Below are 138,813 nucleotides of genomic sequence, written 5' to 3' on the forward strand. Positions count from 1 at the left end.
TCAACCCACTTATATTTATAGTGGTCCTTTTCCTGTCCTATCCCAGCTGAGAAGTGTGATGCAGCCCTTCATTAGAAACTGAATGGCAAAGAATGCACTGCAGAATGAACACAGTTCATTTGCTCTTCTACATGCCAAAACATAAAGCAAATATTTTAAAAATACTTTTATTCATCTACTGAAAGATACAACCCCTGTTTATCACACAAGCCAGCTTTGCTCCCTATTATTGCTGCTGAATTTTAAAAGAGAAGCAACACACTGAAAGAGTTTACCTCCACTAAAAGTATCTTATCTTTAAAGCACACATAATTTTATTATGATCATTGAAGTGGTGCATTACCTGCAGCATTTGCTACCCAGAACTCACTGCTTCCCACAAACGAACAGTAAACATCAAGAACATGGGCGCGTACATTTTGCACTAGATTTGAGCAAATGAACGGAGCTAATCAAGTCGCCTATCTCGATTGTTTTTACAGTTCACATCCAGCTGAGTTTACAGCATGGCAGCAAGCAAGGGGTAGAGCAAAAGCATTTTGCAAAGGCAATTTGAAAACGTAATTGGCTTAAGTCATTGTCAAAGCCAACAGGGACACAAGTTTATAGGACAACTGTTAACAGGGCACAAATACTTCTTGTATGAAAGCTACTGTGCATTTAACTGCTTGGAAATTAGTGTGTAATACCAGGCTAAGAACACAGTGAGTACCATATCATTACAAGATTATAGCCTGCTGAACCACAAGGCAAGAATACAGGTTATATGCTAATTAGGTTTGGATCTACTGAAGGTAATTACATGGTAATCTCCATGTAGTTACATGGTGTTTAATAGGAAACCCTATTAACTAATCATATAATTAAAGAGCAGTTGCATGATACTCCTGCTCTGTGACATCCATGGTGGCCAGAGAAATTAAAGCTCATGGAATTTCATGGCACAACCTGTTCCTGTTATCAGACTTTAGGGCAGAAGCATGCCTCTCAAGTGGGCAGGAAAATGTAGCAGAAGTCAGGGTACTTATCGTTCTCTCAATACACAGAAAATAGCTCCCCATACCCAGAACCACTGTTTGTTTCCACAAAATTACTAGGAAAGGAATCTCACCGTGTTCTTTGGGTTTGTCTTCACTTGATTTTCCACTTCCCATTTTTTCCCCCACCTTCTCTAGAATTTCATTTTCTGTAGTCTCTCAGTCACAGCCATCCTGTCTTTTCTATCAGCATGTTTAAGGCAGCACTGAGTCACCCTGTGCACCTTCACTTGATCAGAATCGTTCTCTTCTTTTCTTCCTCTTAGAAAGTTTTCCACAATATTGCTGTTTTTCTTTTGTCGAAAACTTGATCAACACTTTTCCTTCTTTATATTTCCTTCCCCCTCTTCTGCTTTCTTTTCCTAGGGACTCTCTTTGTCTCCTTTCTGCAGAGGACACTGCCGTGTATACATAATAAAGTTACTGAAGCTCTCCCCTCAGACTTTCCAAACCCAGGACTGCAGTCAGCAAGCTCCTCCGCTTTCCTTCCACATACTTCCTGCCTGTCCACAGCAGAAGTTGCTTGCTGCTGCCACACTCTTCTCCAGACCGATACTTAGACAACCTTCTGAATGGTTCCCAACAGGTCACACCACTGACCACAGCTCAAGTTGCGCAGCACTGCCAGGTGGGAAGAGGAGGATGAGCAACGCAGATCAGGTCACAGCACTGGTAGAATTTCAAAATGCTTCTCTCATGAACGGATGATGTTGCAAAAACAGTTTAATTCCAGAGTGGACTGAAAAAGCTGGAATGTCCCACAAACCAGCATTAAAAATTCCACAGCAAAACATCTCATTCTTGTTTTCATGGTTTTCTTTTTATTCTGCATTTCATTTCGTACCAACTGAAATCAGGGTTATACACTAGTATAATCTACACCAAAAAGCAAGTGAAAAAAAAAATCCAAATCAATGTATGACACAAGTCAGTTTCAATGAATAAGCATTTTTCAAGAGCAAAAGGTCTGTCCAGAAGTTTCCAACTAAGCCTGTTTCTGGGGCTTCCCTAGCCGGATGGGGATGCAGAAATCTCCTTTCAAAACTGAAAGCAAGTGAAATGTCAGACTAATGAACTGCTAAGAGAACAATGTGCAATCGGCCGTGGACTGTGAGAGGACTATGCACTCTGCTTAGTTTTAAAATACCAAGTCCAATTCTGAAGCCCAAGCCTCAATATGCTGCTGAACCCCCCAGAAAGGAAAGGAATGTACCCCCTTTTTGGTTTTGACAGACCTCCTTCTGCCTGACCAGAGCACAGCACCAACAGTGGGTGCTGCTCCATCCTCAGCAAGTGAGGAACAAAATAAAGATGAGTACAAATACTGGAAAGAAGAGAAGCTCCTGCGTTAGAGTCCCATAAAAAGGTAAGCAAAGCTTGGCAATGTTATAGCAACATATAGACAGGGAGAGAGAGCTAACAATATTGTCCTTAGAATAGACAAAAGAAAGCAGAAATTATGATCGATCGCATGATTCAATACAATGCCCTGTTCTCACCTTTCACTTTATTATTTCATATTTGTTTGCTCTATGCTTTTTATAAAGATCTAGAGCTGGATTTACCCAACAATAACCAAGGACCCTGGGGAGCCTGCTGTTATCCTTGAACCCACTGCAGCCTGAAAAGCAGTGGGTTCTCAGTGAAGAGAGCCCAGATAAGTGCCTATAAAATACATTAGTTTTGTCTTTCTAGTATGCTGAACAACTCTGACTCCTTGGTGGGTGATATTTCTGCTTTTGTCCTCCCACATGAGGGGCCTCAAAGTAACGTGACAGACTCGATACAGTCCATTGTGCCAGTAGATCGGTGATGCTAGGAAGTACCATTCCTTTCAGTAAAGTTATCCCACAACTTTTAATTGTGGAGCTCCTAGAAGGCATAATGCAATGCCTGTACAGTTTAAAGGCAGAGGTAATAACCTTTATTAGACTACCTGGTAGAGTTGGAAAGGCTGGGTTAGTTTTTGAGTTTCTTCAGTTCTACAGAAGTATTGCAGTACTAGTACATTGAGTTTATACTGAAGCTTCTGTTTCCAACCCAAAGGCCAAAGTTGGGGTTGAGGGCCTGACGGGCTCCCTGAGCTGATATCCCAAAAGATATTCTCTCCACCTGCAAATGTCACATTGCTTATATTGTTGATCTATCACAGCTGCAACAAGGTAACACCTCAAACAGAGGAAGCCTCTCACGGTGCACTGCATTTACTTACAGCTTGACATATCTGTATGTGCAGGTTGATACCTGGTCAGGATGACAGAAACCCCTTGGTTACTCCCTGTAAAGTATAGGTAGGGTGCTGTATTTTGTGTTGGGTATCACACTCATGGCACCACACTGTTAGCATGCCAAATCATACCATTTGCCCTAACTAAAGAATTAGGAGTTTTCTTCATTTCATCTTACTTTACCTGTATTTCAGTCCTACAGCTCCTAGTAGAAACCTCTGAAATACAATTTCAGAGGCCATTGTGAAACTAACTGGAAGGGGGAGAAAGGGGACAACTACATGCTTTCATGGCTATTTCTACCTCAGCAGTGGAAGGGATGGGAGGTGGTGTGCAAGCAATGTAAAGCACTCCCAAGTCTCAGCGCAGATTTTACTTCCAGGACCTCTGAGCACCTAATGGTGTTTCAGAGAGAAGAAAACAAAGGCCTGTATGTGTCAAGAAGGTCCCCTGAAAAGGAATGTGACACTGAAAAATTATGTCCCATTGTGAAGCACTCTGGCACTGGAACAAGTCTGCTGGGCCAGAATATTAACACCACACAGCAGTTCCCACGTGTTCCGCATTCAGTGGCAGCTTGCTAACTAATAGTCCCCCAAGAGCAGGGGAATGTATTGGCATATGGACTTGGCATCTAGGTTAGTCAGTGCCGAATCAAATGTCTGGACAATTAAGTAAAGCTCAGCAACAACAGCGAGCACCTCCCAGTATTAATTCAATTTAGAGATAACAAAGACTTATTAATTAAGAGCAGTGATGACTAGAGTAGAAGAGACTATGAACTTCCCTCTTTCTTTTCCACTATAAAATTCTGTACAAAAATCTGCATACAGTGCTGATATTGACACATTTCAGAAATGCAATTCCATTTTATTAGCATACAGAAATCGGCTTCCAAAGTGGATTATGGTTTAGTAAAGGACACTGGAGTGAAGAGATCATAGAATCACAGAATGAACTAGGTTGGAAAAGACCTTTAAGATCATCAAGTCCAACCATTACCCCAGGACTGCCAAGACCACCACTAAACCGTGTCTGAGGGCCTCATCTACATGGTTTTTGAACATTTCTAGGGATGGTGATTCCACCACTGCCCTGGGCAGCCTGTTCCAATGCCTGAGCACCACCTTGGTGAAGAAATCTTTCCTAATATCCAACCTAAACCTTCCCTGGTGCAACCTGAGGCCATTACCTCATGTCCTATCACTTGTTACTTGGGAGAAAAGACCGACGCCCACCTCTCTCTATCCTTCTTTCAGGTAGCTGTAGAGAGAATGATTCCCTACATCACTGTTTCCACCACCACTGGGAGCATCATGACTCAGTCTCTCAACACCCACTTCAGCCCCAAAGTCGTTACAGCAGTGCCTGCTTTCTCCTTGCTCTGTGCAGCTCTGGGTCTCTGTTCTTACAGCTGTGGAGCTGTTTAAAAACACCATGGAGCTATTATCCCAGATGCAACCTGTGAGGGAGTTGAGGATGGAAGCAGTCACAGGCACGGGGCAAGTGGTTTCCTGAGCTCCCAAAGCAATTTTTAGTCACTGATTGTTCAGTATTTTAAATATCCATTATCTCACAATTCATTAAATAGTTACAAACACTCCAGGAACCCTGGGGACACCATGACTGAGCAGTACCCAGGGGCTGGTTTTGACAAGTACAGTCCAAACTAGGTGCACCAAAGCCTAATGGAATTGGAAACCAGCCGTAGTCTGTGAGAACAGTCAGTCACCCTAGGCCCTCAGGGTGGAAAGGACATCTGTCATACGTGTGAGCAGTACAGGAACTTGATGGTGAGCTTTAAGAACTGCAACTTGCTATAAACAATGATTTTGGGCCATACCTCTAAATTTATATAGAAAACACACTGACTCACTTGGCAACCATGATCAAGACGTTTTACTTGGCCTGAATCACTAACCTTTTATGTGTTTAGTAGACACCAGTTATTAATGCTCATGCTGTGAGTATGTTTCCTTGTGTATCCTTCTTTTCATCTCTCCCTCTACCCAGGATGGGAATATCTCACCTCTTTGACCTTCACCACACGCAAAGGCTGTTGCTACTGAGGAGCTCTTTGTGCTAGCACTCCTTCATCAGACGAAGGAAGAAAGAGAGAGGAAGTACAGATAGGACAGCATTAGGTATGAAGAAAAACCCTGAACAAAAAGTCCCAAAAGTAAATTCATATGGATCAGTCACCCCTTCACCTCACAGGTTGCTTATGCACATTTGAGACAATACCTGAATCTGAGGGCATTGGGAGCACTGTCAACATTACGGATTCTAAGAGAAAATAAAAAGCTCATCATAATTGAATATATAATAAAATCTAATTTTTGTAAGTTTAAATTACTTACAAGCCCAGCAGAAGCAGGGGCTGGGACTGGAGAAACAAAAGGCAGAGAACACAGCCTGTCTGCAGAAAGTTTCAATTAAAAAGTATATATATGGACCAAAAAAAAAAGGAAAAAAGGTAGACACAGAAGCTATGTGTAAGCCATGTAAAGTAACTCCTTGGTGTGAGCACAGGTTTTACTTCCTGGATCTCTAAATACCTAATACCAGTCTAGCAAGAAGCAGTACTGCAACTAAGAGATGATATAGGCACAGGATTGCAGCACTGGTAAGGGGAGGAACAAAAGGGATAAGAAGGTAGGAAGGAGGGGAAGATGGGAGCTAGAGAGAGGGAAGGAAGAGAAATGGAAATGTGGAGACTTGGTTTTATTCAGTCACCACTTACTGATGCAGCACTATTTTTCCAGAAGATTCCCAATCAACTGACCTGATGTCTTCTGCATCAGGGATACAGCTTACTAGTCTCAGTGTTATCTATAGGGAACCTCTTGGTTCAAAAGAGCAGAAATCAGAGCAGTTAGGTTATTGAATAAAGTCCTCACCAGCCCTTTCATTCAAGTGTCAGTAGGAATTTGCTGTGTTTGTCTGATGTCAGAGGGAATGAGGATGTTTGCATCCAGCGAAGTCCCTCATTTTTTCACTCTGGTCCATCTAATTCAGGAGATAGGTGAGCTCCTGCATGGAGTCATCTGTCCAAGACCTTCATTCACTAAGTATTTATAGTTTGCCACACTGCAGCCCCTGTCTGTTTCCTGCCACAGAATTTCCTTCACTGATAAGACCTATCTACAACCTTGTTCATCTAATACCACAGCAGCTGCATTAAAATAGGGCCATGGAAAGCTAATCCTTTGTCAGTGCCTAAGCAATAATTTAACAACAGTAGGGTTTTGCCCTGTATCTCCACAACCTGCAATGATACCAACTTTCATGATTTCACTGAAATAGTCCTAATTTTTTCCCTCATATTGCAGCTCTGTGAGTTTATGTTGACTTCCATTAATACAAAATAATGTCCTAGTCTCCACAGTTGCAGAAACATGAATATAGTCTCAAGTACAGTCTCAAAAACTGCAGGCAAATAAAAAGAGGTTTTTCATTAGATGATTGGTTGGTTGGTTGGCTGGCTGGTTTTTTTACTTCTCCATAAGCACATCATGAGTTTTACGCAGCCTGATGGCTTTTAAATTCAGTTTTGGCAGTACTGAACTTGGGATTACTCTGAGTCAATATTAGCTCTTGATTTTCTGTTCTCACCTTCACTTTCATTTGCCTATAACTGGAGGTCACATCAAGAAATACAAAACACGTGTTTTAGAATATTAACTTTTCTAAGACCTTACAGTGACTGTATTTGAGCCACTCTGACCTCTTTCTCTCCTGGAAATAAAGCCAGAAAAGGTCAGCATTGACTGAATTCTCCCTTTTTAGCATCAGCTGGTGCCAGCTGAAGTCTGTGAGAGGTGTCTGAAAGCTTTCTGGTGTCTGAAACATCTGGTTCCAAGTTGGCTAAAACTGTTTTGCACTTCCCCGTAATTTCTCATTTCTTGCTCAGCTTTAGTTGACCCATTCTGTGAAAATACACCGAGTACTCACATTTCAGCTCCATCACCCACTCAGATCCCTAGTTTAATAATGCTTCCTTTGCAATGCTGTTTAAAGCCGTAGGTCAGAGAAGAGACCAGGATTTGAAATGTTCCGTTAATTCACATTATGCAGAAAAACCAGTACTCAGCAAACATCCAGATGCCCTGAGAGGCCATGGACAGACTGTGCCAGCTTGACAATTATCATTTCTTTAGTAGGTATGCCATGCATGTAAGGAGATACGCATAAAAGCATATGGGAAACAGAGAGGTTATAACTAGCTCATCAAAGCTCCAAGCCACAAGGAAGTAACCTTGACATACAAATCCAAGTGGTAAAAACCTAAACTCTAACTAAGCACATCTCAGTACGGAAAAGGAAATAAAAGGAAGAATGTGGATGACTGCCCTGTTGCAGGCTAAGGCCATCATTCTAATGCAAAATCAAAAAGCAAAACTGGGTACTGGTTTTGCTTCCTTAAATTATTCACAGTCAGTGGTGACCTTCCAGGGCTGGGCTCCCTGTTCAGCATTTCACTGTCTCATTGTATTGAAAAGATGTTTTCCTTGACCTTTGCAAAGTTTTCCCTTTTGTGCATCATCACCTGGTATCTTGATAGAAAATGTAGATATCTACAACAGACAGAAAGAGAAAAAATCAAACTCCAAACTATTTTCTCACTTCTCTAAAATGAAAAATGAAAAATATCTCTCAAACATAAATTTTTAATGTTTTTTACAAAAAAAAATCATTTATTAAACAGCATGAGGTTATTAATAAATTACAAGGTAACCAGACGTAGAAGTCACTTTCAATGTGCTGTTGAAGGTGTTTATGCTAATGAGCATAAGCAGAAGCTTTTTTAGATGTTTGTTTGCACGGGAAAAATACTAGAATATGGCTGTGCCAAGAGCTAAAATAGAAGTGATAGATAGTTACATAGTGTTCTTAAAGAATATCTGGCAACATTTGCTCATACATGCTCAAGATGACCTCTCCTCTGCAGAAGTGATTTCCACTCACCATTTTCCAAACTAATTTCCTGGCAGCCCCTTATTCCATGAAATGCATTTTCATCCTCACATGAGTCATATCTAGACAACTGAATCAATATAAGTAGTAACATTTATAACAAGTATTTTAATTGTTCTGTGAAAGCAATATTAAATCACAAACTTTTTCTATCTCTGGCATATAAGAAAGCACATTCAACCCAACAGGAGGATACCACCATAATGATGGCGGAGAGAAAAGAACATTGATTCTACCTAAAGGAAAAGGAGACTGGCATTTGCTTGGTTATTTTAGCATAACAGTCGAAGAAGATATTTCTTATCTCTTACAGCTCTTTCAGAAGTACTTTTTTCCCCAAAACCTAACTCACGGTTACCAAAGAGGAGCACGAGGGATATCAGGGCCTTCCGCCACACATGGGTGCAGGCAGCGACAGCAGCACGTACCAGACATAGGCTGGCATTTAGCATGGATGTTTACAGTCAGGTCTATATGCAACGGATTATGAAAGCATACAGGTTTTAGAGCATTACTAGGCACAATATATAAATAAACATACCAAATATTGTACTCTCATACAGTAGCTACACAAATGCCTTGTTGTTGTACATATGCTGAAATTACAGGCATAGAGGAATCTGGACTGAAAAAGCTTCCAAATAGTTCTGGTAGTGTGGTTTTCATCCTTTCATAGAGACAGGTTTACACCTCTTTACAGGTATTCAGTTAGTTCAGACCTGTTTGGTCCCTGGAGCAGGGATTCTTTTGTATGCCAGATTTGAGTATGTGGGTATTTTCTGTAGAAATAGTACACCTTCTACCTATGCAGGTATTGATAAAAAGCTGTACAAACTGTATTTAAGGTGGCTGTATCAGAGACTGAGATGATTCCATTGTGTATTTTTTTAACATTACAAAATAGGGCTAAAGCCCAATTTTCCTCCTCCTGGAGACAGCCACCTAACCTAAGCTATGATCTGGGCCATCTCCTTGTGTTTTATTGCAGCAACACAACAGGGTGGATTTCTCAGATGACACATCTACCAAGGCAGAAGTTTCCTTGCCTCTGCTGTTCACATCTGTGACGAATACACATATTGTGCAGATCTTGGGGGAAGACTCCAGGGGCATCTGATCGAGTCATCTCAAAACTGGACAAGAAGAACGGAGGCTGCAAGGCAGATCTCTAATTCAGTATATGCTGTGGTACTTTACCAAGCTGCACCAACTGTGCTTTAAAAAGAGGGAGGAGGCTGGCTCCCTTTTCTTTTTTGAAATCTCAATATTAGCATAAGCTGGGTCAAAATAATGTTATAAATGTAAATTACAGCATATCCTGAAACATAAATGGTAAGCTTTTAGAAGAGAACATTACAAAAACATAGTCACAATCAAGTAGTTGAATTTAGAAGCAATTACATGTGGTAGATATCCTGTCATTATATACTTAGAAAAAGATCTGAAGCAATTGCACACCTATTTATTTTTGTCATAGCATTTCAAATTCATGCACATAATAGGAACTGCAGAAATAATTTTAACAATGGGCTGGTATAAAATGTACTAAAATTTGGAATAAAAATTCTCATTAAATAAGTTGCAATTCATTCCAGTTTGAAAACCAAAACTTTAATATTACCAATTCTGTTTTGAAAATGTAAAAATATATTTGACAAGAATAAATAAATGTCCTGAAAAAAGCTTCTTATAATGTATTGCATGGGTAGGCATTAAATATGAAATTATCAGAGAATGTAAGTTTCTTGGTATCTGTCATGAAGATAAAGCCAAGAAAAAAGGGTATTTTATGGGAAAGACCTAAATTAACAGAATCTACCTCAAATGACTACACTGCTTGGGCTGCTGCTTTCTGAAAGTCTTCACTCAAATACTGCTGCTGGCTCCAAAGCTTCCTGCTATTTAGAACGCGTACCTAAGACCTAGCTGAATGCTCTCTGTTCAATAACTGAGTCATTTAAAGGAAGCAGAAAAAGGTGAGAACCAGGGAGGTTTGGGGTTGGTTGGTCAGGGCTTTTTTAAATAATGAAAGGCAAAAGGAAAGTCAATGAAATGAAAGCCAGTGCCTTTCCTAAGGGAAATAATTTATGCAAAAAGTGTTTATTTTGCTTGTCTCTGCCTCTCTGCAAATGCAGTTTTGTGTGGTTAGTTGCAAAGAAACAGTTGATCAAGTTTCTAACAAATATAATCCGATTTTTTTATCCTATTCCTATCAATGATTAGATACTCACAAGATAAACAGCCATGTGTTGTTTCAGTCTTTTAAGCCACTGAAACAACCTTGTTGATGGCGCACAAGGACTAGGCAATAGTACTCATTCTACCGCAAAATTGTCTGTGCAGAGCTGATGAAGAGTTTAGCACCATGACTTTACTCTGACATTAAAAAAGTGACTCTATATGCTGCAACAGCTCAACATATCTGTGATTTGCAAGCTGCCCGGAATGCAGAATGAACCTAGAGGGTAAAAAACCTACCCCAAGCCACTTACTTTCTTTTAGATTAGTAAAGGCTGTTATTTCACCCCTGAATGAAGCAGCAAGATTAAACTTATGAAAGGAAACATCCCCTTGTTTTGGGAAGTTACAGCAGGAAGGGTGACTGTCAGAGTAATTGTGAGAAAAAAATGTGATGTTTCTCTTTGGAAAAGAGCAGCCAGGTCAAACTTCAAAATTGAAGAATTACTGCATTAGTTACACATGTGAGAGCTTCCTTATAAGACCATAACTCTGCACTTCTGCTCCCCTCTTCTTTGCCTCCTAGTGAAAACCACACTTCTGCAGGACATTTTTCTTCAAATAAAACCTGCAGCTAGTTTGCAAACACACACAGACTTGTGGCTATCTCTGTATTTCCATGTAGTCTCAGTACTCACCTTTGCATGCAGAGCTTCATGCCTTCTTAAAAACTGTGTCCAACTTCCCCTTCCACCAGTGTGGCATCCGAGCAGATCTCACCTGACACACACTCCCCTCACCAATCCCAAATGAACAGGCAGGCAGTGCTGGGCAGGTGGTAAAGGAGGTAAAAGTAAAGGGAGTAACAGGGATCTGTAATGCCTGCATTTGATTTACAGCCTACAGAGATCTAAAGGGTGAAATCCATTAGGAAGCATTAGGGGGGACGGGCTGTGCCCTCATCATGGGTTCTAGTAGATGGACCTTGCTCAGCCTGTCACTGAGCCCCAGGGCTGGCAGCCCATTCCCACAGCCTAGCTGTCTCCCAGGGGGTCACTTGGTTGGGAAAATTTCCCACACCAGAAAATGTTAAGGAAAGCACCTCTGTTTTATAGCCCTCATAGTGAATTAAGTGGACTGATATTCACCTTTCCAGAGAAGTTAGTGCTCTGAGCCCCTCTAACACAAAGGAGGTTGGTCCAGGGTGTACATTACAGATGCCAACATTTATGTACACAATGTCCTGCAGTCCATGTGAGCGCTGACTGTCAGAATCACTGCACCACACTGCGATGAGCCAGCGTGTCGCCGAGGGCCCAGCGCAGAGCAGCGCTACGCCATGCTTGCTTTGCATGAAGCTGGCAAGCCAACAGTACCAGCACTGTAACACAGCAGACAGCACCGTTAGGCTGAAATCAGGATTGGTTTGCAGAATGGGTGTCCCCCCAAAAAGACACTAGTCTGTAGGTGATTGCTTACTGCTAGAAACACACTCAAACTGGATCCAGCCTCTGAGAGCAGTGTGATTTTCTGCTGTTGTCAGATCACTTGACATTGCTTACACCAAAACAACAGCTGAAGAAAACATAATGACAAACACTGATAATGAGCAGTTAATACAAGCTCCAGGACGAAGTAGCTTTGACAGTATTTCTGCTCTTGTGGAATTGCTGCTTCATAAGAATATCTTCCAATGTAGCTCACTAAAAGAGAATGAATGCTCAGAACTCCCTGAGGGGAAGCACGGCTTGAAATGAGCCAGGCAGAGGTTTCCTGGGACAGACTATGCATTGGTGCAGCTTCCACAATGCATGCCCGCCCCATGCATAAGCAGAGCTGTGCACTTCACATCGGAGGTCAATCAATGATTTTTGGACTACCTGCCAAATTAAAGTCTCAGGCGTCTCATGGCACAATACCCCTGGAGGCCAACATTCAGCAATTTTAACAGCTGCATCAAATAGTTTGTGTACAGTAATGCCAATAACTTGTTCTTAATCAAAGTGCAATAATCCTTTTGAAGAGCAAGGCTTTCATTGCTAGGAAACTTCACTGCTGCCAGTCTTGTCAAGCTGTTAACTGGCCTCCTACAGAGAGAGAGTGATCTGGTTCTCCACAACACATCACAGGAATGAAATTAATTGTTTTTTACAATGAGGGATTAGTCTCTATTTCTAATTTGCAGAGAGATCTCTACCCTTAGAGCTTGGCTTTGGGACGCAGGCAAACTTCTTAACCTTTGAGATGCTACAATGCGAACAACAAATGATACCCTTTGCATTTTAGGTTGACCACTTCTGCGCAGATATTTTATATCTTAGTAGCACTAAGCTAGAGAGCAGGAGTTATAAGAAATACACATTTCTTATGTCCCATAAGAAATTATGACCATAAACAGCTTCCCTCCAAGTCTCCTTCCTTACCAGTCTCATATGTAACGTGGAAAGCTATTTCCTCATACCATTTTACTGACCCTCAGTTATCTCTGTGTCCCAGCAGGCCCAAATATGTCCTTTGTGGCAAAGAGGAAAGTGGCCCGCTCTGCCACACTCTCCTATTGCCCATGCAAAGCTCTTCCCAGAGTGAAGTTACAAGGGTAGGGTGTCACTGTTACAGTCATTCTCAGTGCAGGATTTCATCTTGTATCACAGTATCACAGTATGCTAGAGATTGGAAGGGACCTCAAAAGACCATCTAGTCCAATCCCCCTGCAGGAGCAGGAACACCTAGATAATGTTACACAGGAATGTGTCCAGGCGGGTTTTGAATGTCTCCAGGGAAGGAGACTCCACAACCTCCCTGGGCAGCCTGTTCCAGTGTTCCGTCACCCTCACTGAGAAGAAGTTTCTTCTCAAGTTTAAGTGGAACCTCTTGGGTTCCAGTTTGTACCCATTACCCCTTGTCCTATCATTGTTTGCCACTGAGTAGAGCCTGGCTCCATCCTCGTGACACTCCCCCTTTATATATTTATAGACACTTATAAGGTCACCCCTCAGTCTCCTCTTCTCTAAAGACCCAGCTCCCTCAGTCTTTCCTCATAAGGGAGATGCTCCACTCCCTTAATCATCTTCGTTGCCCTGTGCTGGACTCTCTCCATCAGGTCCCTGTCCTTCTTGAACTGAGGGGCCCAGAACTGGACACAATATTCCAGATGCGGTCTCACCAGGGCAGAGTAGAGGGGAAGGAGGACCTCTCTCGACCTACTAACCACCCTCCTTCTAATACACCCCAGGATGCCATTGGCCTTCTTAGCCACAAGGGCACAGTGTTGGCTCATGGTCATCCTGTCGTCCACTAGGACCCCCAGGTCCCTCTCCCCTACACTGCTCTCTAACAGGTCATTCCCCAACCTATACTGGAACCTGGGGTTGTTCCTGCCCAGATGCAGAACTCTACACTTTCCCTTGTTATATTTCATCAAGTCATTCCCTGCCCAACTCTCCAGCCTGTCCAGGTCTCGCTGGATGGCAGCACTGCCTTCTGGCGTGTCAGCCACTCCTCCCAGCTTAGTGTCATCAGCAAACTTGCTGATAGTACACTCAATTCCCTCATCTAAATCGTTGATGAATTTATTAAATAATACTGGTCCCAGCACTGACCCTTGAGGCACTCCACTAGATACAGGCCTCCAACTAGACACCGCCCCACAGACTACAACTCTCCGGCTTCTCTCCTTCAGCCAGTTCGCAGTCCACCTCACTGCCTGATCATCCACACCACACTTCCTCAATTTAGCTGTGAGGATGCTGTGGGAGACTGTGTCAAATGCTTTGTTGAAGTCAAGGTAGACCACATCCACCGCTCTGCCATCACCCATCCACCGTGTTATTTCCTCATAAAAGGCTAAGAGATTAGTCAAACATGATTTCCCCTTGGTGAAGCCATGTTGACTGCCCCTCATAACCCTCTTATCCTTGATATGCCTTAAGATGGCACCGAGGATAAGGTGTTCCATCACTTTCCCAGGGATGGAGGTGAGGCTGACCGGTCTATAGTTACCCGGGTCCTCCTTCTTGCCCTTTTTGAAGACCGGAGTGACATTTGCTTTCCTCCAGTCCTCAGGCACCTCTCCCGTTTCCCAAGACTTGGTAAAGATGATGGAGAGTGGTCTAGCAATGACTTCCGCCAGTTCCCTCAGCACCCGCGGGTGCACCCCATCTGGACCCATGGATTTATGGATGTCCAGATTGCTCAACTGGTCTCTAACCCATTCCTCATCGACTAAGGCAAATCGCTCCGTTGACCTGACTTCCTCTAAGGTCTCAGGGGTACAGGGCTCTTCAGGACTGCCTGCAGCAGAGTAGACAGAGACAAAGAAAGCATGTGAATGGTAACACTTCAGAATTACAGGGCCACACATTGCCTACAAATAACACACCATTACTCAAATGGAATGTAAATCAAAGCAACAATCACAGCCCTTAACAACTGCCAGGTGCATTCAGGTGCAATTCAAGAACATGGTTTCCAAGCATTGCACACAGCAACTGTCCTTCTACAGACAGTACCAGCTACTAACAAATATTGACGAGTGCCAGCCCCAGCAGGGATATTGTACAGTCTGATAAGGAACACTGGTACAATATGGAGTAAACAGATTCCTGTTTTCCTGGGGAGAATATGTCGCAATGTGAAGAATAAACCAGTGAGTCACTTCCTGTGCTGGGGACATTCGAACCTACAGTCTAAAGGTTCAACGGTGACATAGTTTAGGGTGTGACTTTTCTCAATAGCAAATCACAGAATGAGTTTGGAGTTCACCCAGGAGGCAAAAATTTCTGTGGCATGGTTTGAAAGCTGCTGGGTCCTCCAGTATCCGTACACGCACATGCCAGAATCCTGGGTTGCACAGGTACGTTATTGTGGTTCTTAACCATGACAATTAACTCATGTGCTTCTCAAATGTCCTTTGCATTTCATCTGCCATAGTGCATTACTGTTCCCCTGCCAATGAGACAAGATTAAAGAAAGACATTCATATACAAAAACCCCCAGAGCTTCAGGTTGCTTGTGTATGCATTCTCAAGCTACGATTAGTGCCTGGTTAGAATAGCTCCACTCTGACTATCCAAAATGACGTCCAATTGGTATTTTACCTCATGATGACTGTAGTTCCTCAAAACTAAACAGAAAATAAAGAGCAACCCCACAGTTCACCATTTTGCTTTGAAGAAAATTACATAACCTTATCTCAAAGCATGAAATTCCTTCTAGGAGCCCCTAGATATAAATATTTATCTGACCAACCAACAGTAGTGAAGTGCTGGAAAAAGAAACACCAAAAACTTTGTATAGAAAAAAAATTACTGGAATAGGATGAAACTTCAGGATACTGTACGCTAAGCTCCAGTACAGCAATTCAGTAAGGTATTCAAAATGACTCCTTGGTTGTTGGTACCACCCAAGTGTCAGGAAAATTACTTTGAAGTGATCAGATATCTTGCGATTGTATTGAACTTCAGCTGCTGTGGTAAAGACAGCTAAAATACTAACTTTAATAAATCACCACCATGGGATGGCATGTCATCTGATGCCTGACCAATTTGTCAAGTAACATTCCATGGCAACTGTTTTCAACTAATCACTTGTAAGTACATTTTTCAGTAGCTTCCCTAACATGCAGAAACTGTGTCCTAAGGAGGATTCCTCACGGTTTGCAGAGATCTGATGATTCTGCTCTCCCACGTCTCTGAAGCACCGGGATCCCTGGGGTGGCAGGCACCCCAGGTCACACATTCCCTTTACAGTACAGTTCTGACAGATACGTTCCCAATTTTATTTCTGACAGTATATTTTATCTCCTTTCATATGGCAGTTGCATTTACAAACTAGTAAGACATCCCCTGCTTTGCCCTGACCCATCTGCCTTCACTGAAAATGTAACTGTATTTGTATTTTTGCTGTGCCAAACAAACTCCTGTTGCTTCCTGGCATGAGGTCATTCCAGGCAAGCACCAGCACATCATCTCCCCTCCCGTCATCTGCTACTGCAGATAGGATCATAGAATCAACTAGGTTGGAAAAGACTTTTAAGATCATCAAGTTCAACCTCTGCCCCAGGACAGCCAAGACCACCACTAAACCATATTGCTGGGGGATTAACATATAGGATTCTGTACACAGGCACTGATGGTGAATAACACTTGTCATATCCTTGTGAAAATGGCAGACCTTTTTCAGCCAGTGGAAAGCAATCAATTTCAATCACAATGAGCCCATGGCACGGGGGGTGGAACTAGACGATCTTAAGGACCTTTCCAACCCTAACTATTCTATGATTCTAAGTCTTCACCACTACTACTTTCTTAAAAACTGTACTTAAGAAGTATATATATGGGACTTGTTTAAATAAATTACTCTAGTGTGTACTGTTTTCAATGTTCATGACCTACAGGCACTTAATAACTAAAAGGCATTTTATCAGCAGGTTCATTTTGTATTAGTAAAGATATATTTCCCATCGGAGTAACAAAATCAACAACATTCACCAAGACAGTGACTACAATTTCCTTTATCAACCCAACAGGGAAGAAGGCATTCAGCATCAAACAGCCCTGCCATTTCTTCTTCTAGAGAAGTAACTTTCTAGAAGCATTACCAACAGTCAAGGAAAACTGCTTTACAAAAAAGGGGTTTATTTATACTGCAGAGAAATTAAATCCAAAGTGAAGCAGCAGTGTCTGTGTTAGTAAGAAATGCATTTGTAAAACATGCATATGTAAAAAGGTGCAAACAAGCAACAATTTCACAGGCTTTCTAAAAGCTTAGGATATTAAGGCATTACGAAAGAGATGCCAGTAGTGCTGGCACTCACGAATAAACGTGGGTTTATTAGACTAACTTTTCAAAGCCTAGATGCTTACGAGGCACATTTTCCCAGCCTTTTAACACTTGTTTCAAAAAGTAACTCTCCAAAATAGCTGCTGGGTCTTATTATCCTGCTGGAGGAAGTGGGGAGTGTGAACCCAATCCCTCCCGACTCCATGCGCAATGTAATTAATTAGAGGCCTCAAGGTATCACAGACAAAAGCCTGTTTATATGGAAATTCTTCTGAAAAGAGGCATGTAGAAACTTCCTGATTCAGCAGATAAAACAACATGTAAACTCATCCTGGCCTGCCTGACCAGCCTACAGGCAGATCTCACACCACCCTCAAAACGCTACTGGGGAGCAGGAAAATGTTCAGTCTCCTGAACTTTTGTTCGTTTTAACAGTTTCCCTCAATGAGATGTGAAAATATCTGCAACATGTACACACTGGATGAATGAACATGCCAACATTAAATCTACAGAACATGGGCGTGGCATAATAAGTGTTTCTCACCCTGTTTCTCCCAAACGTGCAGCCAAACTGGGCTTTAAAAATACATCATAGTATTTCTTCAATACGCGTTTGGGAAAAAAAATATCTCTCAAAGTAAAAAAGGAAAAGGTCCTCATGAGCAGCATTAGAAAATCATTATGAATAAGCTAACACTTTCCAGAAAAAGTAACCAGAAGTCTGTATTTTTCAAACAGGCCTTCTTTAGTAACAGGAAGCATATATGGGGGAGGTGAGTGTGGGGAGTCTCCTGCCTTTCTCTCATAGAAAAGAGAAAAACCTCTGGACCACAGGAAATAACAGAAGTTTCAGACAATCCCAGTGGTATGAGTGAAAAGACTTCAAATAAATCGTTAAGCCCTCGAAACAATGTTAAAAGACAACAGATGTTCTTCCCCCCACTAGCTTGTTCGAAGACTCACGTACTCCTGAGAAGCCGTTTATTTTCCCTGATTACAGTGGGTGTTCAGATTCAGACCCATACAAATGGACAAACTGACAGAAATAGGTGCATAAGGAATGAAAAGCTGTGCCTGTACTCTTCCTGCCAGGGATAAAAAAACAAAACCCTCCTAGAATATGTGAAGATAATGGAAAAATACAGACCTTTAAATATACCTTTTCTGCAGACTTAATATCTTTATAATGTAAAACAGAGCCCACAGAAAAATGGTAAGACTTCTATTTAGGCTGAAAACAACTTTTGGAATGAATTTTTTCTTTTGCTGTGTTTTTGTGATATGCGGCTGACATACCAGTGCTTTGGCTGCTATGCTGCCAAAACAAAACATAATCACCATTGTAACTCCTGCCATTATAAGTCAATTCTGAAATTAAATCAGCAATTCAGATTCATCTTATTGTCAAGCATTCTTAAGCAGGATCCTTTCCCCCTAACCATCTCTGCCAAGAAGCATGCCTATTAAATAAAAATGACAACAACAATACAGGCCTAGATATGGCTGTGAGAAACTAAAATGACATCCATGTAACAATGCAAAAGCAGAACCCCAGAATCTCTTCTCAAAAGTCTGTAAGCAGCTAAAATGCCAGACATTGTCCTAAGAACTGATCATTTTATTCTCAGACTTCTTAGATAAAAGTCATCAATACAGCTGGGAGCAAGGATCAAAGTCCAGATAAAGTCATTAGGCTAACAGTAATTAGCTGCGATTAGGACTATGTTCGTTATTTTTTCCAAAAATGATACAGCTTTATCAGAAGAACTGATGAATGCTCCTCAATGGAAAGACTAAGCCAGGTGGCAGACGACTTCTTCTAAGTTTAGGGGCTATCGACTTGAATCTTCTCAGCCAAAGCTGGAAGTAAAACAAGTTTCTCACACCTTGGGTAAGTACTACCAACTCTGTGGAAAAGTAAGCATGGAGATCTATCCCCAACAGTGGTATCTGGCAGGACAGGAGCAGTGCCTGCCACTTGGGTGCCTGGGTACAGAGCTCACATGCCAGCCTTGAGGTTGGGGATACTCTGACAGAAGCTTTGCATAGACAAACGCCAAAATCCCCTTCATATTGTCCCACAGCATCTTCGGTGCCTTCACCTTTGCAAATCAATTCTGTAATCGGCAGAGTCTCTCACAGCTCTTTAATCTTTCACCTAAGCGACAGAAGGGTTTTCCTTTCTTGTTGCTCTCCTGCTGTTATTCTCCCACAGATATTCTTGCACCTGCAAACCCAATATTATTACAGCAGGGTCTCTGGGAATCTGGTGATATTCCCACTGGCATAAGATTCGCCCCTTCTTTACTCCCTGTTTTCCCCGTTGCTTGCAGCATTTGGTTCACATTAGGAGGCCAAATAATAGCCTAAACGAAGTTCACCAACAAACCAGTAAGCAGCACCTGCCTTGGACCAAAGCCTGCTCTAATCAGCACTAACTGCATCAGAAGCAGCAAAGACCCAACAGGGAGTTTGAGTAGGTCTAGATGAAAAACATATAGTTACTAAGGGAAAAATAGGTCTCTCATATCTTCACCTGCTGCACTGGATCCAAGTGAGTCCAACTAATTTGAAGGAAGTTCAGGATTACAGCCGTTTGTTAATATATTGAAGATAACCTGCTTCTGGAGTTTTTTCTCTACATTGTTATTTCATCACCATGACCACCAGCTCAACTAAAACCAGTTGTAGTTTAAACTCGAACTAGTAGAGCAAAACTATTTGCAAACTATTTTCTTCTCTTACCTTCAAATAACAATTAAAAATTTTGTTGTTGTGCGGAATGTAACATCTGAAAGATTGCATAAACCGCTGTCTTGAAGGCTAAACAGTTCACAATGATGTGAACACAGCAGTAAAGATTTTATCACAAAACACTTCACTGATGCAAACAATTCTATACCCTCCTTCAGTTTCATTTTCATCAAAACCAATACTTCTGAAAGCCAGGAAATCCACTGTGTTAAGACCCAGCCCATATGCTCCTCATCCAAGCAACAACAGGAATTGTCTGCAAGCACAAGAACTGGATTCACTAGACAAAGGGCTATGTCATGAAAGTGAAAATAACTGACAGTGACGTGAGGTGATCCTGGGAATCTTGCTCTTAACCTACAGAGGAGGCAAGCTGGGACTGATGCTGGCCTCTGTCCCCACTCCTGCCTGCTTGGCCCCATGCCTCACAAGCCTTCCTCATTCTTTCTCTTCCTCTGTGGGATTTTGCAGTGCGTTATCTGCAGCTTACAGTGCTACAGGCTTTAATAAATCTGTGCTGGTAACCCATGATCACAGTAATTTTGCAGTAAGTCTCCGCTGCTCCCAAGCAAAGAGCATCTACCCCTAGAGCTCAGGAAAGCCAGGTCCTACTGTTAGGATTAGCATTTTTAGAAAAAATGTACTAGTACACGAGGAAATATCACAGAGATGAAAGTAAAATACTGGAGCTGACAAAAGCAAACAACACTGTGTGTCAAGTCTATAATCTATATTTATAAACTATGGTTAAATGCCACTGTCTCCTGCTCAACCTCCCACTGATCCAACCACCACCACCCCAATCCACTAACTTGTACCAGTGATTTTATGAACTGTGATTTGATTTCAAACCTAGTATGTTGGCTAGAATTCATTAATATGTATTTAGCAGTGTACTGTATAATAATAATAAAAAAAGAATGTATTTCTATAACATTAAGTAGCAATAACACTGTGTCGATGCCCTTCATTTCCTTTGCGGGGGACGGGCTGGGAAACATACTTTTTCACCCCTGAGAATAAGGAAAGTAAAGCAAATGTGTTCTCATTTTAAATTGCGTTGACCATTGCTATCCTTGAATGCTGAAGTGTCCTATCTATTCTGTGCAATTATGTGGGTTTTTTTACTTACTGACAATTTTTAATCAATAAATCAGGATTCACCAACAACACTGCAATCCTTCCACAACAATGTTAATTACATATGAATTCTCAGATTGGCTTAGAAAAAAATATTTAATCATTATAACCACTTCCTGACAAAGGCATTCAAAACAGTTCTGCAGCTGAAAGATTCAGCAGAGCAAAACTGCAGTACTTAATTAAAAGGAAAAAAATGTTAAAAGGAGTAAAAATAAAAGGACATTTGAAAGCAAATTTCATCCCTCAACTAACCCAAGAAATAATGAGAAAAAAAAGAAAGGGAAAACAACCAACCATGTATCTGTATACTGATTGTTCACCCAGCCTGAACATGACCTAGGTGTCAGAGAATGATTCAGAAACTTAAGAGAACAAAAATAATAAATACCAATGCTCAAAAGGTATCACAGCCTTTTAATAAAACAGACAGGTATCCCGTTTTTTCCACTGAAATTTGTCATTATACTATGCCAAAACCACCACTTAGATTTACTTAGATACACATATAAGCAATTACAGTATATAAAACAGAAGTGAATAAATAATATGTGTAGATATAAAACAATTAAAAACCCAGGTAAGTTATCAATAAAATATGAAAGCACAGAATACTAAACCAGCTTTAATTTTTGTAAAATATATCAGAAAACTGAAAGGAAGTGAATATCCACGTCAATTCTACAGGCATGGGATAACATGCTACTGAAAAAGCCAAACATTGATATGAGATCTCATGGGAAGGGTGCAGGGAGAAGGTTCACAGATTGACTTGACGCAAAAAATCAACAGGTTTGGACTGTATAATTTACCTGCTTACAAAATCACCTAAGCTTGAAATTCAATCCATAATTTATATCCATCTTTCCCGTGTAAATTTTGGGTAAATATTACTTAAATATTTTTAATGTAAAGGTATATCACCTTTTTATGTTGTATCACTTCAATAAGAAAAAGCAACTATATCCAAAATTATGAACAAATAATTGAACTACAGGGAAAATCTTGATCCCACAGAGGTCAACAGCAGAACTCCCTAGTACAGTTAAATTCCCAGTGTGGTACGGTTAAGCTGTGTGCTTAAGATACCCATTCTTGATTATGTAAATCAAAAAGCCTAAATGTCAACTCAAACACTTAATTGTAAATGGAAACTCATTCCCTGAAGGCATGTTCTTCCACTTCCACACACTAACACAAAAATAAAGATTGAAGAAATATAAGGCAATGAAAAAAAAAAAAAAAAACAAACCAGGAGGCCACGCAGTTTGAAGACCACATTTTTCTTTACTTCAAAAATATCTTTACATTCACATTCCAAGTTGCTGCACTATGACAGGAATATGCAATCATAAATTTAATTCATCTTGATCATTTGCATCCCCTAGCAAACTGAGCTCAGGCACAACATACGGCTTTCAGTGAAGACCTTGGTTACCAGTCTTCTGGCTGGGTCCATTATAATGCAAAGCAGTCAAGAAATAAGCCTCAGGGTCATGAAATCCGTTCTCCACTAAACTTGAATTGACTCATGATCAAGCATTATTGGATAATGGATGAATTTGCTTAAGATCCACAACAAGAACTCTTCAGAGTATACATGGATTTTTTTTTTTAATTCTCTTTAAAGATGAACACACAGAAATATTGCAGTTATGTAACTGCATTTGCTTCTTCAAATTTTGCAGAGCTTAAGGTCAGCTTGGTAGTTAACCCAGTAAAAAGCTGAACCCAACTTGACAAAAATTGAAGTATTACAAATGCCATTTTTTAAGCAGGAATTATGCCTTCGCATTCCTCTTATCATTCTGGTTGGCTGGAGTAGCTGTTTTTCATTCTTGACCTTAAAACAGGACACGTGAAAAATGTACTTCATCTCGTCTTGCTTGATGATGTTACAATCCAGCAGTTGAATACTGTCTATCATATTTTGCACATTTTAATCCTTTTGGACATGCCCAAACAATGATTTGAAAAACAGTAAATATCACCATAGCAACTTAACCTCTGGTAAATTAATTCCCAAAAAAGTTCTTAGAACTAAAATATGGCATCCACATTATTAGGTAGCAGGACTCTTCTAGACTGGTCACACCAAAAGATATGCTTTTTTGCTAAGTTTCAGTGATAAACACTTCAAGCAGGAGGTACTGGTAGTCGTCTTACTATTTCCATAGCTATCTTTAGATAGGCTTTAGCCTGTAAAAACAGAAACATATGTTTAGCACCTTTCATTTTCTATAAAAAGGAGTATTTTACATCCTGTTAGATATCTGTTCTTTTACACACTTTCAAAGAAGCAACAAAAATGTTACAATAAATGGGTTCAATTTAGCCAGTTACGTGTTCAGGAAAAATGACGCATTAATATATAAAAGAAGTACAAACATTATTTAAAACACTGGCAGGGGCTGTAAAACTTAACTTTGGTACTACTCTGAGAACAGAACTTGACTAATAATCTGTCTGAAACAGCAAGCAGAATCAGTAGCCTTCTAGAGAGGAAGTGTTGAGAAGGAAGAAGGCTCTTTAGTCCCATGGGTACTATTAATTATAAACTTCCCTCATCCTGAAGACTGAGATGCACTTGCGCACAGAACTGAGACAGAAAATGAGAGAAAACAATGATTTTGTTTTGAAAAGAGATACAATTAACTTATTACAGCCTAGACCACGGGACATCATTTCCTATACAGACATTAAAAGTTACTTTCAAAAAAAGACATCTTTGCAAAAGACTGAAGTGGTTACTGGAAAGAACTAATTCCTCAACAGTATAGCAGATCCTCCCTTTCACACCAATCTGTAACATCTGGAGGGCAGAAAAGCACATAGCTGCAAGACTGTCAGGGGCAACCCTAATACACATACTTCTTTTAACATCTCTAAAAACATGACACAGATAGGACCCTGTTCAGCCTAACATCAAGCATTCACATTTTTAATGTCAAAAGACATGTATAAAAACACTGCCTAAAGTTCAACACAAAACAAACCACAAAAGGGAAAAAATCCTGTACCAAGCTTTAACAACTTGTAGTCAAAATGGAACATGCTTTTTAGAAAGGTCTCCAATCTTGATAGACAGACTTTCAACCAAAATACTATCTTCTTGCATATTTGTGTGTGTGCATACATACATATCTTGTACATTGCTTCCAAGGTTGATTACTTCCATTGTTAAAAATGTAGACCTTATCTAAATTTGAACTTGTCATGTTTCAATTTCCAGCTGGTGCATCACGTTCCATGCGTGCCTAGTACAAGAGAAAACTCCCCCATTACTCAGCTTGCTTCTACTTTGTTAAACTGTAACCAAGCTACTTCATCTTACCAAGTAACTCTGCATATGAAGCCCACATGGACAACTTCCAATTTTATTAGAAGAAATCACCAGAATATTCCCTGCCATGCTGATGTGTCCTGTCCCCTGAGGCACTCTTAGATGGCGCTGACCTAGAGTTGGAACTTGTATCCTTAATGAGCCTTTAAACAACAAGCAGTCTGACAAATGCCCATGACCAGAGCTTGAGGGGCAGGAAGAGAAGGTCTCTCTCTCACTTGGAACACCGGCACCCACTGCCACTGCACTGGAGCAGGTGGCAGCCTTTTGCAGGGCCAGGCACCCCTATAACATGCCTCCTCTCTTCTAAGGTATACTCCTGGCTTGTAAGGTTTTCTTTTCTGGCACCCCCAGCCTCAGTGCCTCACAGTCTCAGCGCTTACATCACCTTAAAAACGAAGTCAAGTAATTTTCTGAGTTGGTAAGGCATGCAGACTCCAAGCTAAGATTGTTTTCTCTCATATGTTAGACTTCATGGCAAGAGCTACAGAACTTAAATCACAAGCATGAAATTCAAACTATTCCTATGGGTATAATTGCAGTGCAGTTGGGTAGCACAGCTGCGCCTGTGTGCAGCACCCACCACGCTTAGCTATTAATTCCCTGGGTGATCTAGCTACTCCCCAGCTAGCCACCTGCCTAGATGAGATAACGGACCAATATGAAATAAGGTGATTGACTGAAAACAAGCTGCCTATGCAGTTAAGTATTTGACTAATTGGTGTAGGAGTGCTCCAGCTGGGAATTTTGGACTATCTTGAAGAGTCCTGCAGACAGCTCCCACTTTGCACAGATCAATTTTTGTGTTTTAATAAGTCAATTAACAACTTGCATGGAAAATCTGGCCCCTTCTAGCAATGGGCTGGGCTGTTCCTGCTCCAGAGCTCACCAGATAGTACAAAGAATTAAAAATACACTGTATAAATTGTTCCTGTAGATGCAGAAATAGTAATATAGGAGAGTGGTTTTGTACACAGTTAAGATAGGAGCTATTTTGCACATAAATCAAGATAATCAGCAGCAATGGATCATTCATACTCTCTGGCAGTCATACAGGACCATGAACTAGCTGTATTGCTAAAACTGAGCTAAACAGCAGTTCAGGGAGTCTCATTCGATCCAGCCAAAGACAGCACTTGCACATAGACTTCCATAACCAGCCAGACAGCAACCAGTCATCCTGCTTGGGAAACTTGATGGCTTGTGTGTTACCCTGTGTCAAGATCCCAATAAACTATATTTTTTCCCCCAAAACCGGGCACTGTTAATGACTGCCTGGGCAATGACTGCACAGTGTACACTAACTCTCATTTGCCAAGTGGCTGATCTGTCACTCCAGAACAGGAGGTTCCTGGTACAACTCTTTGTAGCCAGCATGCTAGCATTACTTAGCCCTGCTGTTAGTGGCAATCCATCTTACCTGCTAAGCATCCTTTTTTTGTTTTCCTAGATCACCACTGTATAAAGTTGAACAGACCTGTATCCCATAAATGTCCTTACAGAACATTATCTGTCTAATAAAATCAACTGTTTCAAGCCTCAGTTTCTTATAGTTGAACAAATCATTCAGCTACGAGTGAGAACCCATCAACATATATGAAAGGTCTAAATGGAATCTCAGTGACTCAATACACCTTTTACTAAATACAACTGTACTAAATAGTTTCTCATACTCATGATCTTTTCAGTGTGGCATCTGGAGACAGAGCACAGCTCAGGTCAGCTGTTTACTATTACTAAGCAAATGAAGATGGATTGCAACTTAAAATGGAAAGGGGTTTTATTTTCTTTTTGGGTGGAAAGCCACAGGATAAAAAATAAAGGATGAGTTCTTATCACTCACAGCCATAGGATAAAAGTGAACTTTACAGATCAGCTTTTCTTTTTGTGGTTTGGAAGCTCTAAATGAATGGTTTATACACTGTCTTTCTGAAAACAGTTTTTTGCAGATAACTTTATATTTAACAGTAACATACCAGTTAGCTGGAAGCCAAGCATTCTCCCTGCTTCAAGAGGATGAAGGAGAAGGGCACAGGAGGTCAGAATGCCCAAAAAACAGACTTGCTCATTACAGGTGCTGCCTAGATAGCGTCTGAGAGCAGCACTGCAGAGGGCAGAGGCAGAGGTGGAAGCTGATGTTCAGAGAGTTGAAAGAGCTGGATAATGGCCATGTGAGTGACTGTTCACCTCTTAGACACTGGTACAAACACTGCCAGAAGAATGCGGCATTCTTTAAATCTCAGGACTGAGAGAACATGGTAGATGATCAAGTGACTAATGACAGCACAGATCATGGAGAAGGAAATGAAGAACTTGTAATGAAGTTCATCAGGAAAAGGACTGAAAAGTCCTACTTAACTTAAATAATCAGAACATCCTCATTCATTACTGTCATGGAATAATAGACATGGGATAGATTTAAACTGCAAGTCTTTTTATTAGCTCAACTAATTAAGCACTACGGTAATACTAGAGAAATGTGAGCCTTTCAGTTATGGCATTTCATTCTCCCTAAAAATCTTACCCATGAGGGAATTATGCATCACTGCTAAGACTACTACAAACTGATCATAGCTGACTGCCCTCTTCTTATGGATTGGCCTGGCTTGACCTGCTAGTCTGCCTTTCACTGAAGTGCATCTTAGCTTGCAAACAGCTTGCTATAGTGGCTTTCAGTGTCTAGTGCAATGGCCATGCAAATACAGAATAAAATTTACCCATCATCAATGTCAAAACAAGTAGATGATACCACATTTGCCTTCACCCAAATCACTGCACACAAAGAACTTCAGACCAGCAACTTTGAAAACGCATACTGATCACATCACTTGGTTGTGAGTCAAGTACATTACAGAGTGTAAACCCCAGTGCTGACATGGTTTCTAACTTCTGTTTGTGACTAAGACTCCAAGACTATTAAGATGCTTTATCCAGACCAAGGGAGAATCTATGCAAGTCCCAACTATCTGGAATATCAAATGCTGTGGATGTTAATATACCTGTAAAGAAGGATAAGGTATTTAGGTCTGCTGAAATGAGCTGTTAAGGGCTTATAGTTTATTCATTGCTAAAGGAAATTAGCAACCATAAGCAACTAATCTAACAGTAACTATCACAAGGACATCTGCATGAGAATAATGATAGGTGATAGCTTCTGTTCTTATTAGCACTCTCTTTGCTCTACCACAGGTCATTTTCCAGCTCAATCAGATTTTTAAATAGCTTTAATTTCCATAGAAATTGCTTGTTACTTTGACATAACTCCCACTTTCAGTGCACAACCGCAGCTGCCCTCAGAAGAATGCATTTTGCTATGGTAAACTCAGAAGGCACTAAAAGCATGAAGATAAATACAGCTTTAAGCGAGCTTCCACTTCAGATGAAAGCTTCATGTCACCTACAGAAATTCTTGTTTACTGCAAGACTCCCCAAGTCCTTCCCACTTTGTCCTCCTCAGGGCAGTTCTGTAAGATTCTTCTTTGCATGTATTGGCAACTCCTGCCAAGCTTCAATGAAGTCTCAGCCCAGACAGGCGACTTAACAAGACAATAAAAGTCAATCTATAAATTTCAACATGAAATGAAGAGATGAGCAAGTAAACTGGATACTTCCTGAATCTAATACCTAAAGAAAAAAAAAACAAAACCAATCCAAAACAATCCTTAGTGTTCATGGGAAATTTCCTACTAATCCTGTATGTCAGCAGTTGCAACAGCCATGCCATCATCTGGGGGAGCCTTAGCTCAGAAACACTGCTAGCCTGAGGTGCCATTATACATGTATATCATTCAGGCGCTATTACATACATCAAAAAAGACATCCTGCCCAGAGAACATGCTTAAGTAGAAGAGTGCAATTCAAATGCAATATAGTAACATCCTTCAAACAGACTATCCTACCACTCAGCGCTTTCTTCAGCAGAAGCAGCATAAATGAGGGTCTGATGATTCATTGTACTATCTACAACTTGAATGGAGGATTTGAACCTACAAATACCAAATGTTACTGTAATCATTCAAAGGAAGCTTTGACAATAAAGCATACTATAAATCACCTATCATGCAGCCTTCTTCAGGGTTTGCTTTCCTTTTAAAGATATCACACTCTGGAGAAACCACTCTCTAAATGGAATTATTGATGATAGCTAAAAAACAGAACACATTATTTGCTACCATTACTCCAATTTTTCTCCCACTTGATTTTTACTGAACAAGAGGGTGAACTCAAAATGTTTTTCCTTAATACATTCCAAATGCTTTCCACAACAATATTTGGCAAGAAAACACTAAGGAATTGACTATTTCGTATTTCATGGAATTTCGTTTTGGTTTGTTTCCTTTCTCTTTATACTTTCTGCCATGAGGGCTATCTCTTTAATAATGGGGAAGAAGGTGAAATCTAAACTTCATTCTTTCATGACCTCTCTGCTGTCTTGGATACATTATCCCTGCTGAACCTCACAGGTGTATCATCTTTTTTTTTTTTTTTTTTAAATCTCATTCCAAAGTCAAGAAGATGACAGACAACATCTACTGCCTGCCTCAGCCTCCAGCGTATCTCCTACCTGAAACGTGTATCCCAACAAAATTCCCTAGGTTTTAGAAGGTGAATGGATGTGCTGGCACAGCAAAAGTATTTTATACTTGCTTGAGCTGCTTCTTTATCTAGAGACAGATGGAAGTTTGGTGCTGAATGGTCACAAATAACCTATTTGTTCTAGCAAGGCATTAACAAATCCACTGTGCCATCAAGACTGTGATATACTCAGAAGTTTATAGCAGCAAGTCCTCACAAGATAACCACCAACTGTCCCACACCTCTCTGGGTTTTATGCTCACAGACGGAAGAGTCCTTCGGAACCTCTGCTTACCTTTTCCCCAGTATTAATGGAGAGGTCACTGGGCATTTAAATTCATTTGGTGGAAGAATGACTCCACTGCAATTAATCATGTTCTACATCTCTTGCTGTGTTTCTAGCCCTCTTATCCACAAGTTTCATGATGCCTCTTTCTAACATCTATTTTCCTGCTGCTTCCTTATCATGATCCCTAAGAGATTCCCCTACATCTGATCATGATGAATTCTACCTAGTTTCAGCAACTCATTTGCTTTTCCTATTCTGCCTTTTTCTCTACTGTTTTCCCTATTCTATGATTTTCGCAGTATTCCTGATTTCACTTTACTAGCTTTTGCTCCTAGAGATCCTCTTGTATGTTTGGGTGAGCAAAAAAATGAAGCCCTAGTCAGCCAATCCACCTCCACAGCTTGATGAAGGAGAAGAATGCTCTCAAGACTCCCAATTGTCTCCAGAAGGGTCTGGTAAGTCCTCACTGTTGATTAAACAAAGAAATTATTAGCTTCTTGTAAAGGATCTTAGATCACTCCCACTTGCTGCGGTGTGTTTGCTCTCTGGCTGTTAGTCAAGTCCCTGCCATTTAGGCTAATATGTGACTACAGAAATACCCTGTTTCTATAGCACATAACAGTTTTGTCAATGAAGAGAGTTAAGAAAAAGCCACAACTTAAAAAACTGACAGAAACACTAATGTAGACAATGTTATACCAAGAGCAAAACCATTTTACTAGCAATGTTTATTTCTCCATGGGGACTGTCTCAAGCTTCACCAGAAGAGAACTCTAGCCATTAAGCTTCACAACCTTTAGCTATATAGTCAGACTCAGTAGATGAGTCTTATTTATTCTGAGCATCCCTGAGGAAGAACTTTCTAAGTGTCACACATGCACAATTTTACAAGTAATTTTCTTTTTGGAAAGGTTTAGTTGCTTACAATTTCCTTGCCAGTCGTGAAAAAGAAACTTCCTTTTGCAACCAACTATATTTCAGCTTTAAAATAACGAATTTAGACAAGTTTGTTTACCCATTTTAAAATTCCAATATAGAGTGAGAGGTTTACTTTTATATATCAGCAAGGCAAGTTGAACACCATGGCAGGTGTATAAGCAAAAAAAAAGTATTAGCTAACATTTTAGAAACACCCTTTATTCTAGTCATGACAGAGCTGAGAAGGTGTGACAGCATGCTGGGTTTCTCAGAAGTCAGTCAGTATCCTTATTCCCCAGTGTTTGAATCTGCTAGGTATTATTTCAGTTCTACGATTCTGTATTTGATTTGTAGCTGTGTTCCAACAAAAACAGCACAGAATTTTCTATAAAAAAAACCTCTGTAAATTTCAGGGACAAGAGCAGAGATAATTTCAGCAGCTCTGAGCGTATTGTTCTCTACCTGAAAAATTGTGATTGTTCATGAATGAGTAGCCAGGATTTTAATTGATTTGAGAAACATGGCAATGGGTGTCATGTATTAGCAACATGTGTCATGTACTAACGATTAGAATCTGACCTTATATGACCTCTCCCATCATCACTTATGTGCTAAGAAAGTATTTTTTCTTTTAAGTTATAAGAGACCAACAATAATTTTCTCGGTCTTTAAAATGAGAAGCAAACAGTGGAAAGGAAAAGAATATTTCAATACTTACCTAGCAATCACGATGTTAGAAAGGTTATCAATGCTAAAATGTACCTACAGTATATTCTACCTATATATATATAATTGATTCCATTACCTATTATCAGCATTAACCACTTTTTTTTAAATGATAACATCTAAGCAGCAGTCAAGAGTGAGGCTGCATCATACCACATACTGTGCAAACACAATGGGGCAGACAACACCCTGCCCTACAGAACCCAGAAGACAAACTCCAGCAGAGGACAAAGAAAATACTAGCCAGGAAAATCTTACTCTGTCAATGTTAATGAAGTTTTCTATGAGCAACTGTTTTTCTTTACAGACATGCATATTTTACGTGCACTGCCTCGACAGCTCGTATTTTCCTTTGGCAATAAAATGCTAAGATAAATGCACCTAAAAATCCATTTCCTCTTGCGTATAAATTGCCCCACTTCCTGCTGAAAACAACCCAGGTTCTGACAATACGCAGATTTTGTTCCAAATATCTCTGGAGGACCCTTTGACAGTTTCCAGGCTCAACTACCAAAGGCCCAACTGACAGTTTTAGAGGACCTACACTAGCTGCAAGGTCTCCTGAGATTTGACACTGACCTTCCTCTTCTTGGCATGCCAGAACCTGGATCAAACCTTCACTATTGTGAATGATTCAGACTAATTAAACAAAACCAAACCCAAAGAAGCAGAACGGATGACCAGCATTCCAAAGTGAAGGGCCCGAGTTACCTGCTGATACTACCGCTCTTTCACTTTATTTCCCTAAGTTACATTCCGATACATGTTTCTTTTCAAATAGCAATCAGAAGAAGCATTCTCAATTCACTTTTGCAGGAAGGCTTTTTGCTGTTTTAAGTGCAGTGCACCAAACTTACAGCATCACTTTGGGGCTGCGAGATCACCACAGGCTGTCCTGAATCACACGTCTCCCGTATATTAACATGCAGTGGAATGTCTCCTGTATCAAAAATACCAAGATACACATATGTGGATACCTAATATTTCTTAAATGTTTCATTAAAATATACCTTGAAGCAACATGAAATCAAATTCCAGTTTGGTATATTCTTTGAATTACTTAATCTCAAAAAATTAGCATTTAAAATGAAAATAGGCTGCAGTACAATTTCTGTACATCCATAATGATTAATGCCAAACATATTCTGTATTTTTTATTCTCTGAATAGGATGGACCATACTTTGTAGTCATTTATTAGAGAAGACAGTTTGCTTTTTTGATGTAATAAATAGAAAAGCACAGGCTGAGATTTAAATTATTTTGCATATATAAAAATACTGCTTGAGTGTCAGGTAAATGCTTAGCATGCATCTCACTGTTCAGCCAATCTTCTCCACTGTATCTTTTTTTTCCAGGGCTGTTTTAAGATTCTAATCACTGTTCAAATACTTTTTTGAATACTTAATTTTGAAATAATAGCATTTGTTATTGTCCTTATTAGGCTCTGGATCCAATTAAAAGGTAGACAACTATTCACTTCATTCTTCTTTCCAATAAGAATCTTCTTTATATTGTTTTCATAACAAGCAGGGAACTGTCAGAGAGGAAAGGAACACTCTAATGGAGAATCAATTAGCAGCCCTATTCCACTCTGAAGCATGCTTTCTGAAATAGTTTTTCAGCACTACAGAAAACTTGGAATTCCCACGTTTAGTTCATCACTACATAGGTAGTTATGAAATGACCTGAAAACCAACTTTTCTTTTAATGGAAGATAGAGCTACATTTTAGATACAGAGAGAACAACCTACCTTAGTTCAGTCTTGACTGGTCTCAGAAACTGTATGTGTCTAATCATACACTTAGCAACATTTATTTAACCCAAACCAAAGACGGTGTAAATCACTGAAGTTCAAATTGGTCAGAAAAAGAAACGTTAAAAAAAAAAAAAAGAAAGAAAGAAGACTGAAACAGCTTCAGAGATAAAAAAAAAAAAAAAAAAACCCACACACACCCCCCCCGAAAGCAAGCAGCAATACAAACAAAAGCCCAAACAAATAACAAACACAAAAGCTGTAGCTCCATTAGTGAGCTGAATCTTTGAAAAACTTCTCTTGACTTGTAATATGATGAGTACAGTCCATTTCCCTCAAATTTGTTTCTTACTTCAGTCATGAATAAACTTCTTCAGGCATAAAGTATAAAAGTCCATTTATTTATTCATTACAAAATATATTTAGGGGGGCCTTTAAAAATTGTTGGGAAGTTTTGTGTGGTTTGGTTTGTTTCTTTTTTTAACCTTAGACATTCTTAATAGAATAACAGAAACTTTGAAAATCTCCCAGGAGTTAGTTCCTACCATTATTTCATGCAGCAACTAATTTTGACTTCTTCCCTGAAGGATGTTTTGTTAATGAAAAAACACTTCTTCACTGTCAGCTTAATAACAATCTCAGAGAATTACAAGAACTTACAAAGATGCGCTGGCACTACAGGAACATAACAGAACTTGTATGAGCAAAAGTGCAAGTCAGAAGTTTTTGCATTATTCACTACAGAATATGATGGTAACTTGACACTGTACTTTTTTCTGATACTAACAATTATTGCTGACTGCAATAAAAGGGTAAGTGCTGAGAATAATTTGAATTCATTGTAGGAAGTAAAAACTAAAAGAATATTAGAAATCTGGGAGTCATTGTTGCTGGTTCTCTTAGCAGATGCAGTTTAAACTGTTATGAAGTGCCAAGGTCAGGATGGAGTAAGTACACAGAAATTATCTTAGTATTATGTACATTAATGGTATAGCTTTACGGTGACAGTTACTGTCACCAAACTAAAAAGAAAGCCGAACAGGGGTATTTCAGAGACAGGGAAACAAACAGCAGCACAAAGTCTTTCTCACAAACTTTGGCACACTTTCTTTTATGTAACAATAAAAAGATGAGACAACCAAAAGTACGTGAAACAATGAGCTATGTAAAAAGGTTCACTGGCAACTGGTAATTGTCTTCTACCATAAACAAAAAACAAAGGAGGTATTCAGCAACATTAAAGGCAGCCAATTCTGAGCAAATAAAAGGAAAATACTTTTCTATCCTGCACATTGTTAGCTTGCAGAATTTGTCAGATGTTACCACGTGAAGTAAAACCTTGTCTGTTCTCTCTAGAGGACTAGGTGCTTAGTTGAACAAACAGAACAGGCACAGGTGCTGCACAATATAAGCAAAATAAACTTAGAGAATTAAAGATATAGAAGTAATAATTTAAGTATGATGCTGGCTTGACTTCATGAATGAAGATTTGGAAAGGGCTTTACCCACTCTTACTACAAGCACTCTGATGACTAAAAAGGCCAATGAGGGATAGGCAAATCCAGTTACAAAAAGCACAGCGAAAGGTCTCCTTGGGTGGTATAGGCGAGGCACAGTTCTTCCTACGTTGTCTTTTCTCCTCAAGACTAATTCTGCGTGTGTTCTCAAAGGAGACAACGGCGTTACGTATGGTGTGTCTCCAAGCCTCTCGATTGGAGGCCAAGGTGGGCCACTGATGGTAGTCAATATGGCCAAGGCTGAGGTATTGTTTCAGGGAGTCCTTATATCTCTTCTCTGGGGCAACTCTCTTGCGGCAACTGGTGGTAAGTTCACCGTAAAACACAATCTTAGGGAGATGGTGATCCTTCATCCTAGAGACGTGCCCTGCCCAGCACAGATGCAATTTCAGCAATATGGGCTCGATACTGGTGACCCCTGCCTGTTTGAGGACAGTAACATTTGACACAGCCAGTCCAATGGATGTTTAGAACTGTACGGAGGCAGCGCTGATGAAAGCATTCGAGGAGTTGCAGGTGATGGTGGTAGATAACCCATGATTCAGACCCATAAAAAAGAGTAGACAGTACAATGGCTCTATAGACACTAATCTTTGTACTTTTCTTCAGGTGTTCATTGCACCAGACTCGTTTATGGAGCTTTCCGAAGGCTCTATGTGCCTTTGCTATTCTGTTATCTATCTCTTTGTCGATCATAGCGTCTGAGGAAATAATGCTTCCCACATAGCTGAACTGCTGAACTGACTTAAGCTCTGACTCACCAATGGTAATGTGGGGATGATGATAATCTTCTTGTGGTGCAGGTTGGTAGAGAACTACTGTCTTCTTCAAGTTGACTTCCAGCCCAAAAATCTCAGCCGCCTCCGCAAAGCAAGACGTTAAGTGCTGCAGAGCTGCTTCTGTGTGGGCAACAAGGGCAGCATCGTCAGCAAAAAGCAGTTCATGGACAACGTGATTTAGGGCCTTAGTTTGAGCCTTCAGTTGCCTTAGATTGAATAGGCTACCATCAGTACGATATTGAATATAAATGCCATTTTGTCCGTCGAGGTCTACCGTAGCCCTCTGGAGCATCATGCTGAAGAAGATTGTAAATTAAGTTGGTGTGAGAACGCAACCTTGTTTCACACCACTGGTAACTGAGAAGGGTTCAGAGAGTGCAACACCGCATCTGACTTGGCCTTGCTGATCCTCATGTAACAGAATAATCATTTTGAGGAACCTGGCGGGACAACCTCATCCTTCCAGGATCGGTCACAGGCCTTTTCTGCTCACAGTGTCAAAAGCTTTGGTGAGGTCAATGAAAGTTACATAGAGCTCCTTATTCTGTTCTCTACACTTATCTTGCAGTTGTCTGAGAACAAATACTTCTACTAGCTCTGAAACCACGCTGACTTTCAGGTAGAAGTTCTTCCACAATAGCAGGTACTAATCTGTTCAATAGTATTCTTGCAAGGATTTTCCCAGCAATGGAAAGCAGAGTTATACCTCGGTAGCTTGAGCAGTCTAACTTTACACCTGATTGCATCATGAAAATCTGATGGTAGTTTACCTTGTTCCCAACAGCACACACTTAGCTTGTGAAATTTTGCATGAAGTTCTTGGCCTCCATGATTCCACATTTTGGGTGGGATTCCATCGACCCCATCTGCCTTGCCAGTTTTCAAGTGCTGTATAGCCTTAAGAGTCTCTCCCATGGTAGGGCCTATACCCAATTCGTTTTTCACTGTACGCTGTAAAATGTGCTGGATTCCTATGCCTTGGACTACGTGGTTAGCACTAAAGAGTGTTTGAGAATGTTCAGACCAACGATTCAGGATTTTATTATATACATACTGTTAGTAAGTTCTTTAGTGTTTTGGGCAGAATTCATATAACATTGAGAAAAAACTTCCACTTGGGATAGATTAATGTAAAATCTGTACGCAGCAATTCTTATAATACCATACTATGTAATGGTACTATCCCTGGAAGGAGGAGTATACTAATCAGATCAAGTACCACAATTCTAAATTTAACCCTTGTGGCATTATTCTTAATCTTAATCCAGTCTTTCACCAGCAGTCTGAAAGTAAACTTCACTCTATTTTTCTTCATACATCTCATCCATCCCCTGCTAAACCTGTAAATCTCTCACATCACTCCTAATTAAATGCAATCACGATCAGTTCTGGCCTCTTAGGGAATAACAAAAACCATCTATGGACCAATAGCACGGCACATCATTTGTGCTTGTATACCTAAATGCATGTTTGATTCAACGGCTTGAAGAGGATTTGCATCCATCCACATAACCCAGGGCTGCAGAAGTCCCCCTGGGCTCTGATCACAACTCATTATATACTCAGAAAACTAAAAGATAGCCCAAAAGCATGTCTTTAATTATGTGTTGCCTTGCTATCTTAACTTTATGTCAGACCTTGATGTTTCTGTGTTGATCTTCCTAAATGAGCTTCCTGGTTCTTTTTAATGAATTAGCTATGGAAAATCATTGAGATAATTATAGTAATACATGGAAACGCATCATTAGCACATGCAATTATCCCATTTACCAACTTAATTACGCTATGTTACATTATGTGATTTTTTTACTGTCAGCACAGGTTGAAATATGCCTTTTTAAAATAGCAATGTTTATTTTAAAGATCAATGTGTATTTAAGCTTATAGGCATGCCAGATTGTTTAATCATGGCTAATTTTTGTTTTCAATAAAGATAAATATTCTTTTGAAACAACATTTTGCAATTCAGCATATTCTTTTAATCTCAACACTTAAATAAAATCCTTACAGTCTGCTTGCTTCCATACAAGAGTCAAGATTTCTTCATATGGGCATAAACCCCACTGTTTTAAAGGGACTGTGTTTCAAATTACCATGTTTATTTCGATATGTAACGACTCATTTCATTTCAATGAAATACATGAAAAAGCTTCTATTGACATTAACAGAGTTTAGGTCTGTTTTACAAGACCAAATAGAATTCTTCATTATTGGTAAAAATTTTTGTATGATCAATAACATAATGAACTTCAGACAAACTAGGATTACACAGTTACATACTTCAGTTAATGCTTCCCTCATGCACACAAGTACTTTTTTCTTCAAAAATAAAACTGCTTTTATATTCTTACCTAAAATATCCAATCCAAGGGTTTTTGCTAGATCTCTTACACCATCAGCTCCAAAAATGTGTGTCTCATGCTTACACTTGGGACACTGGAAAACACTCATATTTTGAATCAGTCCTAAAACCTGTTAAGGAAAGGAATGTTCAAACTTGGGATTCAAGCATCGGCATTTCCATTACTCATGTCTGACAATAAAGAAGAGGTTATCAGCAACAAACTGACAAAGACTACTCATTTAAAATGATAACTAGTATATATATGCTCAATATATATAATTAGATGCATTAGCATCATTATCAACTATTCTTAGGCATCTCAGTTGCGCTATCATTTTCACACTTATACCTCTCAAAGATGAACAAACTTATTTCTAACAAAAAGTACCTCTTGTACAGACCTATCTTTCCAAGAACTCTCCCTATCAATATTTCATTTTTGAACTATTTCATTTTTGAACTATGAATACTGAAAGAATTTTCAAGTTATAATTTATAGCTTTGTAATTTGCAGTTTCAGGAAACACAAAACAAAAACATACCATTACAAGAAACTACACAATCAGACATGCTTTTAAGATATTTTTGCAAGTTATCCTGTAGGGAAATGTTTTCAAAAAGGCCAGATTTGTTTTTGTTCTGAAGAGCAGAAACACATTTTAAAGATCAAACAAAAGAAATAATTATGTGAAACTAAGTGGCAAAAACCACAGCATAAATATCTAATACACATGTATTAGGTACCTTTCTGCTGATGTCAAGTGGTCAATCAACATCATCCTTGCAAAATATGTCCAAAGAAAATTTGCCCAATCATGCACACAAAAATCTTCTTTCACAATGTACAATAATGCTAATGATAGCATTGATCTCATTTTATTCACCTAGTAAACAAAACTGTTCATTGAGGCAGGGCAGGATTTCTCAAAGTGATGAAAATGGCATTCATGCACTACAGAGTAAAAGCTTCTACCCATCTGCTAGTCAACAGAAGACCTGCTTTACAAAACTCCATGTACAATATTACACTTGAAGATCCATGTTATCTAGATATATCACACTATAGCCAAGTTTTAAAAATACGAATATACATTTCCAAGCACAAAAAGCTGATATTTACTTTGTAACTTTCAAATTTCCCTGAGCATTACAGTTTTGTGCTTGAACAAGCTGGCCTGTTTATTAGAAGCGTAACATATCCACTATGCTAAAAAAGCATATCTAAAACGATATACCAGTGTCCAATGCAAACAACATATATTGTTATTTAATTGTGAATGTGCAACTTTTAGCAGCAAACCCAAAAATAAAAAAGTATGTTATTTTTAATATCTTAATAAAGATTTCCTTAGATATAAGCTAAAAATGATCAAAATATGATCATGTGGGTTTTTTTTGTATACCACCATAATGTGCACTTCTAAGAGGTCCTTATGTAAAACTTTTAGAGGGTTTAAAGCAAGGAACATTTTAAGAAACAGTAACAATAATAAAGATTACCTACTTTCAATTTAACACCACAACTTTCTCCATTTTCTACTCTCTGGGACTACCAGAGGAGCAAGAGGAACATATTTCTGTTCACTAGGATGTTAGTACGAGTAATTTTCTCATGCAGTTCTTAAACTAAGAGACATGAAATACTACACAGACAAGGGCACAAGGTGCAGGGCAGGTAAAAAGAGCTCTCTACCCAACTTTAGTGCTGAAGTGTATTTTTAACACACATTTCTGCAGATATATTCACGGGAGGAAGAGAGTTCACTAGGATCTCTGGAGCTTTTAAGTCTACAGACAAAGTAATAGGTCTTGCTAATAAAGTCAGTAATAACTCTCATTTCCCTGCTCAAATAACCGATCTGGAATATCTTCAAAGCAGCTGTTCATGTCTACATAAACTATCCCACAAGAACGTGTGAATCCTATTCTAGTCCATGGTGAGTTCCTTTCCCTGTACGTCTCTCAGCAAACTTGGCTCAGTAATGACATGAAAACTAGTATGATGAGATGCACCCCAAACAGGAGCTAAACTATGGAAGCAGAGGAGAGGATAGTTATAATCCATGGAACTGAATTTCATTTAGTCAAATTGTTATTTTAAATGGTGAAGAGACATCTATCAAGAAACTACAGGAGAAGAAGAAACCTATCATAATGAATAATCTACATGGACAGTTTATGAATGTTTACCTGTTCCTTATGCTCAACTAAACTTCTGGTTACAACAAATCATGCCAAGATCCAAAGAGACTACCTTTTAAGTTACAGAACATACAGTGAGAAAATCAATGCCCTCTGTCTTTACTCAAGAAGACAATTCCTGAGAAACCCACAAAAGTCATTCACTGTACTTGAGGATGGATGGCACTGAGGTTGGACTCCAACTTGACACGGGCTGAAGTGATGTTACAGTTCCGCATCAACTTCCTATGTAATCATCAGTCAGACACTTGATATTTTAGTACTTCAAGTAAAGATGCACAGCAGTATTTATGTCTTCCTGCCTTTCATCTTATAACGAGCAACTTTTGGCTCTAACATCCGCTCACAGTATGAAGCCATAATCTTGTCTGGGTACTCTGGATGCTACAGAAATACCCAAAAGTACACAGACAAATAACCAATTTTAGTACATCTGAGAAGGAAATACATAGCTTAGTTTACGTAAGTAGTTTTTCTGAAACCTGTGAAATCCACAACATAGCCTTCCAGTTCCAGGAAACTACCAGAAAAGTTACAGATTTAACTATACTCCCATCTTTTTCCTTCCGGAATATGACTGACAAGATAAATCATACTGAGCTGGACTCAGTTTCAGTAGGTGAAAATAGGCAACTTTTTCCTAGATATTCAAAGTTATTAACTTTTTTGGTCACCTGCCTAGAGCAAGCATCTGGGATTCATAAAAACGACAGGCAAAATCACATAACGGGAAAGAATCCTGAAACTTGTTTCGACAGAAGTCAGTATTACTTTGTGAACTCCTTCCTTACCAGGTGTGCTCCACTGCACAAGAAATGGCACTCCTCTTTTAATGACTATATCCTAAGACTGAAAATAAGACTTTTACATTGTACTCCTGGTTCTAACACTGACCCTCATTGCCAGCTTTTCATTGGATCCTTCAGTCATTCTACTCTAATTCCAGTGCAGTAAAGGACAAGTTAACAATTGTGACTTTACTGTGATAATACTACACGTCATTTGAGACTCAAGGGTGAGAGGAAGATGGTGTATGTATACCTGTATGTACAAGGGAGAGACTCCGGTTCATTAAATATAAGCAAGCATATTCAAACACTCAAAACTCAGCAACCTATAGACTTCCTGGTTCTTTGAAAAGTAGACTCTTTGCAAGCACTTTTTAAAGATTGAAGATTTTAAAGATCAGTCAATTATATAATCAGAATATGCACTTCTAGCACTGTCCCACAGATTCTACCTCTTTGATGTAAACCTCAGGTTTGAAGTTGTCCATCAAAAATGACTTAACTGAATTTTTTTTGGATCCTCAGATTTTGTTGACACTTAGAAATGTAATATGTAGGCAGGAGCTGCTTTATACTGGAGTAAATGATACATCTGTACTGACGTACATATAAGCTTAAAATAAAACAAAGCAGCATCATGGAAAAGGTAAGACCTGATGACTGGCTGAAGTGCACTCAGCATCTGTCACAACAGCTTTGCTATGGCTTTCATTTCATTTAGAAAGATCTGAAAATTCCAGCAAATCAACATATATCATATTTAATTTCTTAGCCACCATTAGTCATTAATAACAACCAAGCCTATCCTAGAATGCATAATATTCAGAGAGGCCATTCCCTTCTAAGAACACTGAACAAAATAGACTTAGAAAGAAATCTTGGTCATGTCTCATTAAATAAAAAGGAAAATCCAGCAAAATACAAACCTGAAGACAGTTTTATCTCTGTTCAGGTTAGTGTGCTAAAATTTTTGCATGATTTTAGCAAACCCAAACATAAAATCTAATAAAATTCTAGTAGCAAATGGTAAGTGCTACTGTAGTTTCATTTTGGTGCAAATATGCTTAAAGAATAGCTAACAATAAGGAATTTATCAATGCACTTCTTTTGTTAAGCTATTCTGTAAACTAAAAAAGGAAAAAAAAATACAACAACAAAAAAACAAAGCAAAACAACCCCAAAACCAATGCAAAACAACAACAACAAAAACAACATCCCAACTAGAAGGAAGTGCAGCAGGAGGGCCAGGAGACCTCCTTGGATGGATAAGGAGCTCCTGAGGAAAATTCAAATGAAAAAAGAGGCTTATAATAGGTGGAAGCAAGGACAGGTGGCATGGGAAGAGTACAGGGATGTTGTCCGGGAAGCTAGGGACCAGGTTAGGAAAGCTAAGGCTCAGTTAGAATTAAACTTGGCTAGGGATATTAAGGATAACAGGAAGGGATTCTACAGGTACATAGCAAATAAAAAACAGACTAGGCAGAAAGTAGGTCCCCTCAGGAAGCTCTCAGGAGAACTGGCTACACAGGATTTGGAGAAGGCTGGGGTTCTGAATGACTTCTTTGCCTCGGTCTTCACTGGCAATGGCTCTGACCAAACCACCCAAGTCTTGGAAGGCAGACACAGGGACTGTCAGAATGAAGACCTTGGGCCCACTGTAGGAGAGGAACTGGTTCGAGACCATCTTCAAAATCTGAACATGCACAAGTCCATGGGTCCTGATGAGATCCATCCGCGGGTCCTGAAGGAGCTGGCAGAGGAAGTTGCGAAGCCGCTGGCCATCATATTTGAGAAATCATGGCAGTCAGGTGAAGTTCCCGATGACTGGAAAAAGGGAAATATAACCCCCATTTTCAAGAAGGGGAAAATGGATGACCAGGGGAATTACAGACCAGTCAGTCTCACCTCTGTGCCTGGCAAAATCTTGGAGCAGATTCTCCTGGATGGCATGCTAAGGCACATGAAAATCAACAAGGTGCTTGGTGACAGCCAGCATGGCTTCACTAAGGGGAATTCCTGTCTGACCAATTTGGTGGCCTTCTATGATGGGGCTACAGAACTGATGGACAGGGGCAGAGCAGTTGATGTCATCTACCTGGACTTGTGCAAAGCGTTCGACACTGTCCCACATGACATCCTTGTCTCTAAATTGGAGAGACATCAATTTGATGGATGGACCACTCAGTGGATAAAGAACTGGCTGGGTGGCCGCATGCAAAGAGTTGTGGTCAATGGCTCAATGTCCAGGTGGAGACCAGTAACGAGTGGTGTCCCTCAGGGGTCAGTGTTGGGACCGGTCTTGTTTAACATCTTTGTTGCTGACATGGACAGTGGGATTGAGTGCGCCCTCAGCAAGTTTGCCAATGACACCAAGCTGTGTGGTTCTGTTGATACCCTAAAGGGAAGGAATGCCATCCAGAGGGACACTGACATGCTTGTGAGGTGGGCTGATGCCAGCCTCATGAAGTTTAACCATGCCAAGTGCAAGGTCCTACACCTGGGTAGGAGAAATCCCAGGCACAGCTACAGGTTGGGCAGAGAAGAGATTCAGAGCAGCCCTGCAGAGAAGAACTTGGGGGTGTTGGTTGATGAGAAAATGAACATGAGCTGGCAGTGTGCGCTTGCAGCCCAGAAAGCCAACTGTATCCTGGGCTGCATCAAAAGGAGCGTGACCAGCAGGTCGAAGGAGGTGATCCTGCCCTTTTACTCTGCTCTCGTGAGACCTCACCTGGAGTATTGTGTGCAGTTCTGGTGTCCTCAACATAAAAAAGACATGGAAATGTTGGAACAAGTCCAGAGGAGGGCCACAGGGATGATCAGGGGACTGGAGCACCTCCCGTATGAAGACGGGCTGAGAAAGTTGGGGCTGTTCAGCCTGGAGAAGGCTGCGTGGAGACCTCATAGCAGCCTTCCAGTATCTGAAGGGGGCCTATAGGGATGCTGGGAAGGGACTCTTCATTAGGGACTGTAGTGACAGGACAAGGGGTAACGGGTTAAAACTTAAACAGGGGAAGTTTAGATTGGATATAAGAAGGAAATTTTTTCCTGTTGGGGTGGTGAGGCACTAGAATAGGTTGCCCAGGGAGGCTGTGAACGCTCCATCCCTGGTGGTGTTCAAGGCCAGGTTGGACGAAGCCTTGGGTGATATGGTTTAGGGTGAGGTGTCCCTGCCCATGGCAGGGGGGATGGAACTAGTTGTTCTTAAGCTCCTTTCCAATCCTAACTATTCTATGATTCTATGATAGTCACAGAGCCCTTCAAATGGCAAAGTAACAATTAGGTATATGCGTATCTTCCAAAAACTTAAATTTCTTTCCTAAAATATACTAATGTAAGATTTTTTCCACATTTCAAGAAATTTTAGATTTTAACCTCCAACACATACACTGCTGAAGAGAACACATAATGAGGATATAGTAAGACAGTATAATTGGAAAACACATAGTGTTTGATAAGATACTCTGTTTAGCAGCCTGATCCATTCCATGAAAGAAACTGACTTAAAAGAAATTAAGTACTACTACGACCTTGACCTGAGGACGTTCTTTCCTTTCTGTTAAAACAAGTTCCTGATACAGATGTAACATGTATTGTAATCCCTATTTTTCAAACAAGAATTTATGAAATTCATCTGATTCTTGAATGGCTTGTTGACCTAATGCGGTATATGGATTAATTTTATTATTACCTTTTTTTTACATTTTTGGGGATACAATCTACTAATATATTTAATATAGGGACTTACAGGCACATGAACTTTTCTAAACATTTCAGCTCCTTTGCGTGCATCCAATAGAGCCACATCTTGTGGAGTGGAGATGATCACAGCTCCTGGGAAAAGAAAACATGAAATACCATTAAAATGTGTATCATAAATTATACTATTAAATATTTTTACTATTAGTACATTACCAAATTCCAAGTAGGCACACATTTATATGCCCTTTTTTTTTTTTAAGGAAGAAAATGATGCTACATTTTTTTATTATGCAGTGACCAAAATCACTAACAAATTATGAGAAATATGAAGAGACAGAAATTATTTAGATATTTTCAGTATAAGTTTTCTATGTAGAAACCACTTGTATTTTCCAAATGAGAAAACTGACCTAGCTGTCTTATGACCATTAATATAAAATAACAATGAAAGACATGGTTCACATGCTGACATGTTGCAGAGGTGGTACTCTGGGAATATCTACACAGTAGCTGTCCCATGTGATAGCTGTACTTGAAAACTTCTGATTTAACAATAAGCCTTGTCCTAAAATCAAGAGGCAGCTGCCTGTGATCAGACTGCTGCTTTCTGAACCTACTACACTTTCTGATACAACTACTGACAGGCACAGTTTTGAAACGTTACACTAGACACACCACCAGTGGGTTTGTATGAATGATACCACAAAGTAAGAGGCGAAATCTTGCACACTTGCACTAGGCTTGAAAAATACAAGTACTCCTCACTGTTCAGACATGGCTCCAGGTTTCCTGATAATTAGTTTTCCCAAGCATATAAAACAGCTAGAATCTAATCTTTGTCAACAATTAGAGTCTAAAGTAAGCCTCAAGGTTACTATCCTACATTACCCTGTATCACTTCTTTATTAATACAGCCTTCAAAACCAATACAGACATTATAATATGCCACATCACTTCATCTTCTGGCATATGCTCGGGGGTTTCAATTCTTCAAAATTTGCATCAAGTATCTGCTCATTCTCATCCCTGTTTCAGAAAAGTTCAAGGTAAAGGAGGACTTTACTAGTCAATTGATTAGCTCTGGTTTCACAGTGACCAACCAGTTTCCAAAGTATCTGTCTGCCTGGTGGCATCCTGCCTGCTGACAGCCAGCCATTTCCAAATACTGCCTGACAGTGTGTTTGAATGTTTTCAACCAGCACTCTTAACCTCTAATTTGTGAGAGAAAAATACAATTTGGCACCCCCATCCTGAGAAGCTGCCAATCTCTGCCTTACATAATATTAGACACAAGTCCAAAAACTGAACGGCATATGCAATGTACTAAGCAAACGCAATTTTCCTATTGTTCACTAAAACTCTGGCATTCAAACAATTTGTTGGTTTTCCCCAGTGAACCTTTTGCCAAGAGCATCATGAAGAACAACATAGAAGCCTTGCAGTTACATGCAAGTCACCTTAGCTCCTTTCTTTACTATGCATATGGTTACACTTTGCAGCTAACATTGAAATGTAGGACTAATTCCATAAAATGAATGCACCCTTTCCTAAAAGTACAGTCCACAAATAAGCAATTGAGAGTCAAAGTCCTGGGGTTTTCTGCATATTTGTAAAACAAAGGTTTTTCAATACTTAGGAAAACTGCTTATTACTGCTTTCTTTTCAAACAAATTTGGAAATCAGTGTCTTATGCGTATACACTCATGTTAGCTCTTAACACTTTAGTTTACACTCCTCTCTGAAGATGCTGGCTCAGCGTTCCCTGAATCTTCAGGCAGAAGCTAATATGCAGTCAACAAAACTGAAGTCTGTATATTTTTTTAAGAATCCAGTAATTGGCATGGCATAAAGAACAATGAAAACACCCACTAGACCCACAAGAAGCGTATCCAAGAAATATTTTTGACTAACAAATTCTCATCCAAAGGGAAAAAGCTAAAATGTCGAAAAGACCCAATGGCATCTTGAAGAGGTTAGGCTGCCGCAAACACCAACTCCCTGTACAAGAAACTGGCTTCTGAAATACATGAGTTAAAATTATGCTCGTGGACAACTTGCATGTCTTCTTCCACAGAATGAAAGCCAACATGCTCAAGTAGTTGCTGCTCAGGGTGTAATAGGTGCACCTCTCCTATTTTCCTTTCACTCTGAGCTTGATTACAGACAAAATTTATTCACAGCCAGGTTGTGCTGACTTACACCAACGCCCATTAAAATAAGTACCTTTTTCTTTTTCTTTGGTGCAACTGCTAGTCCAGCAAACCCAACCTGAAGTTCAAGAATTCAAATTATTACCAGCATTATTTCCTTCACTAGCAGCTGAATATGGGCAATGAGACTTTTCATGGTACTCTCCTCCCCAGATAAGTTTGCATTTGTTTAATTCAGCAAATGATTCAAATGATGAGCAAGTAAGAACACAGCCCATACTTTCTTTGGTATCTTGGCTCTACATGGTTAACAGGCATATCAAAGAGTAAAAAGTTATTTTGATCAATAAAATAATGAAATACGATTGAATTCATGTGCATGGTATGCCTCTTGAAGCAATACACACAATGTTTACACAAGCCTCTGTCTGAATGAGCAAATGAAGACTGACAAATTGAACAGAGAAGCTGCAGAAACTATAATGCCATCACACAGCACATTAAAACATACTACAGATTCTGTCTGCAGCCGTGCACAGAAGAGTGATTTTTGTGCCTTGAGCACAGTAAGATGTCTAAGCTAAGTACACTTAGGTTTAGCTGACATATCAACTTCGTTCATTCATTCCATTTATTTCTGTAACTTCACTGTATTCTAGATGACAAAAGAAGCTGATGCATGTTGCATTAGTAAAAACTGTGCTAACTATATAATAGCATGCATAATATGTAGAAACAAAACTAACAGCAGCCTATAACACTGATGTTTGCCTTTCCTTTTTAACCCCAGGTCCTTAATCCTCAGTAAGAGAGGAGTGTGCCTACACAGCACACTGGCACTCATCCTTCTGGTGGATTGGTGTTCGGGAAATTACAAGAGCTGAAACAGCCCATAATTTCTGTGAATAGTAAATTCACTGATATTCACTTTATCATTAAGGTTTACATTAGATGCTCTGGGTTACAAGGCATAAGGTGGAATCTAGCCAAACCTTAACTATAGTCAATTTCCACCCAAGCGATAAACGGGCAGGTCTAATAGGCAGCAGTTTAGAAGGTATACCTTAAGATAAAAAGAATCCCTCTAACATATTCTTTTTTCCCTCCAGTGTCTTCAAAGGCAGACTTCAGAACCAGGATTCATGCATCTCATCCAGATTAAGAACCCTCTCAAACATAAGTATTACACTGTGTTTTCTATAACCCTGATTCTTATTAACTTAGCAAATAATACTACCTTAAAACCTGCGGAGTGAGATGTAACTGACCAGACAGACTGACAAACACCATTCTGGAGGATGAAGACAGAAGAATATCTCACATTTTTCGAATAACTGCATCCACTGACAGGTGCTAAACACTCTTGAAGGCCTCACTGCAGCTGTGGATGGCCTGAGACCACACCACTCATGGCTTTTTTACAACTTTTGCTACCTTTTCCATAACATCCATTTCAAACTTCTAGCCAAGACTTTCAAGTTATGAATAGCCTGGTGGATGTGCATCTTCCTATTGTGGATCTCTTCAGAGTCCCTCTCACCTACTGCTAAATTTCTTGTTACCTCATGCAAAACGTGCGTGCAATTACAGATACAGATACAGAATCTTGCACTTGAAGATGCTCAAGAGATCTTGCAAGAACAAAGATTTCTGTCTTTGCTAGGATTGCAGCTAGTGATGATTACAGATACATTAATATTTAAAAAATTGTCCATCTCCTTGGATAAACCTTGTAAAGAAGTTCCTTTAGCTTTTGAGCTTCAAAGAACCACTAGTGTAATTTTCCCTTAAGGTATGAGATGCATTCCCACCTCAGAACTGTCCCAGGGGCAGTATCCTCGCTGTGTTACACCTCAAGCCTGCTTGCTACCTCCTTGTTGGAGGAGTCTTTGAACAACTGCTCAGATACTGTATGTTTCCAACAGCCACGCATCCTCTTCTGCCCATGAACTAGCGGTTAATTAAGAGACTGGGACACTACCGCTTTGCCCACATGAAAAGAGGACATAAATCTTAGAGCAAGCTTCTTCCTTCTGGCTAGAGGAACTGTCAGTGAATCCACTGAGCTAAGGAATATCACAAGCTGAATACAGCTGTCAACCTGAAGTTAAACTGCCCTCATCTAACTGATAAGTAAGTATTATCCATGTCACACTAGATCACATGGAGAAGGATGTGGAAAAATAACTGTCACTATGTTAAAATGTCACACTAATACAATTTACGATGCAATATTTATTTAGCAAAGTGAAAACACTGAAAACATTTGTAATAACATCTGTGAACAAGCATTATTTGCGAAGTATAGGCATAAAAGTTACTCCCTCACAGGCGTGCTGCCACTTTACACTTTTCCTTGGCTAATCTGAATCAGCATTTTTTCACTCTACTCCATTCCACCTCCTGCTTTCAAGGGCATTTGCCAGGCATGCTCAGATTATAATGAGCACTGTACTAGGCAAGAGCAAAGTCCAAATAGTCTCTTTTGATGAATACGTTTTTTGCAAATGAAAGGTCCTAAAGTAAAGAGGAGAACTGAGTGACAGTGATGCTACTACAGGAAAAAGACCACACTCAATTCACTCCCCCCCCCCCCCCCCCCCACCCCAGAGATAGGGGTATTAAGAGGCAGATTTAAGCATTTATTATCTCATAATAAATAGCTAGAGGAGAGAATGCGATATGGATTTCTCTCATCTTTTGCAATTGTCAGCTGAACACTATGCTCATTTATTCCTCCTATCCAGAATAATTGGTGTAAAAAACCCACAAGGCAACTGCAGCTAATCTAGTACTTAACATACCCTTAGCCACTGTTGCCATACCTTGGAGAACCTCAGCTTTCAAAGCCTCTAAACTTCACAGCTTTCTTTACCAAATACCTGAAAATTGGTTTTTAGGAATGATAAAATATAAAGAACCTGCACATAATATACTGTAACTTCAGCTTGGACAGGCAGTGTGTCTTAAATCAATCTCCATGAGCCAAGAGTTAAATTTAAACTTATACTGAGTGTGAGGCATTAATGTGTAAATTCATACTGTATTTTGATCTTGAAATTAAGTTTACAGAGTCTACCGAGTCTGACACTTCATAATGAAGTATCAGGAGTGTCCAAAGCTAAGATAACCATGAGGATAATTTCCATTTGTCAGCTACATTTTTCCTGACAACAGAAGCAAAACTATTTCAGCATACAAATTATATTTGCATTAATACAAAGAACTGTTTTAAAATCCCCACTGGTGTGACTAAGGTTTTTGGGTTGGTTTTTTTTTTTTGTTTTCAATCTATCCTAAACCTATGGCCCTTGCTTTCCTGCAATTATATAAAATATCAAAATAGAGAACGAAAGAAAGAGTAAATGTACATGGAAGTCTGATACTACAAATATTTGCCATTCAAAAATAGATCAAGCAAAATCTACTACTACCCAGATGACTTCCTTAAAATATCTTCAAAAATTAACTGTAGAAACTAATTATGCACCTCTTCCACAAAAGAAGAAAGCAAGCTCAGAAATGGAGAGAAACATTGTATGAGGATGTTAAACTAAAGGGAAAGATCAGATGCCTTGCAACTGTGATTTGCATCAAAGTAGGAAATATTCAACAAGGGGCAAACAGACACTTACACAAAGAGCAATGACAGAATACAGATACACCTCTAATCTTTTAACTGTGTGCTACACACAACTTGTACTGCAGCATTGGGTTTGGGTTTTTTTTGATCACTTCTCTTCAGACAAGATGAGAATAGTACTGTATGTACTCAGCTTGCAATTCCACGAGATTATAAAGACATCTTTATCTCACTAATCACATTTTTTTTCCATGATAATTCCTTCATAATTTTATAATACATCCAACAATATTTTAGTTTTAAAAATCTTATTTGAAATTCTCAAATTCTCTGTTGTTTTTAATGCTTATTTATGAATGATAGTCTAATCATCACCTGGAATTTCCTGTTCTTATACATTATTTTATGTTGAGGCAGGATCCAGTTGTCTTAAGTCCCCCACAGTTGTGCGTAAGCCTACCCCCTGGTCTGTGTGACACTGACATAAATATGAGTAAATAGTTTGGTTCACGAGTTTGGTATGTCACATTTCATTCAGAGTTTAAAATGCCAAGTGTCTTCAAGTTGGTGGCATCCTTCTACTCTTTCCTCTTCAATGTACATGTCTGAATAGAAGTCAGACTTTCAATACCTAATCAGTAAAGAGAGAAATATACTTTTTGTTTTTATCTAAACCTATCTGTCAGAACACTGTCATCAAAAGAAACCCTTTTAATTACAATTCTTTGAAAATTCGTATTTGAAGTAACAAAAACTGCTTCAGCAAGTATTTCAGCCTTACCTGCAAAAGACATTCAGGAGATAATTAAGAGCTACATACTGGTGAAAGACGGGTGACTCCGTTCTAAAAGGTGACAAAAAGTCATTCCCTGTATGACTAGCAATGGAAGTGCCTCTGCTTTTATAGAACTTGAGAGAAACATAAACTAGCATTCACATCCCTTTCACTTCACTTATCTTGAAGAAATTCTTTTCTGATTCTTATTAAAAGACTTTTTAGAGCTTATTATTATAAAGCTATAAATAATACATGTTTTGTGGGGAAAAAAAAGAGTTATTTCCAAAAGGCAGGAAAATTAAGACACTGAAATAAAACACAAAGCCCTTTACCTTTAGATCTCCTGTATAAACACAGTTCAGGCCAATGCCTGCTGCTACAATTATTAGAAGATTGTTCGGTAAGACGTGAAATTATCTGGTTGTCTCAGTCTGCTCAGTCCCACGAGACAGGTGCATATTTCTAATGTTTTTTACTGCCATGGCATCTTGATATCCAAAGAAAAGAGCAGTATGACAAAGTTTAGCAAATGAAACAATTCCAGTATTAACCTGGAGCTGGTTCTGTCAATTGAAACAGTGTCAGTCTCTAGAGCTGTTTAGCTGTCATGCTTCACTAATATAGCCTTCACTTCAACATGAATAAAGAAGGGGCAGTAGACAGCCTAATTTATTTAAGTCAGCCCCCACAATGCAGCCTTCCCATGAAGAAGAAACAGTTGTACAAGGCTCTAAGACTGCCTCTCAACAGAGATGCCCTTGCAGCTGTCCACAGCCTTCAAATTCCAAAGGGAGAAAATGATAAATCTCTCCCCAGATCTTTAGGAGGCTAATCCTCCACCTCCAATTTTATTAATTTGATTTATGGTTCCTTTACACAATCGAACTAATACACACATTTACATTTCTGAATTTAGCAACTAGGTAATGCAAAAGAATCACAAGCCTTACTCTTCATAATATCTGCAGTTCACACTGTATCTCGATATCAAACATCATAACACCATCTCAAATCCCTTGTGCTTTAAAAGCTGAGAAACATCTAAGGACACTTCAACTTTCCCAAGCATGCATGTTCAATACACGATAAAGAACCTACTTCTACACATCTTATCCTGAAGATGAAACAGAAGAACAAAGTAGACGTGAAGAAATAGAACTAAATACTAATGAAGAAACAACAGACCATAAACAAAGCCTTTTTCTCCAGATTGACTGCGGTTTTCTATCTGGAAATCAGACTTACATCTGAAAAGAGAAGTGGTGGTTGAGCAGAAATATGTATCACATTTTCAAGCTACTATATAATTTCTCACCTACTAGTTTGTTGAGGAATGACTGCAACATGAGAAAAGCTACAGATGATTAAAGAACAATATACTAAACAAGATGCATCTCCTTGTAAGGTGACTAAAAATAATACAATAAAAAATGGAAGTCTCAGTAGTTTCCTTTTTCATTTTCTTTTAAAGAAGGAAAAGTACCCACACAAAACTGTCACTCCAGCAAGACTGATATTCTCTTTAACGACAACCAGAATTATAAGACATAGAATCATACAATCAACTAGGTTGGAAACATATTTTGTTGTTTGCTTTTACCCATTAGTTACTGCTCTAATCTCTTTCTGACTCAAGAAAGTTAGGGTACCTGTGATGCAGGATAAAAGTCCTCTAAAATTAAAACTCAATGACGTTTCACACATCCTCTCTGTCCTTCTTTTATTGTCAGATACTGCAATGCTGCAGTTTTTCATGCCCAATCAGGGCAAAGCTGCCCCTCCAAAAAAACATCTTTACCAGTGTTCTTTCTCACACTCACAGAAAAATCATTAAGTGGCTGGCAAAAAAATGTGTGCAGGTTTTGTAAATTTATTTAGAGGCAGAATAAAAATCTTCTATACCGTCTATCCCTAGGAAGCCACAGATAAATAATGAAGAAACCATAATGCAAATACTGTATCTCACATATGCATGCATGCAAATCAAAGTACAACTTTCATGCAAACTAGATAATGCACTTCTAAATAATATGCAACTAAAATGCACATGCTGTCTAGGAGGAGAAAGAAATAAATTATGCCACTAACATCAAAGGATAAAGAAAAGAACAAGAAAACTGGAGAGGGAATAGAATGGCAAAACACCAAGTATTTTCTGTAAAAAAAAAGAGAACACAAAGCTTAGAAACATGAATTGCAAATGAAGATGGAGCCCACAAAACCAGCAGAATTCTGCAGACTGCTCCAAAGACATCATCGTGGAAATCTGTAAAACTGTCTTCTGTACCCCTGAAAGGAACAAGGTGAAGAAAACAAAAAGCATGCTAAACAAGGCCATGGACTGTCAAAGAGACAGAAACCAAGTAACAAGAACAAAAGAAAGCACAGTTCAAGCTCTAACACACAAAAAGAAGCTCTTCCACTGACAATGTAAAACACCCATAATACACAACAGAGAAAATTCTTTGTAAGTCACTAAAATTCATTGAGCCAGTAAGAATACAGGGAATTACAAATGTTATCAGGCCTTGTCTGCTGTGTTTGTCTTCATCAAAAGCACAATACACTTTTGGGTTTTTTTAAATTGCAAGAGTTGACCTCAACCTGCTCAACAAAACCAATTAATGTGAAAGACAAACGTAAAGTGCTACTAGCACTCCTAATGTTACGGAGTTAGGACTGATGAAGTAATAAGCTGACCAAGTAACTGTGGTAACAATGTGAAGCCATTTCAAAATTCAAATCAGAACCCTGTTTTCAGTTAGGAAGTTGTAAAAGTGCATACTCGCACAAAAAATGTCAGAAAATCCATGAATCATGGTTTGCTTTACGTCATATGCTCCAGGTCACAGATAAACTAAGGTGCTAGAAGCTTCCACTTCTTATGGGAAAAAAAAAATCATTAAATCCTTCATCACAGCTCTGATCTGCTCTCTTCCACCATGCAACACGACCACAGACAGCAGACAGAATCTTCCATGGCTGTTAACAATTTTGGGGCAATAGGGTTATGGCTGAGTTAGCATGTGCCTTAAATTTTTTAACATATAAAACTCGAGTGTGAAGTTTTTCTGAACATCTGATCATGGAAGATCATGAGATTCCACCATGTGGCCTTAGTACTAAGTTTAACAATTTGTCAAAAGTTTTGGCTTGTAGATAAATAAGTAACTGTGGTTATCATGTACAACTGAGCTGAGACATGACTGTGTTGAGGAAAAGATACAAGGTGCTGCCTGATTGTTTAAGGGCTCCTTTCATTCCCGTGGACTTCATTGCGCTGTAACAGTGGTGATAGTTTTGCTGTGAAACTGAGACGTACATTTTAAGTTCCATTAGTTCTAGTCCATTTATATATGGGCATGTCTATAATGCCTACCAGTCTTTCTATCTATACCCATAGCTAACTATTCTATCCTATCCTATTAACTTTTACAGATGCACAACTCCTTATTCACTAAACTTACCAGGCAACCTGGTAAGAGTTCTACATGCAAGTAAAATAGTTTGACAAATGTAATATTTAGTGACTTAAACTCATTCATTACTGTCATCAAAGTTCAGAAGAAAGGAGTGTCAGGGGGAACAAGAGCTTGCCTGCGCACATGCCTAGTCTGCAATCAGAAAAGAGTAAGAGCAGTTGAAGATGATACCAGTTTGGGTTTGTACCAACATATTTATGTGCTATCACCAGAAAGTGGAGCAGACTGTCCCACTGATTCCTTAATAATTCAGAATCACAGAATTGCTGCTTAAAAAGGCCTCTAGAAGTCATGTACAGGATACACTAGAAAGGGCCAGCCAGGGCTTTGTCTAGTACAATCTGGACAACTGCCAAGGATGGAGATCTCACATACATTTTGGGTAACATGTTCCAGCACCGCACTATCCTCCTGGTGAAGAGCCACAGCAATTACTGAATTATTCCTGGAACTGTAAGGATTGCTTTGTCTCTTTTACCACTGAGTTCCTAGCACTGATTATGTTGGCTATTGACAACTGCTTCTGTTGAAGTATGTCAGACAGGTAATAAACCATTACATCTCATGAGACACTCAGGATTCTTTCAGAAGCAGTATTTCTGACTCCTGCTGAAACCAATGAGATTAGAGGGCAGCCTACATAGCTCAAGATTAAGAAGTTTAAATCCCCTACAAGAAGTAGAAGAACATAAGAAGAAAAAGAATGCACTGGTGTATTACAGTGCTGCATAGCTTATCTGAATAAAAGGTGTGCATTAACAACACTGTCAGCTTCCCCAATTAAAAAACAATCATGAAGACAAACTGCTTTATTAGCTTTACTATGCAGTGGATACAGACAAAATATTTTCTGCTACAAACCTTGCCAGTATTTGGCATGACTGCCTTTCCATCAAGAGTATTCCCATATTTCTCAATCTTTTTGCAAGTTAGCTTAAAACAAAGTAATACAGTCATAAATGCTAATGTTAAAAATCATTGATAGCATTTTTCATCACCATACAACTGACAAAACAGTTTCTTAGCGTGTTAGCAAGAAATTAAAAGTATTTTTGAACAGCATTTTAAAATAAGATCTCTCTAAAGCTACCAGACTTAATAATTTCAAAACTCTGAAACAGTCAAGCAAAACATGTACCTGCAACTGGAATATTCTGTGAGACCGACAGCTGTACATCTCCAGTCCCAGGTGGCATGTCAATTACTAAATAGTCCAGTTGACCCCAGTCAACCTAGAAGACAACAATAAAAATGCATACTGGAGGTTTGAAATACTTTCACTTAAGGCACTTTATGTTCTATTGCAGTCCTGTTTCCTGTAATGCAAAACACAAATGAACCAAGGACACCCCAAAACAAGGAAACCTTTTTAGTCATACAACATATATAAGATCACACAATAAAAAAAGTTTACTGGCTGCTAGGCATGAGAGTGACCATTAAAGATTAGGCTAAAGGTATTAGGTATGAGAATGCCGTGACTCTCCGTTCTTTACTAGGACAGATTTCCAGGAGAGCCAAATAACTCTTTAGACCACTGTGCACTGCAGTGAATGTTCTCTTCATGAGAACAGAAATGGTCCTAGGCCTACTCTGTATAATACAAAGCCAAGATATACTAGGTCTTTTGTCTCTGCACTACAGAATTTTTGAAAATCATAATCGCATTAAAAATAAAGACCCACAAATGAGTATGTTCAAATACAGTATGTTTCTAATATATAAGATACAACAGTATGGTCTGCTTTAATACAGGACAATACAAAAGAAGAGAATTTTACTTTCTCTTTTATTTTACACATTCCCTCAGTGTCATTTTAACAACAAAAACAACTGACATTTTTCCAGTTCCCCAGCTGCTGTCCTGAAGTGTTAGACCCTACCAGGGGAACACTCATTCATTTTCATTCAGTTCCTGTACAGATGATGATCTTCTGGGGAAGAACAAGCAATGTGAATTCCAGACCACAAACCCAGTGCAGCACTAAAATAAGAAATCAAATTTTTCAAGGCAGACTGATGAAGATGGAATATTTCAGAGCACTTATGGGAGAAGGGGGATGGGGAAGGTTAGTTGCAAAATCTAATTTCAGACATTGATATTAGGGACTCTCAGGCACACCTCCCCTTTCTCATTTTTTATACAAAGGGTACAGGAGCACTAAATGGTGCCAAAGACAGTCTTGCTAAACAGGAAATGCTACTTATGTTAACCACAGCAAACACTGCCCTTTTTCATATTTAATATTGATCTGTATTATCTATACTATGTTATTTTATATTATCTGTATTTTGTCAACAAAAGTAACACAATACCTAGAAGATTTCTAAAAGTAATTGGCATTCATAATCATATTAAGACAAAGAAAACCCAGATAAAGATTACATATATGCACCAAAATGTATGCACAGGGTAGAGAAGACAGTTTATCTACAAAAGAAATCTGTTTTTTTACTTTGTTTTTCTTTGCTAATCTTGCTTAGCTATAAAGCAAGATAAATGCCAGTGCTGGTGAATGCCTTCTTTTCTCATGAAAGTCACTTGGCTCACTTGAAGGCATCAACTTTAAATTTCCGCATTTCTTAATTAAAAATTAATCATTATAAAGGTGATAAACTGAAATTATAGATATTAAAAAGTAGTAGTTTACAACGTGAGTCAAGTTCCTTACAGATTCACAAATAAACACACAGATCCTCTATAAATAATTGCATAAAACTCAATATGCAAAATCAAATTCTTCACAATAATCACAGCCATTTTGAAAAACTACAGTATAGAGAGGTTTACTTTTTTAAAAGTATTAACTAAAAAAACCTTTTTCACCCTATCTCCTTATAAAGGCTGATCCTGGCATCATTGGTTAAATACAAGTTTACAAGTCCAGTAATCATATTCTTGTTTTTTTAGTTTTCAGACCTTTGCTCCATAAGCAAAAATTCACGTCCTTTTAGGTATAGCACAGCCTCATGGGAGTAGAATCACAGAATGATAGAATAGTTAGGGTTGGAAAGGACCTTAAGATCACCAAGCTCCAACCCCCTGCCATGGGCAGGGACACCTCACACTAAACCATATCACCCAAGGCTTTGTCCAACCTGGTCTTAAACACTGCCAGGGATGGAGCATTCACAACCTCCCTGGGCAACCCATTCCAGTGCCTCACCACCCTCACAATAAAGAACTTCTTCCTTATATCCAGTCTAAACTTCCCCTGTTTAAGTTTTAACCCATTATCCCTTGTCCTATCACTACAGTCTCTAATGAAGAGTCCCTCCCCAGCATCCCTATAGGCCCCCTTCAGATACTGGAAGGCTGCTATGAGGTCTCCACGCAGCCTTCTCTTCTCCAGGCTGAAGAAGAGAGTAGTACAAGACAAACCAAATCCAACCCTTATTAGAGGTAATTTGTATTAAAAAAAGTATGTACACTGGGGTTTTCTTCCCATATTTAAAAGCTGTCTGGTTTTACATACACGCGCTGGCCCTAACTTTAAGCTAGCTCCTTCGTGGAACAAGGTGACTTTCTGGTCCTGTCCTATAACTTTTCTTTTCACTGTTACAAGAGGTTCTGCTCCTCCAACTTCTTCCAGCATTAGTTTCCTGCATTAAGCTCCATGTGATCCTCTTACCTAGAAAACACTACAGTTCCCTGAAGAAAACATCTAGCCGTACCCCACCACTATGTGGAACACTAATGGAGAAGACCTTGAACACCAGTGCTCAAAGCCTTTCTCAGATGTTCAGTTTTGAGGGGCAGCACAAAGTAGTTGCTGCTTGTCTAAGCTGAGGCAGCTGCCTTGGTAAAACTGTCTCCATGTAGAAATTTTAAAGTAAAAGAGCATGTGTATAAATAGCTTTACTGCTTCACAAAACAACTGTTGCTCAAGAAGTTACTTGGAAAATTTACCACATGTAGAAGAATGGAAGAATGGGTACAGAAATCAGTGGGCACCAGAACTTCCTGCCTCAAGATTCCTTAGTAAGTGATCCCATAAAAACAAAAATAACTTCTAACATGAACTTCCTGGATTGCCCTATGAGTAATGATTCTTATTAAAGTTATAAACCTCTGAAAACAGACATTAATAATGGAATCTTAAGCACATGGTGAATCTCATGGTAAATCTCATTGCTAGGCAACAGGAAAAATACTCTTAATGGAGCAATTAAATTATAACGCTTTATTTAATTTATGGCATTGAAACCATCTTATTTCATATATTTTGTTCAAATTCATGCATTGAAAAAGAAAAAAAAAGAAATGAGGTGTCTTTATCAAATTAACTGTGCTCCATTATAATGCTTTTAAATCTAGCACAGAAAAATGGAGAAGCTACACCATCCCAGCACCAGTGGAGAGGATGTGCTGCTGCTGTGCACTGCAGGAGGAGGACACGCTTTGTCACAGAAGTTCAGAAAAGGCAACAGCGCAGATGCCTCCAGACACCTCTCTGTGTTATGTAACTGCTGTGGCACTGAACTGGTGAGAATCAGTTAGCAAAAGTAGATTGGAAAACCACTCCTTATTAGAACCAACCTTGCTTTTCATTTTGGTTGGAGTCAGTTATCCTCACAATTTCACCCTCTTTCTTTTCATTTGTAATTCAAGGTGAGATTGGAGAGCTGCACCACCATGACATAGCTATAATTGCTGAAAAGACGTGAACTAGTGATTTTGCCCAGTAGTGAGCAGTGTCCTCAAGATATAGATTTGCTCAGCCAGCTCTGCACCTCATATGATTTCTCTCTGTAGACTTCCTCTTACTCTCTTCTGTTCTGCAAGAAGATGATGATGAACACTATGGAGTTCAGCTGCTTTTCACTAACACAGAAGCAGTATGACAGTCTTTTATTAAACAAGTTACTGAATGTAATTGGAAGGTATATTGATTTGTTGTAGAAAGGTACACACTTAATGAGAGAAGAAATTCTAGGTCTGTGACAAAATTTCAGCAAAGGATTAAAAAAAAAGAGGGGAAAGACATTTTTAATTAAATTCTGAACTGGAACATACAATCAGAGGAGTGGCTTTCTGAAACCTACTATTGACATCCATTCAACAGTATTAGAATGGGACTTATAATCAGGCAGTGATATAAAACACCAATTTGAATGCAAATCCTGTTTATATGCAACAATTTACCAAATCAGAACCGCTAGTCCTCATGTTCTCTATCAGTTCTGAGAAGTGTGCCTGTATGCAAATGTGGATGCATACAAGTAAATGAGCTCCGATTAACAGCACATTACAGTAAATGAGTTCCCTTTGCAAGCAATAAGTGGACAGTGGCTACAAAAGCCTGGCTTATAGCATCTGAAATCTGTCAGCACCTTTGCATGTACAAAAGTGTTAATATCTTTGCCCCTCTAACATATACAGTGTGTACAACATTTTAAACCATGGAAATGTAATTGCACTTTCCTTAAGTATAGCATTCATCTTTTTTAAAAAAGGTTTAACTTGACATTTATTGTTAAGCAATGTAATTAAGTGCCATGTGCTTCTGTGTATTTTCCCTTGTTCAGAAACACCACAAATGCTTCCATGTAAATTAAGCAATCACTCTGTTTATGTGACAATTCATAATCAAAATACCAGATATCCATTGAGTAAGGGTTCCAAATAGCAAGTTAAACCTGAAGCAGAGTATAGAGGTACAGAGGGCATTTCTATTGACAAATGAAGCCTGAATATCCACTGTACATGAGGCAGAAATGACAGAATATTAGCACAGAAGAGGGATTTCTACTTGTGGTTTTGAAGTAATCCTGGTGTTTGGTAAATAACAGAAGACATTATTTATTTGTTCTTATTAAGAGGAATACACGCAGAGTTTCAATCAAGCAGCACTGCAGGTGCAGACTTGGCAGCAGTCAGCCAGATTCTGAACACCAGTATCAGGAAAGTACCAAGAGCTACATTGCAGGCAGCTTAAGGCCTACTCCTGCCAGATCCCAGCTCCTCCTAACTACTTTGTTGTGTATACAAATGATTTAATACATGCAAACAGCAGAACAAAATAAAGGTAAGAAATGCTGTTGTTAATGAATATGTATAGAACTGTTTACATACATTTATATGTTAGTAGAAGACAAATATTTTAAAATATTTCCTCGAAAAATTACTTAAAGATTCTGCTTAAGCATACATAGATATCAGGAGCAAATAAGTAGTTCCATGATGTAAGAAAACAGGTAATTTAGGAACAGCATAATGAAGTATGGCATTTTAATTTAAAAATATTTTCAGTTATTTCCACAAATATTTTATATAGAAGACATTCCCCAGACATAAACAAGAAGATTTCCATTCCCTACAAAACTTTCTCTCTGGTAGTGAAATAGATACACCACAGCATGATATTCCACAGTGCTTAATACAACTCTTCTTTCTGAATACAGCCTAATACAACGCTTTCAGAACAAGGACATCTGCCCCTTTGACTTATTCTCTGATGCTTAAGCAATCTCACAGCCTTGCATCTAAACATGAAAAACAGATGCACTGCAATGGTTCAAATTCCCTTGAAGGTATTTCTGAGAAGCTTGATCTGCCAAGTTCAGAGAGAAACTGAGGTGAAGAACAGTTTGCTCCAAAGGTTTCCATAAAGAGAAGGGAATTTTCCTGTTTTTTCTCAATATAGGTTAAAAGTAGCTTTTAGAAATAACTGCCTAGGAAGAAAGCCAGGGTCCTGTTCAATTAAACAACCAGAAACAGAAACTGGACTTCTACTCCTCCCTGACGGCTTTTAATAGTATGAAGAACTTAAAGCAAATGCAGTAGCCTGAAGTTTCCATTACCTTAATTTATATAACCTACAAAACTACACAACTCCCAGAAGACAACAATAAAGAGGTTATTCTCTATGGGGCATTCCAGGAGATGGAGGAAAGGCACTCAACACTGGGCTCCTACTCACCTTCAGAAAGCTCATTCAATGTTATGTCATCCCAAAGAGAAGATGGCATATGGCTGTGCAGCAGCCTGGCATGTCTGCAAGAGTCAGAGGACAGTCTCTGGGAATGACTGAAAAGGAATAGTTCTGCGCAATTCCCCACACAAGTGCTGAAGACCGTATCAGAGCTATTGCATATAAAAGACTTCCACTACGTTCAAGTTGTTACTACAAGGAGCTTTGATGAGCTGAGATTCCCATTTCTCAGGGATTCAAAATAGTTATTCTTTAAAAGATGACAGTTGGAGAAGCAAACTTCTATTACGCAGTCAGTCTTGAGACTGATCTTTGATTTGCTGCCTTCTATCCTTGACCCACAAACAGTCTGCACTACATATTTGTAGAAATATTTCTTCAGAAATACACCTTTTTTTTTCTTGTTCTATGATACAGAGCTGTCTATAGTTCATCTGACATCTGGAAAACAAATATGAAATGAGGTAAGTTCCCACCCCTATGTCTTTCAGCAATAAAATTAAGCACAAAAGTAAAATAATATAAAGGTAAACGAATCAGAGGAAAGTAGGCTAGCATCAGATTAGCTAATTCAACTAATCACCAGGGTGATGCAGCTATGTTAAGCACATCATCTAAACTGTAAATTCTCTTTGAGCTCTCCCTACTACTGCACAGAAGGGCAAAACCACTGTTTAGCTATCAAACCCAACAACACATTTTTAAGGAAGTAGTATCAGGACCCAATTTATATGTGCTGTCTGATTCAGATTTTTCCCACAATAACAGAAGGAAATATTACAAATGTTGACAACAAATATCAAAAGGGAGAAGCTTATTAAGCCCACTCACTGCATTTTTAGACTGTATTTCTGTAATGCTGTTAAAATGTGAATGCTTAAGCTATACAATTGAAAGCAATGTTCCTATTTCTCTTCACAAGTTATTTAACTTCCTTAAGCATCAGTTCATATTCCAGTATAATAAGAAAATTAGTAAATTCCTTATTGGGGTACAAACAGACTAATATAGGCATCATTTATGCCCATCATAGACACACTGATTTTAAATTAGTGCTTAAACTTAGATTAAAAAGGTCAGAAAATTATTTCTTCAGTATAATGTACAACGCTTTTCTGTACACAAAAGGGAACTTCTAGAGGCCAGTCTAGGGTCTTCAGTAAAAGGATTACAGAAGAAAATAACATGATAGATGTTATTCAAGCCACTTAAAATGCTGCTGAAGAAAACCCTCAATATTACCATAAATCATGCAGTATAAAAACTGGAATAGAATCAATTAGATGGAGACCACTGAATAGAGGCCAAAAGACAGTAAATCTCAATATAGGGCTTGGGTTTTCGCCTGGTGAGATGTTATCAGATCTCAAAGTAGCCTTGAGGTGAAACATTAATAAAACGTTATTTTACTTTTTTTAAAATAACCTGGTTTTCACACATACGGACAAAAACATATCCTTACAAGCTTTCCATACTCAAAATTCAAAAGCATATCCTCCCCAGCCACTGAACTGAAAATAGTCTACCCTTGCTAATGAAACCCGAATTGGAGAGTCTGCTTGAATTACTCTGGAGCACAACAATCAATATTCACAACAAGAAGCCATAATAAAGCTGCACAAAATACAGAACCTTTCAATTCCACAGGACAATTCAAGAGGATGAGAGAGTGTGAAAAAAGAACCTAAGAGAGAGTATGTGCTACAGCCAGCAGAGCAGATCACTGATTTGCTGCGATTCTTGACCATGAGACTATGACTGTGAAGCTAGCATACCTTCTCTGGTAAAAGAACTGCCTTTAGGTCACAAAGGAGTAACGTACAAAGAGTCCTTACAAAGAGTGGAACACAGAAAGAGCATTAAAGACACAGACAAGATGTGAAAATGAAAATAAATACAATTTTAAAATTGCACACATTTTGCAGCTGCATACACAAAATTCCCATGATTTAAAGATGTGCTGAATATCTTATTCCTAAAGTAGAGCATTTACTATGAATGAGACAACCGATAATCTCTGTAAGCATCACATACAGATGGCCAAAATAATTGCTGTGCCCACAGAACCAGGCTTTTGCATTCACCAGTGCCATCAGTTATGAATCTGCAATAATACGTTTAAAGTGCTACCTGTATTTTAACCCTATGTAAATAATTTGCTGAAGGTGCTAATACTATGTGTTTCAGGGACATTCAGCGATTGCTGCCAAGAAAGGGACAGTCTTCATATTTTCATTTGCTTCCTAGATTTTTATTTAGCTCCAGTTCTTACTTAAAGGTTTTTTTTCAGGGAAAAAAAAAACAAACCAAACCCAATTGTTTACATCTACCACCCACTTTAGATGCACAATAGAAGAAGAATCTTCTGATGGAGGAAAATACTGTTAAGAGGAGACACATGTACTGCAACTTCATAAATAGTACGGAAAAGTGGGAGCTTTTCTTGGGGGGAAGGGGGGAGGAAAAAGTCACATAAATCTCTGGTACCTTAAGCACAATTACTTTATGTTTGTGTCAATCACTCGGTATGTGAGAAATAATCACTTTCTACAAAGAATACAGATACAAAAGCTGCTGCTATTCTTGGATATCTGCAGTTATTTTCTGTGAGGAAAAGAGATATGGAAGGATGGTATGAGTAGATGATCAGTCTGTCAGCTTCCAGAACACAACCTGGATTATTTAAAAGAACAAACTCTGTGCAATCAGTTTAAACATATGTTAATTCAATATTAAGTTTTAAAAGCTGTTTATATAGTTATATTCCTAGTATATTTACTAAAGTACAATTAGTGTGCAATGCTAAATAATAATACCAGTGTTCAGGGGTAGGGAAATTCCACTTTGGTTTTGGTCAAAAAGATGAAAAAGAAATGGTGAGAAATGAAGGAAAATACAAAAAAGAAAAACAAAACAAAACAAAACAAAAAAACAAACCTAAAAAAGCAGCTTTGCAGAGCTCCACCTACACATTCAGAAGAAACCCTAAAAATTCTCCCAAAGACCTTGTTTGGACCAGAAGCCCACTTAGGATCCGTTAATTACACACATATTTGTGAGAAAGGAGCAAGTCTTACAGGCCAAATCTAACAGGCATGCTCTAACTGCACCTACCAGTAATAACACTGAATCCAACAGAAAGCTGAGCACTTGCAGCCGTTAAATAAAATTAAAAGCCTGGGGTTTTACTGACAAAGCTGCAGCTGCTTAATATCATAATTAGACATACAAGTGAAAATCTATGAATTGGAAGATATGTGTTTCAATTTCTCAGCCAGGTGGTATTTAACTGGGCCACTGTATAACGAAGAATGCAAAAGCCATAGAAGCAACTAGGACCCTACATAAACCCAGTAGCCGGAGGATTTACCTGGAAGGATGAAACTTCAGATTAACGGAATTTCCTGCATAGCACTGCTCATGCACCACCTTCAGATGTCCAGTTGTGGCCCCAGGAATCTTGCATGCCTTGCTGTAGAGCAGGTGGTTTTAACTGCTGTATATGATTTCACAGTACTCTCCTGGTTAGCAGGAAATACAGCTTAAATCCCAAACCAAATTTGCAGCTCCCAAATCCTGACTGAATGGCTATGGAAACTTGCCAGGTTGTTATTATAAACACAGAATAAACCTGTCAAGTTAAACCAAAGAAAGGTCTTGGCACCTAACGAAGAGACTAGACTTTGGTTCTAAATCTCTGCTACACAGAGCTGTCCAATACAGGCTACAGTTAGGTGCTGAAATACAGGACAAAGAGTGAGATATATCCCATAGGCTTTTCCGAAGCGCCCTCTTGCTCAACATCTTTGGTATTGTTCATTTCCAGCCAGTGAACCTACCAACTTTGATTTACAACATTAATTTCCACTTAATCCACACCAAGCTCTAAACTTCCAAACTCAAAGACACTGCAGCTATCCTGCTATGGCACCACCGAAGAGTCCAAATTACCTGAAGTAACCTCCCAGTACCACTGGGAATGACAAGCAATGTATTCCTCTGTTTCAGGTATGCAGTGGCTTTAGCCTAGGCTTTAGTTTAACTAACCTTTTTAGTTTAACTAACCCTTTTAGTTTAATCCCCTTCCTGCCTGCAGGCAGGCAGGGTACCTACCTCTTAGGCATTGCCACGTTCAGGACAGCAACACCCATGGCCCTTTTTGCATCTAACATACAGCAGTAGAAAGAAAGAACAGATGCCCTTATTAGCAAAGAAGAACAGAGAAAGTAGGACACTGGCATTAAATGACTACTAGTTTTTGGAAGCTTCATTTGGGAAAGAGAACAAATAGTGCCACCTTCTTTTCCTAGTTCATCTACCACTGGTATTCCTGTTTAGCAACCACTTCAGAACATGCTTAAATCACCACCTCTTTCCAAGAATAAAGCTGGATGCCATTTAGATACAAACTTCTGAACTTTGCTGCTGAGAAACCTTAAACCTCACAACAGTTTCCTTTAAAAGCTCAAGGGAAAGTGAAAAAAAAAATCGTGTTCTGGCCCCAGCGAAGCCATTTTGAAACACCACAAGCTCTCTTCTGTTTCTTCCTGTCTAGTCAACAAACTCAACAAAACAGTTGCATGTTTTGCCTTTGTTTTGTTTTATGCAAAGGAGGGCAGATACATGCATACCTGTGTGATCTGTGTGAGAGATGAGACTACTGAAAGCAGAGCAAAGAAAACACTCTCACAGCCTGTTCCCACAGCAGCAGTAGCTGCACAGTCATAACCATGACAGCTGAGGAACCAGGCCAAGAAATGTTTGCTGTAAATACATTCTCACTATGTGCTAGGTTTGCCTTTTTTTTTCCTGCCTTTTTTTTAATCCTCAAAGACAGCTGAAGTACATTTACTGCAAATGCTGCCAGTTCAGCAGTAACTTGTTGGCTAATGTTTTTGTTTTCTTCTGGCTTTTCTAACACTTCTTCTGTGATTGTCAATTGCTTTCAGAGACTATAATCCCTTTTCATATCAGCTGCTAATGTGAGCCAATAAAGCAACAGGGATCCATATAGATTCTGCTTCCTTCATTAAAGGAATAAAGGCAACAGAACAGGTTTTGTAGCTTCATTTGGAAACAAAAAGAAAGAAGCAAGCCTATATTCATTCAGTCATACCCATCCCAAAACATACAGGAACAGTCAAGTTGATAGGTGATAGCACAAACACCCTAACTCCAGTTAAACTGGGGGACAGAGGGGTGGAAGCAAGGAGCTTTCCATCATCTCCTAAGGAGCTTTCTGTCACTGGCTGCAGTGCATCTCTGGATCTATGTTACTCTTCTCATGTCCAGGAAGTGCAATACGTACATACTGATTGGGACTGGTTAAGGCAGTTCTCTCTGGACAGACAGGTGGTTATTAGCATTTGAGTAAATTAGTGATGACTATACAAATTCCTCTAACAGGCTTTTCTAAACATCAACATCACAACTCAAGCATCATAGAGAAATTAGTCAAGATTTCCATTTATTTCAGCAGGTTCTGGATGAGAAGAAACTAGTTTATTTGTTCTTTAGTCTTAGCAAAATAAATGAAACAAAAGAAAATCAGTATAGTCAATTTTTAAACTAAATTCTTTTGTAAGGTACAAGTGGGTCATCTGTTTAGCTTGCCCTTGAAACAAGTTTCCTTAATTTCTGCAATGCAGGATGCCAACTGACCTTCCTTGCTTTAAATGAAAGCTTATTAAAGATTTAAGGAAAAAAATCTCACAAGCATTCATAGTTATTATTTACTCTCTGCCAGCTGAAGATGCAGTCTTAGTAGCAAACCAAAGTGCAGTCTTAGCACTGCAGTTTGACCACTACTTATGTTGTTCCTTTTTCTGAAACCATCTCAACAGCATTCTCTATTTCTAAATAGAAAAAATACATAACCTCAATGACCTTATGTGTACAGATGAAATGTCTGGATTTTTTCATTTCTGTACTTTGGATCACAAAAATTAGAACAGAAAAGCATCCCAACTCCCTAAAGCTGCAACTGCTCTTACTGTTCTGAAGAACAGTGATGGTTCAACCTCCCCACTCCCAACTGTAAAGTAGCAGATGTTAGCCTGAACTAACAATTTCTATGCCCATCTCAGGCTAAGATAACTCAAAACAGGAAAATAAATAAAATAAATATATTTTTAATTGCTGAAAATTTGGCAGATATTTCATTGTAGCGACACCTAGTAAGACTACTGTATTTTAGAATTATGCACTGCAAAGTATAAACACATCTTTGTAGTTCATAATATAAGCACAGCTTTGTTTAGCTCTGTGAAACATAAACTGTAAATATCCTGCTACAGACTATCTGCCTCAATTCCCCAATTACTTGCAGATAAATACATGAATATTGTGAAACACAAGTCAATTTCGAAATTAGCAAAAATTCTCAAATGGATTATGCTGCCAAAATATAAAATACAGAAAGAGGAAAACACTACTAATCTGATTTTAGTTTATACACTTCAAGTACATCTACTCTGTTAATAAACAGATGAGTGTGCACAGACTCTTTAACATGTTTTAAAGGGCAAAAGATGATAATGTTTGAAAAAAAAAAACAAAATAAAAATACTAAGAGCTATTCATGTTTGCTACAATTTCCCACTGTAGGATCTCACTCCTCTCCTGTCTTGAAAATTTACTGCCATAATGCAAGTTAAATGCCTTCAATGGCAATCTCTTGATAGAGTGCCCTTCCTCAACCAAAAAGTGTTAAAAATAAATTCCAGACTCAAAAATAGTAATAATTTAAAAAAAAATCATCTGGCTTCATTGCAGTGCTTTTTCTTAACTTGCTCTAACAATAATAATAATTTTCATCATTGACTCACTATTCAGGGGATCCTTTCAGTTCATTCAAAATATAGCTGCACAAAAATCAGAGCCATCAACTTGTTATGGTTGTCTTCCTCCTCACCTAGTACATGTCAATCTCTGTTAAATCCCATTTCACTACTCCTTCTCATCCACCAACACACTCTCTCACTGATTTTATACTGATAAGACACAGTTTTTTGTCCACACTAATAATAATTTAATCCTTGAGCAAGCCCCCAATGACATTTACCATGTAAGTGATGAAACACAGCAAAACTGGAACTTCACATGAATTTGCTCAAGTCCTGGATCCAAAGGATAAGAAGTTTTCACTACCGTTAAAATCCAAGGCTTGCACCTATTCTCCCATGACAGTGCCAAAGTGTATGAAGGTAAATAGTACTATTGGGAATGACAAGCGATGTATTCCCACCATCCCAGGTACGCCTAGGCTTTAGCTTGACTTTCCATTCCTGCATGCAGGGCACCTACCTCTTAGGAACTGCAGTGTTCAGCACAGAAATACCCATGACTCTTTTTGCATGTAACCTACAGCAACTAGAAAGAAACAACAGACTCCTTTGTTAGTGGGGAAAAAGAGAGAAAAAACAAACACAGAAGAGCGGCATTGAAATTAAGTACCACCAGTACTGTTGCTTAGGTAACACTTCAAAACATGTTAGCCTTCAAATCCATGTGCCCAGAGTCTGTTCCTGAACTCATCCCTGCCTGCCTTTCTTCCAAAAAATCTGGACATATAAGATTCATTCTACACTTGTAATATCCTACTTGAAGATGACACCAAGCTGTGTGGTTCTGTTGATACCCTGGAGGGAAGGAATGCCATCCACAGGGACCTTGACACGCTTGTGAGGTGGGCTGATGCCAGACTTATGAAGCTTAACCATGACAAGCGCAAGGTCCTACACCTGGGTCAGAGCAATCCCAGGCACAGCTACAGGTTGGGCAGAGAAGAGATTCAGAGCAGCCCTGCGGAGAACAACTTGGGGGTGTTGGTCAACGAGAAACTTAACATGAGCTGGCTTCTGTGTGCGCTCGCAGCCCAGAAAGCCAACCGTATCCTGGGCTGCATCAAAAGGAGTGTGACCAGCAGGTCAAAGGAGGTGATCCTGCCCCTTTACTCTGCTCTTGTGAGACCTCACCTGGAGTATTGTGTGCAGTTCTGGTGTCCTCAACATAAAAAGGACGTGGAACTGTTGGAACAAGTCCAGAGAAGGACCACGAGGGTGATCAGGGGACTGGAGCACCTCCAGTGCTGGAGTATGAAGACAGGCTGAGGAAGTTGGGGCTGTTCAGCCTGGAGAAGAGAAGGCTGCATGGAGACCTCATAGCAGCCTTCCAGTATCTGAAGGGGGCCTATAGGGATGCTGGGGATGCACTCTTCATTAGGGACTGTAGTGACAGGACAAAGGGTAATGGGTTCAAACTTAAACAGGGGAAGTTTAGATTGGATATAAGGAGGAAGTTCTTTCCTGTGAGGGTGGTGAGGCACTGGAATGGTTGCTTCACAATGGAAGTTGTGAATGTTACATCGCTGGTGGTGTTCAAGGCCAGGTTGGACAGAGCCTTGGGTGACATGGTTTAGTGTGAGGTGTCCTTGCCCATGGCAGGGGGTTGGAACTAGATGATCTTAAGGTCCTTTCCAACCTTAACTATTCTATGATTCTATGCCTTTTGCTGCCATTTTTGAATTTTTCTTTGTCCAATGTGGACTGTAAAATACTCATGGCTAACACTAATAGCAGGGTTTAAAAAAAAAAAAAAAAAAATCAACCTATGTCTCTCCATGCATTACAGAGGAGGGCCAGATGTCTCAGACTGTTTCACAAAGGTCTGCATCCTAGGCAGCAAACTGTTAAAGCTAAAGCAAAAATTGCTGTGAGCCTCCAGCACAATCTTCTTAGTGGCACTGCTACTCAATTCTAAGATGCCTGAGAGCACATTAATGCATACAAGACTAGAATCCCCATATTTTAAACCTCTTCTAGATCAAGGTATTTCACTCAAAACAAGAGGAAAAATGTATTTATTGTTTTTTATTTCATAGTTCATTCCAGAGATAAGGGTTATTTGGCTTTGACTTTTATGTCTAAAAAAACAGCATCTAAACAGCTAAACAGGGATCTAAACAGCATCTTTAAAGTCTAAAGAGACGCACCAAATAACTGGAAATGCTACTGAGAAAAGGATGCTCTCGGTCATTATGCTGAAACTTTCTCATCTGATTGCAAGGCATAATTGTATATTCATTTGAGCAAGAGAGATGAGCTAGCACGACTGTCCAGCTGAATGATTAGGGCACTCAGAGAGACACCTGTATTTCAGCGTAGGTTTTGACTGAATGCTCTAACCAGTGATCTCTGAAAGGCAGAACCGTTTTCTTCTCTTTGAGCTGTAGGCTTTAATGGAGTTATACACCAACATTCAAATAGGCAGCGGAATGGCAATTTTAGAATTAATCCCACATTCACAGAATAACTTAGGTTTGAAGGAACCCAAAGAGGTTGTCTGTCCATCTTGCTGCTTTGAGAGCAGGCTACTCAAAGTCTTGCCCAGCTGAATTCTGAGTATCTTCCAAAAGAGAGATTCTAGAATCTCTGCGCAACCTGTTCTGATGTGCGACTGTTTTCACTGTAATGAAACAACCAACCAACTGCACATTCAAGAAGCATCTACCTTCATCTTCTCTGTACCTACCCATTAGGTAGTCAAAGACAGCAGTTATCTCCCTTTAACATTCTACCAAAATACATTATGCTTAATAGGAAAAAAAAAAATACAATAAATTTTTTTCATGAAGATTAAAAAGTTATCAGAGAAAGATGTTTATATTTACCTGGAAGTTGGAAATACTAGTCTTTGTATTTTTGTTCATCAAGTGGTAACTCACTACAGTGCTAGACACTGAATAAACACAGAATGAAATTGCCAGAGTCCCAAAAATGTAAGGCAAAAGACAGTATGAGCGCACAAACAGAAGCTGAAGGACAACCATACTAATCAATCAGGCAGATGGCTCAGCAGGTAGTACCTAACTACCTTACTGACAATGTTCTTGTCATGTATTGCTTCCAAATCAAATGCTCATCGTTCCTTCTAACTTGTAATGTTTTCCCCTAGTTTCTCCATTGTTCTGTTTGTAAGAAATCTATTTATACACAGAGGCAAACAAGACAGTACAAAAACTGTGAAAAATTATATGCTGAAGAATTTGTGAGATTTAACACAGCATGTTATAAACACACATGATAAATGAGGTTGGACTGATGTCTATAGAAACCATATAGAGAACATTCTGCTGCATAGAACATGCACAGTAAACAGTCAATGGTGGCATGGTAGCTATTCTACCAGGTATAAACACATTTGCTCTCAGTACCTTATGTATTTTTCTTGTCTCCCCAAGTGCAGCATTATTATACACCTAAAATAAACCACATTTAAAGAAAAATTGTCCCTAAATCCACATATGCCACCTCTCCAATTAAAATGCTGGAAAGGAGAACACCGATAACCACATAAACACTCTTCAAACAGTAGCAACTACACAAAATAATTTACTAACTAATGTATGTCAAACAAAAATAATAATGAACAGCTATAACCTCCTCAATAGAGATGGGCCACTTCAGGGAATGATCAAAAATCTACAACAATATAGCTTCCATAGTCTTTCTCCTCTAAGAATTAAATACTACTACTGTTTCCAAGTTAATCTAATCCCAAACCTTTAAACATTAATTTTTATTGTTCAATTCACTCCACTGTTGCTTTTATGGCAACTTTTTAACAGAGGCTCTTGAAATATCCCAGACCTCACAAGCTGCAGCCTGTTCAGTATTTCAAAGAAAGTTTATCTGTCTGCATCTTTCCTGTTCCCAATAACATATGAAACTCTACAACTACTTTCATATGATAACTAAACATCAGAGAATTACATTAAAAAAAAGGTTTGAGGCATACATACACATTCACACATACACAATCTACTATATAAATACTACCACCATTACCTCTGGCAAGTGCTAGTTTCAAAACAATTGTTCTCTTGGTAGAGGACAGCTTCAGAAGCAAAGTAGCATACAGAATCTCCATCTCTAGCTACACTTTCAAAATTACATACAAGTGTAACAATCACATAAATTGAGTTAAAAGTCTTTTTAAAGGACAAGACTGGATCTTCAGACTACAGTCTTACTCAGCTTTGGATTGAGCTAAGAAAATAACATTCATCATTCTTCTGCTGAATGTACGGTTTTCAACATGAATCTACAGGAGATAAAGTCTGTCCACGCTTCAAAGTGCAAGGCCTCATTTTCTTCTGCACATGTGCAACTGCTCTGCATTGAAAGGTTTATGAAATTTACTTTCTAACTTCCCTGTATTCTTTCCTTTCTAATTATACCCCTCCAAGTGAAACTTTGTTTCAATTTTCTTTCAATACATTTAAAAAGTGGTGCTACAAGCAGCAGCAAGAAAGAGATGGAGGAACTGCCATTAGAGAATAAGAAGAGTATTTTAGGGACTCACTAGAATTGAGCCACTCCAGGAAAAGCTTCGTCATCTTTCTAGAAAAATGTGTTCATCCTTGTCAGGTACATCTAAGGAACCTTTAGAGGTCACAATACACTTAATAGCACTGAGGCTCTACTTTATAGCCATACTATACCAGGGATGCTGCCAATGCACAAAATGTTCTTGATGCCCTAGAGAAGCATGGTAAGGAAGAAATACAAGAGTCTTTCCATGTAAGATCTGACTAGCCTAGAAAAACATAGGTTGAAATGTCACAGTCGGTGTAAGAAATCCTGTTAAGGACTTTAATAAACCAGAGATCCCTGCCTTGAAAAGAGCAGATTTTTGGGCTAGTTCCAAGAAGACTGTTTGCACTTAACAGAACTGCTGACACCTAGAATCCATGCGTAGGTAATGCTTGCTTCTAATAATGATACAACTTTATCTACTGATGTGACAAAGATACATGGAGAATACTACAGCTGAAATATGCACTTGTATTTTGCCTGGGTTTTTTTTAATAGAAAATCTGACTTGTCCACTGCATACTGATTTTTTTTTCCTTCTCTGCTGGTATTTCAACTTAACACACACACAGAAGACAGCATTCAAGATCAGAAACCAACACTTACTATCCTTTGTATTACAAGTTTTACTGATTACTGCCTAAACAAGAAACCCCCTCCACCTGCATTATAAAGTGCCTCATCCCCTACCTCAACCTTTTGGCGAAACAACTGCCACAGTATACTCCAGGATGCAAAGCAGCCAGTCACACTGCTCCTGGATCAGTTCAGGTTTGTGGCTGCACTCTTCTAATTGCTCCTTTACCACTGAACTGTCAAGATGTCCTCAGACAGAAATGAGAATGGTGCTAGAAAACTTACCATACAGGCTGTATGGAACAGTAGCAATGACCATTTAAAATCCTTGTTGCAAAAGCAGTTTAAACCAGCAAATTATTTTGCTTGTCTTTTTTTTTATAAATTATTTTCATATTTCTAAGGTTCTTCACTGCTTGCTTGATACTTCTCTCAACAGAGCTTTTCAGATAAATTGCTGTTCAAGTACAGGTTTTAGGTAACTCTCAAAAAAGTTGTATCTTTACTATGCTTAGCCTAAAGGCTTGTCAGAAGTCACTCCCACAACAAATACATCAAGATGAAGCATTTTGAGGTAGCTTGTTTACTCGGAACCGAGTACCATAGCAGTGAGTCAAGACACACACAGGGTAAAGGAACAAGTGCTAAATGGGACTATACAAGAGTAGGAAGCTTCTGAAGTGTTTGTTAAGTGAAAACTGAATAGAAAAAGCCTAGTGCAACAGATGACACTGGAGAACTATCAAAACTTCCTTACCTGGGCTTTAACAATATCTTCAAAGAAAAGAACTACCTTTTAAAAAACTCAAGTAAACAAAAATATACTCTCTACTATCCCATCTACATGCAAGCAATATTCAAAGGAAGTGTTAGCAGAGGTAAAAAAATTTTTACATTAAGATAAATGTGGCAAATGGGAAGAGTTAAAACCCAGATAAAGAGAAAAAGATGACCCTGAAGTGTAAACAGGCCTACACAACATCTAAGTATGTGAACAAAGAAGTCACCTCACAGGCACAACAAAATTTTGGATAATTTCAAGGCTTGTAAAAGAGATATATGTAACTGAGTTATGAATATGTTTGTATAGAATCAAATGTTCCACTACTGCTTTTAATTTACTTTCACTACAGGTGAAAAATCATTCCCTTATATATTCTTGTCCTTCCAATATCTATCATCATCCCCTTCCTTCTTTTCTATACAGTAAAGCTTTCAATAAAAGTAGGACACATTATAGAATTAATACACTATGTATTTGCATCTATATACTGATTTGATAAAACATACACCAATATATATGTAAAACAGTATACTGAACTGCTAACTCTATCTCGTATTATAAGTTACATTTCCTTTTTTAAGGAAAAGGTCATGTTCCAGAAAACTGCCTGTCGGGGTTTGGGTAGCTGCTGTACTTGTCGCTGGGGCTGGCGTAGCTGCTGTGCTTGGAGCTGGAGTAGCTGCGCTGTCTGTTGCAATCAATGTTTGAGAACTGTACTACTGCAGTGCTGTGCTTGGTGAGCTGTCTGTTGCTTTGCAGCTGCTGTGCTTGAACAAGGCCCTGAGCTGGAGTGATTTGTCCATCTCTGGTATGGCCAGAATGACCACACACCTCATTTAAGTGTTTTACTAATTCTTCTGGATTTTGCAGTTGTTCGGTGGTGAAATTCCAAAGTACTGGAGGGGCCCACTGACCTAGATACTTGCCCATACTATCCCACACACCCTGCCACTCATGGCTGTCCAGCCTCAGGGAAAATCTCTTGGACCTCCTACATCGTCGTCTAACCCTAGACAAGGCCCAAACCCAACCTTGAATTAAAAGGCGGTGTTTTATCTAAAAAGTAATGTAACCTGGCCATATGCAAGTAGAAGTGAAAAGAGACAAGTATGAGGCTGGACTCTGTACTGAGCTGAAAAGACATTCATCCACCAAAGAAGTAAAACCAGAGAAGGACAAATATAGACCTATCACAAATAGAGAGGTCACATGCAGTAGGTATTTAGGAAAGCACATAACATATATATTTAACAAAAGTATTTTCCAAAGTAAGAATTCCAGAAATTTAAATAAGTTGCAAGTGAAAGAGAAGCAAAAACTCATACAGGCACAGACTGATGAGAAGTAAACAATGAGCTAACAAGTCCTCATTAATGAATTTGGAAACTAGGCCCTTCAATGCTTTATTGGAGTATCTGAAGCATGATAAAACTCTGGAAAACAGATTTGTTCATACAGAAAAAAAAAAAAAAGCATACAAACAAGCATCACAGAGTGAATGCATAGTCTCGATGCAATTAAAACAAACTAAAACCCCTCTACTAACACCACTGTAAATACTACCAGTGTTTTTCATGCAAAAGTCTGGGAACCTCTGTGTTTTCTATCTGTCTGACTTTATTATTTTGAGAACTTAGTATTTTCTCAGCTTGTCTGAATGCACACAAACTCCATACACTTATACTATATATCTAGATTAGGGAGCTAACATAGATGGTTTACAGGTAGCTATAGAGGTAAAGCAGCTATTTCTTAAGAACAGGCATTTAGGAAGTTAAATACAAACAGAAGTACTCTTGCAAGCAACCTTATGCTCTCAAACAAAAGGTAATAATAGCCAAGACCAACCAGAGCAGAGAAAGAGAAAACAAGGAAATATTTCAAAGCCCCCAACAGATGACAAAATAATTTCTAACATAAAATGGAATTATAGTATCTTCAAAAACATTGCTGCATGCTGCAGTCCTCTCTTGTTTAGGTGTCCAAGGCTATTAGGCTATCGGTTCTTCAGTTAACTTCTTCTTAAGACTGATGAATAACTATGTCAAAAGGGAGGTTAGCACATGGTAGTCTGGAAACCACCTGCACATTACATAGAACCTGCTGGTTATCCCTGTGATCTGTGAGCTTCCTTCTTCAAAGGATGAGATGGAAAAATCTTTTTCCAGCAGAGATTTAAAACTACCCTGGTCATCATTCAGAAGCAAAATACTCGTAGGGAGAAAAGAATTTAGCTGTAAAGCCCTCCTCTTTCAGAATTCAGGTTCCACTGTCAGGGAAATAACTGATGCCCCAAGCATTAATGGACTCTGTCTCATTCCTACAGCATGATCAGCCAGCATGTAACTTGCTTCATTGGTTGCTAGGGAGCAATGAGCTCATTACATGGCATCATCCACACCCTCCACAAGGATGCTGGCACATGCTTCCCATCTGGGGATACTAATGATTGAAGCAACAGCAGTGGAGGTGCCTGCCAGTCTTCAGTCTCCCAGGGTGGAGTATGCCAATACAGCAGGTGCTAACTTTAGCTGTACCTTCGAGGTTTTAGGCTCAAGTCCTTGTAAGCCTGGCCAAGGCAATGCAACACACACAGAGAATAAACACCCTTCCACAGCTACTAGCATGGATACCCCTTATTTTTAAAATAAAGACAAATCTAGACAAAGATATTCCTCCTGAAATTTTGGAAACAGGTGGCTTTTCTGACTAGGGCAATGAGCACACTATTCTAAAACCTGTGTTAGAGAATTCAGTAAAAATGGAAAAAGGTTGGGGAGTTAAAAAAAAAAAAAAGTATCTTCTTTTTTGCTGTCATTAAGGGAGTACAAGATTTGGAGGCATTTACAGAAGACATACAGAAACCCAGTGATCTCCAAGCTGTATACATTAAATCCCTGGAATAGATGTTAAGCTGTGAACAATCTGGGTCACTTCAAAGTCTAAACACACAACCCTAATGCGTTTTTTCAGTTGTTTGTCTCATTAGCACTTCACAGATCTATACACAATAAAAAAGGGGGGGGAAGGGGTGAAGAATCTGTCAAGAAATAAAAAAGCCACCCCGCTTCCATATGCCAGGAAATTTATTAACTAACAATCTATCTGCATTACACAGAGATGGTAACTAATGATTTTCATGTACCTGTCATATGCCAAACACCATCCAAGAATTCTTAGCACTGGTGAATTAACAAGCACATAAGGGAATACAGCTGTAATGATGCATAGATACCTATACATTCAAATCCTCAGGCAACCTTTTTTTTTTAACAATTGCATAAAGAAACATAAAAAGGAATAAGAAGGCAGGCAAATTGGGATGCTTCACTCATGAAATGCATGGAACAACAGTTCTGTTTGAAGGAGATAACGCAAATGCAAAAAATTTCAACTTTTCCTCTTACCTGAAGCTAAGATTAAATTCTTCAGAGTTTAAGATGACCAAGATACAAAAATGCTCACTGCGAATATATTAAATAATGCCATTGACACTCATATATCAGTTAAATGCATCTTAAAATAAACAATTTGAAACACCAGTATGTACTCTAAGTCCTTACCTGTCTCAACAATTTTTCAACAGCTGACATTACCATGAGCCCCCTCCACACAACAGGGGCAGTCTCTTCTATCAAGAAGCCCATAGACATGCTGAAACAACAAAGCAAAAACTTAAGCTTTCCAGCACACCACCACCAAGTACATCTGTAAAGAAGCTTGATTTAAATTAAAACATATGCTCACCATGCAATTCCATAGTTCTTAAGGGGCCTCATTAGATTTTCTAAAACAGAAGCAAACAAAGTTTTTTGGGCGTGGGAGTTGCTTTTGGGTTTTTGTTCTTTTTCTTTTTTTCTTTTAAGGCCAGTTTTTCCTCTCGGTTAAAAGCATTCATCTATTTTTCCCCCCTCATCCCTTCAATACATGCATACATTTATCTATTCTATCCAAGAACATGGCCCCACTTTTTCTCTGTTTTTACTGACACCACTCATCTTTTGCCAGAATAACACTGCATTTGCCCATAATACTATATCACTTTGTGCTGTCACTGTCGAAACCAACCTCATTTATTTGTATGAAATCCCCATGCTGTGACGCATAAATTCCCTATTAGGCAGCCTTCTACTTCTGCAACACTTCACTAAATGCTGAGTCATTTATATCAGAACAATATCAAAATCCTGTAACATGATGGGATTTTAACTTCTTTTTAAGATGTTATTCACTAATCTCATGAATCAAAGGATTTTCCCATTAACACACCAGTGTTTTAGGGAATTATTCTCCTGGTATTCAGTCTGCTTGGAACCCCAGAGTAGAGGTCCCAAATAAAGCCACCATAAAATACATGCTGTCAACAGCTCTGGGTAAGAAGTCCTGGATGTCTTCAGACTGGCACAAGTCTGCAGGACTTCCAAATTTTCTGTAGGAACAAAAGATGCATATTTAAGCATTACAGAGGTAATGGCCTTGTCGTGCTCCATATTCCTATGTCTTCCAGTGTCAAGAAAACAAAGGGGGGAGAAATATGGCCGTTGTTCGGCTGGCAAAGGGGCAGGCAAGCAGAAAGTGAACAAACATGAGCGCATTCAATACAAAAACCTCCCAAAAGCCAAGAACTCAGGATGGAGTCTCTGCCATCCAAATCCATACCTTACCTCAAAATGGCACATGGGCACACACACAAAAGAACAAGAGGAATTTTACTTGATCCAGTTGGTTTATTTAGAAGCATGCACAGACAAGAACCAGCATAAAACTGAAAGACTACTTTAAGCAATAAAAATATATTACAATACATATTTTGACAGAAGCCTTTGATGGACCCAAAGTAAAATATATATGGATAGTAAAATAAAAACAATGTGAATATAATGCAGGCCACTCAAATCTGAACTACAAATTCAAGCAAAATAACACCAAAGAGCACGCAAATTAAAGAGCTAAACTCTACAGATAAAAGCTTTCAAGCAATCAAGTAAGCAGACATTCAAGCCGTGCAATTTTGTAAAATATGGATGAAAATAAATGGAATGTTTTGGTTTACAAATCAAAAAGAGTAAAATAGGAAGCTAAACAAATCACTTGTATGACTGCTGCACTCAGGAATGAAAATGGAACTGCCATTGGAAAAAGAGATGGGCTTGGACTGTTCTACTGCACCAGTGTTAACACAACTTTTCTCTACTTGCTCAGCTCCCCAGTGTTTAGTCACGGCTTATTATGGTGTCACTATACTGTCTAACCTCATTTCTAGGAATGTGTCTTACTTCTCCCTCCTGCAGTAAGATACCTTTGTTATGAAGAGCCTGATGACATTTGAACTTCAGCCTAGAGCCATCTCTAGCACTGCTCTGCTGTCCTTGCAAAGAGTGCATATACTGCCATAAGTTACAATACTAAGATTTGAGAAAAATGACTACATATTTACCTACAAGAAGGTTTTGAAAACAGGGATAAAAAAGGTCCTGCAACAACATACGCAACTGCAGGTTCAAGGACTGCTGCATTCTTGCAGTGAAATAGGAAAGATTTTAAGAAATAACAAAACAAACGGGAGGCCAATCCTTGACCACTCAGCACATGAGGACCAGGAACCAGAGGGTAGGAAGTATGGAAAAGATGTATTCATTCTAAGAAAGTTCACCGAAATGCTAACTTCTCAGTTCAGTCCAAGTTCTCTACAGTACATTAGTCAAATATCTAGAGGCTAACATCTCAACAGCCACTGCCTGCATGAATGGTTTCCTGTGTAGAGAGCTTAGGCAGACATACTAATCTCACAGAACAGACACACCTTCAGAAATCACCCTCTCCTTCACCTCAATGGGTAAAACAAAAAAGTTGCTGTGAATACACAAATAGTGACCTACAGAATAACCAAGGGGGTCCCTGCTGTTGAAACATGTGCGCTGTTTATTTCTCAACGGCAGAGTTTAATTTAATGAAATTAATGAAAACTGGATCTTACTGTCTTTGGTTAATAAAAAGGACTATGAACTGCTCTGAGCAGTTTAACCAAATTTATACAATGCACAAGAACAATTCGCAACCTGCTGTATATTATGGCTATAATATTCTGCATAGTTTCAAAGCAATACAAAATTCTGCAGAGCACCCCACTGTTTGCCTACTGCTAAAAAGCATTCTTAAGACTATCTCAAATTTAAAGTGCTTCAGTGAGCTCTGGTAATCACCCTTGTCTCATCAAAAGCAACAGGCATTCCTCCTTCGGCCTGGGTCTCGTGAAGATTTTCTAAAACGTAACGTATAAAGATTTAGCTTAATGAGATCTCAGCAACATCTCTAATTCCCATTGTTTCCAGAGTAAATACTTCCTCCTCTGTTATCAGATGCCTGCCATAAACCTCCAAAAATACAAAATATAACAAAACACATTTCTTAAAATCACGTCATATAGCAGTACTATGCCACCTACGCCAAGAGATCAATATTCTTGTTTACAACTTTTCAGTAAGCTTGGTGGCCCTAAATAAAAGGGTGCCGTGATTCCTCTAAACATACAAAATCAGATCAATAAAATTGATAGAGCACCAATGAAATATGCTTTTTCTGGTAGAATACAAGTAGGGCACGAGAGAAGGCAGGCATGCGCAAATTCAGGACAGCATTACAGCAGACTGCCAAAGAGTACTAGGACTGGTCTGAAGGCTGGACTGTTACATGAGGAAGAATGATGTTGAAGTCATTAGGATGGATATGCATTTTGATTTTCTTTGGGGGGGATTTGCTTTTTTGCGGTGGGGTTTTTGTGGGTTTTTTGTTGTTTTTTTTTTTGTAGATGGGGTTTAACTTTTTTTTACTAGAAAAAAAATAAAGCCTTACAGACTAAGCTGACAAGGTAACTGAGTTACTCCATTCTTTTTCTCCTGAAAGCTCAACACAGCCATTCAATGGTGGTCATAGGTTAGTGCAGCACAGAAAATATGTACAGAGCTATATTTATATGGTTTTGGCCTTGATAAGAGTTCAATTTCTTCACAGTAGCTTGCATGGTGCTGTGCTTTGGGTTTATGATAATAACATATCATCATTGAGATATTTTAGTTATTGCTGAGCAGTGCACACAGAGTGTTCCTCACACCACCCCACCAGCAGTAGGCTGAGGGTGCACAAGTACACAGAGTGTTCCTCACACCACCCCACCAGCAGTAGGCTGAGGGTGCACAAGGAATTGGGAGGGGACACAACTGGGAGGGTCAACACAGTTGACCCCATCTGACATAAGGGGTATCCCATACCACATGGTGTCATGCTCAGCATATAAAGCTGAGGGAAGAAGAAGGAAGTGGGGGATGTTCAGAGTGATGATGTTTGTCTTCCCAAGTAACAGTCATGTGTGATGGAGCCCTGCTTTCCTGGAGGTGGCTGACACCTGCCTGCCTGTGGAAAGTAGGAAATTAATTCCTTGTTCTGTTTCGCTTTGCTTGCATGCAGCTTTTGCTTTACTTATTAAATTCTCATTATCTCAACCCTCAAGTTTTTGCACTTTTATCTTTCCAGTCGTCTCCCTATCCTACTGGGGGGGAGTGAGCAAGTGGCTGCATAGTGCTCAGTTGCACACCAGGGTTTAAACCACAAGGAGACATTTCAATTCTTGGCTTAGTTTTCAGAGAAGGTTTACTGACTGATACATCACAGCAAGCAAAGTCTTACATATAGTCTTAATTCATCAGGTAAGTAAAGATCATTACTGCAGAAAATCGCGATGTTGGTACTACACCTTCCTAGCAGGAATCATGCTATTTAATAAAAGCAAAAGATAACATTAAATATGACTAGAGTGGATCATGCAACACCCTAGCAAATCTATTTTGAGCTCACTGACTGAGTGAGCACTAATGCAGAGGAGTTGCTCAGAGTTTTCAAGTGTCTGAAAAAACGGGTAGGTTGGGGATTTTTACCATTTCAATGGCAAAAAAATATATGCAAACAGGAGATAAGGATGCTAGAAGCTCAGGTTTTTCTTCCCTGTTAAACATTTCCTATTGCACTCAGCTATTTTTGGAACTTACCACTATAACAGTATCAGAGACTTCTTAGAATGGTTACTGATTATCTTACTATTTGTCTTCAATAAATCTCAATAGTCACCTGTCTGTCCTAACCAGATTTTGGTCATTGAGCAGGAAAGTGGTGCTTTTAAGTTGTTATACGATCAGACATCAATAGCTAAATCTATAAAAAAGTAGAACAATTGTGTGATTTTCCAGTTTAAAATATCCTACTGACCTTTGCATACAGATTTGCAAATGTTTCCAAACACACTACCAATGCAGAAGTGTTTGCCAGTGCAGACACCACTGTAAGCTCCGGGCTATGCTCTGAATGACCCTCTTTTCTGGTCCTTAAGTTTCATGCAAGCCCTGTTTCTGTAACACCCAAAATGAATATTTTTCTCTAAAAACTGCTTTTGAGATGCAGAATTATTATCTCATGTAATGGATGAGGGAACAAGACCTGGGCTGTGAAACTTGCTCTAAGTTATTCAAGAGTACTGTGGATTTAAAGACCTGTTCTCCCAAGGTCTGATGCTCTAACTGAGCCACAGCTCCACTTAGGGCATCTTCAATGTTGGAAAGCATATAATGCACAACTGATAAACACCTAGATCTAGACATTTAGGTGGATGTATTTTCCCTTGAAACTCCCAAATATACCTGAAAGAATTAAAATTTTAAAAAGCAGACTGAGGCACAAAAAGTTTGCAACAGAAAAAGCTGTAGAAAGTTACACTACACTACATGTTATTCGGAGATTTACGTATTAGTCACAATATTTTAACATCTCACATTTAAGCATTAAAGTAGCAGGTTTAAAAACGTATTTCTGAATAGCTCATAAGTTTAAGTACTCCTTCATCTTTCATACTATGTTATTTAAATAAAACCCATACTGTAACTCCCCTGCATACATTTATCAAAATTTGAGCAAGTTGATATTTCTTCGTAATTTATACAAAAGTTAAAGGTTCTGCTGCTGTTTGCACAGTTCATCATTAGCTGAGGTTTTTCGTAACAAATTGCTATTTTGCACCTCCTCACATCTCAGTGGTATCTCACTACCTGAAACGCAGATGATGTATGGCATAACAGCCACTAAGCCATTCACAGAGAGACATGGCAGAATAGTCTGTGGGTTCCAGTACGTTTAACAAGATTAGCTGGGGCAAACTCAATTAATGTGCCATACATACAGACAAGCTGAAACAGATTTTCAGCATGGTCACTTGTAGAATCTCAAAAATTTTTGTATCATCTGGTTTTTAATTGTGTACAATTTCATGCTGCAGTGATTACACTGAGTTAGGACTAGCAACTTACACAGCACCTTCCGCTAATCACAGTAAGCAGTAATTCTCCTATGGCTGTCGCTATGTAGAAGTATAAGGAACTTATGTGCTGTGTATTTTGAAAGTCACCTCTTAAGATCAACGTTCTGTAATGGGAGGATCCAGGTTCCAGTTAAGGACATAAAGACTTCAGACTATATAGGGTTTCCATCTATGAGGGAGGGAAAAAAAGAAGGGAAGGAAGGGAGAAGGAAAGAAGTGGGGGAGGAAGAGAAGAAAGGAGGGAAGGAAGAAAGAGGGACAGGGACACAGGAAGAGTAACAAAAAGGTTGAGCCCTACTTGTATAAATACAGAAGTCTCCACCCATCCTGGATGCCTTAGGGAGCTGAGATTTATACAGGGCCAGCAGATTTGACACAGAACATAGGGAGAGCCATACCTCTGGAAGGAACAGCTAGATGCCAGATACCATGCTCCACTGTGTTTAAAGAAGTACTAGTGTCTTAAGCAAAGGCAAATGAATTCCACCCACAGTGGGGTAAAGGGAATAGAACTGCACTGGAAGGGAGGGGGACAAATAGCAACAGGACCCCAGAGTATCCCACAAGAAAACACAGAGGCAACACCCTATGTCAGAGGAGAAAGGATGCTGTAACCAAAAGGTTAGTCAGAGTCACAGATTTTAAATCTTTAAATCTTATGCCAGAAGCCCAGAATATTCTATGGCACATGACAGACTAATTGAGACTTCAAGCTTGATTTCACACTGTGTTATAAGTTTATTTGCAGGATCGCCCTAGAAATACTGTAATTTGTATTTTAAGCTTGAAGAGCTCCACACAAGGCAGGCTGTGATTTCCCATTACACCCCGCACTAACAGTGTTATCTAACCATGAAGACATCACAAATACTTAAACCAAAGCAAATGAGACTCAAAGAGCATTATTCAGTGCTCACAGTTCAACTTAAAGAAACAAATGCATAAAGAAACTCAGCTTTTCCCAAAAGATTTGCTTCTCATATTTAGTCAGCCTACCAATCCCATTATCCAAGTAGGTTTTCCACTTCTTTTCCTCCTAATATACTGCAGAGGAAACAAAGCTCTGTAAAAGCTTTTTCATTAATAGAATTGTTTTGCAGATACAACTTCATCAGTCCTACCTAAAAGCAAAAGAACTAATTCCTTGCTGGAATACTCTACTTCAAAAGCAAGTCTGACACAAGTAAACAGCACAGTGATTTAGTCATATATTTGTTACATTTTGAAGCACTGCTGATTTGTTAGGTTTAGAATACTAATACAGGACTAGTTTTAAGTATGTCTCCATTAACTTTCATCACATCTTCCTTACAATTGCTAAAACAAACCACAGAGCCAAAAAAGATTATTTATAGTGGATCAAAAGCTTTAATAGATTAATTTGGGTGTGTTCTTTTAGTTCATTATACCCCTGAGGAACAAAACAGACTAATACAACATTCAGTTCAAGGCTTTTGTCCTGACATGCAAAACCTCTGGGAAGGCTCATGGTGTCTGAAGCACTGACTGGCTCCTGTGAGAGGGGGACTGCCCAGGTCAGCCACGTAATAGCATCACAGACAACAGCAAAGCAGAATAGGGAGAAGCAGGAACCTCCGGGGCAGGCATTTCCTACATATTACCTTCAGTTCAAGATTTAACTCCAAAAAACTTTCCAGCTAACAAGGGACTTACACTGCTTTCAAAGCACATCTGGAAACTGATAACACAGATGTAAACTATAGTAAACTTGTTGATCCTCCACTTAAAAAAGAAGTGTTTCTGGGTATATTAAATATTCTCTTTTGCACTTCCCATGAACTCCCTCATGCATCCTTCTGTGATTTTATTCCAATTTCACCCCTTGCAAAGTGGAGTTCTAGGTACTTTACAAAATTATGACCACCAAATAAAGCCAAGGAAAATTATGCTAACTTTTAAACTCCGTCACTTTCAGCTACCGGTCAATATAGGGAAAGGACTGAAATACATTTTTTTTCTATTTTTGATGTAGTCTACTTTATTTCTTTATTCTGAAAAGCCACTCCATCGTACTGTAGAGAAGGAGAACAAAAGAGGGAAAATACAGCAAGAAACTCACTGAAAAAACAAAAACATGAAAGTGAAATTTCTACACAAAAATACTGTGAAAATTCAGAATTAGATACAGTTCTTGAATTTTACTTCTACCAGAAGAGAGGGATGGAAACGTCTACTCCTCTGAAATAAGCATAAAGGTAAATGTGTACAATATACAAACAAAAAAGAATAATTTCTATCACGTATGTATATACAACAAAATGTGTATCTATCATGTTACTGTAAGAAAAGCATTTTGTAATTTAATTCCAATTTGTATAAAAGTTGAACCAGGCAAAGTTTGTATCTCTTAAGTAAACTTCATGAGATAATGAATAATTTGCCATCCATAATGCATATTAAAACATTTATAATTACTGCACTCCAGGATTAACAACACAAAGAGTAATGCACTTCCTCTTTCAAGTACTTGAAATGTATTTTTTTCAGGTTACAGTGTTCCAGCAATTTATACTGCAATAGCATTTAGTAAAATTTGATTTGCCATTTATCCAAAAAAGACTGCTCTCAGTAAGAGACTTTAATTACTGCACTACGTTTCTCATCTTATACTTTTCTGCCTTACTTTTTGGTAAGTATGAATTTATGCATAATGAAGAATAAAATTTTAATTTATTAACAGTCCCGAGGTTTTTTTTTATTTTTTTAAACAGCAGCTAACAACTGCATATAAATATAACATGCCTATAAATAATTCCTTGTAGAGTTCGGTATCCTCCATCTCCTTTCCCTCCCAATGTAAACAATTTTATCCACAAGTGGATTCAACAATAGCTGAATTAATCAAGCTTGAGGTTAATTGTTACAAGCTTGAGGGCAGTAATCGGGTCCAGAATAAAGTATTTAACACTTCAGTATTCTTCACATTTTGAACTACCTCATCACATATGAAAGAGCTTCCAAAATATAAACCACAACAAATTATAACTTTCTGAATCATTATTTTGTCACATGTAAGACTCCAGTCACCCTGACTAACTGGGTTAAGGCTTCACCAAAAGTAAAACACAGGGTTTCAGTTCAGACTTCTTCCAAATAGAGTAAAGCATATCATTAGACTAAACACAATCAAAAAATTCACTCGTTCTCAAATCCAGAGGTAATGGCAAAAGAAATTATGACTTTTTTTGAAAGAATTAAATTTTGGTTTTCTTTAATCATGATAGAGTTCTGCTGGTAAAGCATGACAAAGACAATGTTCTTTGAGAATACAAGCTGTACTTTTAAAATTAAACCCATATGTTAGATGAAGAAACTTCTGCATGGCTACCTCAGTAACTACCCTACCTGTCTTGTATCTTCTCTGTTTAAGTAGTCCACTCAAAATTTTCTATTTATAACCCACAAATGGCTGCACTACAATCCCTTGATATTTTCAGCAGACATTTTTAAGCAGTTTTCAACAGATGCTATTTTAAATTATTACTTTCTGTTACAAGATTCAGCAAGCACAGTCTAAAGATTAGCAGACACATAAATGTGTCCCAGTGAAAAAATGGACATGTCCGTTTCCAACTTTGGTATTTTATCAGGAATTTAGTTTCTATAGCCCCTGCAGTACTATCAGACTTAATGGGGCAGCCATAACTACTGCTAGCTTTCTCTCAGAAATTACTATCTATTCCAAATTTGGAAGTCAGATGCTCACTACTGATCCTTCGAATATACTATTTTATGAAGAAATAGAAAAAGACACTGAGGACATCATAAAAAGGCAACAAAGGTTTGAAATATTAAGAGAGCACTCAACTGTCATAAAGAAAAAAAAGCACGCCATAACCTTCATCATCATTTAAATTAAGCAAATAAACATTATATTTATCTGACAAAACAGCAATGTCTTCTCGGCAGTATAATAGCTTTTAATCTCTGGCAGCTAGTTTCAATGGCAGATTTAAAAAAAATAAAAATAAATAAATTATGCAGTTCACTAAGCCAGAAAACAGCTTTTAAGTAAATTATTTGGGGTAAAAATAGAAGTAATGCTTTTGCTACTTGCATTAAAAGCGTTGCCCTGTGTCTACATTGTAGCTGATACTAATATTTATTCCATAGTTAGATAATCCTCCATTAGCTAATCAAATTCAGTTGTGAACTTATTAAACAGCATTTCCCTGACCATTTATAGTATTTTGAATGACACCCTATTAAATGTTAACAGACTTTCCAATGTACTACAGTTTGCAAAACTAAATTAATGGAGTGTCGTGTATTTATACACTCTCCCCTCACTAAGAACTCCTAATTAATTTTGAAAACTTAAATTATAGCATAACTATAATAATTTCTATTTAGAACTAATAATTGCTTCATGGATTTATTCTGTGTAGCACTGGACATCCCTAATCCCTTTTCAGCTGCTACGTGTGAGAAAAGAAGTCAAAGAGCGCAAGAGTGGTCAGAACCTGAAAGGGTTACTCTACAGTTTCATTTACAAATTCAGGCCTCACAATGAACACAGCAATAGTGTTTAAACACAATTTTTGATTGCTATGCTATTGGAAAAAAAAGTTTTTGATTGATTTATGTATACATTGTTAATGCACATCTTTAACACTGAACTGCCTGGCTTTGCTCAATCTCTGTACAAAACTATTTATTCAGTTTATGTTTTATTCTTGAAAATGTAGCAAGAAATCAGAAAATAAAACCAAACCTCATTATACCAACATATAAGGGTCATACATATTTTTGTATCTATACATGTATATACACACATATATATACATACATACACACACACATGCACACCCCCTATGATGGATCACTTCCTTGCAAGCTTATCCTATCTGTCACTCATTAAAAGGAACATTGGAAGTTCACAATTAAAGCTTCCCAGGCCCCCAAATTCCTACTTTCACAATGAAATCATGTCAGCTAGTTTGCCAGCACTGTCACTGTTGTTACTCTACAGCTTCAGCAACTCAAGAGTTAAAAGCACACAGAGAAGTGAACAGAATTCCTGAAATTCAAATTCTATCCCGTTATCGTTCATACTGAATTACTACACAAGTTCCTTAGTAGACTAGTGTAATGTGTTCAGATGTGAAATACACATATTCATCTTCTGTCAGTTAAAAAATAAGGAATGTTCTTAAATCGTGGTAATATTTGCTTGCACATTCCACACAGACGTAGAGAGAACACATCTTAGTGATCAAAATATTAGTGCTTAGAAGTCAACAGCACCAATTCAAATTCAGGGAAATCCTCCAATTTCTTTCCATTACATTGAACTGTGCATTTTTCACACTTGAAACATGTTAAGACAAAAGCTTATGGTGAATTCTCAGCTATATACCCAAAATATCTAGTAACTGAAATTTATGTACAAACAAAATTGAGCTGCCTTAATAGCCGACTGATTATACACTTCAGTTCTTGCATCCCTAGCAAGTTAATTTGTATGATCATACAAAATAGACTGGGCAACTTGCTTATTTGTGGCTCATAACATGGATTTAAATTTTGTATAGACTGACAAAAAGCACGCAGAATGTGTAAGAAGTTCAAATTTATCTAATCAATTTTTCAGACAGTGAGGAAAAAAATAAATGGAGAATCAAATTTTTACCTCATCTCCTTTGGAAAGTTAAAAATCAAGGTCACATTAAAAAAGGAGAGGTATTAAGAACACCACAACATAGTCCCTTTTGTGTTCATCTTGCATAATGCACTTCAAATGAAAAATTCATTGCAAAAAAATCTGTTACAGGAAAACACAGCCTGTATGACATACACCTTCAACACAGTCCAAAGTACAAGAAAATACAAGAATACTTCAGTTTGTATCAGGGAAGTAAACTCCACTGATGATACATGAGAGGATTTGGTTATTTATTTATTCACAACATAATTAGTCTTTGACTTCAAAACAGAAACCCAAAAAGTAAATCCAAGTATTCTCCTCTCTTAGAAATTAATTTAATAAAGCCCGTATTTGTAAGCCAGGTACTTAAATCTAGAAAGTATTCAATTTGACAGTTTCTCCAGTAATAATCCACAAAACTCTCAAAAGCCTGTGGCCCAACATAAAGAGAACAAACAAAAACAAAAATGAAACACCCCCTCCCCCCAAAAAAAACAAGTACTGAATATTGCTCCTAGTTGTACAAGCTAGCTTTGAAAGCAACCTCATTGCTAAAAATAAAATAAAAAATACACTAAGTCTTTATATTCTGTTTGCATTTCCTCTGTGCCACACCAATGAGTGAGCTATGCTCATCCATTTACAAAGAAGACAACAAGAAAAAAAAATTACTTCCACTTACTTGGTGTTAATTCTGGGTTTCCTTTTAAGTTCATCATCTTTGGAACTGAAGGTCCATATATGTCTGCATCAAGCAAACCAACTTCTTTTGTCTGTGTAAGAAACAAATGAAAGTATTTGTCAAAATATGTCTTCTTTAATGAATTACTAGTTGAAAAAAATGTAAAAACTGCCCATTTAAATAAAAATATTCTCTTGATTTTAGATGTATCATTGTTTCTCTCTGAAATGCAATTGAAGCATGAAATATAACAATGTCTCTAGAAGCTGAGACAGACATCTTCAGAAAATCAATTCACAACACACAGAATCCTCACTTGCACATTTTCTTACTTACAAAGCCCTCATATTAAAACATTGTAAGCGATGTTATCTGTATTCCATAAAAATTTATGCAGAAATAAAATTTTATTTTTTAAAATGTATCAGATTTTATTGAAAAATAAAAACAAATTTTGTTTGTAAATATATTTGAATTAATGCAATTTGAGTTATATTAGTGACCACAAGAGGGAAAAACCATATTTTTATCTTCTGTTGAAGTGGCCAGCGTAAACATTTGCAGACGTTTGCGGACATCTTGAAAATACTGAAATGCAAGTCTGTGAAGCCAGCTAAGCAGGCATGACATTTTAATCAAATGCATTAGCACAAAAAAATGCTAAAAATGAGCTTATACAACTACAAATGGTACATTTCAACTACGTAGTCTAGACTTAGAGGATTGATTTCTATGTGCTTTTTTATAGATATATATATATACACATATTTTGTGAAAACTCAACTGTTTTTCCTACAGATGGCAAGACACACTACCAATTACCAAATTATGCAAATTAGGTCGTAAAGAGCAAGCCCTTTAAAGTGCTGAACATCAAGTTTCTCTATATAAAAAGCTAACTGTATTCAAAATTTTGCAATATTGCAAGCACGTATGCTTAAGGGCTTGTTTGAAAGGTTAAGGCAGCAATGGAAGCTTTTCCAACAATGCCAAATCAGACTTTTAGTGTTTCAAAATGTGTGTTTCACTTTCTGGATGATGTTTTTGTAATGTGGTATCATATATTAAGCCATTCTGTCATCACAGTATTGATAGGAAGGATGGAGAAAGATAAACTCTCAGTGATAACTATCACTTTTTTGGTTAGAAGAGAGGTGTAAGCAAGGCTTTTAATGCAAGTATGCAGCAACCTTTGAACAGGATTTCTGAACATGAAGTATATTCTGTGGCATCACAATCAGTTTGGATTTTCTTGTTGGTTTTTTTTCGATTTGGGGTTTTACTTTGTTTTGGGGTTGTTTTTTTGGGTTTTTTTTGGAGGGCTGTTTGTTGGCTGGGGGGGCTGGGTTTGTTTGGTTTGGGTTTTAGCTGGTTGGGTTTGGGTTTTTTTTTTGTTGTTTGTTTGTTTGGATTAAAACCCTGGTTTAAAACCTCAGGTATTCTCACCACTACTTCTGAATAACTGTGAATTTTAAATAAGATACCAAAACCAACTCATAGAAGCCTAGATAGATACCCCAGAAGCAAGACTGACCCTTTTTACTACAACATACGTAATAATTCGAGTTTGGAGAGTTTTATGTGGGGGTTGCTTTCTTCTGATTTGGGTTTGGTTTTTTTTTCCTTCTTCTGTTTTTTCAAGCTGTTGATATTGAACCGTGAAGAAATCCTTAACAGCTGAACAATTTAAAGTGTTAAATTTACCTAATATAAGCCAAATGCATCTTAAATTTTATAACCAAGAAGTAAAAACTGCATTACCATGTAGAATCTATGTACTTTAAAAAATAAGTTTTTACTAAAAAAATCAACCAAATTTGGGTTCAATTATTCAAAATACTTTTTTCTAGAAGAGAGCAAAGCATGCAGAATTATATGAATTAATTTAGATTTTTTAACATTATTCTCTTTGTATAACCCTATTAAAACTATTACAAAATGTTCAGGAGTTGCTCTGACAAATTATTCTACTTTTTGTCTACTGTATGAAAACTGCAATTTCAAAAAGACTGAAAAGACCCATTTTTGTGTTAGATTTCAAAGACATCAACAACAGTATTAGAGCTTCTTTGTTCTTGTACAAAATGCATATTTTAACAGATCAGAAAGATTCATGACTCAGTCCCTTTATCTGTGCCAGCAGCTAATCAAACCCATCAAAACATCATCTAGGGGCTGTACCACATCATTCCTTCTCAAAGAAAAGTAAATATTTGTAGAAAAGCCTACATGGTGTTTTACACCTGACTGAGATAGTTTCCCTCAATTTTTTGAGGGTTTCCCCCCCAGCAAGGATCATGACTACCCACTGACTAACCACAGTGATCTTACAACTCACTACAGTTTTGTTTTCAGCCTGAAGGAACTGAAGATTTAGGGTAAGCTAAATTAATTAGATCGACTTTGTGACCTTCTGGGCATAATCAGATCTTTACCGCTACAGGCCACCTATTCCTAAGAGTCAGCAGGAATGTATCTGCAAGCATACCAAATTTCCTGAAATTAAGAATAATGCAAGCACACTGGAGAAAAATATCCCTCAATTGCCAAGGAGGAGTTTGCAAGTTCAGCTACTACTTCAAACTAAAAGGCTGATCTTTGTTTCAAGTTCATACAATAAACCTGACAGTTTTTCAAAAAAAAGGAAAAGAAAAGAAACAAATTTTACGCACTTCCTCAAAATTCAGAAAGATGCTCATTTCCCAGATGCATTGCTTTTGTTTGTGGATGTGGCTCAATAAAACAGTTGTCTTCAAAAATAACAGATACTCCAGTTTCTACAACTCATGTTAATAAAAGCAGAAGTGCTCCTGTAAGCATGGTGCTTTCTATAGGATTGTAGGAGAAAAGTCTTTTGGAAATTCTTTAAATCACTGGCAGAATCCCACTAAAGATAGCCTCAGGTACGTTTTTTTACTTCACCAAGCAATTGAATGTGTTAAGTCAAAAGAGTTCATACTGCCTAAAAATAGCAGCTTATACAGAAAGCATTGGCCCAATAAGCTAAGGTTTTGAGTTTTGATCCTCCCAACTATCCCTGCATTTGCAGTACATAAGCATCTCTAGAACAGTAGTAATAACCCTTTACTCAAGGTTTAATTACCTTGGAAAAGCATTAACGGCAGCTACCAAGGGATCTTTTAAAACAGGCTCAGCACAGTCCAGATCATCTCTTCCAGCATTTATAGTTTTAAAACCCCAAGAGACAAAATAATTTTCACACACCTGGATGCTACCACATGAAACTGTTAAACGGAATTACCAACACCAGATACTTCACATTCTGAGTAAAGTTTAATTCAGATGTAAGACTTATAATAATTAAAAAAAAAACAAATTAAATGTTAATAGTGTTTTCACCCCTATAACCCACACCTCATATAAATCTGTACATCTTTCAAAATACTGCTGTATTAAAACCAAACCCTAAAACACATGCATAACATCAGACAAGGCACAAAACATCTGGACAGAAGGAACAGATTACAGGGGATCACAAGCAGGAACAAAAAGGCAACTGAAAGAAAAAAAGGAGAAAAAAAACTCTAGGATTCCTCTAATGTCCTCTGACATTATTTTGATATGCATATACATCTCATACCGATGCCGAGTTGCTTTTTTTTCTTAAGTAATACTAGTGTTAGGTAGACAGAAATACAGCACTCCAAGTACATCCAAGCATGTCTAAGTCCCCTGCTTCCAACTGTTTTGCAGGGCACAGCACACACCACTGCTACAGCCGTCCTCAGCATTCTGCAGAAAAAGGATTCAGATGCAACAACTCCACCATCTTCTAATGACTGCATTTTCTCCTTATAAAAATATTTCTATCCTGTGTTATTAAATAAACAGCATTCCATCTTTCCAGCTGGCATAGCTATAACCAAGTTCAAAACACCTGCTCTCATTTGCCCTTTTCCTTCTGCTTGCCCAGCTGTGGAAAAAACTTTGAATCAATCATCAAGTTTACTACACTTGGAAAATACTTTCTAGAGACCTGTATTTTTGTTGCACTATTGCAAGTTCTGAACAGCTTAAACTGACAATGTAACCACTCCCATACGATTTAAATACTTCCATGTTACTGTAAGCTACTATTATGTTTTTCATACACTAAACTAACACATGCAGGATTATCAACCTCTTCATACAGAGTAAGATTCTTACCAATACTCCATCAGGCAGAGAAAACACAAAATTGGAAATAAATATAGTACCAACACTCTCTTGGTACTCTCTTGGTCTGTTCAGCAAAAAGTATACTTAAACACTCACTGATGTTCATATTTGCCTTCTTATAGCTCCTTTTAAGGTTTCCCCTCTCTCTCTAGTTCTCTCCCCCCCCGGCTAAACTACTGCTAGGATTTGCTCCTCCTGCTGCGTTGGTGCTAGCTGTCGTGATCTCATCTGACCATCGGTGAGCACAAGACCACAAAAATAATAAATATACAGGATAAAGGACCATGGTAAAGAAGTATAACTCCTCTTCATCTTCTGCTTTTATATTATCAACCACATCATCTTTTTTATTTCATTACCATTAATTTTCTCAACAAGATATCGATTTGCTCCGTTAGACCTCCCTAAACATTTCTGACAAATACTCAGTATAAGATACATTTATATAATCACATTTCTTACCCCAGTACAAACAGTTAAAGTTTTCATTCCAGTTTAGAAACTTCTCTCACCTACAGTTTTTAGTCACTAGGTATAGACGCTGTATTTACAAGAAAAACAAATGCTTCAACAATAGATAAAGAATATATTCTTGCATAAACCCTTAAAGATGGGAATCCTACAGCTTTGTCTGTGCACTGTACAAATCACAGGCACAGATAACCTCACTAAAAAAAATCCTTCCATTTAACTTCCCTTGCAAAATTCTTAACATAATTAAAGCTCAGTTTAACCTCTGAACTTGGCCATTGCCTTGTGAGCGACAGAGATTTGCAACATAGCTGTAACTGGAATTAATGATTTTCAAGCACTGAGCTTAATTGTAATAAAATCTTTTGGGGAGATAATTAAAACGAAGTTATTGAAGACCACATTAGACACAGTCCCTCTACACTGGAAGACAGAGGTCTTATTAAAAAAAAAAAAAAAAAAAAACAAACCAGTAAATTTTGCCTCCTTTGCTTTTCCTTAGGCAGATTCAAAATTATTCAATTGATACTCTTTGTACTCTTAGGCAGATGAGTTTTACTATACATGGTCCTTGTACAGATGACATAGGCCCATGGTAATGACAAAATTATCTGTATCCTTCCTCCTGTTAACTATGGTCTAATACACTTTCTATATGCAGGTTCCCCTTTTTTGTCTTTCAGGTAATATTAACTATGAAATCTATTGCATTTTCCAGTAACAGATTTTTCAACCAAATGCAACCAGTTCATTCATATATCACAGAGGACCTCTCCACACATAATACTGTGCTCAGGGGAGAATCTGGTGACATTCATTGATTTCTTCCAAGTTGCCAAATGCTTTATTGAGGAACAAGGCTGACAAAAGACTTTATGTCAACACAGAAAGAATTAAAAAAAAATTAGTTCACAAAAAAGCTACTATAAATAGTTGTTACTTAACACAGCCTACATTACTGCTAAACATCCAGAGACTCTTTGACAGCATTAATTTACTTTTGCTCATCTTCTGTGAGAATTTTTTCCATACGTGGTAGGGCACATGTACCCCACTGGAGATTACTGAATATTTTACTTTGAAATAAGCTCTGCAGACCCTCAGAATTCCCTGGCGTTCATCCTGTGGGAGGTGAAGGCACAGGTTAATGACATATCGTTCCATATGGTGAAGGATTCCCTACACTAGAAGTGCTCCCAGGATTTAGCACCTGCAGCCCATTCCGAAGACATAAAAAACAGCTTTGATAAATGAAGGTGCCAGTTATTTTTAAAGCTGGTGATCTTAATCCATCACCAGGACTCTCAATTTACCCTTTTAATGTCATTATAGACTTAGAGATAATCCCAAACTGCAAGCAGCAACACAGAGGACAAAAGAGAACTTAAAATCAGGACAGGCTCTAGGTTCCTCCTTTGACATACTGACACACTGAATACCCATCTTTTAATCCCTAATTCTCTAACTCTTTCAGCTGCACACTATTTATGTGCCTAGCTGTAAATTGGATTAAAGCCAATAAAGTACCTCTGCAGTTGCCTAAGTCTGTATCCTAGAAATGTAGACTTGTTTTAAACACTCACTCTTCCCCTGGTTTAAAAGCCTTCTTCCTTCATATGAAGATTATCTAATTTTCTGCCAGCTACAGAACTTCTCTGGCACTTTTTCTACAAGAGTCTGCAGTAACTCCTAGTCAGGTTTCTGGATAATCAGACACCAGGAATTCAACCTCTTTTGGCCTTCTTGTATCACAGAATCATAGAATGGTTTGGGTTGGAAGGGCCCTTCAAGAGTATCTAGCTCCAACCCCCTGCCATGGGAGGGACACCTTACACTAGACCAGGTTGCTCAAACCAGGGATGGGGCATCCACAGCTTGTCTGGGCAACCTGTTCGAGTGCCTCACCACTCTCACAGGGAAGAATTTCTTCCTAAAATTTAATCTATATCCACCCTCTTTCAGCTTGAAGCTGTTGCCCCTTGTCCTATCCCTACATGCCCTTGTAAAAAGTCCCTCTCCGGATTTCTTGTCAGCCCCCTTCAGTTACTAGGAGGCTGCTGTAATGTGAAGTCTCCCCAGAGCCTTCTCTTCTTCCTATTGAAAAATTCAAGACAGCACAATTTTACAAATAAATTACCAAAATCCAAAACAGAATCCCAAACATTACTACATCTCTACAAGACGCCTCACCGCTTTCACAGCATGCCAAATCATTGTAAACCTGCTCCACCTTTCACATCAGTCTCTGACATCTGCACTAGGCTTTCGATGACTTGAAGACCTAGGATGCAGGTAATACTGACTCAGGATTGCAGGTACCTACATGCAGTGCTTCAAAAATGTTTTATTTTATTCAAATGAATATATGCTTAACTTGAGGAATTTTTTTTAATTTTTATTTTTTTAGTGGCCAGTGTTTAAAAGTATTTCAAATTTTACACATTTTTTTACTTGGAAAACAGTAAGATTTTTCAAGCTTTATTCCCTCATTTTCTCAGCTGATCTAGAACCTGACCTGTCATTGCAAAACAACCCAAATCAATTCTAACTGGCATCTCCAGCTTTATTGACACTTTTTAGCATTAAGTAACAAGCATGTACACCTTATCTATTGCAATTAAAGTCTTCTGATTCGCTAAGCAACAAAGGTAAGGAAATCAAACCCTAATAATTAGGAAAGCTGCAGAGGAGGAGGACAAAACAGGTCAGAACTTGCCTTCCTTCTACAATTACTCAATGAATTATTGCCTAAATTCTTCTAGATTTGTTTGTTCCCCCCATATGGAATTTTTTTCCTTACCAGAAAGAAATGTATATACATTGTGAGATTACCTATTAATGCAGTAATCGAGTATTATCCTGTATACAAACAGTTTAATTGCAAGAACTAAATATTTGAAAAAAGCTGGAATGTAAGGAAAATAGGCTGAGTGGGTTTTGAGTAGCTTTAAAATTAGTGTGATCTGCAGTTTGAAATAAGTAAAACTGGTTTTATTACCACAATAGTGAATTTACACAAAGACTCTGATCACAACTATTAACGTCTATGCTATAACTTACTATGTATTTGTGAGAAACCTCTTAACCGTGTATGCATATAATAGGCTGATATATCCACACAAGTTTTCTGCTTCAAAAATAAAAACAAACCCCGCGTTGTGACATTTTGACTGTGGTATTGTTTGAATAAGTGTTTTTCATGTAGTTAATCATCAACTTTCTCCAGCTTTATTTACACCACAAGACAATGTGTTTGGCCTTTCAGTGCCGCAGGCTAAACGAAACGCCAGGGGGAGAAGCTCCCTGCTCGGCCTCCCGCACTCCCTCTGCAGCCAGCCTGCCCTGCCCGCCTGCATGCGGACACAGACATGGATGGTCTTCCATTTAAAATACTACGTTGCTCAGCAACCAGTGGGTTTGCTTGCTAAAACAAAGGCCACTCCCTAAAATAACTCACACTTGTATTTCAAATTTTGTATTTCAAATGTTGGTCCTCATCAGCTTGACCCAGTAATCCCCCTGGCAAAGAGTTAGGCTGGAATAGTTATAACTGATGCATTTAATCACATCCCCCATACTTCAAGCAGAAGCCACTTGCTTACGCCTACATGCTAATTTTTTCCTTATGGTGTTATTTGCTCCTCTGTCCTTTGCAACATAAAAACCATTTCATCCGATAGGGAAAAATGTAAATCTTCCTGGAAAGAAAAGGAGAGTCAAAGGAAATCTGACTGGGGAGCTTGCCTAACAGTGACAGCACAAGCATGCAGCCTCCCAACTGGATTTGTGCCATCCTTAGTCATGCACAGCTGGTGTTTGCTCACTAAAATACTCTGTTCATAAACAAGCAATCTCTATCCTATTATTGCTGCCATCTATTAATTCAACTTGTTTCTACTATAATAAATTGTCTCTGGCCAGGCAGCCTTCATACATAGTCATTCTAGTCTGAATATGAATCGTCCTGGCATGAAACCCAAAAATTCTTCCCAAGTGCTCCTAGGGGAGCTGCTAGTACACCAAACGAATGAAAAGAATCAGCTGTCAAACTACGCAAGCAATTAAAAACAGGACAGAAGCGTAAAACTTTAAGGTAACACAAAAAGAACACTGTATAGATTTATACATCTTGGTACAGGCCCAAGGGCTTACACAATTCTTAACTAATCCATCTACAGCATGTAACCTGGGGTACCAAAACCCTAATATTCCAGAAAGGGATAAGACACTGCCCTCTAATGCAGGCTTGCTTCCCTGGCGCTGCATTAAAAAAAGAAAAAAAACCAAAAAAACCTCCCCCTAAAATAAAACCTACTTTGTCTTGGACGTGGTATCTAGGCATCTAAATGAAATCCTGTCTTGAATTATTTATTCTGTAACCATGAGGCAAAAATATGCCAAACAGACTGAGCACCAGAATGCAAGACTTGAACTCCTGAATTCTAATCACAGCTCTGCCAACAACATTGTATGCCAATGACAATGTCCAAGGTTCTGTCGATGCCTTAATACTTCAAACAATCTGTGCAACTGGAAAAGCTTTCACATGAAAAGAAGTGGAGAAAAGAAAACCTATCTACATAAACAGTGGGGTTTTGTTTTTGTTTTTTTAACTATATTAAATAGACTTTTAAGAGAAGATAGAAGGAAGCTTTCCTTTATCAAGAGGACAAAATATTCCTTATGCTTTGACTGTTATTCTTCTTCCTTTTTATGACCTTATCAAACAACAATACGATGTCACAGCTGCTACTGAAAGAAAAAAAAATCTATTCTAATACAATCTCCTCTGAAAACATATTCCTCAGATCTCCCTCACTAGAAAACATTGTTCTCAATAGCCTGTGACCTGTAATCTTAGAAAAAGAACACTTGAGAGATCAGAAAACAACATTATTTTAAAGTCATTTAGCTCTGGTATACTACTTGCTTTGAAAATCTAGTTACAAACATTGAACTTGTAACAGAAAGAGACTGTATCTAATGAAGGAAGCACAGATCTTTATTGTCATGGTGACCTACCTTTCTTCACAAGCCCTTTCATTCCTCCTTTAAGCAGTACATCAAGAATTGGTTTCTATAAATCTATATTTGCCTTATAAGAGACATAAGGACTGTAATGAAGCTGCAGGAGGCTGCTGATGCTCTAATCTACTAACAGCAACATTACTGCTTCCTCAGAAAGAGGTGAACTTACAATAGCAATGAAGGGAAGGGAAACCACATGAAGCTGATGCACAATCAGCAGCTATTAAAAGTAAAATAAGGAGGTCCATTGCTGTATATCTGAGATCAATGAAATTCACTATAAACTTCAGCAGAAGGCATCAATGGACTCTGGAAAACAATCACTTTTTATTTCGCCACAAGAAAACCAAACTTGTAATGATCTCTACAACTCAGAGTACTGGACAATACCAGCCTGGACCAAGGTCCCAAGATACTACTTTCATAACCCTGACTCACAAAACTAGTGAGCCGAAATCAATGGGAGTATGCAAATAAACACACCAGCAAATTGAAGCCCAAAGATTGAACATAAACATGATGTATGCCATCATGTTTATATATATATATTAATGCATGAACAAACATAGAGTTAAGCTTACTCAATCCACCTTAATTTTGTATTGTCTAACTATACAATGCACAACTGCACCAAGGCAGCAGCTTGCTAGCTTGTGACCATCAGCGCATGCAAGTCACAGCTATGTCATCAATTTCAGCTGCTCTTCACTGATTAACATCCTCCAGATGCTGGCCTCCAATTTTATACCACTACATAATCATAACATCAGAAATGACTAGCTTATTCTGTGTTTATTTAACTTCACTGGCTCAATTTAATTTAAAATGATTTCTCAGTCTCTGATTTTCCAAATAACTCCAGCAACAACCTCTTCAATCACTCTAGACTATGGTCTCTCCTATTTGTGTGCTCTACAAGTGTTTCAATGGGCTACTGAAGCGGTGTATCACATTATTATGTTTAAAGACAGATACTTGGCTCCTAACAAAGGGCAAAATCCCAAAACTTGTGTATGTCAGAATTGCTGAGAGATGCTTTATCTAAACATAAACAATGCACAAAACTGGATGTTTGAAAAGTATCTGGCACAATTCTAAAAACAAACTGGTACAGAAAGTTATGTGCAATTAGTTGACATGGTTTCCATGGAACTACTCAATGACCCTGCCACAATAGAGATCACATTGCAGGATCACATTCATTCTGTAAAAGTATTACAGCAAATGCCATGTCTTAAAGTTAATTAGAAGGAACCATTCAAGCAGTTTTGCTTTTCAAGATGATAGATTTTTCTCTGAAATCAAATTACTCCAGCAGCCTATTTAAAACACAGAATTAAAAACTGTGAAATATCAGATCAGATGCTATTACAAACAGTACATATTTCATATAACAGCTTTAAACCCTCTCTTATCAAGTATGACTGAGTTTATGGACTTCTTTTAAACCTATTATAAAATTCCCAGAGCAAGTGTGCAGATCTCATATAAACCTCACTCCCTCCACCTGTTTTCTTTTACTCATCTTTTGCAAGAAGAAAAAGATGCTACCTTTAAAGTACTTGAGGATACCTTCTATTTAATTAATGCTTTACAAGTACAAAATATGCATCATATACTACACCCTTACATAGAAAGTGAAGCTTGCTTCCAAGTTTACCTCTGCGGCAATAAACGTACGCAATGGCACTACTCCCAGTTTACAGCAGTGGGTGGACAGAACGAAGAGCTGTTGTTTTTACACTTGAACAATTCCCACTGTCCATTTATAGTCCAAATAACAGCTTGAACAATACCAAACTGGCCAACAGTATTTTGTCACTCAAATAATGTTATTTCCAAGCCTTAGGGAAGATACACCGCTCTTTTTTCCTCTCAGCTGTTTATTTATAAAGTTTATTTACACATTAATTTCTCCAGAAAAAGTGAATCTTTAGAGCTGTAAAAATTGTTTTGGATACCATCCAGCACTTATATTTTTTCCTACTCAGTGCTCTGAAGTGACAGAGTTTAATTATTTATTATGTGTATCCAACCTGCACAAACATCCTCTACTATGTCTACACAGCCTTGCAGAATTGCAGTTGAACTTAGAGATACACAAGGGAAAGGACACAGACAAACACAGATGAAGGATGAGAGAAACTAAGTCATTCATGGTACAGATAAAATAAAAACAAATAATCTCAAAGGTCCATGAAAAACACGTAAAGAAATTAACTGTCAGAGTAAATACTAAGATTTAATGTATGCGACTGCCCCCAGTAGTAACCATTTTAATTATGACACACATGCTTGTTTCACATTAATTAGATGTTCACCTACCGGGTCATTTGCTGCTAGGGCAAGGGCTACATTTACTGCAAGAAAGAGGAAAAAAAAAAAAATTAGGTGCAAGAAAATTTGATTCCTAAGTATTATCTCTGTTATCAATGTTAGCACCACTAACAAGATAAAATATAAATACATCATACTTACTTAATCACTGCATTCATCATCTTGGCTCTTAGCTGCTTGCACCTCTACAATATTGCTAGTTTAAGTGGCAGCAGCACCTACATCTCAGTCCATGTTTGCTAACAGGCTAACATACTCAAACTCATCTGCAACAATTTGCAAATTCTGAGTTTCTAGAGTACACTGAAATATAAAAGTACAATCTAAGTATTTTGCCAAAGGATAACATTAGGAAACAAAATTTTGAGGTACTCACTCGACTTTTGAAAAGTGGACACTATAAAATAACCCTACAAACAGTAACCTTCACCACCGCCTCTAGTGAACTTTCTTAAAAGTAGAAATTAGGTCAGTATTGATCTAAACTATCTAAGTACAATGACCAGAAACATGACCATACCCCTTTTTTTGATTTCTTGTGACATATTAAACATGGATATTTTCTGGAATAACATGTTAATGCTTTTCACTTGATTTTTATGTCAGAAAAAATCTCATTTACCCTGAGAGCATCTGTAACAACTAAAGAAACAGAAAAACAGGGTGAAGCCATTAAAAAGACTGTGACTTTGATTACAGCTTTTAAATTTCCATCAATACTTAACTCCCATAACTAAAAAACACACATAAAAAATGGTATCTTTTAATGGCTCAGGAGCTTCAATTATGTTGGAAGACCTCTTATTAAGCTTCAGTATTACTTCAAAACAGTAATTGTTGTAATCCAAGCAGTAACGTATTTTAAAAGAAGGGAAAAACAAAAAAACAAACTGCAAAACATAACAGAAAATACACCACCACACACACAACTCTTTCTCAGGTAACATCTTTTGTTTTCTTTACACATTGCTGTGTATCAGCCCACAGAGCCTTTTAAGAAAGGCAAACTGAGTCAGCCTTGTTCTATGGAAGAGTATGAAGGTGCTGAGAACAAGCTAGGGAGCCAGATTCCCATCTTAAGAAACCTGGTATTCAGAAAGGTAAGTTCCTTTAAACAAAATGGTGAGAAGGTTAACAAAGAAAATCTCCCTAAGAGGCACACAGCCTCCGTTTACTCCTAAACTGAGAAAGCATATAGATTTTATTCTTCAGCTTGCTATTAAAACAGATGCTTCATTAACCATTCCCTGAACTGATCACTGGAAAATTAATCCTCTGAAACTTGGAGACTGATCCACAAATCCTAGATTAATGAGAAAAACCAGCAAAACATCAATAAATAAGAAAATCAACCGCAGCTTATGTCTGAAGAGGCACAAAGGAAACAAGATGTTCTACACACTGTCTTAAAACCACTTTCTGCATCCATCATCTTCCTATAAAATTAACGTGGGTGAAAATTAAAGTACGATCCACAATATTTCTTCAATAAAAGATATCTGATTATCAATGGAAAAAAATAGATACAGCAGGAATAATTTAGTGGGAAAACCTGAAGTTTTTAGCTGGATATCTAGCTGGACACCACATCTTCCCTGTTGAATCCCACCTGATTCTTGCACTCTGTTGTCTTTGTATTACCACCAGTTCCAAGAGGGTGCAGAGATACAATATAGGACCTAACCTGACCTTGACATGCTTGTGAGGTGGGCTGATGCCAAACTTATGAAGCTTAACCATGACAAGTGTAAGGTCCTACGCCTGGGTCAGAGCAATCCCAGGCACAGCTACAGGTTGGGCAGAGAATAGATTCAGAGCAGCCCTGCAGAGAACAACTTGGGGGTGTTGGTCAACGAGAAACTTAACATGAGCCAGCTTCAGTGTGCACTCGCAGCCCAGAAAGCCAACTGTATCCTGGGCTACATCAAAAGGAGTGTGACCAGCAGGTCAAAGGAGGTGATACTGCCCCTTTACTCTGCTCTTGTGAGACCTCACTTGAAGTGTTGTGTACAGTTCTGGTGTTCTCAACATAAAAAGGACATGGAACTGTTGGAACAAGTCCAGAGGAGGGCCATGAGGGTGATCAGGGGACTGGAGCACCTCCCATATGAAGATACGCTGAGAAAGTTGTGGCTGTTCAGCCTGGAGAAGAGAAGGCTGCGTGGAGACCTCATAGCAGCCTTCCAGTATCTGAAGGGGGCCTATAGGGATGCTGGGCAGGGACTCTTCATTTGAGACTGTAGTGACAAGGGGTAATGGGTTAAAACTTAAATGGGGGAAGTTTAGATTGGATATAAGGAAGAAGTTCTTTAAGGGTGGTGAGCCACTGGAATGGGTTGCCCAGGGAAGCTGTGAATGCTCCATCCCTGGCAGTGTTCAAGGCCAGGCTGGACACAGCCTTGGGTGACACGGTTTAGTGTAAGGTGTCCCTGCCCATGGCAGGGGAGCTGGAACTAGATCATCTTAAGGTCCTTTCCAACCCTAACTATTCTATGATCCTATGCTGGCCCTAACAAGTAAGTTCCCATAAACAGGAGTCCAGAAAAGCAGAGCAGATACATTCTGGAAGTTCAATACGACTTTTTTTTTTTTTTATTATTTTTTAAAACTTCACAGCAATCTCCAATAAAAGTCGGGAGGGTATCTCCAGCCATGCTAAACCAGCCAACCAGCATCAAAAATGATGTGCAAGGAGATCTCTTGAAATTAGTACAAGTCTGAGAAGGTTTTTTTTTCAGTTTGGGCCTTGTAACTTCCAAGTCCAAAGTGGCTTACGAACAGCACAACTGAATTCTCAGAACACTGAACTAACAGTACAAATAAAACTTCTTGGCCCCAAATCAGACATATACAGAGGCTGCTGAATATGTGTCTACATCTGTGACACGGTTAATATGCATCATCAGTAAGACACCTATAACTAAGATGAACTCTCTGAAAGATAACTTTCAACACTTACATCTTACTGTAAATGGATTTTAGAAATAGAGTAACTGGTTTATGACTTTTTATCATTTTTTTTTAACAAGTAAGGAAAGCACAGAATCAAAGAAACATGGTATCAGTCTGGAAAAGAACCATGAAATAACAGTATCAGCACCTTTGCCAAACCCTGGACTTGTGTCTGGGTTGGTCAGGCAAACAGGTGGATTTGAGCCTCTACCTTGAAAAAGTGAGTTTCAGTAAGAGCACATCCTGCATGCAGAATAAAAACAGGAAAGAGAATAAATAAATAAATAAAACACAGTTAATATTGCTGGGGGAACATAAACAGTAAGCAAACAAAAACAAAACAAACAAACAAAAAAAAAAAACCACATTTGGCCAGATGGAGTAAATACAACAGAAACTTCACAGGAAAGACACAGGTAGCAAACATACTAACATACTAGGCAAACAAAAAACAACAAAAAAGCCAACCAAAGTATTTAAACATGCATTAAATATTCTTTTAATAATTGACTACATTGATTTCAGAAGACCCAAAAATGTTAGAAGCAACAGAGAACACAATATGAAAGCTAAATGCAATAGTCACTCATCAGGTTAATGAATGGCCCTGACAAACCTGACCAGAATGCATACCCACCTATCCTGAAATGGAGACCCAGAGCAACTGAAACATAAACATAAATGCACTGAAGGAAAGAATATGAAGAGCCTTGGCAGTCCTTCTGAGAGATACAGAAAATAAGACTGATTATATTTTCTGTGATGATTTAGGAACTAGAGGTGCACCTGTCCCTCCTTTCAAGTCCTGCTCTCAAAACGAGTCAGCAGAGTTGTCACCAAACATGTTTCCCACAATCCTCCATTACGAAGAACATCATTCTAAGTACATCATTCAGCAGTGATGCCATGCGATGCTTTTTGCTAATGTGTGATTTGATCTTCAGTTGCTCATCTGAACCATGTAATATATTCTAATTTTAATAAACAGGAATCTAAACTTGTTCTCAATATCACAAATGAATACACTCAGTAACAAAAGGCTGTCCAAAACAGCAACATTTGAATGTTTCATTTACATTTCAACACTCTTATTTAATGCTTGTTGAACCCCAATTTTTTATTTTTACAAGCATTATGAACTCCCAGCTCAAAGGATTATTAATGATACACATCATACTTTATGTACAAATTACAGATACACACAAATTGCACGCAGACACTAGTTAGCAGAACTTAAATTAGCACATCTGTTTCCAGACACAAGGAGGATAATCTGAATTTACTGTTCAAATTACATTCATTTTGTAAATTGTTGGTTTACAAACAGATATTTGGTATTTTCAGTAACCTGAAACAACCAGCGTATTAATTATAACCATCAACAAAAAGGTGAATTATTAAGAAATGCAAGTCTTGACTGTTTTGCATAGTTTTGTTCAGGTACATGTATCCTATGAATAGGATAGTATTTATGTCTATCCTATGTACAGAAAGAAATAATTTCTGCATTGTTTGTACAGTTACTCTTACTATGGAAATGTTTGCTGTTCTAGTATTTTTTTCTTTTTTAGAAAGCCCTTTTCAAGCATGGCTGAAGTACAAACCAAAAAATGAAAAATTAATAGCTATATCAATGTGTTAATCACAGCAAATAGAGATGAATAGTAGATAATATTCAACTAAAGAATGACTCTTTCCCAATCTAGATGCTAAGGAAGAGATTTTTACACAAATTTCTAACACTTTACAGAGATCTTTTCAAACAGGTTTACCTTCAATGTCATCTTTAAATTCAAGCAAATTTCTGAAGTACCGGTAACCTGTGTACTATCTTGCTCTACCACCTAGGAACTGCACAGTTAGAGAAAAATTGATTCAGCACCTAATGGTGGGGCTGAGAGAGGTGCTTCACAAAGCTCTGATCAGTTTGTGTGACTTATAACCACTACTTCACCTTTTGTTTATGAAATGCGTACAGAAGTAGTTGAGAAGATTGGACAGAGACCCGATTTTCAAACCTTCTAAATATCAGTATCCCCTACAGAGCACATGACTCTGCTGACATAGCACAGAGGAGCACTCTACAGGCACACCTACATTGCTAGGGAAGAAGGAAGAGTATCACTGCATCAGCATATGATCCCCTCCACCTGAGCTTACATCACCTCTTAAGAAAGCTAGCTGTCCTGGGGCAGCACTGAACTATTATGAAGATACTGCTTCAAAGCTGTCTGCTCAATTTGCATCTCATTTAAAGCCAATACCTTTGTACCCAGCCAGATTCTCAATGGCTGCAATGGGACTTAACACAGGTGAAGGGCTCTGTTCAGACTCAATTCCAAAGGAATTGACAAGTGCCCAAATACTCCTTACAAAGTATTACAGAATGTTCAAAGTAAACAAACAAATCTTACCTGCTGTTGTTGATTTTCCAACTCCCCCTTTTCCAGAAGCCAAGACTACCACCTGCTTAACTCCTTCTATGGGCTTCTGTTTTGGCAGCCCGCGTGACAGGATCCGGGAACGTTTGTCCCTTAGAGCCTCATCCCTAGAGCCTGAAGACTAACAAAACCAGAAATCAAGTGAATAGGAATGCACCACCCTGCAGTTCTCGCTGAGAAAGCAGACAGGGAAGAACCCACCTGCAAGCTGAGAAATTTTCACTACGAGTCCAAAAACACGCAGTTTCTCTCAAACGCAGCCTGTTTCACAGGCAGGCAAGCTGGGTGGAATGGGGCTGCTTAAAAATCATCCCAGCGGGCATTTTCTATAGACAAACATGATCTAAACACTTAAAAAAAAAAAAATAAAATAAATAATGATGGCTTGTGTTAAAATAAACCAAAACACCACTTAAAAAGTTGGAATCTTTAAAAAACAGGCTAAACCTAGCTGTCCTTTTACGTTACAGCTGCTTCAAGCACGACTCTCAGATCTAACAATGAAGGAAGAGAAGCCCTGGGTGCTGGGCCGCCGGTGGAGCCCCGGCAGCTCTCCAGAAAACTGTCCTTCCCAAGCAGTGGCAGAGCCATCTGTGCGAGTGCCGGTTCGCTGCAGCAAGTCCCGTCCGTCCCACCCCCCCCCCCCACCCCGAGCCGTTATTTCGGAAGAAGAGGTACACGACAGCTAAGAGCACCCTGCGGACACTCCGCAGGAAAGGAGTCTCCATCGATACCGGCAGCATCCCACCCGCTACCGGGTGGCCCAGTTCTACTACCACAGGTGGCGAGCGACTGCTCGCTACTTCCACAGAACTAGACCCGGCTCCAGGCAAAAACCAGGCGGCCTCGTGTTCCCCTGCTCGGTCCCGCCATTTCCCCCGCACACCGCCCCGTGACAAAAACGCTGCAGCGGCCGTACCCCCGCAGCACGGGGCAGCTGCTGAACCTCCTGCGCCACGGCACAGCACGACACGGCGCCCCGAGCGGATCTGAGCCGCAACTACCCTCCCGCCTCCTGGGCCCCCGGAATCCCCCTCAAGCCCACGGACAGCCTGACGCTTCGCGACCGGCAGGCAGGGTTATCCCGCTCCCCTCCCTCCCCGGGGCGGACCTGGCGCACGGCGGAGAGCTCACGCTTCACTCACCGCGGAGTTGGCAAACTGAGCGGTGCAAACGGCGGGACCGCACCCTGGGTCACGCCGCGGCGTCGCTGGAGCCCTCCCGCCGCTGAAGGGGAAGCTGGCAGCGCGCAGTACCCAGCGCCAAGCGAGAGCCCCCATGCCCGCCGCCGGCCCGCCCCGGCGCGCTGAGATGGCGCCGTCTCGCCGCGCCTCGGCCCGCCCCTTGAGCCGGGCCGGGATTCTGTCAACCAGGTCGGAGCCCTGGGCCCCGCGGTGGGGCTGAGCGGACCTATCAGGCTCCGGGATCGATGGACGACTTTGTGCTGAGAGAACGGCTGCGGTTGGGGACCTCGGTGGAAACGAGCGCCTTCCCGAATAGAATGCTGAGCGGTGGCACTGTAAAACAGCCGCAGCACAAGAAAGCAGCTCCCTTCCGCTGTCTGTAAGAAAACTGGGCCCAAGAGGAAAATACCGGGTGACCATACATATTACAAAGTGGTTAGGGGTTATTCCTCAGTGTTGCACTTGTCCCCGATGGCTCTCGTTCCTGTTTTCTCTGTGGCACTCCTTCAGCTGGTCGGTGCCTTCTGAATTCTCCTCTTTACCCACACAATGGGTGGCCAAGAACTTGGTCCTTCATGTGTTTGTTCTCTGCAAATAAATATATACAATTTCATCATTTGGGACATTAATATAAGAACAAAGAGACCTGTAGCTGGGACAGATGCCACCTGATTTGTTTTGTTTGATTTTCTTTCTTTTGGGTTTTTTTTTAATACTAAAGCACTAATAATTGTTCTGGTTATAGTTTGGGTTTTCCAGCCATTTTACACCCACTCCATGGAAGTTTCATCAAAGCCACGTTTCTGTTCTTGTGTGAGATTTATTTAAAGCTTTAAAGATACAAAAAAAAAAAAAAAAATCATCTACTGCTTCTCTTCCACCTACAAAGCTTGTAACCACAGAGTGGAAGGAAATTAGATCGGTTTGACATGATTTGCTCTTGACAATTTCATGAATAGTCCTTATTCATGTAAGTGGTACTATAGAAGTAATTCAAATCTTGGCAGTTTCAGGCCATTAGTTTTCAAAGATAAAATACAGTGTAGATACTGTCTTTTGTTGGTAACTGTTGTAATAGGTAATAGATCAGAGGATTTTACATTGGTTTAAAGCCTTATTACAATAAACATTTCCTCTATTTCACAGTGACCAGAATTTTTACTATTTCAAATGTTATTTTTCTAACCTGTGTTATTAGCATTTTACTAAAAAATACCATTTTCAAAGGCTTATTCCAATGCTCAGCTACCACACAAAAATTGTAATTATAAAAATAAACTCTTCTGCTATCCTTTAAGTGATTCTTATTCAAACTCTCATTTTTTGTTGTGATGCACGGATAAACTCCACAACTCGTTAAAAGTTGTAAAGTAGGTATGCTTTTATTCAGCGCTGAGACACATAGGGATAATTCCTCAAAGTCATGAGTACCTCAGTGTTGTTTCCCTCTACATTTATTCTCTAAAGTTATATATATTCATAAGGTTGCACAACACGCCTATACATATTCATATCCTATTCCCGCTTCGTATTATAATGAGCCAGAAGGTCCTCTGCGCCTGCGCATCGCCCCCTCTGGTCATGGGCAGGGGTCTCAAGATGAAGTAACTGAGTCTTCCTCCTCTGGGTAGGGGTCTTCAAGATGAAGTAAATGAGTCTTCCTCTCCTTGCACTTTTCACCTTTCAGTCTTCACATATGGCCTTAGGATTTGGCCCGGTATCCCAGCCATAAACCATCTGCTTCTCCCCTTGTTAGTAGATTCAGGCGTCTGCTTTTCCTTATCAATAGCCGCTTATCAAAACGACCAAGTGTCTGCTTTTCCTTATCAATAGCTGCTTATCAATAGGACCAAGTGTCTTCTTTTCCTTATCAATAGCTGCTTACCAATAGGACCAGGTGTCTGCTTTTGCTTATCAATAGGACCAGGTGCCTTTGTTCTGCTTAGCAGGCATTTACAACAGACAATACTTTTGTTTAAGCAAGCAAATTCCTCTAACCCCCTTGTACAACCCCCCTGTACAATATCCCTGTACTGCCCCATGTACATTGGTCAACCCTCTGTATCAGTTGCACCAACGTGAGGATATTTTGAATAGCTAACACACCTGAAGATGTCAAATCGTTTTCCAATAATTTACCCTACTGCCAACCAAAATGCAAAAGAATCCTGAAAACCAATGAGCTACTTAATTTTGAAACTATGATCCAGATCTGCCTCAAGGGCCTTGTTTTCACTGCCTCAGGAAATCATGTTACCTCTTGTCGTGCAAGAAAATTGTGTAATTGGTTTTCCTACCTTGAGCAGTTGGAGGCAGTGTTAAAGTGCAAAATACTGTTGATTTCATAGAAATAAAATCAGTACAGCAGGATCACTGGTAGGCATACAGTTCAGATATCCGTCACTTCAAAGTCTATGCAAATAAAAGAAAATGGCAAAAAGAGTTCTGTTGTGTACTCTTTGGTTCTGAGAATAGTTCTAACAATGGCTGGAACAACCCTCATGAATGTTTTTGTGGGATTGTTGTTTTGTAAAGCTGATCTAGCAGAAAATACAATTGAAAAGTATGGTGAAGGAGCTTTCCAAAACTTACTAATAAAAACAATTCTCAGTATTCTTAGTTCTAAAATAATTCCTTTTAGCCTGGTTTGTTGGTAATAGGAGAGCTAATATGGCAGTAAGTTGTATTTGAATGCAAATATGAAAATCTGAATTTGGCCATTAGAAAGAAATATAAATTTGTTCAGGCATTTTCAAAATACCTTGATTGTTAACAGTAGAATACGTGAATTAGAGTTTGACTGAGATGTACTCTATCATCTCTTCTAATTATAAAGACAGTTTCAGGGATTATACATTTCTCATAATTGCTTTTGGCTTCCTGTTTCAATTTTCACATTTGAAAGTATTGGTCTGAGTAAGTTGCTTGCCCAACATGTCATCGCAGTCCACATACAGTTCTAAAATAAGACGCTAGGAAGATGCAACCAAAAATTAAAGATTTTACTTACAGATTTGAGTCCTTATGGAAACTACAGGCAATCTCTGCATCTGTCAGAAAATTCCACTCTGGACTTTTCAATAGTTCAAAAAAACGAAAGACATAATATATAATTTTAATGAAAATTGATGACATTTTCTTCAAGTAAGTGAAACAAAATGTTTAAATTTCTATTCAGCCAGAATGCTAACGTGATAAAAATATAATTTATTTTTGTCTGAAATCAGTTTGTCTTGTGTTTAAGTGTATTCTTTCTGCAGCCAAAATCAATTATAATCAGGTATAGTGAGGGAAGATATGTTGCCAACTGACTCCAAATTTAAAAATTGAATTAACATTTTAAAATTACTTGGTAGCTAATCAGGTTGACTTGAGTGCAGTAGGAACTAAGTGGCTAAAAAAAGAGTGGTTTATCAAGTCTATAAGCTTTCAAGGGTGATGGAGCCCTGTATTTCTATTTACATTTCTGTGCGTCTGCACAGTAGTGTATTAATACCATAGTAACATATATACTATAGGACATGCTGCAAACTCTACTCATGTGATCCATCCATTTTGGTCACAATGGATGTGACCAAAACACATGATTGGTAAATTAGAAATTACATTAAAGGAAGGCTAAGGAAATGTTCTTCAAAACTAAGTGTTCATTTTAGCTTCGTGACCAGGCAGGCCTGTAATCTTTGGCCATAGAGGTATACCATAGCATACCAAGGCAAGTCTGTGTGGCATGGGGGTCACTGATTTCATTATTTTAGCTTGTCTGGTCAGCCAGCTCTGGCACATTTAAGATAAATAACGTTAAAATGTTGCTTTTTATCATTTTTTCCACAAAACAATAATTATTTGGTTGGTGGGGAAAGGAAGTCTAAGGTACTGAAGTTTTAAGCCAGTTATCAAAGCTCATGTGATGGACTATGAGGCTGATAAGAAATATAGATGATTCTATCATTAAATTGATATAATCTTCCATATATTGTTATATAGTAAAATAAGATACAATGCCTTAAAGAGTTATGGAAGTTGTGGCATTTCTGGGAAAGCCAGGAGAACTCACTATGATTGCCTCTTAAAGCTTATACACTCTGCTTCTATCTGAGCCTCAGACTGCTGTAGAGCAAGGAAGGCATCTGGGATCATCACATTCCCATTTTTCCATGCTACTTAAACCGGAGCAGTTGTTCCCAAGCTTTTTTAAAGCCAAGCCTAGTTTGAAAAAAATGTCAATCCTCTGTGGCTTCTTGTGCTCTTACCCAGCAGCTGCTAGAATCCAGAGCCTTGCTGCTCTGCCCTCATTTCTGAGCCTTGGGCTCATTAGCGTGTCTCAGGATGGCTGCTACGTTCTCCCTTTGGGAGGAGACCAAGCCAGAGTTGCTGTCATGGCTATTGCCAGAATATCATTCTCCTGTGGGGCTGACAAACTATGTCTTTTTCCTGCGTAGCTTAGATAACAAGGCCTGCATCAGTGATATTGAGGCACTTATGACCACTTCTTGCAAAGTAAATTTGGCCCAAAGGATTTTAACAGATTCTGATTTCAAATATCCACACAAAACAAGTGAGGTTTACTTGTGTTTTCATATGGAACATTACCTTGTTTAAGAGGCAAATTTTTTTTGTTATATATGGCAATACTTGAAACTGCAACATCTTAACAGTGAAAACACATAGAAACAGTAATAATGTATTATTTTTCCTTTATCATGTGTATTAATATTTTCAATAATAATAATATTTTTTACTGTGACAGTGGTGAGGTATTGGAACAGGCTATCCAAGGAGGTTGTGGCTGCTCCATCCCTGGCAGTGTTCAAGGCCAGCTTGGACTGGGCCTTGAGCAACCTGGTCTAGTGGAAGGTGTCCCTGCCCATGGCAGGAGGTTGGAACTAGATGATTTTAAGGTCCTTTTCAGCCCTAACCATTCTATGATTCTGTGATAATACCACACAAGTAGCTTCATCCTACTTTGATGACTGCTTTGCCAAACTTTAAACTGTGACAAAAATTACATTGTGAAAAAATTAGTTCTGCTTTGCTATATGAGGAGCAATCTGCCAAAATTGAGTCCAATTTAGTTTGTATATTGTTTTCATGTGGACATTTTAATCAGTGCAGTCTTTCTCTGTCAAGAAGAAATGAAAACCTTATTTAAACTGTTGCTAGATTCTTCTAAAGCCACCTACCAAGTTCTTGAGGTTAACATTGCTCACTATAGTAATAGTCACATCACAGTGAAGACGCAGCTGGTATTACAGCAATTTTCTCAGCCTTAAACAAGTGATACAGAAGATGAAGAGATTTACTTTGTTGAATATGCCTTTCAGTAACAAAGCCACATAATTTTTTTTTATGTACCTGATATATAGATATTGTTTGCATGAATGGAATGAACTGCAATTAACAATATTTCCATTGAACAAAAAGCAAAGGTTTTGATTTCTTTTGAAGTATTCCTAATCTTTGCCATATATGAAGGAAGACTTGCATTTTCTAGTCTTTCTTTCATTCTCCTTTCCATTTTCTTTTTTTTTTTTTTTCCAGCAATGGAGTTAAATTGCAATGATAAGATACCTAGGACAGAAAGACTCCTATTGTATTAGAGATTGTAAAAAAACAGGATAAAAATTATGTTCACTGGCCTAAAAGTTTCAGAAAACCATCTGACAGCACTGGTCTTAGTCAAAAAGGCATTTAGTCACAATTTCAGTTTATGAAATAATTTTAAATCTGCTTTCCATTCATTTTTTCTCAGTAATGAGCTTATGCTTTAGAGGAAGCATTTTTGTTAACATCAGAACCTTAAGCCTAAATGATTTCTGTATACCAAATGAATCTTATTTGGCCAATGATGCTGATGGAGACATTACAACAACTTTTAGTGTTTCTGGTGTTTAATAATTATTTTAAAAATCTAGTTCATATTCCAAAGAAGTTCAGTTTTGCTTCACGGCCATTTAATACTTATCTCATAAATACCCATACACCAGCAGTGCAAGGTATTTCAGAAGGGCGCCAATACACTTGGGTGTATTCCATGAAAGCTTTTGCATTATGGATCTTGGAACTAATGTCTAAAACCCAACTCCATTACAGAAATAAATGCAATTTGCATTCATCTAATTAGTGCCACTAAAGGATTGCACTGTACCTTTTAAAATACTGATTTAATTAAATTTTGACATGAGGAAATGTAACTATTAGAGGAAATATGGAGACTATTCACAGAAAATAGAAAATTGTTTTGACAGTAAGTGATTGTTGAATTGAGCCCTTGTCTTATTAGCTCACACTTAGGACTCATGGAAGTCATTAGAGAAAGGAGATTTGCAAAGCAGGGTTGTGTTGTGCAACCCGCTTATTGACAGTGGGCTCTGGCCCATATTAACTGCTGAACCAGGACCGGAATTTTTTTGTTAGTGAATGAGCCCTAGCCAAAAATACATCAAGAACTGTCAAAAGTAAAGATGAGTCACAGTGTCCAAAGAATATTTCCTGCAATTAATTAACTTCCTAGTACAAATGTAGAGTAGAATCTACAGATGTAGAAAATTCACAAGAAGGTAAACTTCACTCATTCTCTAAGCTGCAGAGTGCATTAGTTAGAGTTGTGTTTTCTGTATCAGGAGCTAAAACACCTCATATTTGTGGGCACCAAAATGACAGGCTTTTTTCATTTGGACATGGCCCTCACTCAGACTGTCACTATGAAGATGCAACTGGTTTTTTGTCCTATGGACAATAGAGTATCCAGGGAAAGATCAAATATCGGTAATTGATATGAAAATATTCCACATTACAGAGTAATTGTTTTACCTAGTTATTAAAAAAAATGTAAGCCTCTAGCAGTTCCAAGAATTATCTGTGAAATAAAAAGCTCTTTAAGAAGAAGTTACACCAAACACCACTTTTCTATTTTGTTAGAACATCAAATATTGAAGATAAAGTATTTTACTTCCACTCTGTAGCAGCTATTTAGCATCTATTGTAAAAGAAAGAAACTCTGGCCCTTTGGCAGCTAAAAAAAAACCAAACACTGAGAGATTATGTGAAAAATCTCCTTTTATCATTGCAGCGCTTCTGAGGTATCAAATAAAGTAATGATTTCATCCCAAATGAGTTCAGAAACATGCATGAAAAAAAAATCTGCGTTTTAAGAAAAGTGTGAAAACTCAGTATTAAAAAGCAATTCTTGAAACTGGAAGCTCTGTGAAACATGTTAAGCCACACTGGAAATCATAGCAGGAAGCCACATTATTTCTTGACACATGGTCCATTATCTTATTTGAAACCATGAATATTCATTACAATTTACAATCTTCTATTATTTAGCTCACTGCATTAAACATCTGCTTTTTTCTCACAAGACCTGAGAGGAAACAAGATCACCTTCTATTTATGTCAGTTAAAATCACAAAAGGATTATATATTCACTATTGTATTAAGTGAAACAAACCATCAAGGGTGATGGTAAATGCAAGTCCTACAGTTGCTATTTGTTTTAAGGGGAATTAGATCCCCAAATACGATTTTAAGAAAAGCCCACAGATCAACATTACTGTATTTGTATATGATGCAGTGCTACAGCAAAGCAAGATACCCATTTGTGTTGTAATGGGATGTTCTTACATTGAAGGGAATAAAATGCCAAAATCTGTCAACCCTGCTTGGCTCATTGAGCTCTGGCAATCTTGTTGAACTGTGCCATGAAAGAGGCTGCCATTTTCTAAGAACAGCTCCAACAACTGATAAATGACAGACCAAGCATATAATTAGTGCCTCCTCAAACTTACCCAGTTTCATCATGATGCATGGCAAATGGGATGACTTCAGAGGTTTGCCATTCAGAGAATTTTCTAATGACCTATCATTTGTGTGCACACTTTCCTGACTAGCTAAGGATAAGTATGCCTGAGGGGAAAAAAATTATAGGAGCTGTGGCTCAAGGAGAAAGCTTTTGGCCTGAAGCTGTAGCAAGTTTTATTTTGAAAGTCATCCACATAAAGGCAAAGAAATTACACGCAGCCTGATTATGCCTGCATACTCAACTGTAACTGCAGGCAAGGAGTCCTCCAGGTACACAGAGAATAATAAATGACCTTTCATTCTATTGTGAAAGGAGCAGAAAAAGCCACATCTCAATCCATGTACATTTTTAATAATAAAATAAGGCTTTATACCAATAATCTGATAATTTTACATATAAAATCTATTGAAAACATAGAAACTCAAGTTCCAGCTCTTAGAAGATACTGATACATTTTTGTCTTTAGTCATGTCTTCACATTATCATCAAAATTTCTCACTGCAAATAAACAAACAAAACAACCTAACAAAACCACACCTCTGTAGCACTAATTACTATTGCAAAAGTGTTTATGAGGTGCAGAGAGCAGTGATGCAGCAATACCTGGGGAGGAGAACAGATCTGAATTGCTTTATGTGGCAGAAGCAGAGGCAGTATACAGCATAACAGGGACAATGATCCAGGGGCTGTGCAGCACAGCACAAATACTTGGTGGGGCCCACACTAAACCAGCTGTGAGCACAGAGCACAAAGAATATAGGACCTGTGCTCTGCAGGGCCTCTGCAAGAGGGTTCAGTATAAATACCTCCTCCATTAGGAGGAACCCAGTCTGCACCACCCATCTATAACAGCCAGGTGTGAGTTAGCTTAGTGGCTTGAAACAAAGCTGAACTGCCACCTACCACACTGCCAGACCAGTGCCAGGCTCTGCTCAGATGTATGGTCAGCAGTTCCATATAGAGAACAAGAACCTGAAGCTGAGATTCACTGATCAAAGCTGGCTGGCTGAGTATACCAAGCTTGCTCAGGGCTGCCAAACAGCCTGTTTAGCTGCAGACTCATTCAGCGTCCTTACTCCTCGCTGTTTGTGCCAGGCCCTGTGACCATAAGGTTCAGGGCCAAAGCTTACTAGAGTAGCTCAGTTCTGTAAAAAAAACACTGTATTGCTTATAATCAGTGCAAGGTGTTACAGTTATACCCTAAGGTACATACAGTAGGTAGGCTATTCCCACTGCTTTGTTTATTTCTTTGGAGCAGGATACAGAAGTCCTTTAAATATTAATGTCTTTCAATCATGCAGACAAAGGTTTGGTATGGGATACACCCAAGCAGGGGAAAATTATAGTAGTTAAACATCACAGTCAAAGGAACATACCCAACACCTGTAGAGAAAGAAACCGTCATTAATAGTGTACTTAGTTCCTTTAGACAATATGGTAAGCAAACAGGTTGTGTGTCTTTATCCAGCTACCTTCCCCCCCCCCCCCAGTCAAATTTCTGCTTCTCACTTAGAAAAGCTGTAATTGTACCCAACACAGCTTTCACACTGTTACTCTATTCAGAAATTTAATTAACTTTTGATTGCTCTAACATTTCAGTATCTGTTTTGTAACAGTATGAAGGACTAAACAAAACACTGATCTATTTTTACTAATGTATTTAATTTTCGCTGCATACTTTAAACATGCATAAAATCAGCTGCTTAAATCACAGGATTACTCTTCCACAACAGGAATACCAGCCTTCACTGGAAACAATTGAGACATTCCCGGGGACAGCAAGTTGGCTCTGCTGGAAGAGCTGAAGAGGTGTGCCAACTGAAGCTACAAAACTGGGGCTGAAGAGGTCACAATCTTCCTCAGGGCTATAGTGCAAACCAGAAAGATAAAAATCACAATGCCATCTTTTCCTCTCAAGTCACCTTCCCCCAGTGTTTCTTTTGAAGGGTAAACAGATCTGGGGGGTCTCTGGACGGCTAGGATGCTGACAGTCCTCACCCCATGTCTCCTCTGAAAGAGCAATTTCTGGTAGCCTTACACAGGCATTGTGCAATACTTGTGGATTTTGATTGACAAGGCTGCTATTCCATCTTATTTCTGCTGCTTGACTTGCACTAGGGAAATTCTTCATACCCTCTCTCTGCCTTCCTTATTTTTAAATACCTCTGGAGGAAGGAGGATGATGGCTGGGAGGCAGGCATGTTCCTGACCTTAATGTCTGTACAGCACTTTGAATAAGAAAGAAGACAGTACTAAATACAGCCATCATAATGTGTCTAAATGTCTGCTACTTAGACAATAAAATGATTCTAACACGATGTCCTGGGTTCAGCAGTGGCAGTCATTTTTTCTCCTTGATGGCTGGTGCAGTGCTGTGGTTTTGACTTTCAGCCTGGGAACAGCACTGATGTTTCTGGTTGTTGCTAAGTCATGTTTACTTTGACCAAGGACTTTGAGTCTCATGCTCTGCCCTGGAGAAGGGGAAGCCCCGGGGTGGGGCGGGGGAGGGCAAGGACAGGACGCCTGACCCAAACTAACCAAAGAGGTGTTCCATACCACAGCACATCATGGCCAGTGTGTGAACTGGGGGCAGTTGCCTGGAGGGGTTGGATCACTGCTCAGTCAGGCTGAGTATCAGTGGGTGGTGAGCAGTTGTATTCTCTTCCCTTGTTATTTCCCTTATCATTATTATTATTGGTGGTAGCAGCAGTGATTTGTGTTATACTTAGTTACTGGACTGTTCTTATCTCAACCCATGGGAGTTACATTCTTTCAATTGTCCTCCCCATCCCTCTGGGAGTGGTGGGAGGAAGAGGGATGAGTGAGCGAGACTTGTGTGGCTGACTGGGTTTAAACCACGACACAGGACCACCTAATCCTCTCTACATCCACATCGCTGTTCAGCAGTATTTCCTCTCTTCCAGCTAACCAGCATTTCAGCTAGCAATTCTGAGGCTGTAGAAAGAAGAAAGCTTAATTGGATCTTGAACTAGATGGAGAAACAGGCTACAAAAAAATAAAAAATCACCAAAAATGAAGAGCCAGATAGCTCATCCCAGATAGCATGTTAGGCTACATAGCTAAGAAACAAGCAAAATACATAATCTGGGAGCAAAAGAGAAGAAAAAGTTATCCAACAGAAAGCAAAGGACTTGACTCAGTTCAGGATGTAAGATGGTAAACATCACTTCAGAAACAAAACACGCTGTCATTCTGAGCTGTCTTGTGGCAGTTTTAACATCTTGAAAAAAAGATACCGCGTATCAGGGACTGATCTGTTCAGCATGGGCAAATTAAAAAGTGTACTTTTAGTATGTCTGTCCCACAAGCTGTTGTTCTACCAAGATATAACCTTACTAGCAACCTATTTTGTATCTTTGCTATCCAAGTGCCACTGCAGCTTTGTATGGTTTCTCTTTAAAACAGATGACACTGTTGATGTGATAGCTGCTTCAAAGACCTTTGATCATGGTTTCAGACACCACAGACAAAGGAATTTCATCCAAGATGCATCTTGTCCATTCAGAGTTCCAGTCAACTACTGCCCCTGCCAGAGTATGCAACTGCAACTTAATACTAACAAAAAAAAATTAAAAATAATCCCTAGGGAAAAATTCAAGACCACTTGAGATCATTTTGGTACTGAAAGACCTCTAGCATTTCATCAGCTAAGGAAACAGGAGAAAGCCAAGTACACAGAGGCAAAGCTCCCAGCACCCAGCCCCCTCTTCACAAAAAGATTCATTCCATTAAATGTAGATGAAATATGCATGACCATTCACACAAAGGGGAAGGAAAAAACACATGTCCACTGAAATCTGTGAGAAGTGGTTCATACTGCCATCTGCCCTTCCGAAAGAGAACTGATGTGAAAGTAACCAGAAATGTCTTCTGAATACCATTCTCAAAATACCTACTTTCTGCCCAATGACAAAAGCAGAGAGGATAAAAGAAATATTCTGAGACAGCTGTCAAATCTGAAATGTAGAAAAAACTATTTGTATAAATAACTGATAAAAATATCAATATAATTTATGCACTGATACATTCTTTAGATGTCAGGAGGTTTGTGAAAAAACAGTGAAATCCAAACTTTTGTCTACAACATAACCAACAAATTTTTCATTCTTTGGCATACAAAGAGAGGCTCTTAACCTAACTATGGACCAAAAAGTTTCAAGAAATTCAAGATGCAGTACAAGAAAATTCATTTGTCTTCCCAAAGAAAATATAATCCCACCAAGAATCCAAAAATAAACAATGATGTCATACTAATTTTTCTATACGCCGTTTCACACACATCTGTGTTGAAACTTGCACATAAATAGATGTTCTTCATCAAATCCTGGTTAAATAAGGTACTGCAACAAAGAATGATCAACATCCTTGGGTATTACTATTCCTCTATAATCTGGTTATATAATTTACTCAGATTGTAGTAGAATCCATTTACTTCAACAATCAATTTATATTACAAATACATATGGAGAAAAAACTCATTTAAAATGGATTGCTACAGCATTAAACTCTTCCTAATGAGTCTGGGGATACAGCTTTAGAGTAAGTGAACAGAAGGTATTTTAAATAAAATTAGCTGAGTTTAAATTAAACCAGCTCATACTTAACAATACCCTACAGCTAACAAAATTTAGCTAGTTTATGTGCTAACCACATAGTACGATTTCCTCTTCTTCCATAAAGGTTTGCTTTGGGAAGAGCAACGTCACTGAACACTCATGCAAGAGAGAATGTTATTTTTAAATAACACAGAGAAGCCAAATACATCCCTAGGTATAACACTAGCTATTCACGACTGCATATTTTCCCTTCCTGTGCAGTAATCATCTTCAGTAATCTTACTCTGTGATGGAGGCCAGGTAACAAAATTTGGCTTCTCACCCACAGTAAGTCTTAACTATTTAAAAAAAAAAAATTGAACACAGTTTTGAAAATAAAGTCTTCAGTCTTAAAATTAATTCAGAGAGAGGCACTGAATTCTGCATCCCTGTATCCTGATTTCTGAAGCCCATGTTACTAAAAAATTGCATCTGTCAGATTTCATGGATGGGAGGAAGGCACTCTTCTAATTTCGGAACTGTCCAATGACTATCTGGGTATGTAGCCAAAAACCTGAGAGATAACAAAGTATTTGCAATACTTTAACTTTTCCGTTAGCATTGGGATCTCACTTCAGAACTACTCTTTTTGTCATTATTTTGATCGCTCCCTCTCCAGCTCCCTTTTCAGTACATTATTTTCTGTTCCCTCTACTCCAAAGCAGCATTACTGAAGAGAAACTCTCCAACTTGATGGGTTCATCTCGGTCACCTGAAACACAAACAGTTGTTTATAAAGAAGTGACAATATTCAGATTAATAGTTTTTATCTTTTTTCACGGAGAAACTACACAACATACAACGCTTACCCCAAGCATGTAACGTTTCCCCACCACAAAACAAGCAGATTTTCCATTTCTCATAGAGACTACCCTCCCTACACCCGCTTCCCGGTAGCTGTAGGACACGGGTTAATTGAGCTGTAGAGATACTTTGCTTATTCTATTCCAAAGCTTGTACCCTTGCTGCCTGCCCCTCCTTAGAAGCCACCGACAGACCACAAGCCCTGTTTTACCTCCTGCAAAAGATATTTGCTGGTTTTCTCTAACATTTTCAGCAAGGACTTTTTTCACCGCTTACGTGTCACACAAACTGCTTTTAAATGTCTGCAGCGTGAAGTCGCTGCCTCCTGCAGAGCCCGTCAGTGCCTCCCGCCCCGTTCTTTCCATTCACCTGCGACACCGGGCTCCCGGGGATGCGACCCCCAGCCCCACAGCACCGCTCAGTGCGGCGCGGCCTGCGGTGCCGGAAAGGCGTTACGCGAATACCGGCGGCAGCGACGGGGCCGCGCACCGCGCACGCATTCCCCCGCCCTCCTCAGGCCGAGTCGGGATCGTTATGGCGGTTGTGCCGCAGCCGGCGCTGGCTCGGGCCTTGCTCCAGCAGTGCACGTCCGCCCGGCTGCAGGTGAAGCCGCCCGAACACGGCGCCGAGGCCGAATGGGTGGAGGTAACGTCTGCGCCGGCCCTTCACCCCTCGGAGGAGCGGGGAAAACGGAGGCGGCTCGGGGCTGCGCTGGGCCAAGGCGAGCAGCAGCAAGGCGTTCCGTCGGCTGCACGACGAGCGCATGGATGGAGGCAGGGGCCGCTGGCGGAGGCCGCAGTGCGCAGGCCGTGGGGACGGTACTCGGTGGCGACAGCGGGAGCGAGGCTCCAGTCTCCCCTTAGCGCGACCGCGTCGGTGACAGCGGTGGATAAGCCTGTGGAGTTTCAGGAGGTCCCGGTCGGGGCTGGGCTGCTGTCCGTGCCTGCCTTCAAAACCTGTCTCTTCGTTCTTCAGCGAGCCGGTTGGCTGAGAGCAGCCCCAGCGGCCGGCTGGTTACTGGCAGCAGATGAACGCCTGCCCGGCCACTGCCCTACCCTGACCGGGACGGTGGGAGAGGAGCGAAAGGAGGAAGACAAGTGGGTCACAGAGTAAAGTCAGGGAAATCACGTACCCGTTACTGGCACTGGCAAAACAGTCTTGACTTGGGGAATTAAGTTAATTCACTGCCAGTTTAATAAATTTAATTAGTGATTTGAATATTGAAAAAAAAAACCACACCAACAACTCACAAATATTCAGGCATTTGAAGAAAAATCCCTCCTCCTTTTCCAGGCTAAGCTTCACTTCAGACACCTCTTCTATTTCCTTCCTAGTTTCCACCACAGACCCCTCTCCTTAACCCCTTGTTATTGTCAGAGTTTACAGTCGGTCCCTTCAGTGAATCAGCAAGCAGCACATGAGGCTGGGGTCAGTGCTCAGAGGTTTCTCATTGCTACTCCTCATTCTTACCCTATGCTCCAGTTTGGGTCCTCCAGAAGAGCACAGCTGCCCCACCACAAAACAGCTCCTTCCCCTCTAACCTTGTGCCTCCTTTTCCATTATCTGCCCTTTCAGAAACACATTTTCACAGATGCACTGCAAACTTGGCTGATGGGCTCAGCCGTGTACTTTGTGAGTTAGTGTACATGTGGAGAAGAAAGGCCAGGTACAGCAGCATGGCTGTGGCAGCAGTAGTTGTAATTTATTTTGTTTTCTAGACCATTAACCAAAAGTTAAATTTAGGACATAGATCTCCACACAGCTAGAGGGGAACATCATAATTTCCCTCTTCCCATAGTCTTCTGTTGGGAGAGGTAGGTAGGTCTGCAGACTCCCTGGGCTATGCGCTGTGCATACAGACCAGGGCTGTTTACCAAAGCATGAAGGCTGCCCTTTGGGATGCACTGTCGTGCTGTAGTTGTCACTGTTTATGGGTTACCTGAACTAGAATAACTCATCTATGAAGATGCCAAGTGTTTACCCCTTGGCTTTTTTTTGGTGGTGTTTTTTGTCCTTTTTAAAATCTACTACAACTAGTAGTAGACTTAAAAAGTAAAAATTCTAGTGAGTTTGAAGAGCTTATGAGTTCATTCAACAAATCTGAAGAGAGTTTTAAAAAAAAAAGTTGGTCTAGATGTTTCCACTGATTGACTTTCACATTGTTCTTAAAACATTTCTGCCCTTGTTCAGAAGAGGCAGCTGGATCCAGGAGACCTAGTTTCTGCATCATGGCTTGGGAAGCCAGAACGTTTTACTCAGAGGAGATTTGTGTCATCTCACAGATACTATGTTTGGCTGAAGTACATCTGTGTGTATTGCATCATTAGCTTCTCGGTGTAAGGTTAATTACAGCAAAAGTTGCTCAGCACAGCATAAATTAACTAGAGGAAAAATACCCTATTTCTAGTTTGCTAATCTCAGAAATAATTGTAGATCTAGTAAATAAAAGCAAAAATGTCATTTTGCTGGCTGTCTTTTAAACTGTCTCAGAAGAGGCATATGTTATGGTTTAGAGATAGAATGAGGAATTCTGTTGCAAGGAGGTTATTCTGTATATATCTGTTCTGTGAAGTTTTAAATGGCTTAACCAAAATCACAGAGAAAGTAATAGATGGCACTAAAGGAATCTGCAAGAGACTTGGGTGGTCTCAGCAGCATATACTTTGCAGACGTGAACCATACTAGTATTTGTCATGGGGTACTTGGTAATCTTTCCCAGGCACCTGGGGCCCTTTAAGAGAAATCTGTTTTAACAAGAACTCACCATGCAGGAAAAAAACCCACCCTATGCAAAGTTCCGATTTTCTTTAGTATGACTACTTTAGAGGTCACTGGGAGGAATCATTGCTGCTGGTTTTCTGTAATGTTGCTCCCTATATATGCATGTCAGTGAAAAAAAAAAACAAAAACAAACCAGACATAATAAACTATTATTTACATAAACCAGTGTTTCCTGATGATCTGTAACAACTTAAAAGTAGGTCCTCACCTTGAGAAATTTCTAGTATCCTATAAATAACACATTATGTATGGCTTTGAATAGCTTCTGGGTTGTAAGAGACCCCTGTAGGTACTTTAAGAATTTCAAAGTCAATGTCCTTTATCTGGGAAAGGGTTTGAGAGTACTTTATGTCTATACATGAATCACTGCCTTCATTGTGTTTTCATGATTGAGTTTTTCTGCCCTGTTGAGGATTACTGGGGATGGGGTGTCTTGTTTATGGAGAAATGTTGGTTAGATAGCATCCATAAAAAGTTTATGTACACAGCAGAATACTTAGGGGGATAAAAAAGGGAATTCTCCTTTTAAAGGCAGGAGAGAAAAAAGGTGAAATTTGGTGTATTTCACACCTGTGGGAGAAAAGAAATGTAAAATGAATATTCAGCTAAAAAGTGTAAGTGCCTATGCTTTATGCAGTGGAAACTGTTTTTCCCTTATCTTCTTTCCCTTGATTTGTTTTCTGGTTAAGACAGCAAAAAGAAGTGCAAGGTACCAGGCACAGGCTTGTTTTGTGACCTGCGGTAGATGATGTAATCTGTCTTTGCTGCAGCTGGATGTATGAAATAAGAAGAAATCTTCTCACAGGGCAGCAAACATGAACATGAAATGGAAATGTCAAAGAATACTTTATATAATTTAGTTTCACAAACTGGCTTCCGAAGGATTACATAGTGACTCAGTTTCCACTATCAGTTGCATTACGTTTTCCTGGGGTGAGGGGAAAAAAGAGTAGTTTTGCAGAATATATTCGGGGGTTGCTAATGAAATCCTGCAAAATTCATATGGATATATTTAGTAATGAGGGTGAGGAAGGAGTTAGTTGTTTGTTTTTCCTGTAAAAGCTAAAAAGCAGTGTTTGGTGGCAGTATTGCTAAGGCTGGCTGTATGGCTTCAGGGGCTGGGTACTTCATCCCTTCATGATGCGGGTTGCCTGGTCTGATGATTACTTAGGACAGTTGTATAATAAATGCTAGTGTTGCAAAGTAATTTGCTTTGCTGGTTTATTTATGTAGGCATTTTACTAATAACAGTAAATCCACACAAAGCACAGTTTTCCTGGCCAAGCACCTGCCCATCACTACGTAAGTTCCTTGCAGTGGCTCTTTGCACATCAGCATGTTGAATTTATGACTTCCTTATTTGTGTTATTTTGCTTAATTTTTCCTTAGTTAAATATAGCAGTGAAGAGCAGTCAGCTAAACTTTTGACAGGTTACAGAGGACCTCCAGCAAAGGCAATATTTTTGCTTTGGTTCAAAAGGTTTTTACATTCCCATTCCTTACACTGGCAACAAGCACTAGTCTTAGGGCGCCCGAAACACTGATACAAGATCAGAGGACCGACATGAATTATTATTACTAGGTTAGGTCTTGAAATTGTATTAAATTTTACACCTCCTATTCAATTAAAAAAACTAAACAAAAAAGACATAATAAGAGGTAGAAACATGTTCGCACATGTGTTCAGTTTTCAGCTATAGTTGAAGCTATAAGTTTCAACATTCAAATAGCTGAATAGTTTTCAACTATAACATGGTTGAAAAGTGTTGTAGAAAATCATAAGCATGCAATACAAATAGAAACATCCTCTAGCATCTTTAACTTGTCTCTGAATTATTTTTTTTTCCATCAGACCTCCTGTCCCTTTAATTCCCCTTGATATTATGTCTCATCTTGTGATAGAAAGTATATAAAAAATAGGCATCAAATTATGATGGAGGCTGGAAAAATTATGACTGTTTTTACTTACTCTTTAGCTGTCTGGTCTTAGGACTTGCAGGTGTCACTTTCTTTACCTTTTTGTGTTTTTTAATGAACTGCTTGCAGAGTATTGTTACTTCTGTATGTGAGACGCAAAAAACAGTCACAGTTCTCAAGTTGAATGATTCTCTGTGATGTGTGCTGTTAAATGGAGTCAATTCTAATTCAGTGTCAGGTACATACAATGTAAATGTGCTTGGCCTATTTTATCACAAATATTTTTATTAGTATGTATATGTACCACGTTATTCTCTATGAATACCTTGATGCTGGTCTGTTTGTTGAATGAATATTTAGCTAAGCATGTAGGATATTTCACATTTGGCAGACTGCCTCCTTTATTCAAACAGATGGTTTGAAATGTCATTTGAGGTTCAGGCCATCAAATTTCTTACAATGTTTATGAAATATGGCAGTCATTTGGGAACATGTATAATATTGTGCAGAGGTCAAAATGAGTTTTGAAAGGAGCCATTTAAAGCTTTTGAAAGTTCTCAGCATGTGACGTTTTGGCTACAAAGAGCAGCCTCTTTTTTTCCATAAGTTAGTTACCAGAAAAATAGTTGAGGGGACATAGCTCTTCTCAGTCATTGCCTTGAGCATTTTGTTTAATCTCTGCAATAACAAAGGGATAAAATCTCATGTGTATAGCTGAGCTTTTTTCACCTAAAACCTTTATCTTTTAAAGAAAAGAGAAAAGGAAAAATAAAGAAAAGAGAAGAAAAATAATAAAGGTATTTTTTAGAAACTACCCACATTTCTTATACTTTTGCTTTGATAATGTCTTTATTAGTGACTCATTCCTGCCCCAACCTACTTAGCATCTCTTAGGTGACATTTCATAAGCTGACATTTATCTTTCTTCTAACAAAAATATAAAGACACTCATTCTTGACAAAGCAGTGCTGAGGGTTTCTTTAGATACTATATGCCTGTGGATATTGTATGCCTTTCTTTTTTTGTCCTGAAGAACTTAAACCATTCAGGTATACCTGTGCATGAGACGTAATTGCTGTTGGCTGCAGAGCCTGTCAGTTTGTCTTAATAAAGCAGAGGCTGTTGCACACAGTCCTTGTGAACTAACCAAGAAAGCTACACAAGAATTTCTTTGTGCTTTTTCCTCAGTACAGACCTAATTCTTCCCTCAAATCAGTATTTCTTACAATTAGTCCCTCTGACTGCTAAAGAAGTAGCATATACTTTATACGAATCAGGGGAAAGGTCCAATTTCACCAAAAAGATTTTACCCACCGTTAAATAATATTCTGAACAACTTCAGTTGTTGGTCATCAGATTTAAGTTGGTCATCATGTTTCAATCTTTAATTAACATACTCAATGTTTTTTTCAGAATTATCCTGTACTAGATTACTTTTGACATCAAAATACGGTTCAGTTCACTACCAAGTCCTGTGGCGTTTGTCATGTTTCGTGATAGGAAATAAACTTCTAATTCGCACTGAAAATTATTTTATATTTGATAGGAAAAAGCTTAAGTTATTTCCTTTACTGGATTTAAGTACTGTAATTCATCTTGTCACATTGTCTATGTTAATACTGTCCATTGTATATTCCAACTACATTTGGCTTTACATGGAGCTAATAAATTGGCTTAATTGTATGTAGAAGCATTGTGCAGATAATCACTGTGTATCTCATAAGCTTCCACAGTATGGTGCGTAAATGTCTGAAGTTATACTAGGTAACTAAAACTGCTCTCAGAAGCTTTTCTTATGCAGTTTTGCTATTTTTGATACTAGTTTTAATGATAAGTGTGCGTGTTGGACAATGAGAAACATTGACATAGTTTTCTGTAATCTTTTGTAGATCCAGAGGGGGCTTGTTATCTACATATGCTTCTTCAAAGGTGCTGATGAAGATCTTGTTCCAAAAATTGGTATGATATAATCCTTATCGATTCTTGTATTGTTGAAAAAGAAGAGCAGTAGAGGCAGAGAAGGCAGCAACCATTTGGACAAGAAGTCAAAAAGCCATCAGATAGCATCATTTCAAATCAATCACCTGGCTGAAAGAACAGCTTGCTTGATCTTGTTTCTTTTGACAGTCGTCCGTACTTCTCACTCTGTCCATCTGCTTATGATCAACCTGTCATTTAGAAAGTCAATTCCCGTGATGGTAACATTCTAGCAAACAAAGTGTGTCACCTGCTGTTTTGACATATCACATGTATCAGGCAGCAGGTTCAGTCCAGGACAGATCTCAGTTTAGAGAAAACTGTTTTTAAATAATTCATGGCTTGATTTGAGAAGTATTTTAACACTGATCTCATTGTAGGTGCAGGATATTTAAAATTATAGCCAGTAGAGGGAGTTGGGTGGATAACTAAACTCTGTCCTTCCTGTCTCCTTCCAGTGATACTATAAGCAGTTAGCGTTTTAAGTGCAGTTTTCTGATGCAGAAGTGATAACAGCAATATCTGCAGTTCTTTCCCTTTTCTCCACATGCACTTTAACATTTACATCAAAGCAGAGAAGATGCTGTGGTTAAGATCAAATGGTAGCGATTTCTGTCTTCACCTACTGTTGTTTTATCTTGAAGTTTTGGTTGGTTGGTTGGTTTTCTTTTCTTCTTTACGTTTATTTAATTCCTCACCTTCCTTTCCTCCATCAGTAGCACTGCACCACCTGGGAAATTCCATGATGCCACTTTTAATTCCAGATAAAAGTGCCCCTTTTCTGTGACTGTCTGTCGTGGTTTAAACCCAGTCAGGCAACTTGTTCACTCACTCCCAGTGAGTGGTGCCGGGCTGACAACAATCGAAGGCCCCCCCCCCCCCCCCCGGGGCTCTCCCCTTCCCCGCTCCCAGAGGAACAGGGAGGAGGATCGAAAGAGTGCAACTCCTACGGGTTGAGACAAGAACAGTCCAGCAACCAGTATACAACACAAATCACCACCACTACCACCACCGACAACAATGATAAGAGAAAATAACAAGGGAAGAGAATACGATACCACCAGCCAAGAAACGAATCCCACCCAGAAGCCTGTGTCCTTCTGTCTAACTCCCAGTTATCCCCACCCCAGGCATGACGTGCTGTGGTATGGAATACCTCCTGGCTAGCCCGGGTCAGGCACCGCATCTCTGCTTCTTCATGGCTTCCCCTCCTCCCTGGCAGAGCATGAGCCTCACAAAGTCCTTGGTCAGGGTAAACATCACTTAGCCACAACCGAAAACATCGACTTCACCAACACTGTTCCCAGGCTGGAAGTCAAAGCACAGCACTGCACCAGTTACCACAAAGGAGAAACATGACTGCTACTGCTGAACCCAGGACATTATCCACCCCTTATTCCATACCATTCACGTCGTGCTCAGATCCCACATTTTCAATACATCATTGCTCTCCCACATATATACATCCATATACATACAGACCAAGAGAAAAAGATCATTTTCTTAGTGCATGGACCAATCCCTATAATGCTGCCGAGTCCATTCGGTCCATGATGTCAGGTTCCATCTGTTGTAACAATCTTTCAGGGCAGGAAAGGCTGTGTGCAGTATTGGATCGTTGCCTGCTGATGCTGGTCGTTCCTTTACTGCGGAACTCATCTGGTTCTATCAAAGTTCATTCTCTGTTGGGATGATGGTTGGAGGGAAGTCAGGGCCAGTCGCTGGTGACCTGAAGACATCTAGTTGATGGGCTATAAAAGTATTACACAGCAGACAACAGCATACAATTGAGTTCACTGGCTGTTTTCCCCTAAAATCAAATCCCCTTGAGATATACATCGGACTTCCCCATCTTCCCACGTTACCCACCAAGTATATCCAGGTCCCTGAGCAAAAGCAATCCCACGAGTGGGTTTGCCTTTACCTGAAGCAGGAATAACCCAGACTGTCTTCCCCAGCAAATTCTTCATATGCACCACAGGAACTTTGTCCCCCTCTACAATATGTAAAAATTCTGACTGGGCTGGGCCGGCCCTGTTGGCAGATCCTCTGGTGTTGACCAACCAGGTGGCCTTTGGTAAGTGTGTATCCCAATGCTTGAAAGTTCCCCCACCCATTGCTCTCAGTGTAGTTTTTAACAGCCCATTGTACCGTTCAATTTTCCCAGAGGCTGGTGCGTGGTAGGGGATGTGATATACCCACTCAATGCCATGCTCTTTGGCCCAAATATCTATAAGGTTATTCCAGAAATGAGTCCCATTGTCTGACTCAATTCTCTCTGGGGTGCCGTGTCACCACAAAATCTGTTTCTCAAGTCCCAGGATAGTGTTCCGGGCAGTGGCATGGGGCACAGCGTATGTTTCCAGCCACCCGGTGGTTGCTTCCACCATGGTAAGCACATGGCGCTTGCCTTGGCGGGTTGGTGGCAGTGTGATATAGTCAATCTGCCAGGCCTCCCCATATTTATACTTCAACCATCGTCCTCCATACCAAAGAGGCTTTAACCGCTTGGCTTGTTTAATTGCAGCACATGTTTCACACTCATGAATAACCTGGGCAATAGTGTCCATTGTTAAGCCCACCCCTCGATCACGAGCCCATCTATATGTTGCATCTCTGACCTGATGGCCTGAAGTGTCATGGGCCCACCGGGCCAAAAATAATTCACCTTTATGTTGCCAATCTAAGTCCACCTGAGCCACTTCAATCTTAGCCGCTTTATCCACTTGTTGGTTGTTCTGGTGTTCCTCAGTGGCCCGACTCTTGGGTACATGGGCATCTACATGACGTACCTTCACCACCAGGTTCTGCACCCGGGCAGCAATATCTTTCCACAGTGCAGCAGCCCAGATGGGTTTACCTCTGCGTTGCCAGTTGCTCTGCTTCCATTGCTTCAACCACCCCCACAGGGCATTTGCCACCATCCATGAGTCAGTATAGAGATAAAGTACTGGCCACTTTTCTCGTTCAGCAATGTCCAGGGCCAGCTGGATGGCTTTCACCTCGGCAAACTGACTCGATTCACCCTCTCCTTCAGCAGTTTCTACAACTTGTCGTCCAGGACTCCATACAGCTGCCTTCCATCTCCGATTCTTTCCCACAATACGGCAAGAGCCATCAGTAAACAAGGCATACTGCTTTTCACTTTCTGACAGTTTATTATATGGTGGGGCCTCTTCAGCACACACCGCCTCCTCCTTTGGTGACATTCCGAAATCTTTGCCCTCTGGCCAGTCCATGATGACTTCTAGAATGCCTGGACGACTGAGATTTCCTATTCGAGTTCGTTGTGTAATTAGTGCAGCCCATTTACTCCATGTAGCATCAGTTGCATGATGTGTAGAGGAGACCCTGCCTTTGAACATCCAGCCCAGCACGGGCAACCGGGGTGCCAGGAGGAGCTGTGCTTCAGTGCCAATCACTTCCGAAGCAGCTCGAACCCCTTCATAGGCTGCCAGTATCTCTTTCTCAGTTGGGGTATAGCTGGCCTCAGATCCTTTGTATCCCCGACTCCAAAAGCCGAGGGGTCGACCTCGAGTCTCCCCTGGAGCTTTCTGCCAGAGGCTCCAGGTAGGACCGTTCTCCCCAGCTGCAGTGTACAGCACATTTTTTACATCTGGCCCGGTCCGGACTGGTCCAAGGGCTACTGCATGAACTATCTCGCGTTTAATTTGCTCAAAGGCTTGTTGCTGCTCAGGGCCCCATTTAAAATCATTCTTCTTCCGGGTCACATGATAGAGAGGGCTTACAATCGAGCTGTAATTTGGGATGTGCATTCTCCAGAACCCCACAGCACCCAAGAAAGCTTGCGTTTCTTTCTTATTAGTTGGTGGAGACATTGCTGTTATCTTGTTGATCACATCTGTGGGGATCTGTCTACGTCCATCTTGCCATTTTATTCCCCAAAGTTGAATCTCCTGTGCAGGTCCCTTGACCTTACTCCATTTTATGGCAAAACCGGCTTTCAGCAGGATTTGGATTATTTTCCTCCCTTTCTCAAAGACTTCTTCCACTGTATCACCCCACACAATAATGTCATCAATGTATTGCAGGTGTTCTGGAGCTTGCCCCTGTTCCAGTGCAGTCTGGATCAGTCCGTGGCAAATGGTAGGGCTGCGTTTCCACCCCTGGGGCAGTCGGTTCCAAGTGAACTGGACACCCCTCCAAGTAAAAGCAAACTGTGGCCTGCACTCTGCTGCCAAAGGAATGGAGAAAAATGCATTGGCAATATCAATCGTGGCATACCACTTGGCTGCCTTTGGCTCTAGTTCATACTGAAGTTAGCATGTCCGTTACAAGCAGGACTCAATGGTGGTGTGACTTCATTCAGGCCACGATAGTCTACTGTTAATCTCCACTCTCCGTTAGACTTTCGCACTGGCCATATGGGGCTATTAAAGGGTGAGCGGGTCCTGCTGATCACCCCCTGACTCTCCAGTCTACGGATCAGCTGATGGATGGGAATCAGGGAGTCTCGATTGGTGCGATATTGCCGCCGGTGCACTGTTGTGGTCGCAATTGGCACTTGTTGTTCTTCGACTTTCAGCAACCCCACAGCAGAGGGATCTTCTGAGAGACCAGGCAAGGTGGACAGCTGCTCAATTTCCTCAGTCTCCAAAGCAGCAATACCAAAAGCCCACCGGTACCCTTTTGGGTCTTTGAAGTACCCTCTCTTGAGGTAGTCTATGCCGAGGATGCATGGAGCCTCTGGACCAGTCACAATAGGGTGCTTTTGCCATTCCCTCCCAGTCAGGCTGATTTCAGCCTCCAGCACAGTCAACTCTTGGGATCCTCCTGTCACTCCAGAAGTATAGATGGGTTCCACCCCTTGACAGCTTGATGGCATCAGGGTACACTGTGCACCGGTACCTACTAGAGCCTTATACTTCTGTGGGACTGATGTGCCAGGCCATCTGATCCACACAGTCCAGTAAATCCAATTGTCCCCTACCTCCACCTGGCTGGAGGCAGGGCCCCTCTAATGGTCGTCACAGCATTGGACACTTAAGTCGTGGTGAAAGGGATTATTCTTCATTATCACAGGAGCTGGAGTAAAATCAGCTCTTCCACTCCATCTGGGAAGCTGCTCACCAGAGACTGAAGCCATAGCTCTCATGGGACAAACAGTCTTGGCCCTTGCTCCCCTCTTCAGTTCACTCACCCGTTCCTCCAAAGCTGAAGTAGGTTTTCTATCCCACTTTGTCATGCCTTCTCCGTGATCCCGCAGGTAAAACCATAGGGTAGCCCGTGGCGTATACCTCCTGTATCTCCTCTCTTGAACAATAGGACGCCTTTTGTTAATAGCTGAGATGTGTGTTGGTACACGTGAGGAGCTGGATAAATCAGATAGATCGTCCCTCAATTGTTCGAGGTCCTGGGACAGTTTTTTCACAGCTGAGATGATGGAAGGGGTGAGGTTGTCTTCGAACTCTCGGAGTTTATGAACCATTTCATCCACTGTTAGTGGTACTATGTCATTCCAGGTTACTGTTGCCAATGAATGGGCATATGATGACGGTGCATTCCGTGTAAGTTTTCGCCACATGGGCCGCGTACATTCAACTTCATCTGGGTCTATAGGTGTATCCCCGTTATTCGGCTTGATGTGATAGATCATCTCTACGATGGCCGATTCCCTCAGAGACTGGATGCCTTTGTCTATAGTAGTCCACTTGGCCGAACGACTCGTAACATCGTCCTTGTATGGAAACCTTTCTTTCACAGCTGCCAAGAGCTGCCTCCAAAGGCTGAGGGAATTTTTCTCTCTTGCAATTGCTTTGACAATTCCCCCTTCTCTAGCAAGTGATCCCAGCTGCTCGGCTTCTGTACCTTCTAGTTCATGACCATCGGCCCCATTGTCCCAGCATCAGAGTAACCAGGTGATGATGTGCTCCCCTGGTTGACGGGTAAAATCTTTTCACATATTCCGCAGCTCGGTTGAGGTCCGAGGTCAAGAAGTTTCCTCTTCTTCTTCTTCTTCGTCATGTGATGATGACTCCTGATCAGATTCTGGACCGGATGGTGAATTCATTGTTTCTTCATCTTGCTTCACCCTTCTTGCCTCTTTTTTTTCTTTTTCTCTTGCTTATAGGGGCAACCGATATTGGTGTGACTTGGACCTCTGGTTTGGCTGCAGTGATTATCACTGTGGTTTGAGTAGCAACTGTACTTGTTGCTGGAGGTGGTGTAGCTACTGTGCTTGGAGCTGGGGTAACCGCGCTGTCTGTTGCAGTTGAAGTTTGAGCAGCTGCTGTACTTGCCACTGGGGTAGCTGCACAGTTCATTGCAGCCAAAGTTTGAGTAGCGACTGTACTTGTTGCTGGGGGTGGTGAAGCTGCTGTGCTAGGAGCTGGAGTAGCTGCGCTGACTGTTGCTTTGCCCTCAGATCCGCCGACATTCTTTTCCTTTTGAAGGTGCTGGATAGTGTTGAACAAGGCCCTGTAAGCATAGGCCAAGCCCCAGCACGTTGCCGTGATTTGTCCATCTCTGGTATGGCCAGAATGACCACACACCTCATTTAAGTGTTTTACTAATTCTTCTGGATTTTGCAGTTGTTCGGTGGTGAAATTCCAAAGTACTGGAGGGGCCCACTGACCTAGATACTTGCCCATACTATCTATCCCACACACCCTGCCACTCATGGCTGTCCAGCCTCAGGGAAAATCTCTTGGTCCTCCTACATCGTCGTTTGACCCCAGACAAGACCCAAACCTGACTCTGCTTAACTCTTGAAATCAGTCGTGGGCAAAACACACTCTGTATGCGTGCTAGCATGGTGATTCCCATCACGATCAGCAAACAAGTCTCAACAGCATTAAAAGGCCATTCAAAAACTTCAAAACTCTCAAATGTAAATGGTCTGGGGGGACAACTGAGAGGGTAAAAGGGTGTCTCCTTCACAGGTTGAGCACCTGAGAAGGAGAAAAAAGATGTGTAATTGCTAAGCACCTCCATCATAAACCTCCCAAAGTATAAAGGTGGTGACCACACTGGGAACATAAGCCAGATCAGTTTCATGATCAATGATTCTATTGTATTACAAGTCATTACCATAAAGTACAATGGGACAAAAAGCCCAAGCCCCACACTTGAAAAACACTAATACAGCAAATACCGGATGGAAGTAAGATACGATATACTGAAACTGTGAGATCAAGAGGAACAACCTTGAGAGCCAATAAATCAGCATTGTGATGAGTGACTATTAATCCAGTCAGATCTGTTCTTATCTCAACCCCTCGTGCCCCGCGTTGGGCACCAAAAAGAACTGTCGTGGTTTAAACCCAGTCAGGTAACTTGTTCACTCACTCCCAGTGAGTGGTGCTGGGCTGACAACAATCGAGGTCCACCCCCTTCCCCCCACCGGGGCTCTCCGCTTCCCCGCTCCCGGAGGAACAGGGAGGAGGATCGAAAAAGTGCAACTCCCACGGGTTGAGACAAGAACAGTCCAGCAACCAATGTACAACACAAATCACCACCACTACCACCACCGACAACAATGATAAGAGAAAATAACAAGGGAAGAGAATATGATACCACCAGCCAAGAAACGAATCCCACCCGGAAGCCCATGTCCTTCCGGGTAACTCCCAGTTACCCCCCACCCCGGCCATGATGTGCTGTGGTATGGAATGCCTCCCTGGCTAGCCTGGGTCAGGCTCCCCATCTCTGCTTCCTCACGGCTTCCCCTCCTCCCTGGCAGAGCATGAGCCTCACAAAGTCCTTGGTCAGGGTAAACATCACTTAGCAACAACCAAAAACATCAGTATCAACAGCACTGTTCCCAGGTTGGAAGTCAAAACACAGCACTGCACCAGCTACCACAAAGGAGAAACATGACTGCTACTGCTGAACCCAGGACACTGAATGAAATTAGTGGTTTTTCAAAAGGTCAAGTAACAATGTTCTATTTTGGGCTACTGAGTGGGACCAGCAGAAAGACCTGGCAGTGCACACAGCCTGTGCAGCAGCACAGGTGCTATTAAAAATGCTGAGAGCAGCTGTTGGGGGTCTTGGCCTTAGAGGGCAGAATCTTTCTGTGATGCTAAACTAAGTTGAAATCTTTGGGTATATTTAAAACTGTGATATGAAAATTGCTTTTGTTCTTGTGAGGGTTTCATGAGAGTGTTACTTTACTTGAGAATAATGAGCTTTTCAGCTGTCTGGCTGCTGAAACAGGCCAGAAAAAGTTGTTTCCTATTAGGATATTCATCTACAACTATCCTCCTTAAGTGTCTTGTCTTATAAGATATTTTTTCCTAAATATATTTTGAAACTGTTTAAATGACTGGGTTTGCTTCCTGAATCACAACTCAGCTCTTCTTGGTTCCAACAACATTAAACTTTTACAGGTTTGGAGGCATGACTAGTATCCTCCTAGCTTTTACGGAGTTGGAGGCAGTTTTGGGGGAATGATTTGATTTCTTATGCAAACGTATATACATTGGAAAATATAATGTTAGTAAACGCATCAATTTTGTTTGCAAGTTTATATATTCTGGCTTATGGACCAAATTGCATCTTTGACCTTCCTGCCCACTTCTTCTCTCAGAAGACAAGCTGGCACCCATTCATCTCACAGTGGAGTGTTAAAGGACACTCACTCCACTTGAGACCAAACTGCAGAGTTGTGACTTCAGCCCAGATCAGTGCTGGGTCCTGCTGCTGCAAGCAGAATGAAAAGACCCTTGGGCAGAAACTTCTCCCAAGTGCACTGAAGATGGTGTTATCTCCTGCAGTGTGCACCGTTGTGCAAATGTTGCCTATTTGAGTATAGGGTAGTTAAATTAGGGTCCTTAATTGGATCCTGGGTTCCTCTGGGGGTGTCCAACTAGAATCAACTTCGGGATTTCAGACAACCAAAATACAAGTCTTTAGTCATACTATATTAATATAAATATCCTTGACATTCTTCACAATACTCAGACGTCTTAGCTGGTTGATAGTGTTTACTAACTATGTTTCATTTCATTAATAAGCAGTTACTCTAATAATTTGTCACACACCACAATATTTGTTATATCTTGTTTATGATGTTTTATTAGGTGCTCTTTAATTTGGTTCAGTTACACTAACTCTTACTTTATTTTTTTTGCAGTCCATACGCTGTTGAGTGTTAAATTAAGTGAAAATGAAAGCGGCGAGTACGTTTCTGTTCTGGATTTACCAGGCGATGTGCTAATCATACCACAAGCTACTCTAGGCGGTAAACTGAAGGGAAAGAAGATGCAGTACCATGCAAACATTGAAAAAGAAAAAGGTTTGGAACTTTATTCTCAGTTTGTGACTTTGTGTGAAAAAGAACTGTCTGCCAGCACCAGATGTGCAGAGGCAGGTGTTCGTGTCAAGCATGGCACATACGGAAACAGGCAGGTGTTAAAACTGGATACAAATGGACCTTACACTCATCTGATTGAATTTTGAAAGAAATAAATGATATTCTGGATACAGTACTGGCTGGCAAATGTTGTCTTTTTTTTTTTAAATATCTATAACTTCTAAGCATTAATGTACTTAAATAATTTAGGAGATACAGTGTAAGAAAGACTTTCACTCATCTGGTACTGGTGTTGCCAGTCTCATTAAATAGATGCTTAAGACTGCTTTGCGACAATGAGTTATTTGTTTTATGCCCATATTCATCTGAAGTGTGGTCAAAATAATTGGTAATATTGATCCAGTGAAGCTGGATAGTTTGGAAGACTTTATTAATGAAAATAGGGTAATGCATACGTTTCTTACTACAAAAATAATGGCAAAAGTTTTACATGTATTAGCTGTTGTAAAGTACACTTGAGGATGTGCAGTTTCTAGATTAAAAAAATAAAAGAATGCTGTAGATGTACTTACCTGTTCTCAGATGCTGTAGATGTACTTACCTGTTCCCGGATTTCCTTAGTCAGACAATTTTTGCCTTTCTATTTCCTATCTATGAAATAGCAACACTTCCTAGCTAGCAACTATATTGAAAGCACAAATTCATTGTATTTTTAGCCTATTAGAGAGTAGGTATTAAATAAGAGAGTCTATTCCCCTCATCCAGAGTGTTTAGGAGTGGGACATTTAAGCACTGAACATGGGCTATACAAAGAAGAAAAAGTGAGGTGCCTCTAGAAACTGAAGTTAAGGCAGTACCACTGAATTGCTTTCTTGAAGTCTGCACTTCAAAATCTCCTCTGATGTGTTTTCATAGGCTGCTTGCTATAGTTTGGTCTGTGTCTTTGTTACCTTGGTCATCTTGTCTACTCAGTTATTTCATAACGAGCCTCAGGGAAAGGACTGAAATACGTGAAAACAAAAATAAAAATGGCACAATGTATGCTGCCGCCTTGTTGTTCCCTCTGCCCCTATTGCTTCCTTCCAGATTTTTGTCTGTTGAATCTGCCAGGCAGAGAGTAACTTATATTTCTTTTATATACAGTGTTTGCACATTTGGGGCACCATTCCCGGCTGACCCACTATGCAGTACTGTCATAACCATCACTAACAGATGGTGTTAAGAAGATATAATGGGAAATTCTATCTTGTGAGGCAGTAACAATAGAACAGCTACATTAAAACATGGCAAATTCAAAACTAATTGTAGTGCATTCGTCCTATGAGTCAAGTTTTGCTTTTACTGCAGCACAATGTTTTGTGAGGTCAGTAACTCAGAAGGGTTCAAAGCGAAATTAGACAATTCTATGCTTTGCAGTAATTACGCAGAATTCCTATTTAAATAATAAATGCTTTGGAAAATATGTAAAACCTCATGGTTAGTGAGCATGACAGCTTGTGCAATCTTAACTGCAGGTCAGTAGTTAAAAATATTCTGTCCTTATCTTTGTTGTTTGGGTTTTTTTAAACCATGACTGGATGTGTAATCTGCAGGCTGAAACTATGCCATGAGAATCACACTTTTTAACAGATGCAGAGCTCAT

The 138,813-nt window shown here is 39.3% G+C and overlaps 2 protein-coding genes and 1 long non-coding RNA gene across 3 annotated transcripts; 1 reads left to right on the plus strand and 2 right to left on the minus strand.

Annotated features, from left to right (window-relative positions):
• Window positions 1-22,361: 22,361 nt before the first annotated feature.
• NUBPL (NUBP iron-sulfur cluster assembly factor, mitochondrial) lies at window positions 22,362-108,163 on the minus strand. Its single transcript, XM_057428447.1, has 11 exons — window positions 107,957-108,163; window positions 106,785-106,932; window positions 101,407-101,441; window positions 89,404-89,494; window positions 77,440-77,479; window positions 77,256-77,346; window positions 55,161-55,254; window positions 44,076-44,161; window positions 37,348-37,468; window positions 31,803-31,885; window positions 22,362-23,293 (listed from the first exon to the last, which is right to left on the minus strand). Exons 1-11 carry the CDS (start codon window positions 108,089-108,091, stop codon window positions 23,231-23,233), a joined length of 987 nt encoding a protein of 328 aa, XP_057284430.1. The 5' UTR covers window positions 108,092-108,163; the 3' UTR covers window positions 22,362-23,230.
• Window positions 108,164-117,277: 9,114 nt separating this feature from the next.
• On the minus strand, window positions 117,278-119,050 carry LOC130609500 (uncharacterized). Its single transcript, XR_008974794.1, has 2 exons — window positions 118,672-119,050; window positions 117,278-118,121 (listed from the first exon to the last, which is right to left on the minus strand). It is a non-coding gene; the product is annotated as an uncharacterized LOC130609500 (long non-coding RNA).
• Window positions 119,051-121,653: 2,603 nt separating this feature from the next.
• DTD2 (D-aminoacyl-tRNA deacylase 2) lies at window positions 121,654-137,341 on the plus strand. Its single transcript, XM_057428548.1, has 3 exons — window positions 121,654-121,864; window positions 127,807-127,876; window positions 136,992-137,341. The coding sequence occupies exons 1-3, from the start codon at window positions 121,754-121,756 to the stop codon at window positions 137,315-137,317; spliced, it is 507 nt and encodes a 168-aa protein (XP_057284531.1). The 5' UTR covers window positions 121,654-121,753; the 3' UTR covers window positions 137,318-137,341.
• The last annotated feature ends 1,472 nt before the right edge of the window (window positions 137,342-138,813 follow it).

Source organism: Pezoporus wallicus, unplaced genomic scaffold, assembly GCF_028554395.1.
Source record: "Pezoporus wallicus isolate ANWC-B61680 ecotype Strahan unplaced genomic scaffold, APGP_CSIRO_Pwel_v1 contig_3486, whole genome shotgun sequence".
NCBI classification, from domain to species: domain Eukaryota; kingdom Metazoa; phylum Chordata; class Aves; order Psittaciformes; family Psittacidae; genus Pezoporus; species Pezoporus wallicus.

Bases quoted from the DNA above. Each gene is read 5' to 3' on its own strand.
- NUBPL (XM_057428447.1), bottom strand. From the start codon at position 108,091: ATGGGGGCTCTCGCTTGGCGCTGGGTACTGCGCGCTGCCAGCTTCCCC. The intron at 101,442-106,784 runs GTAAGATTTGTT...TCTTTCTTGCAG, and splicing joins TGGAAAATCAACAACAGCAG to TAAATGTAGCCCTTGCCCTA. The intron at 31,886-37,347 runs GTAAGAATATAA...TTTTTGATACAG, and splicing joins CCTTGGATTGGATATTTTAG to GAGACATTCCACTGCATGTT.
- DTD2 (XM_057428548.1), top strand. From the start codon at position 121,754: ATGGCGGTTGTGCCGCAGCCGGCGCTGGCTCGGGCCTTGCTCCAGCAG. The intron at 121,865-127,806 runs GTAACGTCTGCG...AATCTTTTGTAG, and splicing joins CCGAGGCCGAATGGGTGGAG to ATCCAGAGGGGGCTTGTTAT. The intron at 127,877-136,991 runs GTATGATATAAT...TTTTTTTTGCAG, and splicing joins AGATCTTGTTCCAAAAATTG to TCCATACGCTGTTGAGTGTT.